This window comes from Rhododendron vialii, chromosome 9a, assembly GCF_030253575.1.
Source record: "Rhododendron vialii isolate Sample 1 chromosome 9a, ASM3025357v1".
NCBI lineage: Eukaryota > Viridiplantae > Streptophyta > Magnoliopsida > Ericales > Ericaceae > Rhododendron > Rhododendron vialii.
The window spans coordinates 10,584,191-10,728,369 of record NC_080565.1 but is presented as its reverse complement, the minus strand read 5'-3'; the positions used below and the strand labels follow the sequence as shown (position 1 = coordinate 10,728,369).

At 38.8% G+C, this 144,179-nt stretch overlaps 4 protein-coding genes, 4 long non-coding RNA genes and 1 pseudogene across 16 annotated transcripts; 5 read left to right on the top strand and 4 right to left on the bottom strand.

Moving 5' to 3' along the window:
* The first annotated feature begins 12,861 nt into the window (after positions 1–12,861).
* On the top strand, positions 12,862–23,976 carry LOC131299440 (probable magnesium transporter NIPA2). Of its 2 annotated transcripts, XM_058324990.1 has the most exons (9): positions 12,862–13,140; positions 13,257–13,474; positions 15,104–15,160; positions 18,979–19,069; positions 19,172–19,332; positions 20,875–21,002; positions 21,099–21,236; positions 21,329–21,421; positions 23,460–23,976. In XM_058324990.1, exons 2-9 carry the CDS (start codon positions 13,345–13,347, stop codon positions 23,649–23,651), a joined length of 990 nt encoding a protein of 329 aa, XP_058180973.1. In that variant the 5' UTR covers positions 12,862–13,140; positions 13,257–13,344; the 3' UTR covers positions 23,652–23,976. The 2 variants fall into 2 exon arrangements, with proteins under 2 accessions (XP_058180973.1, XP_058180974.1); XM_058324991.1 differs by lacking the exons at positions 12,862–13,140; positions 13,257–13,474 and adding an exon at positions 16,023–16,192.
* Positions 23,977–49,811: 25,835 nt separating this feature from the next.
* On the top strand, positions 49,812–51,675 carry LOC131299458 (uncharacterized). Of its 2 annotated transcripts, none has more exons than XR_009190776.1 (3): positions 49,812–50,080; positions 50,160–50,342; positions 50,987–51,675. It is a non-coding gene; the product is annotated as an uncharacterized LOC131299458 (long non-coding RNA). The 2 variants fall into 2 exon arrangements; XR_009190775.1 differs by having other exon boundaries at positions 49,827–50,080; positions 51,039–51,673.
* A 653-nt stretch (positions 51,676–52,328) lies between these two features.
* Positions 52,329–53,579, bottom strand: LOC131299464 (uncharacterized). The gene is made up of 2 exons (XR_009190784.1): positions 53,494–53,579; positions 52,329–52,627 (listed from the first exon to the last, which is right to left on the bottom strand). It is a non-coding gene; the product is annotated as an uncharacterized LOC131299464 (long non-coding RNA).
* Positions 53,580–56,021: 2,442 nt separating this feature from the next.
* Positions 56,022–56,995, top strand: LOC131299457 (uncharacterized). The gene is made up of 2 exons (XR_009190774.1): positions 56,022–56,235; positions 56,317–56,995. It is a non-coding gene; the product is annotated as an uncharacterized LOC131299457 (long non-coding RNA).
* Positions 56,467–57,477, bottom strand: LOC131299461 (uncharacterized). The gene is made up of 2 exons (XR_009190780.1): positions 56,691–57,477; positions 56,467–56,607 (listed from the first exon to the last, which is right to left on the bottom strand). It is a non-coding gene; the product is annotated as an uncharacterized LOC131299461 (long non-coding RNA).
* A 10,646-nt stretch (positions 57,478–68,123) lies between these two features.
* On the top strand, positions 68,124–109,697 carry LOC131299430 (beta-galactosidase 9). 3 transcript variants are annotated; one of them, XM_058324973.1, is made up of 20 exons: positions 68,162–68,436; positions 73,826–73,921; positions 74,037–74,149; positions 76,997–77,063; positions 80,551–80,643; positions 81,030–81,173; positions 81,352–81,440; positions 82,588–82,693; positions 85,215–85,302; positions 85,483–85,604; positions 86,519–86,722; positions 88,360–88,580; positions 92,512–92,627; positions 94,277–94,374; positions 95,940–96,050; positions 103,954–104,064; positions 105,307–105,384; positions 106,008–106,216; positions 106,684–107,032; positions 109,223–109,697. In XM_058324973.1, the coding sequence occupies exons 1-20, from the start codon at positions 68,251–68,253 to the stop codon at positions 109,364–109,366; spliced, it is 2,745 nt and encodes a 914-aa protein (XP_058180956.1). In that variant the 5' UTR covers positions 68,162–68,250; the 3' UTR covers positions 109,367–109,697. The 3 variants fall into 3 exon arrangements, with proteins under 3 accessions (XP_058180957.1, XP_058180956.1, XP_058180958.1); XM_058324974.1 differs by lacking the exon at positions 105,307–105,384 and having other exon boundaries at positions 68,124–68,436; XM_058324975.1 differs by lacking the exons at positions 68,162–68,436; positions 73,826–73,921; positions 76,997–77,063 and having other exon boundaries at positions 74,052–74,149.
* On the top strand, positions 101,446–102,638 carry LOC131299439 (uncharacterized mitochondrial protein AtMg00810-like). Its single transcript, XM_058324989.1, has one exon. It carries the CDS (start codon positions 101,516–101,518, stop codon positions 102,554–102,556), a length of 1,041 nt encoding a protein of 346 aa, XP_058180972.1. The 5' UTR covers positions 101,446–101,515; the 3' UTR covers positions 102,557–102,638.
* A 2,624-nt stretch (positions 109,698–112,321) lies between the features above and the next one.
* On the bottom strand, positions 112,322–121,267 carry LOC131299442 (RPM1-interacting protein 4-like). Of its 5 annotated transcripts, XM_058324997.1 has the most exons (5): positions 119,745–119,996; positions 114,338–114,572; positions 113,946–114,286; positions 112,867–113,061; positions 112,322–112,629 (listed from the first exon to the last, which is right to left on the bottom strand). In XM_058324997.1, the coding sequence occupies exons 1-5, from the start codon at positions 119,790–119,792 to the stop codon at positions 112,597–112,599; spliced, it is 852 nt and encodes a 283-aa protein (XP_058180980.1). In that variant the 5' UTR covers positions 119,793–119,996; the 3' UTR covers positions 112,322–112,596. The 5 variants fall into 5 exon arrangements, with proteins under 5 accessions (XP_058180980.1, XP_058180978.1, XP_058180979.1 ...); XM_058324995.1 differs by lacking the exon at positions 119,745–119,996 and adding an exon at positions 121,142–121,267 and having other exon boundaries at positions 113,946–114,572; XM_058324996.1 differs by lacking the exon at positions 119,745–119,996 and adding an exon at positions 121,142–121,267 and having other exon boundaries at positions 112,867–113,058; positions 113,946–114,572.
* LOC131302161 (small nucleolar RNA snoR100) lies at positions 116,668–116,781 on the bottom strand (annotated as a pseudogene).
* Positions 121,268–144,179: the final 22,912 nt, after the last annotated feature.

The window sequence follows — 144,179 nt, the reverse complement described above, 5'->3', positions numbered from 1 at the left end:
TCGTCAATCTGCTGATCAACATCGTCCGTTGGGGCTGCAACTTGGCGGCTTGGTAGATCGTTCTCTATCCATAGGGGAGAATCCTCGGCAACACCTACCTTCGTTAGACACGCCTCCCAGCAAGCAGCCCAGATCTCATCTTGAATGATTAGCATCTGCTCCACGTAGCTGGCCGTCGTAGCGTCGAAGCCTTTCTGGTAGCCATCTTCGAATGCAGCTTTTTTGGTTTGCTCTATTTCAACCAAAGCATGGTTGAGGCTGTCTTCAGCAGTTCCAAGCTTGTCTTTTGCTTCTTCAAAGTCAGCTTTGGCTTTGTCTCTCTCTCTCTCTCTAGTCTAGTGATGGTACGGAGCAGCCTGATATTGTTGTTCAACAGCGTGATCCTTTCATTATCAGCATCCTGGAACTTCTGGCCCAGTGTGACCATCTTTTGAATGAACTGGCAAAACACCGAACAGTAAGTAACGGGTGTAGCAATACATGATATATGGTATACAAAATATACATAACAACTTATATGGAAAGATCAAGTCACATTACCTTGATACCACTGACGAGTCCAGTGGAAACAAGCCGATCAGGTGCGGCCTCGGACTCCTTTTGCATGTCAACAGGAAGCAATAGACCTTGTGCAAGGGCGAGTGCTGTTTCCGAAGAGCTGGCGCTATCCCCAATGTGAACAGGCCGATCACCCCTAATGAGATTGGGGGCCCAGCTTTAAGGAAGCATTTGAATGCTCGATGAAGGAGGTTGCTGGACTGAAGCAATAGCTTGGGCAGGGGCGTCTCTAGTTTCTTCGCTCTTGGGACGTTTGTCCCGATGAGCATCGACAGCCTCAAGGGAACTATCGTGTTCCCGAGGAGAAGAAGAAGATCGTGTTGATCCCCCCTATTACGACGAGATCGTGGGGGGGGGGGGGGGGGGGGGGGGGGCGCAGTTGATGCCACCCTATTGGCAGCACCACGTCCTCAAGTTGAGACAGTGAGAAGGGTGCTTAAGTTCAAAGGTTGGCGAGACATTGTACCTGGGGTTAGAGGAGATCGGGAGTAACCGGAGGAAGATGACTCGCTAGTAACGCAAAGAGGAACGCGTTGTTCTGGGATGACTTGCCATCGTTCAGACCTTCTCAACACCACGTGTGTCTGAGGAACGCCTTCAGGGATAGTAACTTCACCTGGCTGTCCGGCAAGGGTAACTCCAGCCTGCAATCTAGAACTCCGTGGTCGGGGAGCAGTGGAGGTGCAAAAAGGTACTGATGCTTGGATGGGCGAGCCTTCTGTCGATAACCCCTCTGTACGACGGGTCGTATCCCAGCAATACTTCGGCGTTACGACCCCGACCAGCTATTCGGGTACCAGGTTCTCCTGTATACTTTAAAATCTTGTTGATGTCCTCTGTTCGGACCCAACTCGGTTCTCGTCTAGGACGCTTGTTAGCGTTGTCAGCTGCAAGATCAAAATTCAAAGTCTAAATTAGAAACATTCAAAGACTACAAGAAGGCGTTAAACAGAGAATATCAAAGTCGAAATCAGGAGCATACGTGGATAGCCCCATATGTGGGGGCAATGGAGTCCCACCACTTGGCCATCTTCCCCTATTGGCTCGAATGCTCCCGTTAAATAGAGGAAGTCAATCTCGTGATCACGAGCAGAATCTGGCATATTTAGCACGAGACGTCTATCTGCCCTCCTAACCTTGAAGTAATATGTGTTGTACTCAGGGTTCAATACTATACTATACCACCACTGGATTTCCCAAATTCCTAATTGGGTCCCTAGAATCTCATTTAAGGCTATGACCCCCATTACCAGCCTAAAAACATTCGTTGAAACTTGCATAGGGGTGAGGCGGGTACCAGTTCAGGACATGGCGGAGGAGTGGGTGAAGGGGAAAACGGACTCCACCCTCGACAATCGCTACGATGGGAATGCACATTCTGTCCCACGAGCCGCCATCCCTGTCCACCCCCAAGGGGGCGAGTTCGAGCCCTACATTGTCAGGAATGTTGTATTCAGCCCTAAAGGCCGCCATGGCTGTAGGGGTCTCACAGAGTTTTCTAAACTTACTGGGTTTGAGAATATTTTCGTTTTCATCTGCCATGGATGACTATTGATTCAGAAATGAAAGAAGGTTTCTAGGGAGGAAAACAGATGAAACTCTAGGAGAAAAAGCCAAGATCGAAATCCTAGAAATTGAAATGGATTAGAACGATAAGTAAAATGCTTACGAAATCAAAAAGAGCAGTTTTCCTGGAACACGAACGAGTTACAGACGACAGCAATGGCAGAGGAATGTGAAGTTTCTTTGTCTGGGTTGAGTAAAAAGATAAAAGCCCTAACAAAAGCGTCCCTGAGAAGATTATAAGGGAGCCACACGGAAACGAAACGACGGGACTCACGCCATTACAAGATAAAGTAACGGAAAGCGGGTGCCATTCTGATGACGTCTGATAAAACGTCAGTTCAAAATTAATGAAAGGCATACGAAACATGCCACGTGGAGTCATTATCCCAAAATGGTATAATGACAGAGGCGCCAAAATGCATCAATGAAATGTTAAGAACAATGACCGCACGGGATCAGAAGAGTATGGTCTAAACATTCGTTTCTAAAAGCTTCATGTATTGCCCCCGAACAGTGGCATGTAAATGAAGCTGGGGAGCAATTGTAGGGAGGTATTCCCAAACAGATACATTTCATAGCCGAACACGTGGTATTTGGGAGCACGTGGTAAGTATGACAGGAGTTATCGCCGGGCAGTGTGGTGAACGGCGGTATGGACCAATAATATGGGAAGTCATTGATCCATGCAGTCTGTTCGGCTGATAAAGACAAAAGACATGTGAAGTCATTTGTCCAAATACAAACGATGAGGACCAGATGCATGTAAAGGTCATTGGTCCATGTGGACTGTTCGGCAATGAGATAGCCGAACAGGGCAAAAGGTTGCCCTGAATTCGTGAGGCGGCAGGGACGGTCTAAAAGGTTCCGGAAACAGTGATATTTAGTAAAAGAATGAGATCCCGAGTATATAGGATCTGCAAAAGATACCCAACGAGAATGGGATGTTCGGCCAGTAATGGAAAAGAATCCTAAAAGGACTTTTTTCTAATAAACTGATCAAGGAAACGAGAATCCTTGATATCCTGGGTTTCCTATACGAGTTGGGAATCCTATGGAAACAGGGATGCTTGGGCAACAAGCACACACAAATCTATAAATATGAGGTAAACCTAGAGGTAAAAGGTACGCAATACATTGCTTTCTGATTGCTTTCCTACTGATAATTAGGGTTTGATTGCTAGTACGTGATACTAACTTTGGCATCGGAGGGCCTTTGCCACGAGAGGCAAAGGTGCATTCACCCCCTGTCTATTTTGCAGATTAGGGTTCCGACGATGAATTAGGGTTCCGGTGAAAAGGCACGAATAAGCCGTTGCAATCCAAGGTGGTCCAAAGCATCAATTGTTTTCATCCCCCTACAATTACAAAGTTCCAAACAACTCAAGCCATTTTGTTTCCTTGCTTCTATCATTCATACGCGCTTAAGAACATAGCTTGTTCTTCCTTTTTCAAACAACCTTAAACCTCGAAGCTCAAATACTCTTTCAAAACTCAAAAACCAAAGGTATAGCTTACCTTTGTTCTATTTTCTGTTCTAATCCCTGAGGGGGGCTGGCAGGGCCAAGGCTGGTAATCAATACCATTCCTGGTCCTAAAGCTGGCAAGGTTTCAAAAACCGTCATGGTACGAACCAGCGCGCGATGGTCCCACTCTTGCGCGCGACATTCCGTGGTTGGGCTCGATGGACCACATGGGGATTGGTGTCTTACTGTTTTGTGTATTTATTTACGTATAGATCACTTTGCAAGCATGTAAAAAACTAGTTTACTGCTTTCCTTAGTAAAAACTATTAGCTTTGTAGTTAATTTGCATTTCTGTTGTCTTGGAGTACCCCCGGGATCATTCTGGACATGTATCAGAACCCAGAAACATGTAAACCAAACACTGGTTAAAAGGCTCAGACAATCGCGCACTAGGGCGCATCCCTCGCTCGTCGGAGCGCACCATCGCGTGCCTGAGCGCACCGTCGCACGCCTGAGTGAGATAAGCGTGCGATAGTCTGGCTCTGACCAGTGAGTGGCCTTGCACGGGTAGCTCGACCTTATGCCATTATTTTATCCCCACACTGTTTATGGGGTATTTTGTTAATTTGTAGGGCTTTTTCAGCCTTTAAACTGCTTAGAACTGCCTATCAACTGCTATATAGACTGCTTGGTTTGTCCTGGGTGTGCACTGGTCCTTCCAGAGCCCAAAAGGGGATAAAATTCAACCTGTTAGTGGGATATTGATCAACTCGCGCGCGATTGTATTGGTCTGTCGCGCGATGGTTGGCTTGCACGCACGTAGATCCATGCATGCAAGTTGGCTATTGTCCGTGTCAAATTCATACAAAGGCACACTGTTTTGATATCCGATTGCAATTTTTGATTTTATCTCATTTATTTTCTAACATATCATCCATCCATGCTATTTTCGTTCATATCCTGCAAACATGTTACAGCTTTAATCTCCATTAAACTGTTTGTAACGACCCTGAATTTTGGTGAATAAAAATTTCGTTCAATATTTGAATTTTATTTGAATTACTTATTTTTCTCTTGAGTGGCTATATGATTCTTGTTATTTTTCCGTCGTAGTTAGATTTCGGTCGTTGGTTAAACTCTCGACTAGAAACCTTGCGTGACCAATTTAGTTAGTTTCCAACCGACTGCTTGGAGGAACCGAGCAACCAACTCACCTAGTTACTAGATGAACCTTTTGGACCTTTTGAAACTTTTGAACCTTTGCCTTTACCCATTGGTCCATAATGGTTAGGGTAATTTTTGTCCATTGGATAATAAACTTTTTATTATAAAAGTACATGTAGTCTTTCAAAATCTTATTTTAAAATAAATGGTACTTGTACTCTTTTGTCCAATGGTTATTAACCGCAAGGGAAATTATTATTCATTGGGTAATAACCGCTAGGGAAGTTAGTAACCATTGGGTAATAAAGTCTTTTGACCAAATAAAGTACCGATGTGACTAGGGAACCTTCCAATAAAGTTGATGTGACTAGTTAACCTTTTCAACCCTAAAGAATTACTTATTTATTTTCTTTTATTGTTTTAGTTTTATTCTTTATCCTTTGGTTAATAAATTTTAGGGAAACTATTATCCATTGGATAATAGAAACCCAATTCTTTATATTAAAAGGATTTTTGAAAGATTTGAACAAAGTACTATAATCTTTTGGAAGTAGACTTTTATATTTACTTTAAAAGTACTTTTTGAATATTTTACTATAAAAAGTACCCTAGTAACTATTGTCCATTGGACAATGATTGTTAGGGTAATCTTTACCCATTGGACAAAAGCCTTTCCTTTATTTTATTTGGAAAGTACATTTATATATAAGCATGGGTAAATTTCAAAAAGGACATGTAGTCTTTTAAAAGACTTAAATTATGATTTAAAGTACTCGTACCTTATTATCCATTGGGTAATAGAGTTATTCTTTTACCAAGTACATGGGCTTATTAAACTAGTCATTTTTCCTAATTGCCCATGTGATGAAGTACCAAAATTTTTATTTTGAAAGTACTTAGTAGCCTTGTAGCCTTTAAGGTCTAATATTCTCCTAAGTACTCTTATATTATTTTATATTGGAGTTTTGTACCCAATTGGATTAATTTATTGGGGAGTTGATCTTCCTAGAGTACATTAGTACACTAGTCTATTTGTTTAAATCAAACATGTGCCTTATTGAATTTCTTTAATTGGTATTTGATTTTATAAATCTTGTACTTTGTACCTTTCTTATTCTTTCTTGCATTTGTATATATATATATATATATATATATATATATATATATATACATATACATTGTGTGTGTGTGTACTTGAGAGAGAGAGAGAGAGAGAGAGAGAGAGAGAGGAGGAAGGAGAGAGGAAGGTTGCTTGTACCATGCTTGATCTTTCATTGGTCATTCTTCATCCTTGGAGAATCTTTCCCCTAACCAAACTTAACTCCCCATTTGTACCTCCATGCTTTGTTTAGTACCCAAATCTTGTACCATTGTCTCCTATCCTTGCAACAAATCTCCCAAAGATCAATCCAAGGACTAAACCTAGCCTTGCAAGCTACCTATATAGGCCTAAGTCTTTTTATGCCTAATGGCAACCTATGATGGACCATTATGACATAATCCTAGCCTTTATTAGCCTTAGACCTTGACTACAAGCTAAACCTAGATTATAATTACCTAGATTCACCTAAAAAGCCTAAGATCTTAGTTGATTACATAGCCTTACACCTAAGATTTGGATTGGACAAAGCTATGACTTGGTTGAAAGGTGATTTGATGACTTAATGGAGCAAATCCATGGAGGATTTAGAGAGAGAGAGGGCCGGCCATTAGAGAGGGAGAGGGAGCCAAGGTTTTGCCTATAAATAGCACCCCATGTTTGCCATTCAACACACACCTTCTCATTGCTCCAACTTCTCTCTAGAAATTCTTGTTCTTTCTTTTGTTCTTACTTTGTTCTTGAGTGTTCTTGAGTTCTTCAAGAAACTCAACCTAGACCGCCACTAAACCGCCACTCGACCACCTTTCGATCCATAAAGTAGAGTAGTGATAGTCAAGTAGAAGTTTCGAGAGAAACCTTTCTCTTTCGAAGCTACCGGAGACCACCGTAGGAAGTTACTCCGTCCGATAGCCGACGTACCTTCCGTAGCCGACTACCGCCAAGAAGTAAGGTAGATTATCCCTATCTACTCACTTCCCTACGTATAAAGTACAGACCCTTGTCTACTAACTCAACGTATATGTAAGGAAATCCTTACTTACTTCCTATTTACTTACTCAAGTATAAAGTAGGTTATCTTTATTTACGTACTTATCATTTGTTTAGAAATATTCGTATTTTGATCTTTAAGATAGTTATGAGTATGCGTATATGAATTGCTTGTATTACTTGTGGTATGTGATAAAGCATAAGTGATTTCACTCCAAAGACGTCCGTACATGTGGCGTTGTGCTTTGAATAAAGCATAAGTGACACACTCCAAAGGCGTCCGTACATGTGGCGTTATGCTATAAGTAGTGATTGAGCGTGATAAAGTAATATAGAATTGGATGATCTCGTTAGGATGATTCATGCTTACGTTTGTCCTACCGCGGAGTCTTTGCATGTGACGAGACACGAGAATCGAGAAAGTAGAAACATGACACCTAGGGTGTGGTTAATGAAAGGAAATGTTTTCCGAGGAAGGAAATATTTTTGAAACAACATAATGACCGGTTTTGGGTGGCATTATGTGAATTGTGTGCGTGTGTAAAAGAAACATTTGAAAAGGTTGAAATGTTTTGGAAACCGCGATATGGCCGGACGTGGTAGCCCATCGTGTGGATTGTGAAAACCGCAACGTGACCGGACTTGGTAGCCCGTTGTGTGTATGAAAACTCGTAATGTGGCCGGACTTGGTAGCCCATTGCGTGGATTGTGAAAACCGCAATGTGGCCGGACGTGGTAGCCCATTGTGTGGTGTGTGTTGAAAAACCCAATGAGAACCCGGAGCGGCGGAATCATTGTGGATACTCGGGAACCCGGAGCGGCGGAACCGAGGTTTTGTGTGTGTTGAAAAACCCAATGAGAACCCGGAGCGGCGGAACCGAGGGTTTTGAAATGTGTGCGTTCCCATGGGAAACCGGAGCGGCGGAACCATGGTGAGGTATAGCTTGGTTATCCGCGGTACGGAGCCAATGCAAATATTTTTTGTGTGCCAATGGGAACCCGGGATGGCGGAACCATTGTGAGGATACTCGGGAGTCCGGAACGGCGGAACCGAGGTTGGGTGTGTAGCTTGGTTATCCGCGGTACGGAGCCAATGCAAATGTTTTTGTGTGCCAATGGGAACCCGGGACAGCGGAACCATTGTGAGGATACTCGGGAGTCCGGAACGGCGGAACCGAGGTTGGGTGTGTAGCTTGGTTATCCGCGGTACGGAGCCAATGCAAATGTTTTGTGTTTAAACAAATGGTTTTTGAAAGATTGTTTTGTAAATGAAATTGTTGACACGGTCTAGGATGAGTCGCGTAGGAGAAACACGAAACTCTTGGGCACCAACGATAGTTGATTAACGAATGTGGATGTGTCATTGTTAGCTGCGTATATATGTATCATGTGGAAATCGATGTGTTATTCCTGTTGTTTGTAAGTTATGGGTTAGCGGGTATGGGATTACTCTGCTGAGCCTTGTAGCTCACGGTATTGCCTTTGTGGTGACCCTGACATATTATATCGGTGGCGACGCTGGTATAATGTGTCAGATTTTGTAGATGATCAGGGTAAGCAGATCACCGTGGAGGCTTTTGGAGCTGAGGAGCTGGCAAGAATGGAGGAGCTGAGGAGCTGTAGTTAGGAACCCTAGAATCCCCCTCCATTTATGTAAATATTGAACTCGTGTGGAAGTTCTGTTGTAATAGTGAGCCAGACTCCATTTGATTTTATGAATAAAATGTCCTTTAACGTACCCAAAATTCGGGGCGTTACACTGTTCCCCCGCCCTAATTGACTAAAGAATTGATTAATCAAATAGAATCGCAAACGTTTTCGCAAATGCCTAAGTAGAGACCGATCTCCGGATTGGGCGAGAGGGGTGCCTTAAAACCCTTCCCCTCTCGTAACCTGGCTCCCGAACCCAGATATGGTAATGGCGTACTGGTGCCTTCACCTTTTTCAAAAATCAAACAGCGTAGTGAGCGTTTCAAGTTCGGTTCCTTGGGTGTCGGACCTTCAAACCCAAGTGGCGACTCTGAATTGAGCGCTCGTCTGCCAAAAAAGCACGCTCATCGATCCGCCCCTTTTTCCGGGCACGATGCCCACAGTCTGATCCCTACAACGGGGTATGTAGGCAGCTCCATGAACGCGACCACATTTATTGCATTCTTGCATTTAACTTAAAGACTTTGGAGCGATGGATTGAGATGTCTAATCTTTAACGTCACTTATACCAAGCAATGACACCTAAGTTCCGTTAAAGAAGGACTACTGTAGACACCCCAATCTGGGCCTCCGAATAATCTTTAAGTTCCCCGATGATGAAATAAAGGAAATAATATCTTTAAGAGCTTGAATAAAGGACTCCCTCAGCCTAAAAGCCTAGAATTGAAACCAAAAAACCCAAAAAGCCCAAAAAGCCAGAATTGAACCTTTAGCATCGCACCGCACACCTTTACACCGCGCGGTGTAATAAAATTGATTACACCGTACGAGGTCATTAGGTTAACCGCACGACATTTTTGAAAAAGTTCTGACTGGCTCAGGAAGCTGTCGACCACGCCCACTTGAGTCACAGCTACAAAATGACTTAGCTGAAAAGGGCACTTCTGGCCCGCCCAGAAAATACCTCCCTCTTTTGAATTCAAAATCCTTGGCTCTTGCCTATAAGGACACCTCTCTATTTAAGAGAAAAGGGTCCTGAGCCTTGATCCCAAAACTCTTTCTCTCTCATTTTGCCCATACATCCGCTCTTTCCATACCCCAAGCCTTAAGGATGTTGCTCTAAGACATTCTCTAAGCGCTTCCTTCTTCAAAATACTTCATTTTTTTTCTCCTCACCATCAAAGTTAGTCTTTTACTCATCTTGAGACCTTACCAACCAAAACACCCAATAACGACTCACCTCACACTCATTTTTTCTCATCCGATCTTGTCCGCACTCATCCATCATCATCCGTCCTCATTCAGGCTCAAGATCAAAGGTAAAAACCAAGTTTCCTTAGGCTAGGCTTAGTCTTGGCCCTGAGGGAACTTTTCTGTAGTCAAGCTTAACCCATTTTGGTTAAAGACTGACTTAAAAAAACTATTTTTGAAAACAAAAGCATGCACTATACTAGACATACCACGCTGCGCGGCGTTCTGGTGTGTCGCACGGCGTAGTATGTTCAGGCGTACGGTCTTTCGTTAGTTTTTCTTTATTTGTTTAAGCTGTCCGGATCATGGATGTTCTTCATCAGGCCTATTTGTATTGCTGAAAGACCGTCATCAATACTTTTCAGAAGAAGACCATATTTACAAGCCATGTTTTATGTCCAAAAGAGGTTTTCTTGATCATCTCAAGTGATCAAATGCACTGAAAATTATTCTACATTCATGGCTTGAAGAGATGGTACTATTCCAAGACGGATTAGCAGTTGTGTGTCTTCTGACATCTTTAAGGAACATCGCACGGGATATATAACACACTGGGCGTTGTTCTAGGTATTGATGATAGTCTGTTAGCAGAGCAGGTAAACCGCACGACATATCATAACGTCGTGTGCGGCATTATTGTAAGCCGCGCGAGAATGGTTCTGATCTGGACATTTCGTTGATTAGTTATTTCATTTCACCACATCATACTCTTATTATTCTGTAACAGACAGCACCACATGCACCTCAATGTGATATATCTTCCCATGACCCTTCCCCCCCCCCAACTTGTTTATTAAAGAGTTCTATTTTTCAAAAGATGTACAAATTTTTTCCCTTAGAAAATGTTTAGTACAGACTGGTTTTACCGAGTGAATGGGGTGCTTTTCAACAAAACTTTCCTCGTTCGTAACGTGGCTCCCGAACCAAAGTCTCGATGTTATCGCTAGACCAAAAGCCTTTTTTCAAACGAGTTCTCGGTTTCTTGGATCATTTATCTCAAAAATCCAGGTGGCGACTCTTCGAGCACGCGCCGGGCGGGCAGCCCATAGTTGGTTAGTCCTTAGAACTAGCAAGATGGGTATCAGGGGAGATTGAAAAGGGCCTCTCCCACTTGGTATTAACAATCCAATCCCCTTATTGCCAATGCACAAATACAAAAATAGCCTCACCAATTTCATCTCCTTATCAATCCTATCCCATGTGAAACAAACATGATATTAATAATCCTATCATCTAATCTCATCTCAAACAAACATACTCATTACCAATCTCATCTCCTTACTAATCCCTTCTCATTACCAATCCCAATTCTAATCCTATCTCCTTACGAATTCCAACCATCTATCACTGTTATCAAATAGGGTTACCCCTTTGTATTTCTATTGTACATCTAATCAAAGAGCTACTGGCCTATTCGCAAACAAAAATAGGTGAAAAGTGTAACAATTATTCTACCTCCACACCCACTTACACACCCTCACTCACAACAAGGATGGAGCCATCACACACTACACACCAGTTTGTATGGGATCCACCCTTATTGTGAGTGAGAGTATGTAATTGGATGTAGAGTTAGACTTTTTGAAAGTCTAAACACACCAAAACCAAAAATAGTATCATCAAGTACACTTTAATGTGAAGCAAAAATGCTAGCTATATTCCTCTAAGTTCCCAATAAAAGAAAAACCTCAAAAAAAATTATTGTTATTTATTTTTTGCTCAATGAAAATTAGTAGTGTTAGTCATAATTAATGAGGTTTGAACCGTTGTTAAATGCATGAGAGTACATGGTACCTACTTCCATACTTCCAAAATATTCCATTAATTGTTGGATGTGATTATACAATGATTCAAATATGTCATGATAACACTTTGCTAAAGCGATGTTAACCACATCTATTAGACCAGTTAGAGCATCTCCAACAAGAGAGGTCAAAAGTAGAGATCTCAAATTATTTTGAAGGCTTGTATGGCAATTTGACATCAAGCTCTCCCTCTCCAATCCTTATGTCAAATTATTTTGAAAGTTTATGGTCAATTTTTGAAAATTGGCAGTTTAGAAGGTTGATGTCAAAGTTGACATGTTGGGAGTATTTTTTAAGAAGGCAATTTCAAGTTCAAAAATAATGAGCTTATTAAAATCTAAAAATATGCAATATGGATCTTGTTTGAAAGATCACATTGAGATCTTTTGAACAATGAAAAAAATAGAAAAATTATTTTTTATTTATATTATATTTGAGTTTGAAAATATAAAATAAGAACTTATTTTTGAAGAAGGTGTTTTGGAACGAGGCCATGTGTTCTGCTTTGCCTTCCTTAAAAAATAAGTACTTATTTATAATTTTCAAGCTTAAAAATAATAGGTTTACTAAAATAAAAAAATATGCAATTTGGATATTGTTTGATAGATATCGATAAGATCTATCAAACTTTGCAAAAAAAAAAATTAAAAATTTATTTTCCTAAGCCTATTATTTTTAAATTTGAAAATAAATTTTTATTTTTTAAGTACTTATTTAAGAATCTGGAACGAGAAAAAAGCATAGAAAGTGCAACTATACAAAAATGACCGGGCTTCTCTCTAGGCAATTGCCAGGAAGACAGTACGAGTTCAATTACAACCGTTAATATCAATTGATAGCCCATACTTGCAAACGTATCTCACATGTAAAATAATTTCAGCAAATCTGATCAACTGAAAATATTTTTGGATTGCTGCGATTGGAAACGGAAATGGTGCCGTTCGTTCAGCAATCCAATGGTCTAGATTTTATTTTGACAAGGAACGGCTCGGATGCTACACGGTAGAGATGAGATCTAAACCGTTGGATTGTCGAATGAATAGCTCAGATGGTTTGTGTTGTGCACCCCTTACACAACATCATCCTCGTTTCCGCTGCGATCACGCGAATTATACCCAGCACGCGAATTACACTCTTTTCATTTTCGTCTTTTCAAATCATTTTTCAATTTTTAATGGCATGCGTGGTGAAATTGTAGTTAAGAAAAATGAAATAGGCGTAAAAGGGTCAGGGGAGGGGATGAGGTGGCATTGCAACCATAAACGCGGGATGCGGAGGCATATTAAATTGTGGCCTATGTTTCTACTCTTTCGTTTCATTTGAGACGCAAATGTAACGGACATACCGTTTGGCCTTCTCTCTGCGCTCCCCCCCTCTCCCTCTCTCTTCCCTCTCTCTCTCTCACAATTTTGCAGAGGAGAGAGAGAGAAAGAAAGAAAGAAAGAGAGATTGAGGAAGAGAAAGAGAGAGACTGAAAAATCCCAGGAAAATCGTATTGCGAATCTTTTTAAAATTTTAAGCATCATAGTACCCATCTCACATCAGCCACCGTTAAACATGAGGAAGCCAAATCTTTAGCCATTTGGCAAGAAAGGTATTTATTGATTCTCATGTTTATTTATTTTCTATATTTGAGAATTGGGTTTTTTTTTTCTTTCTTTTTTTTGTGATTTTGTAATCGTTGATTTGTGTTGTTTTGGGTGGATGCAGGAATTTTGGGATTTGGGCAAATTTGTTGTGGCGATATTTGATCATTTTCACCTTAGCCCTCTATCTACCTTTTTTTTTTTTGGTTTAAATGGGGGGAATATCTTCTGACAATGTTCATGGACTTGTTTTGGCCATCTCCTCCAGTGTCTTCATTGGGTCTAGCTTTATTATCAAGAAGAAAGGTCTTAAGAAAGCCGGGGTATCAGGAATCAGAGCAGGTCTAGTTTCTCTTTCTTTGTTTTCCCTATGTTTCTTACCCGACCACGTTGCGTTTCCATTAAATTTTTTGTGTTCAGGCTAATGACAATAGTCGAGTTGTTTATGCTAAATGGGGTTTTAGTTGATGTGAGAATAATGACCAGCATATAAATTCGTAAAAATGTGGGCTTTAGTCCATAAGTACAAGCCCATGTACATACATGCCCGTGTGTGTGTGCGCGCGCACTTAACAAAAGATGTAGTGGTAAACAGCAAGGTGTTCACAGGTCATAACACATGATTTGGTATATGTCGAAGGGATGGCAGGAAAATTTGTGCCACTACTGGTATACTGGATTAATAACACTCTATTGCCCTCCTTAATATCCTTCGCAAATTCTGCTGCCTGCAAAAGAAGCGATCGCCAGGTGCTTGCTGGCCACTGGGGGATGGCTGGAGGGTACACGTATGGCAAAGTCAGCTGGAGGACGAAGAGCTTGGTTGATCAAACTCAACCAAGTGGGAAACCAAAGAAGTTATTTAGGAAGTTGATGATAAGAGAGAGTTTTTGCTCATAGAGTGTACGATCTCCTTCTCGCTTGGCCATGCTTCTTATTCATAGGCATTCGAAAGACTTGGGTTAACTTGCGCAAGACGGGTTACCCATCGGCTGACTGAGGTTGACCTATTTTGGTGGGTCTTGTGGAAGCCATGCAGAAGAGTGCTCACGAGACTTGTGCCGTAAACTTCTGTATTCAATTGGTGAACCATCTCTAAAAAATGTATAAGACATGACGACATGAGAGACTTGAAAAACGATAAAAGGTTACTACGTGCCTGCTAGTTATTGACTTACTCATGGATAGGAGAAGATTTGGATTGAAATAATGTAAAGTACTTAAAGACCCAATTAGAAATTTCCAGGCTGAGAACTTCCATAATTTCCATTACTAATCATTTTGCATTTTGGTGTTCCTAATCACTTTGGAGCTTTGAGCCTTCAGTAATGGGGAGAAATACTTGGCGTTTGATGCAATTGTTTCTCTTTTATCTTTGTTACCATTCTATCTTGCCATTTTTTCGTTTTCTTTTTGTTTTGCGGTTTACTGTGTAAGTGACAACTGTCAACTATTGTTGATTTATTTTTTTTGAAGAGAACTATCATTGATTCACACAAAGATTCTGGTAAGAAATTATTTTGTACTATTTTTTCCCATATACTGTAATAAGAATGACATGTAGGCTGTATCTAAAATATCTAAAACGAGAGTGGAATCTAAAACATCCCACGCAATTTGGTAACTAAGCTGCTCCATCTCAATGGAACTACCAACCTTTGTCTTCTAATGTTTTGGCCTAAAACACCATCTTTGAATTAGGACATTTGGTTGATTAAGTTGATTTATGTGCTGAGTTAGCAAGTACATAGAAGACCAAGCTTGTCCTTTTTATCTGTTACTGGATTTTGGGAAGGGTGAGGTAGTCCATTTGGCTTTGTGCTGGCTCTTCCCTTTGTGTCCACATATTATTTTGCACTTATTTGAGCTTGGGTACCTAATTTTGTGGAACTGGCAAAGTTATCCACTATGAAAATGTTATTGCTGATGTAAAAGTTTATGCCGTTGTAATTAAGACATCCTTTTGTTCAGGTTCGGGAGGGCACTCTTACTTGAAGGAACCTTGGTGGTGGGTTGGGATGGTAACGAGTAAGTATCACTTTATTTTTCCACTTGAACGTGTTAGGTCCTTGGCTTTTCTTCCCTTTCTTGTGTGTTTCTGCTGAATGTATCACATAGAATACTGCATGATCATCAAAGGTTTCATCATGGGATTCAAATAGATTTGGTCTTTCTCTTTTACAGGGCAGATCATAATTTTCTTTAGCAGTGTAAACTCTCTAGTCCTTTCTTTATGTTTTCATTGCGACTAAGTTAAAGCTTATGAATTGAGGTATTGACAATGTGTTTATCTCTTATATGAGGGCTAGTACAAGAATATTAGTTGCGACGAGACAACTTGTTATGTATCTGAGTTGTAACTTCCCTGAAAGAACACCTAGACATGGATAACACGTGTGTCCAACCTATCAAAGGTTTTGATTTTTCATTAGGAAAGAGATTGACCGTCTAAAGGCTTGGGAAGCTTATGAGAAGGTTAGAAAATCTAAGATTAAGGGGACGACTAGTGGTGATCGCCTCTTTTATTGTTATTTGGAGATTCTGAACGTTTCTTTGGTTTATGATGTAAAGGTCTCACAGAGAAACATGCTTAAATATTCTTTTTATGACATTTTGAGGAGCTTTCTTTAATTAGATAAGTCGCCACTGCTCACTTGGAAAGTTGTGGTTGACAAACTTAAGGATCAATTTTGCGAATTAGAATAAGCTGAAGGAACCCCAAATCAAACAACTGGATTATTTTGAATGAGTCAACATCATTTCCATTGTATTGTGTAAGAAAGCATAAAGATATTTTCTATACTGTGTGAATGGAATTCTTCTTTTTATTTGGGCAATCAAAGTTTTCATTCATGTGCATTATTCTTCTAGTTACTGGTCCCTCTCTTAGTTGCAGGATCCTTATATTGAGGTGAAGAATTCATCCCGGGACCTCGCTCTTGCGTCCTGAGTCTGAATCTCCTAGGAACCTTGCTCCCATAAGGAAACGGGTGCATTCGCAACTAGGATAGAGCATCTCAAGGATATGAATCCCAAAAGGAATAAAAGAAGAGCTACCAAGTAAGACAAGATATGAAGCAATGTTAAGATACTAGAAATTGTAGTTGACACCAATCATTAATATTTATTAAGATGTATACCTAGAACAAACAAAAAATATAGTACTTCTTTGAATGTCTGTAGCTTTAGTTCCGTAAGTATATATGTATATCTACGTTCCAATAGACACTACCTACCTTATATTCTTTTGTACCCTCTCATTTCCATGCACTCGTTCCCACTTTGTGTAACTAAGACTCTCTCTTGTGTCTATGCATTCCTTCATGAGTTAATCGTTAATGGTAACCTTGGGGTTGACAAGCTTCAGAATCAATCTCACATTATAAGAATAATAAAGCTAGAGGATTTGTAAATCCCCGGTATAAATTTATGAATCACGCACAAAACCCATGGAGACCATATTCGTGCTTTTTGTCCAGTGTCGATTTCTTTTCGTCATCCATAACTTGTTGTACATGAGATATGCATGCTACATTACATGCATATGCTCATGAAGAGGCATCTAGTGGTTGGGAGGATTTCAAATGTTATTTCACAAGAGAAAGGAAATACATGCCCGGGTGATTATTCTTCTTCAATAGCAGTTTTCGTAATTCTGTCGTGTCTTATTCAACATCATGCGAAGCTTGAACTATACTTCTTGAAATATTTTTTGCAGACTAGGCTGGGATGGGAACGGAATGTCATGGGGGAGTGGTACATTGTGGGCTCTTTTAGGGCCCATAGAGGTCTCTATTGACACAACATGTTGATTAAGGGAATAATTTTCTTAGATAAAGAATCATTTAAAAACAGCTAAGGGCTAGTAGTTTCTGGAATGTTGATAGCCAATAGATGAAATCAATCTATGTTGCTAAATCTACATTGTATGAATACAGGTCTGTTTGTCGGGTGATCCTGCATTGTATAATCTCCATATAAGTACTTAAAATCAAATGGGGTGTAAAGGAAAAAGTACGGAAGTTTTGCCTCCCATCCTTACGAAAGCCTATGAAAGTTTTTAGCTAATAAAAGCTTCTTTTTCGGTGTCAGACATTCCTTCATTGTGACCTATGTTCAAGTATTTCTAAGTGCCCTTTCTAAAAACAGAAGTATTTCTACCCGAGGGTTGAGTGGCAATATACAGTGACGGTAGTTTAGTCTTTTTCCATTCCATTCCACTCCCCACCCCACTCTCTCTCTCTCTCTCTCTGACTCCCATCTCCACCTCTATATGAGAAGACCTCATGGGACAAAATATTTGCAAACACCTGATACTTCTGTCCATAGCGACCTCCCCCTTTCCACAATTGTAGGCAAAAATATTGCAGACTTGGGCTGAGGGTGTTGTTAGTCCGGGTTCTAGCCCACCAAGAGGCTAACTTATGCCTTCGTGAGAACATTGTGAAAGGAAGACGATCATCAAACTACATCCATGGAAAAGGCCAAACTGGGAAGGCCATTTCCAAACTCCTCGTAAATGTCATAGTCTCACTGGCCAAGATCATACTTGCCTCTACACTGATGGTCCTATGGAACCAACCTTCCAAAAACTTCCCAAACAGACTACCCTCCTCTGCTTTCCCTCCCTCCGAATTTCACCTTCTTCACTCTTGCCTTCTGTCCTTCATTCTTCTTGCCAGCAGCATCTCCATCGGTGTCTCCAATATTCTAGGCATTGCTAATCCCATCTTCCTTTCCTTTTCCCTTTCGGTTGCCATCATCATCTGCATCAGATACTCCATTTTTGGAGCCCAGTAGAGGGGGAGGAAGTAAACACTCATTACTGAACATTGTCGCTTGCATTTCTCATAAAGAAGACAGGTTTCAGTCTCTTTATCAGGCTCATGGTCATCCTCGCCTCCTTTGTAGTTGATTGCAGCCCACACCTTACTGACCTCCTTCCTTTGTCCATACTTGGCCCCGGCATGACTCCCATTAACTGTTTTTGCTGATGCTACAATTCCAAAAGCAAGTGTGTGTGAACTTGGCCACCAACTCCATTAGATCGGCGTCTCTGATGAGTTTGGGAATGACCACCTCCAATTTGGCGTTGTCCTTTGGGGGGAATTTTATGATAATCTTTCCCTTCACAATGTGAATCAACATACAGATGGGCATTTGCCTGGACAAAGAGCTGCCTCAGCCCACGTTTGACATATTGTCATTGGAAGTGCGGCAAGGAATGGATGGACAAGGGAGATGGGTTATACAATTTTCAGGGGTTTACCCATCTACTCTATATGTAGCACATAGGCAGAGGCTGAAGTTGTACGGCGAGTGGAGTGCAAGCACCTAACCTGCCCTCACTTAACACTTCCCCTCTTTTTCAGAAACATTGACCATGGAGTTGTTTGTCTTATTATCACCTGTCTTCTTTACTGTTAAATGTTATTCAGGAAAGCTATTTATTGTATGATTAAGAAAGCAGAATGCTACCTTTCTATGTTGTTGTGTTGTGTGCTGTAAATTGTGTAGACTACAGAAATCAAGTTTATCACACAAGTTAATTAGATCTTGGCACACAAATCGGATTGGATGGAAAATCGTATGGATATAAATATACTATGTCGTTATTGAAAATGTGGTGGAAAAAGATGGAGGAACTAGATTTCTTTGCTGCGAAAATGAAAAAAGGTCTCGGTCAGCTTGTCCATTTTAGGACTGACTCTTCAAGAATAATCTTGATGTATTTTCATTCTTTAAGTATACGCGTTGGCTTTATCTTTCTTGTGTTTGATGCTAATTCAATTGTCTAACATCATATATGTCTGTTTATATTATTGATGAGTTATAATGACAAACAGTGATTGGTGGGGAGATAGCTAATTTTGCTGCTTATGCATTTGCTCCTGCAATTCTCGTGACTCCCCTCGGAGCTCTAAGTATTATCTTCAGGTATGGTGTCAGATAGCAGCAGTAGAAGATTCAAAAGAGAAGCCATCTTTTGGTTCTGATAACATAATGAAACTATTAATCTATTCAAAATTTTCTGCGCAGTGCAGTGTTAGCCCATTTTATTTTGGAGGAGAAATTGCACATCTTTGGAGTCGTTGGATGTTGTCTTTGCTTAGTGGGCTCTACCACTATTGTATTGCATGCTCCACAGGAGAGAAAGATTGAATCTGTCAGGGAAGTGTGGCACCTTGCCACTGAACCAGGTATCTAACAATTGACATGTAATTAGTTGAATATAGTCTATTCGTTCTACTTTACAATCTAGTCTATTCGTTCAACTTTGCATATAGTCTATTCGTTCTAATTAGTTTCATGTAGCCTCCGACCCAATTGATTGGGACACAAGGCTCAGTCTGGTTTGGTTCGGTTCTACTTTACAATCTCTAAAAATTTATCAGTAGTCTGGAACCATTAGTGCCTGGTAAGTTAGAGAGATACATTGACAGGGACTAAGGATGGCTATCTCCCCCCTTGAGATTTTGATAGTTACATAGGACGGCCCCCTAAGTTTTTTAAAAGGACTTTTTTTGGCTCTCTATTTCATGTTATTTCCAAGTGAAATATGTAATGACTCCACTTGTTCCTAGCTACGCAAGCTTCAATTCCTACTATATAAAGCTTATTTATAAAAATGCGATTGTTTTTTATCAGCTTACTTTTTGGTTACCCTTACCTTGCCCCCCTTCCCACCCCCAATGTACATTACTGGTTCCCACCCCTGCATAATTGTGTGGTTCCTGGGGAAGTTACCTTCCAGAACATTATATGTGGCTCTAAGGGCATTGGGACCAAAGTATCAGACCACAGAATTTCCAATATATTTTCTGGAAGGTGACTTTCAAGACTCATTGATATATGAATGATTCAATGTTATATTTCTATGTTATTTCAAGGAAGTTTTGTTTCAGTTCTGTAAAGTAGTTATGCATGTACCTTGGATAAATGTTGTTTTCTGAGATCTTGAAAATGCTTGGGATTCCGCCTTATTTGATAAGGCTTACCAGATTTAATATGTATGAACCATATTTAGGGGAAGTATAGGGCATGCCGATAGTTGGAATTTATGGAACACCTAACAAGAGGAATAATGTAGACTGCTAGAGGGTGGGAAGATCATTATTAAGTTGCCTAGTTTTTTATGCAAAGTTGAAAACGGAAGCAAATTTTTACTTCAGAGGTAGGAAAAGTTGCTTAGTTGTTGCCAGTGTTCTAAAAATTGGAATTAATTGGCGATTAATCGCTGGCGGGGCCTATCCAACTAATTGCTATGCACTGATTAATCTCCGATTACTAATTGCTATGGGCTAATTAATCGCCGATTACTAGGCCTCGAAGCTCGAAGGTGGCCGACAGCCCGACTAGGTCCTAGCGACTTTTAGAACAGGTTGTTGCTTCCTTGGTTGCTTTGTTATTGATTTCATTTTCCTTGAATGCTATTTCACACTTGCACTGTGTAAAGCAAAGCTCGAAATTGGTTAAATGCAACAAATTATGCTCAAGAAAGTCAAGAGTGCATATATCATTGATTTTCCATGGTGTTGTGGATTGTTTTAAGTTTCTGTTGACCGCAACACCCGTTCCCAGCGCGGTCAGTTCTTCTTAAGCTGCTATAAGGCCACTATCTGAAACTAATATGTTTACCGTCGGTTCATTGTAGTACTCATATATCTCCTTTCATAGACTGTCTTTACATTTGGACCTCTACAAACTTTGTGGACTGACAAAGAACCTTGTGGTATCAACAGGCTTCCTTGTCTACACCGGCATAGTATTGGTTCTCGTTGTCATCCTCATTTTCATGATTGTGCCGCGTTATGGGCCATCCCATTTGATTGTCTATATCGGAATTTGCTCACTCACTGGCTCTCTTACGGTCTGCAGATAATGTGTTATATAAATTCCTAGCCATAGTTCTGCCCTCAGTAGTTCTTGTGCGCAACTAGTTTGTTTTTTCCTTTCGTTTATGTAGGTCATGAGTGTGAAAGCTGTGGGAATCGCTCTGAAGCTGTCGTTTTCAGGATCAAATCAATTTACCTACTTTGAAACATGGTTTTTCACCATACTTGTGCTTGGTTGTTGTATTTTGCAGATCAACTATTTGAACAAGGTAACTTTGACATGAAATTAGAGAAAAAAGTATTCTGTCTTATCTGCGTTATAGAAAGTGGGTAATCTGGTTCTTTCGATTCATCTTTGCAGGCTCTAGACACATTTAATACTGCTGTTGTTTCTCCTTTCTACTACGTCATGTTTACGACCCTCACCATCTTTGCAAGCATGATCATGTTTAAGGTGACTAAGAACTTATCTTTTCTGTTCAAAAGCTTATCCTTTTCCTACTTATGAGCTTAAGGGTGTGCGTGGAACTTGTGGAAGGGAACGGAAATGGAAAGGAAGTTGAAAGAGAGAAATCAAAAGGAAACTTGCGATTTTCCTTTGTTTAGCTTTTCAAAGAGATGGAATGGAAATCCCATAAGGGAAATTATTATTCTTGCTCAATTTTGAAAGAAAAAGAGAGGTAAATAACGAGTAGTTGAAAATAAAAGGAAAAGAGGAACAGTTATTTTATCATTATCTTTTCCTTTTCCTTTCATTCCTCAAGTTCATGCTCTTGCTCCCAATATATAGTCATTGTCTAGACATGCTAAGACTTCGTATGGGCATGCCATAACAAATCCTGTTGTGCTAAAACAAATTCATTTCGGGGTTCAATACTACCATGAGACTACACTTGGATACAACATAGGGAAAATTACCAAAACAAGGCATCTACTTAAACTAATTACCAAATGTGGTGGACTTGGTCCTTAACTTGTGAGGACCAAGTCAACAAGGGTCAGGACCAACTGCAACTAGTGTGAGGACCAAATCACACCATTTTTTGGTAATTAGTTTGAGTAGATGCCTTGTTTTGGTAATTTTTCCTACAACAATACATTAAAGCAACGCTGCACAAATTGGAAAAACCAGTAAAAGACCTGGCAATAAGTGGATTAGAATTTCAATAGCCTATGCCAAGTCATTTTGGATAAGAATTATGCTTTAATTGTTTGTACTTTGAGTTCCGTTAATAAGATCCTAGAAATTTGGCAGTATCTTGAAGTTCACGTCCACTGCTTATTAGTTATTGCTGCTGCTGCTGCTGCTACTACTACTACTACTTTTCCCCCACAACTCTATTCTAATACTAGCAAATATATTAGTCAGAAAGTTGGTATCCAAAAGACATGCCAAAAGCTAGGACATTGAACATATTGGACTTGGGTGGGTGTGCAAGGAATGGAACATAATTCCTTTTTCCAGTAAAACTACCCTTGATGCTATGGAACTGAAGCTTCTTGATAATTAAAATGTATGACTTCATACAAGGTTCTGAATACTGTACCGGCTAGAATACGGGATTTCCTAGTGGTACAATACGCATCAGTGAGATACCTTAGGTACCGTTTCAGATTTATTGCTATTTGTGTTATGTTATTTTTCCACATCAAAGAATTTAGTATAACATATTCATTTGTTAAAAAGAAAAATAAATTAAAAAATAGCTAGGTATTGACTGGTACTGACCAATACTATTCTGTATTGATGAAGAGATAAATAAATTTAAAAGTAAACCGGTATTGACTGGCATTGTTCGGTAGTATCAACCGGTATTTGAGCCGGAACAAAATTAGAGGTGTAAGGTACCACACTTGGTCAAGACTGGTACGTACCAGCTGGTACGGTACGGTACGGTATAGGATTCAAAACCTTGATTTCTTATATTTGGTTGCTTCATTTCCTGTATTAAGTGAGGAAACATGTAAATCTACATTTTCTGTTTGTTTCCAAATAGTTATTGGGCGGGGGTGAAACCAGCCCTGCAAACAGTAAGAGACCATGAATGCTATCTTTAGTAGATGGCAGGACAGACACTCCGATGCTAAAGTGAGTGAAAAGTGAACACATAAAGTGAAGGAAACTCAGAGTTAGTAGAATGGAGAATATGTACTTCGCTCTTATGTCCTTCCTTAGTCATTCATCGCTCCATTTCAGGGTGTAGCTTTTGTCCTTGCTCAAGTCCATCTTGGCCCTATTATCAGCCTGAAGCTCAGCTGATATCCTGCCTTTGGTCAGGACGTGTAATTTGAACCTCTTCAGTTCCTCGCAAAATCATGATTGTTCTGTTTTTTCTCTCTTGCTTTGTATCCAAACAGTTTCTCTGGCGCAAATATTATGACTTGATCATCAGCCGCACTCTTAGGTTTCTCTTTATATTTCATTGTTAGTGCAATCAATATACATGAACTTCACAATAAGAATTTCCACCTATTATTGAATATGTATTCAGGATTGGGACTCTCAAGATGCCACAGATATTGCAACTGAACTGTGTGGATTTGTGACTATTCTCTCCGGGACTTTTCTTCTTCACAAAACCAAAGATATGGGAAGTAATCCGGTATCAACATTGGGAAGCCCTGTATTTCACCCATCACCAGATTTGAGCGCGCACCATAGTACAAGACAAGTAGAGTTGTGAAATGTTTTGGGCAAATGACGTTCGCCATGGGGAGATGTGGACAAATCCGAAGATGCTTATTATCAGCATGTAAAAGGAGAAACCATGTTCTCGGTCAGATCGATAACATGTGGTTTGCCAATGGTAAAGAAGAAATAGAAAATCATTCCATGGATGTTCATTGATGTAGGAACTCTTGACTTGTTTAGCATTAGTTTCTTTTTTTCGTTATTTTTTTTTCGGAAACGTAGATTGTGAATACGTCTGGTAGTGATGTCTAACGTTACGAGGAGATCTTTGAAAGAAGTACATGGAAACAAAATTAAAGAACTCGAAGTGTTGTGCTCGATATCGCTCTTATTATTTTTTTGTGAGTCTCCATGGAGCCTCAGAAATTCATGGAAATGTTGCTTAACCACTCTTGTTGATGGTGGATTTGTGAGCCTTACTTTTCAAGGGTGTGTATTCAGGTGGATTTGACTGCACGGTTTAACGTTTTGTTTTTTGTTTTTCTGTTTTGAAAATTTGCATTTGGGATCTGCACAGTATACATGTTACATAAACAAAATTGCTAGTATATGTTGTCACTATTCCGTAATTCGAACTCTAAGTTGTGGATCACAATTTTTTAATTTTGTTCTTATTCAAAAAAAAAAATCACGTATGTTAGTTTTGTGCTAAATTTTTGTGTATTATGCGTTCGTCTCGATGAAAGGAATCGAAAAAATAAAATTATGATTTTTACACATATTTTGTGAAATATCTAAGAATAAGCCCGAAAAACCAATTCTTTCTTTTTGTTTTTCTTGAATATTTTTCAAAATATTTGTATAAAAGTCATTAATTTTTACTTTTCCGATTCCTTTCGTCAAGACGAATGCATAATACATAAAAGTTTGGAGCAAAACTTACAAGCACGGTTTTTTTTTAATAAGGACAAACCAAAAAGTTATGGTCCACGACTTATTGCTGAGTGAAAACGCCCTATATTTCCACAAAGGTTTGTCCGAATGATTTTCGTATCTCCAAATGAAACACAGGGTCCTAGTTATATGCGATGCAATGCAATCCTGCACACATTTCAAGGGCCTCTTGCAATTTTTTAGCTGAGGTTACGATCTTCTTGACTGCCAGAGTGGAGAGGCAAATGGGTACCTATAACATACCAAGTACTCCTATGTAAATGTGCACTTGAGCTCTCGTTAGCATGTCAATCACCTGAACAGTGAAATTCCTTAACTAGATTAGATTAGCAGGGCTTAGTGAGTCGACTCGCTGTCTAGTCACAGGCCCACATGTTTTTGGATGATTCGTGACACAATATTGGCATATTGGGTAAGAATATTATATTGAGCTCGTAGTTGTGGGACACACTATTCGCCAGTACCTACCAGCTAAAATGATGGTAATGACCCCACTAATGAAACAATATTTGTTATCCATTAATTAATACACTGAATGGGCATCGATTGATTATGATATGCATATGAGTATTTCAAGATTAAGGGCCACTTACTTTAAAGTGCGCATTGATTAATATTATGATAGTTTAAGGATTCAATAGGATCAATTGATGTATTTGAGGTGACAAAAGTATAAATCACCCTATATCTTCACAATCGTGGAGATAAAACGAGAGAAATGATTTTGTCACTCCCTTTTTTATTAACGTCACTCCCCTGCACTTGCAGGGGAGTGACGTTATTTTGAATCAGCAGCCTACAACGAATATAATTTTTTGGATAGAATGACGGTTGGCGGATGCACCAAGACGAAGGGTAGACAAATTCAAAAAGCGCAACCAGCTCCCTTTGATTGGATCATACTTGCCATGGAACAACTTGAAATATCCATTATTGGCCTTATTAACCCTCACATTACTCCATTCTATGGAATCTAAATATTTTTTTTAAGGCAAACAAATTTTTATTAAGAAAACTTGACAAAGAGTACATCAAATTGAGGAAGAAAGAGGAGAATCCAACCTTATAAAAAACAACCAGTGGGCCAAGCCCAAATACACCCGAAAGAGCAAAGCTCTAAAACCCAAAAGGGCAAGGCCTAAAAGGCCAAGCCCACCCTAGAACAAAACCTAAACATAATCAAAACTACCCCCACCTCAAAATCGACGCCCTCCATTGCCACAACCAAACAGCCACCAGGGCTGCACACCACCAGCTGTGCGACGACAAAACGGCGACAGACGCCACGAATCGCACAAACTGCCTGACCCCACAAGAGGCTGCCGAGAAACCGCAATAACACCCCTCCTACCCAAACACAAGCCATTAGTAAGACACTCCCTAAAAAATGCGGACATACCACCGAAAGGTACAATTACTTGTGTTACTACCATTACTGTATTGCTATAACTAGCAAGATGTTTGTAAGTAGACCAAGGAGTGGAAGAATTGGAAAAAAGGTTGAAGGTTAAGAACAAAGTTGAGAGAATGGTCGATGGATCGATGTTTCTTTGCTGTGTCTACCACGTTTGTTTGTAGGTCATTTTTTTTCTTTCACAACGTTGGATAACAACCTAGAACTAGAAAGAACATAGAGGGAGAGACTGATTGCTCGTACATGTACGTGCTGTACGATGGATTTTGATTTTTTACCTTTGAGATCGGCAAAGAAAGATTCAGTCAATTAAAGATATACTCCAAAGCAGGAGTAGTAATTCACGTGTCCGAGAGCACCGTCACGTGGTGCTTCGGACCACTCTATACCACACACTTATGTGAGGTTCATGCACTTAGTCGTGAATTCCACGAGAATAAGTTGTTGTGGAATGGTCAGGACGGAGCACCACGTGGTGGTGCTCCCGAACTATTGCATAGTTTCACGAGTAATTATTTAGTAACCCGGGAGCACCACCACGTGGTACTCCGGACCACTCCACAACCACACATTTATAAACACAAAAGCTCTGATGACAATGTGAATTCAATGTGAGATCGAAAAAATAAATGCATCAAGCCACAAGGGGTGATCTTTATTAGCATATGTATGAACACAAAAGCTTTCTCACAATGCATATCCATAAATCCTTTAAAAGACTGAGATCCATAAATCCTTTAAAAGACTGAGTACTTATGCTTTGCCAGTCCTACATTGGCCACAAACTACTTGGCATGAGCAGAGGTGTTGATTGCTTGGAGCAGGATCACATCTGCACTTCGAAGCCATACCACTTGCTCCACATCTTGAGTTCCATTCGAGGAAGCAATCGAAGTTTCCATTTGGTCCACAAGACCCAGGCAATTTCAACTTAGCAGGGCAAAAGCTAATCCCTCTGAAAAAACAAGTAACAACAATTAAAGCATATATATTGTCTATCTAGCCTGCTACTTAATATGGAGAGAGAGAGAGAGAGAGAGAGAGAGAGAGAGAGAGAGAGAGAGAGAGATGCATGCCTTGAGAGAGCAAGTAAACAGAAGAAAAATGCGAAAGAAAACATGGAGAAGGCTGTGGATTTCATGATCATGATCTTGGCAAACTTGATTACTTTTATGTTTCTTATGAGATGATCGATCGTGTACTACTTCGCATGAACCAACCACTATTTATATGCGCTTGTGAGTACTCTTGTCCCCATATGTGGGCCTGATATTTGTGGACTCACTTAACCAGTGGACCTCTAAATTAATTGATTGGAGAGAAGATAGTATTATTAATTCTATTGAATGAGTGAATTGAAGATCCAATTAATATGGGTTTATAGTAAATGAGATCTGTCTATATTAATTGCATATTCATACACATCCATATCAAGTAGTAATATTTTCACTTAATTAAAAATAATGTACTCCTACATGCATTCTGTAAGGTTTAAAATAGTATCAAAATCCTCCCCTTACATTACTTCTTTCAATTCATAAATATGGACCTAGATATCCACCCTTGGGAGAAATCTATTAAAATGATCCTTCATTTATACTCATTCATCATAATGTGATATAAAACAGAGCAGAAAATGTCTCTCATTCGAACAAGAGCACCTCTCTAGCCGCCCGATCGCCTTTAATTTAAGTCAAGATCGTAGCCGTTGGAACAATTTTCTTTGATAATATACGAGGTGATATTTCCTTATATGTAAATCTCCAGTAATGAAATATAAGGTTTTCCAAGCTTTCAACTTTGGAGTCATGCGTTGACCTGTAAATATATATACTTTCCTTTTTAGTTGATTACCTTTTTAATTTTATCCCCTTTCGAGTTGATTACATTGAAAGAGGTATTGACTATATAATTTTCCATTCACAACACAATGGTTGCTTAGAATATAAAAAATCGTTACTTTTTTTTTTGTTTTTAATTTCCAATTCACTACCTCTAGCTCTCTACGCGAGTTAAATTCTTTATTCCTATCATTTACCATCATCACAGTGAAGGACTTAAGTGGCGCACCGCTGTATCTGTGTCTGAATTATCCGTGCGAGGCCTTTGTCTGAATGCTCTCTCAACCTCTCTCTTTCTCCTTGACATTGTAACTATATTGGCATATCGTTTCCTGTCATTGCTCACTTTGTTTTCGTACGTATAATAAATTATTAACCTTAGAACACTGGCACTTTTTTAATACTGACTACTCCTTTTGCCCTGTAAAGACAGTCCACTAAGTGCAATTTTCGGATAAAAAAACCAAAGTATTCAGTTCATAAGTTCTTACATTTCTTAACACCAAATTAAAGAACTATCTGAGATCTTTAATGCGGTGTTAAGAAATTAAAAGAATTATGCATGAAAGTACTTATTTTTTTATTTGAAAGTCGTCTTTTTGTAATAGATTATCTTTCTGACAGAAAGGAAGCACGTTGATTTTGGGTGCCACTCCGAATTAAAATCTTGGCTCTGCCACGTAATCGGCATATGCTGCAAGTAAACAACAGCACTCATTAGAATGTAACACATGCAATAAATTAACAAGACCATGGTAACCAGGGACGAAGCAATATTTTTGCATAAGGGTCGGGAATGAATATACAAAATCAAAAAAAAATAAAATTAAGAGAGATAACCATGTGAATTTTTACTAATTCTAAAAAATACAAATTCAACACTGGTGACACGCAAAATCAGACTTGACCTAGTTTGTCCTCGCTGTGGTATAGTGGGAGAATCAATTGCGCATGTCCTTTTTCAGTGTGAGGCTGCAATCAAAGTATGGATTCACTCTCCATTTCGGCTAAGACCTGAGGACCTACTCGAGTGCAGGCACATGGTTGATTGGTGGGAATGCATCTACGATCGTATCACATAGTTTTGTCTGCCTTCTCTTTTTTTAGGTATGGCTTTACTTCACTGTTGGTAGATTTGGCAAGTAAGGAACAACATTATTTTCAATGGAAAAATTTGGGCAACGGATGCTGTTAGTAGGAAAGCGCAAGGGGATTTTTATGAAATCAACGACGCAAATATTAGGGTCCCCCATCCCCCCTCGAGTCCCTCTCCCTTGGGAACCTTGGTATGACAGCGACCTAAGAGGAATGTGCTGAAGATAAACGTCGATGCTGTAACGACCAGGACCTCGAGCACCACGATATAAAAAAAATCACTATCTGTCTTTTATTCCAAAAAAAAAAACTTTACAATTTACAACTATTTCTAAAATAAATAAACAACACCCACTCTCGCAGCAACTCGGACGAGCCCGCACCTGGCCCGCTAACCAACCTGCAAGCTGGAGTCCACAGGACCCCAGGAGTGTGTGAGACATAATAACGTGTACAATATCAATATCAAATAAACTGCACATCGTCAATCACCACGTATAACACCAACCACGAATATAACACGTTCCACATAAAAGGAACCACATATCCGGTCCTCCTCGGTATATGACAGGTGACGTACCACCGCACTAGCCTCGCCACAGCCCATTGGCTAACATGTCTTTTGGCATAGCTTATTAGCCTAGTCACCCCGCCACATACCAAACAGTTCCACGACATACAGTCACCGCACACAACACAACCAACAAGAACCCCAACATTAATATTGTACAACAAACATGTATCTCACACTCACCCAGCTTAACCATATACTTAAATCTTGCCTCAATCGAATATCATTTCATCTTAGGATTTTCAACAAAGGCCATAGCCTTGGACTTGTTCTCTAAACTCACGTACTGCCTCCCTTATGTTTCCTTTCTCTAAAGCTTTCTGCAGAATAGAAGTCTTGCTTGTCTATTTAAACCAAATCCAAGTGTACAAATCCTAACCTATTAAGTCCACGTGTACAAGCCATGAAATGGCCAGATTTTAAATCTTGTTATTAGCTCCATGTCCAGCCTACACGTTGCTTCACACATGCACATATACTACTAGTTTTGGAATTTATCCTTATCTCAATAAAAAAATTCCGGTCCAAATAATTTGAATCCTCTAATATATAGAATATTTTTTAAGGGTGTTACAGATGCGGTGGTTTGCAGGAGCTCAAGTACTATTGACACAGGGGCAGTGGCTCGAAGGGACAATGGTCGAGTTACTAGTATTTTTCTGGCTCTTCATGCTGGGATCAACTTGTCCAGAATTGCAGAGGCTTTGGCCATTTGGGATGGGTTGAATTTGGGATTGCTCTAATGTAACGCCCCGAATTTTGGGTACGTTAAAGAAAACATTTTATTATAAAAAGAAAGTGAGTTTGGCTCATTATTACATCATAAACCTTACAAAAGTACTTTTATTCAAATAACGGAGGGAACTAGGGTTCTTATCTACTACTCCGCTTCTTCCTCCATCCTGGCTAGCTCCTCAGCTCTGAAGGCCTCCAAGGTGTACATCTCACCCTGTTCATCTATGAGGTCTGACACATTATACCGGCGTCACCACCAATATAATATGTCAGGGTCACCAAAAGGTAACACCGTGAGCTACAACGCTCAATAGAAAATCCTTACCCACCAACCTTACAACAGTAAATCATTTACAACAACACTAGCAATCACACATCCATATTTGTTAATCATATATCGTTGGTGTCCAAAATTTTCGTGTTTCTCCTACGCGACTCATCGTAGATTGTGTCAACATTTTCACATACAAATCAACCTTTCAAAATCATTTGTTTAACTCACCCAACCTCGGTTCCGCCGCGCCGGGTTCCCGAGTATCCTCACAATGGTTCCGCCGCGCCGGGTTCCCATTGGCACACAAAATCTTGCATTGACTCCTCTCCGCGGATAACCAAGCCATACCTCACCATGGTTCCGCCGGTCCGGGTTCCCATGGGAACGCACACAACCTCACAATGGTTCCGCTTTTCCGGATCTCCATTGGAACACACATAACCTCACAATGGTTTCGCTTTTCCCGGATCTCCATTGGAACACACACAACCTCACAATGGTTCTGCTTTTCCCGAATTCCCATTGGAACACACACAACCTCACAATGGTTCCGCTTTTCCCGGATTTCCATTGGAACTCACACACCCATCTCACATTATGCCACCAAAACCGGTCATAATGCAGTTTCAAAAATATTTCCTTCCTCGGAAAACATTTCCTTTCATTAACCACACCCTAGGTGCCATGTTTCTACTTTCTCGATTTTTGTGTCTCGTTTACATGCAAAGACTCCGCGGTAGGACAAAGTAAGCATGAATCATTCATTGTAATCTAACAAGATCATCCAACTCTATTATATATCACAAGTAACACAATCGATTCATGTATGCAAGCTCATACTCCTTGAAATATCAGAATACGAATACTTCGATTCACATGGTAACGTTTTAACTTTCGAAAACCGTTCTTTCTTAAAGATCAAACAACATACGTTTTACTTGGAATAAGTAAGTAAGTGAGTAAGGATAAACTTCGAGTTAGAGGTAAGAATAATCTACCTTGATCCGAAACTAGTCGGGGCCGAATAAGCTAGTTGGAAGATTCTACAGGTGGTGAAACTCGCAAATCTGGACCGAAATTTGGATGGCCGTAACTTGGTCAATGTTTGGCCGAATATGATCGTTCTTAGGTCGAAATTGAAGCTCTAGAAGCGCTCTACAACTTTCGTGAAGGAAGTTGATCCTAGAAACTACTTTAGGTAGGAGAAAAATGGGGATAAAAGAAGGGACAGTAAGCTGTCTGGATATGGAAATCTGAGATTTTTACTGAACTTTGGATGACAATATCTTTGTCATTTCTTCACCGATCGAGGTGGTTCTTGGGTCTAACTTGAAGGTCTCGAAGTGCTCTACAACTTTTCCGAAGGGAGTTGGTTCTAAAAACTAGCCTAAGCAGGAGAAAACTGAGGATTTACGAAGGGCAGTAGGCTGCCTGGAAAAAAACAGAAATGGTTTCTAGAGAGAAGTGAGAGTAAGAAGTGAAGGTGTGAGTTGAATGGCATGGGAATGGCTCTATTTATAGCCAAACTTTGGCTCTCTCTCCTCTCTCAAGGCCGGCCCCTCTCTCTCTCTCTTCACATCTCCAACTTTGACACTTGTCAAGCAATCTTGAAAGATCAAAGCCTAACCCTAGGCTTGCATGGCTAGGTTAGTCCTTGGATTTGATCTTTGGAAGATTTGTTGGAAGAAAGGGGACAATGGTACAAGATTTGGTCTTAAACAATCCTAAAAGTACAATGGAAAGTTAGTTTTGGCTAGGAAAAAGATTCACCCAAGGATTTGAAAGATGAAGAAAGATCATGGAAGGTACAACCAAATTTCCTCTCTCTTTCCTCCTTCCTCTCTTTCTCTCCCTCTCTCCCTCCCTCTCGGCTCACTCTCTCTCTCTCCTCTTGTACTAGCTTGCAAGAACACAAATAAAGTATAGGTACTTTTGGTACTAAAAGATCAAAGAAGTCTAAAAGACTAAGATTTCTTCAATAAACAATTAAATGGGCACATGTGTACTAAGGTAATATTTAAAAAATACTAGGTACCTTTGTAATCTAGGTAGATCACACCTCCCATAAAACTAATCCAATTGGGTACAAAATCCTAATATAAAATAATAAAAGAGTACTTTAAGGAAACTTAGGTCTTAAGTCAAAAGTACATTCTTAATAAAATATTGGGACAACATCACATGGGCAATTTAGAAAAAAGACTAGTTGAAAGAATAACTCTTTTACCCAATGGATAATAATTTTTCTAACTTTTATTGTCCAATGGATAATAGTAACTAGGGAACTTTTATATTAAAATAATCAAAAATTGTCCTTTTAAGGCATGTGACAAAAGCCCTATATTTAAATATAGGTGTGTTACCAAGTACCCCAATAAAGTAAAAGGCTAGGATTCTCTCCATAAAAATAAGAATAAAGTACAAGTACTATTTTATTCAATAAAGTACTTTGAAAATCTAGGGTGTAGATATACTCCAATATTTTAATGCATAAAATCACATGGGAAATCAACCCTTGAATATAAAATAGGATCCTTGTACTTGATAGGAAGATTTGGGCTATTACCCATTGGGTAATAAATTCCCTAGCGGTTAATAACCAACGGATAATAAAGGAAGGTACTTTTTATCTTTAAAATAAGATTTTGAAAAGACTACATGTACTTTTAGTCAAATATTATAATGAAAAGCTTATTGTCCAATGGACAAAGATTACCCTAACCATTATGGACCAATGGGTAAAGGCAAAAGGTTCAACTAGTAACTAGGTGAGTTTGGTTGCTTGGTTCCTCCAAGTAGTTGGTTAGAAACTAACTAAATTGGTCAAGTAGGGTTTCTAGTCGAGAGTTAACCAATGACCAAAATCTAACTACGACGGAAAATAAGAAATCATATAGCCACTCAAGAGAAAATAAGTAATTTAAATAAAATTCAAATATTTAACGAAATTTTTATTGACCAAAATTCAGGGGTGTTACATCTAAAATGTTCTAAGGTGCTTATTGAATCGGACACGGAGGCGATTGTGAGGAAATGCGATGATGATCAAGACTCTCCCTCCGATATTGCAGTAGTTATTCATGATTACTTAGTCTTGAAGAACTCATTCAGTTTATGTGATTTTGGTTTTGTTAAACGTGATTGTAATAGGGCTGCACATTGTTGTGCTCAGAAAGTCCTTTCCAATGGCATGTCCAGTCTATAGATGTCCATTTTACCCCGTGGAGTTTGCATCTCTTTGATGTTTAGGCTCTACCTATCACATGAATAAAATTCTACTCACCTTTAGTAAAAAAAAATACAAAATAACATCAATATAGGTACAAAACTAAGCATGTTTCTTATATAAACTTAGATTGCTTAAATTATTGCATGAGACTACAATTAGAAAATTAAATCTAACTGTGAATTAGCAATCAATCAAGCTCCAAAATAACACAACTGGTTGAGTAAATTAAAGCAATTAAACTAAAGAGACAAGGCAAAGTGATATACATGGAAATTACTTGGGGTCTAAACACCCCAAGCATAAAATCACAGTCTATTTCTATTAATTTTCATTAAGTAACAAGGGTTACAGGAGATATACCAAACTAGAAATTACTCACAAGACCATAGTTTTAGAACTGTGATAAAATAACCCAAAGAGTATGGGTAAAAATTGTGATCATTTTTATTTATCTTTGAGCCAAACCGTACTTGTCTAATCTACCCTAAGCATATTATTTATCACTTTGAGCAAATTAGTGCGAATGTGTTATTGGGCAAACTTTTTAGGGTCCTTTTAGACTTTTTGAACAAGCAAAAAGACTAAGCCATGTTTGGCTAGATACAAAGAGTTTTTTGTACAAGCAAAACCTAAAGATAGTGTTAAGCCCAAACAACTTGTGAAGATAATTTTTTTCAAAATAAGTAGAGGTGGCAAATGTACGGATTTGGATAGGTCAAAATGAGTTATGGGTTGAATATGAGTCAATAGTAGACGGGTTGAGATGGGTCGGATCAAATATGGGTCAAGCCAGACCCGACCCGACCCGTTTCGTTTACTCTCTCTCTCTCTCTCTCTCTCTCTCTCTCTCTCTCTCTCTCTCTCTCTCTCTCTCTCTCTCTCTCTCTCTCTCTCTCTCTCTCTCTCTCTCTCTCTCATTGTAGAGTAAGGGTTGGTAGGGTTAGGATTATTCTACTGGGTGAATTACCACTCACGGATACGTTTGTATCCTGGTAAATCGGTTGCTTTGGCGATTAATTTGCCAGAGGGTGCAGGATATCAGGAGACCGAAGAACAGGATCCTTTACAAGTTGATCAGTACTAAGGTAAGGACCTCCCAGCTGAAGAAGGGGAGTTTGTCGAGTCTTGGATGTTTTACCCTTAGAAGCTCTGTTAGTTTAAAATATTGTTATTTGAATTTCCAAAGATGTTATCACATTAGTCAAATTTTATTTTACTTTTGGGTTGTAAGACAATTAAGAAATTTTGACTTTAGTATTTGAGATCTTCGCTGCTAAACTCTGTTTAATAAAATTTCATTTCTTAAATTAGTCATATGAATTATTAAATCCATTAAAAAGGATTTAATTAACGTATCCGAAAATCGGGGCGTTATACTTTTGTTGTGGTAAATATACAATATTTTGTGGTAATTGTCAGCATAAACTATGGTAAGTAGAGTCAGTGTTCATGATAGTATAATGACATTTTTTTCTGAAAAAAAAAGGCAAACCACCATACTTTTTGGGGGTGGTTTTGATCCAACGCCTTAGATTCACGCAAAACCTTATCTAAAGGCCCATATTAAATGGGGGCATCATGCCCCAATACCACATTGGGGCATCATAGAAAAATTGATATTATTGGGACATTGTTGGTGTGTCTGAACACCCTATGGAAAAAAAGATATACTCAGTATTCATGTTTTCTAGTGTTTTTTGTCCTGTAAATTTATCATTGACAATGAAATGTACGTGTAAGTTATATTTCTTGTACGCCATGTTGAATCATCAGATTTGTTCATCATATACAATGCTTCGTCCCGAAATGTAAATCTTATTATTCAACATTGAAATGTGGAAGTAATATTTCTTTTAGGCAATAATGTTAATGATCAGTATTTCCAAATTTAAAATTCCAAAACAAACATGGTCAGTGTTTCGAGTAATTTTTTGGTGTTCGGAGTAGTTTGTGAAAAAATCTTTTGTTCCTTGCGCATGGAGAGGGATTGGATTTTGAGATAAAAAGCGAACCCCTTCTAAATACAATATCTAAGTGCTCTTAATAAACAAAAAAACAAAACAAACTGTTATTATTAACCCACCATCTCAGGGATAAAAAGTTGGGTTTTTGTTTGCAAGGAATAGAAAATAAGTAGCCCTGAACTTTTCATTAACTCAAACATTCATGATTCATTTATTATTAAACCTCAGGCCTTAACCCTTGGAAATGCTATTAACATTACATAATAAATCCCAATAGGTCTTACAAACTGTTTGATTGTACGTAATTAATTTTTTCAAGAGTGTGCAATTTGAAAACCAGGATTGATAGGGTCTAGAAACACTTTCATGTATATGTTTCATGAACCATAACATTTTCGTTTGGAAACAGAGCTAGAGACCCGATGGATAGCTAGGCCGAAGTAATTTTTCCTATAATAAGCTATAAGAGCATGTACAGCAGGTTAGCAAAATGGGAATATTAGCTATTATAGCTATTTTTTTATCACGGCTATTATACCTAACTAAGAGCATCCTTATCTGCCTCAGCAAATTGAGATTAAAATGACCTTAAAATTCACTTTTCCACTTTAGTTCGTCACTTCTTCAAAAGTACACTATATAAGGCTTTACTCTTTTAGTTAAATGTTTTCTAATTCTTTTGTTTTTGTACTTTCAAAAAAACAAAAAGTAGTTCTTATAATTTTTAAACGGCTATACAGCCAATCGTAGGACATTTAAGATTTTAAATTTCATTATGTGGATTTTGATCGAGGAGCATTGCCAAAGTGTTTCAAAAAAGGGTATCTTGATGTAGGTTTGCCAGTTGTTATGTCATTTTAAATTTGATTTGTATTTTAAATTTGAAAATGTGTCATGTTTTAGTTTAAGTATTTGTGTATTCCTTTTTTTTCCATTGAATGATACTTTAGTTTTAATGTTATTCTTCCTTTTTTCTGCGGTTGTAACTTGAAATGTGATAATTCTTTATGTAATTTTTATAGGATGTACAGTAAATTGTGTCATGATTCAAGATTACTATTAATTTCCTATGAACCAATCAAAAAATTGGGCATAACATTATTTTTTAAAATGAACAATTGCTGGTGCAGTATGCGCATTTTATTGCTTGGACAAATAGTATTTAAAAAAAAAAAAGAAGGTTAAGTGAGTTGTATTTTATTGGTTGAACATATATAAAATATTAATAGTTGACTGATTAGTGACTCTCCTAATTAGACTAGTCACTGTTGCAATATTAAAATTTTGGCAAGTGATCCCCACCACTAAAGTGCCTGATGTGAGGCCATTTCATTCATCTGGCTGGGTAAAGTGGCGCATAGAGGATTTGCCTCCCCTGACGCGAATGCTCTAAAATCAAGAAAACTCAATTACAGTAGCCTCGATAAACCCCCGATAGTTTACATCCAACCCTCGGTGGTTTATGTCCAGCTATAGTACTTCGCTAAATACCCCGAAGCGAATCCAGTGTTCCTAATGTTTGAGATTCGAATCCTTTGTGAGGATTTGCCTGTGAGAATCGTGTGAGAGTTTCAATAAGATGGTGTCGCCTATTAAAGAAAGAGATCTAATGGTGTAAAATAGGCCACAAAGTTTCTTTGAACACGATGACGCCGTTTCATGCAAAAATCCTGAACGATGAGATAACAGGTTAACTCCTTCCGTTTCAATGTTGACCCCACTAACGAAACAATATTTGTTGTCCATTACACTGAGGGGCATAGATTATGATATGCATATATCTCAAGATCAAGGGTAACTTCGTCTAAGTGGGCATTGATTGTGATAGTTTAAGGATTCAATAGGATCAATTAATTATTATTTTTTTGAACAGCAAAGCAAAAATTTTATTGATAAGAAAAATAATTATAAAATAAGCTCTTGTTGGCAAGCAGCCAACAAAGAACCAATAGGATCAATTAATTGATGATATATTGTGGATAAATTAGATAAAACTGAGTATTTGAAGTGACAAGAGTGTAAATCGCCCTATAATTTTTTGATAGAATGACGGCTGCACCAAGAGGAAGGGTAGCCAAATTCAAAAAGCGCAACCAGCTCCCTTTCATTGGATCATACTTGCCAAGTTGCCATGGAACCACTTGAAATCCATTCTTGAACTTTTATTAACCCTCACATTAATTACTCCATAGAATGGAGTAGGACTGTAAACGAGCTTAAAATTTAAGCTCGAGCCTTAACGAGCCGAGCGTAGTCAATTACTAAACGAGCTTCTTTAATCGAGTCGAGCCTCCCTTAACGAGCCGAGCTTTTGTCAACCGAGCCGAGTCCAAGTTGGCTCGTTTACTAAACTAGCCGAAAACTCAAGCTCGGGCTCTACTAGTTTACTAAACTAGCCGAGCCTTAGTGAGCTGAGCTCGCAAGCTGCTCAGTTCGTTTACAACCCTACTAACTAAACCGAGGCTTAAGTCACAATCAATTGGGGTCGGCTACATGAATCTGTTTTTTCCATTTAACTCTGTCGAGGGCTTTGTGTTCCGTAATATGATCAAGTGAATCAAAATCCTTGCGCACTACCGCTTCTATTGAGTCTAAACATTTGCTTGTGTTATTACCATTACTGTATTGCTATAACTAGCAAGATGTTTGTACGTAGACCAAGGAGAGGAAGGTTAAGAACAAAGTTGAGAGAATGGTTGATGGATCGGTGTTTCTTTGTTGTGTCTACCACGTTTGTTTGTAGGTCATTTTTTTCTTTCGCAACATTCGAAACAAACCAAAACTAGAAAGAACATAGAGGTTGAGACTGACCGCCATGCACGTGGTTTCTGCGAAGGTGGTTGGGTTGGGAACCAAAATCTTCCTGAGAATATTAATCAACTAGTGGATGCCCGTGTCTGAAGACACGGTTTGAACGATTCAAACAAATACTGGAAATTCAACCAAATATGTCAACCCCTACCCAATGAATTCCACTTTGCGGAAAATAACCCAAACAAATTTATTGACCTGTTTTAACTTGAATCAGCAAGTGAAGAGCAAATAATTTTTCAATTTCTAACTTCTGTATGCACAAACTCAAATGCATAAAACTTTGATAAAATAAAAAACACCATCCAAACATCAATGCAAACAAAAAATCTATATTGATTTTGGGTAGGTAAAAAAATCAATAATAATAAAATGACAAAAATATATGGTTGTATACCATTTTTCTTGTCTACGATGTGTCCCCAGAAAGCGATTATGATTAGGGCAATCCAAACATTGATATCTGTCAATAGATAGTAGAGAAAGCCCGTTCCCAGTTAACAAAAGCTTGTACCAAATTAAGATTAGGAAAAAATCAAATTAAGATTAGGAAAAAATCACACATCGCGTGAGCAAACATTAAAATAGATTAAATTCATGCCGTTACCTTGGTTGATGTTTGGTGTGCCTAAAAGGACCTTAGCAAATCTGTAAACGACATCTAAAACCACAGAAATCCATGAAATTTTTTTGGATACGTAAGAAAGTAAAATCATAGAAAAGTTATGTAAATCACACTCACTTTGGTTGCACATGATCTCCCCGTTGAATGCCTCTAAGAACAAACTAACCATCTCTCTATTAGAAATTCCATAAATTAAGAATCAATAGATTAGCTGTAAATCTTCTTTTTTTTAAAGTTTCTTATAAGTGAGCCTATCCGTTAAACAATTTTTTGATCAGTGGATACCCACATATATATATATATATATATATATATATATATATATATATGTATGTGTGTGTGTGGAGATTATGAGATCAATCACAAAATTACCTTGCTTGAAAGAGACCAACTAAGACGCATAGAATAAACTCAAACGCATAAATCTTGATCAAATCAAAAAACACTGATGTACCAATAGTTTGAGTAATGTATGAATAGATATTTTTATTCAATTGTGTTACTGATTATCCCATTTGGGAATCTCATAAGACCCGTGCTATGCACGATTTTGATGACAACAAATAACTTGAAAGTCGTAGAATTTCATAACCAAATGGATAGAAAAAAAGTAAAATCATTATGTGAGGAAATCATGATTAAACTTTTACCAAATCCTGATTTATTACGAGGGTAAAAAAAAAAACTTCTTCATTCAATCCTATAGAATGAACTTCTTCATTACTAATGCACTTTTGGATTGCTCGAATTGAAACCTTCTCCCTCCTTGTATGTTCTCAAAAAACAAAAGATTCAAACATTATACTCAGTACAGCCGTCACTCCAATTTGAACCGAGCGTAATCGAATTTTTTTGGAGTTGAACTTAACAAATTGAACTGGAAAAAATAAATGAAGAACTGGAAAAAAACGAAGTAAAAAGCCATACCTGTGGTGAGAGAATTGGACAGAGGGCAATAGTCAGGGAGACGGAAAAGAGAATTGAAAAGAAAACGTTTAGGGAGAGAGAGAGAAAGAGAAACAATTAAGGAGAGAGAGGGAGATTAAAAAAAAACATGAAGAACTGGAAAAAAACAAAGTAAAAAGCCATACCTGTGGTGAGAGAATTGGAGAGAGGGCGAGAGTCAGGGAGAAACGTTTAGTGAGAGAGAGAGAAAGAGAAACGATTAGGGAGAGGGAGGGAGATAAATTTGTTTCACCCAATTTGTATTGTTCAATCAATGGCAAATTTGCCTTACCCGATTTGTATTTTCATTATAGCACTCACCCAATCAACGGCAAATTCATAAATCACCCATTTGTATTTCGGAAATACTCACCCAATCAACGGCATGTCTTTACAATCAAGTCTTTAATTACACCCAAATCAACTACAATCGGCAATTTTGGAAATCATTACAATCAACTACAATCAGCAATTTCGGAAATCATTACAATCGGCAATAGGTAAATTGGATAGAAAAAAAGTAAGTCATTACAATCGAAAATCATTACAATAGGCAATCGGATTTTTAAGTCAGTCAACGACAATCAGATCTTTAAGTCAATCAATGACAAGTCTTAATTTAACCGAGGGATAAATTACGTTTTTTTTTTTTTTTTTTACCCTCACAACAAATCAGGATATCAAGATTTGGTAGAAAACTTTCTTGTCATATTATATAGATTTCATTATTTTTATTTCAAATTTTGGCTGATTATAGCATTAGGATAGTCACTAATTTTCGGAATATTATTAGTCAATAAAAAAAAGAGTTGAAAGTAGGATTAGGATTAGTCAATAAACGAAAGGCATGATTGAATTAATTTCCAGAATATAGCATTAGGATTAGGATTATACAATACAAAAATGCTACTTGCACAACCGTTGTGTTGGTTGTGTGCGTAATTCTGACCGTCCAGATGTATTTGGACGGTCTAGATTTTATAAAAACTCTTCCAAGGAAAAGTTTAACTTTTATGGGGAAGAGTTTGAGCGAATCCTAGCCATTTATTACAGCAATGGACGGTTAAAGATTGGTTGTGCGTTGTGTTTTATACAACCATTGTGTGTGTAATATTGGCTGATTAAACAATCATGCCTTTCCTGAAAATTGGTTGATTATACAATTAGCATTAGGATTATACAATCATGCCTTTCCGGAATATACAATTTTGGCGGATTATAGCAGTGTACATAATTTGGAAGTTTGGAAAATATTTACATTATTGTAGATTTATATAGGAAATATTCATTCGATCCGACGGCTACAAAGTTAATAAGAAGTATGATCGAACGGTTGTAGAGGGTGCTCTGTTTGTATGAATGGACATTGTAGATTTATACATTAGGAAATATTCATTCACTCCGACGGCTACAAAGTTAATCGGAAGTAAGATCGAACGGTTGTAGAGGGTGCTCTGTTTGTATAAATAGACATTTTAATAGAAAATCGTCCTGTTTTATAATATAGATTGGTAGTCAATTAAGGTGGATGAAGCTGGGAATGGATGGCTTTGGAGAAGTGTCGTGGCTGCTCTGAAGTCTCTGAGAACAATTGATTCTCTAAAGGAAATTGCTCCTCATGAGCTGGGTCCAGATATACAAGTGAGAGATTTTGGGTAATAATAAAGTTATTGCTTTTGTGTCTATTTCTGCAATGGAATCGGTTTTCAGTGGTGATATGCTGGGTTGGATGAATTCATGGTTCGATAGTTTTAATAAATGAAATCCTCAGTTGGCCATGGAAAATTCAAGAGTTACTTGGTTATTCTGTTGTGGGGTTCCATTAAAAACTTGGAGTACCACTACTTTCTCAAAAATTGGGAATCTGTGGGGGAAGGTGATTGCCATTGATGCGGAAACGGCTAATTAAGCTAGGCTTCGAATTTCTCTTCTGGGAAAGTTCAAATCATCACCTCTGGTTTAGATGTTATTAACCAGGCCATATGGCTGAATTGCAAGGGGGAAAAGCATATGGTTAGAGTAGTGGAAGAACGAATAGTTAATCATAATATTCGAAAATCACATTGTTGTTGGAAATTTTCAGATAAGTGAATGGAAATTGGGGCACACGGAGGATCAACGAGACTACCGAAGGGTCCCGATTTCGGGTTCATTGTACCTAGACGACATCCTTTAATTTCCAGCAGTTTCAGCAAGTTATTGCCCCATAAAAGTGTGGTTTATGGCTGATTTCAATCACCAATTCATTCTCTGGCAGTTTCATGTATTGAATTACCCTATTCAAGGCTATGAATTGAAGGCCCAAAATTCATTTCTGGAAGTTACAAATCCTTCCAGAGGTGTATAAATAGGGCAGTCCCGTATTGGATTGATCACAGGTCCACAAAAATACTCCAAGTATACTCTGAGTTCATTCTTGTGTGAGAGAGAGGCAGACGTAGCATTCAGTTCGCCAAGGCGGCTTTCCGGTGGTGTTCCAATAGCCGTGGTCTAACTGTTCTATCCTGGGAGACATACGCCGGTCAACCTCCAACACCCAACGGAAATATGACAACTGAGCAAGGGAAAACTACCGTCACTGGGAAAGAGACTGGAAATGTCAGTGGAAGTGGCACCGGTGCTGTTTCAACTCCTGCTTCTATTGCTCCTACTCTTGGGATTCCCTCTGTCCCAATGTCTCACGTGGAGAGGCCAAACAAGTTTGTTGGGGTGGATTTCAAGAGATGGCAACAAAAAATGCTGTTCTATCTCACCACTTTGAACTTGGCAAAAGTGGCTAGTTGAAGAAGCACCTGTTATTGATGAGAACGACCCCGACACTCAAAAGCGGATTGATGTGGCCAGATGGAAAGAACATGACTACATGTGCAAGAATTACATCTTGAATGCTTTGGACGATTTGCTATATGCTGTGTATGGCGAAGCTCAGTCAGCTAAGGAATTATGGGATTCCTTAGACAGGAAGTACAAGATCGAGGGTGCCGGGTCCAAGTCCAAGAGCTGCGGCTCCTACTCAATGAGATCAGGACTGAGGGGATGATTTTGAGTGAAGCATTCCAAGTGGCTGCTGTCATCCATAAGCTGCCCCCAGCATGGAAAGAATTCAAGAGCTATCTCATGTTCAAAAATAAGGAGATGACCTTGGAGGCTCTTTTCATCAAGCTCCGTGTTGAAGAGGAGAATCGGGGTATGGACAAGAGTATCAAGTCCTCTTATATGGCCAAGGCAATTGTGGTGAAGCATGGTCAGTCTTCAGGCACGAAGAGGAACCAACATGACAAGCGGTCTGATAAGCAAGCTGGTAAATAGAGGGACAAAGGTGTCAATCTGGGCCCAAGAGGTGTTGTTGCCAAGAAACCCAAGGAGAAATTTCAGGGTAAATGCTTCAATTGCAACAAGTTTGGGCACAAATCTTCGGAGTGTACGAAGCCGCCTAACCTTCGCGCACAGGCGCACTTAGCTCAAGTGGAGGCGGGAGTGTCTGATATCAGCCTCTCAGCTATGGTTTCTGAAGTGAACATGGTGGGTTCAAATCTGCAGGAATGGTGGATAGACACTGGGGCTACACGCCATATCTGTTGCGACAAGCAGTTGTTCACTACCTTCGAGCCGACTGCTAACGGTGAGAAGTTGTTTATGGGGAATTCAGCTACCTCGGATGTTGCGGGGCAGGGGAAAGTGGTCCTGAAGATGACTTCAGGAAAAAAGTTGACTCTGAATAATGTGTTGTTCGTGCCAGATATTCGCAAGAATTTGGTGTCTGGTTCTCTGCTGAGCAAGCACGGCTTCCGTCTGGTTTTCGAGGCTGATAGGGTTTCTCTGACTAAGGCTGGAATGTATGTAGGGAAAGGTTATATGACCGATGGTCTATTCAAAATGAATGTAATGACTAAAATTCCCTACGAGAATAAAATAAAAACCTCAGTTGCGTATGTGCTTGAGTCTTCCTCTTTGTGGCAAGGTAGACTAGGTCATGTTAATTATGATTCTCTGCGTAGAATGATTAACCTGGACCATATTCCAACTTTCCAAATTGATAAGAAACACAAGTGTGAAACTTGTGTAGAGGCTAAATGACAAGATCATCTTTCAAAGCGATAGAAAGAAATACTGAGCTGTTGGATCTAATCCATACAGATGTGTGTGATTTGAAATACATTCAAACACGGGCAGGCAATAAGTACTTCATCACGTTTATCGATGATAGCGCCAAGTTTTGCTATGTATACTTGATAAAGAGCAAAGATGAAGCCCTGCAAAAATTCATTCTTTACAAGAATAAAGTCGAGACACAACTTAGCAAGAAAATCAAGGCTTTGAGAAGTGATCGAGGTGGTGAGTATGAATCACCTTATGGTGAATTCTGTGCACAACGCGGGATTGTTTACCAGACCACTGCGCCTTATTCGCCACAATCAAATGGGATTGCTGAGCGCAAAAATCGTACTTTGAAGGATATTATGAACGCTATGTTGATCAGTTCTGGGCTGCCTCAGAATATGTGGGGGGATACGATTCTCACCGCTAATTATATCCTTAATAAGATCCCTCGCAAGAAAGTTGACAAAACCCCATATGAATTATTTAAGGGTAGGAAGCCTACCTACAATTACTTACGAATGTGGGGGTGTCTCGCGAAGGTGGCCATACCAAAACCTAAGAAGGAGAAGATTGGTCCAAAAACCGTTGACTGTGTGTTCATCGGGTATGCAGAAGGCAGTAGTGCGTATCGATTTCTGGTGTATGAATCTGCCATACTCGATATTCACAAGAATACTCTCTTGGAATCTAGGAATGTGACGTTTTTCGAGCACATTTTTCCTTATAGATCCATTGGAGAGTCAAGTTAGGCTAAGCGAACTTTGAGGACTACTCGTGAAAGTAGTCATGACCAAGGCAAAGAAGTTGCATTCGAGCCAAAACGTAGCAAAAGGGCTAGAACTTCTACATATTTTGGTCCAGACTTTCTGAAGTATCTGTTAGAAAATGAGCCTCAGACTTTTAAAGAAGTTGTAACCTCGCCTGAGGGTCCTTTATGGAAGGAGGCTATCAAGAATGAGATTGATTCCATTCTGTAGAACCATACGTGGGAGCTGGTGGATCTTCCTCCAGGTAGTAAGCCTTTGGGCTACAAATGGATTTTCAAGAGGAAAATGAAGACAGATGGGTCAATAGATAAGTATAAAGCTAGACTTGTTATCAAAGGCTATAGACAAAAAGAAGGCCTAGATTACTGTGATACTTACTCACCTGTTTCCAGGATAACGTCCATCCGGATGATCATTGCAATTGCTACGTTGCGAAATCTTGAGATACATCAGATGGATGTCAAGACAGCTTTCCTGAATGGTGATTTAGATGAAGAAATCTACATGGAACAACCTGAGGGTTTTTCAGCGCCAGGGCAAGAGGGGAAAGTCTGTAAGCTGGTTAGATCTCTGTATGGTCTAAAGCAAGCACCGAAATAATGGCATGAGAAATTTGACAATGCCATGTTGTCAAGTGGTTTCAAAATCAATGAATGTGACAAGTGTGTGTATGTCAAAGACACAAATGAAGGCTACATTATTTTGTGTCTCTACGTTGATGACATGCTTATTGTTGGCAGCAATGATAAAGTTATCAAGTCTATCAAATAGATGTTGAATTCGAAGTTCGACATGAAGAATATGGGCCTAGCAGATGTGATACTGGGTGTCAAGATCACACGAACATCTGACGGATTTGCTTTGTCTCAATCTCACTACATTGATAAGATACTTGAGAGATTCAACAAGTCTGATAAGGAGATGGCGAATACTCCTGTGGATGTACATCTCCATTTATCCAATAATGTGAGGGAAGAAGTTGCTCAACTAGAGTATTCTCGGATAATTGGGAGTTTGATGTACTTGATAAGTTGTACAAGGCCTGACATAGCTTATTCTGTTAGCAGATTGAGTAGGTACATGAGTAATCCAGGGCATGGTCACTGGAAGGCGATAGTCAGAGTACTTCGCTATCTAAGGTATACTCGTGATTTGGGACTGCACTATACCAGATATCCGATGGTACTAGAAGGGTACTCTGATGTGAACTGGATATCAGACATAAAAGACTCTAAATTCACGAGTGGATATGTCTTTACTTAGGTGGTTCAGCAGTGTCTTGGAAATCTTCGAAATAGACATGCATCGCACGCTCTACGATGGAATCAGAGTTTATAGCTCTTGATAAAGCAACTGAAGAGGCAAAATGGCTACGCCATTTCGTAGAAGATATTTCAAGGTGGCCAAAACCCGTGCCAGCGATCTGTGTACATTGTGACAGTCAATCTGCTATTGGAGGGGCACGGAGTAATATGTACAATGGTAAGTCTAGACATATTCGTCAAAGACACAATACCATTAGACAACTGCTCTCTAGTGGGATTGTCACTATTGACTATGTCAAGTCAAAGGACAACATAGCGGATCCACTAACCAAAGGATTAAATAAAGAGCTAGTTAAGTCAGCATTAATGGGAATGGGGCTTAAGCCTACTACGCTCACGTTACCGTGAAGGAAAACCCAACCTAGTTGACTGGAGATCCCAAGATCTAGGTTCAAAGGGACAACCTAATTGCGAGTGACAGAGAACGATCACTGTGGAGACAAGCTCTCCTACACATTCCTATGGTGTAAAACAGTGATGCCTGCAATGAGAAAAGGTTGAGCATGGCTATTAATGACTCTTGTGTGCTGGAATACCAGGCGGGGCATAACAGGATACTCTTTTATAAGAAGGTCACCTATGTGAGTATGAAGTGGGGCCGCTTCTTTGAGAATTCAGAAAGGCAAAATTTTCGAGAAAAATACTTGCACAACCAGGCGGGGGTGTCATGGCCGAAATGAACCCAACAGTGAGAACTGAACTACTTTAGGAGAAGTTCCTGTGTGAAGTTTGTTGACTCAATTTATACCAACGGCAGGACAGTTCAAGACATCACGTTCACTGGACAGCCAATAAACCCGATGGGCTTTCACAAGGGAAGGTTCAAGGCCAAAAGCTACCTATCTATGCAGGGATTATCCGTTGTGCTCTCTCTCCGGGTCAGCTTTGTACTCTGCGTCAGATCTCTGCCAATTTCATTCATGTGGGGGGCTGTTGGAAATTTTCAAATAAGTGAATGGAAATTACGGCACACGGAGGATCATCGAGCTATCGAAGGGTCCCGATTTCGGGTTCATTGTACCTGGACGACATCCTTTAATTTCCAGCAGTTTCAGCAAGTTATTGCCCCATAAAAGTGTGGTTTATGGCTGATTTCAATCACCAATTCATTTTCTGGCAGTTTCATGTATTGAATTACCCTATTCAAAGCTGTGAATTGAAGGCCCAAAATTCATTTCTGGAAGTTACAAATCCTTCCAGAGGTGTATAAATAGGGCAGTCTCGTATTGGATTGATCACATGTCCACAAAAATACTCCAAGTATACTCTGAGTTCATTCTTGTGTGAGAGAGAGGCAGACGTAGCATTCAGTTTGCCAAGGCGGCTTTCCGGTGGTGTTCCAATAGCCGTGGTCTAACCGTTCTATCCTGGGAGACAGACGCTGGTCAACCTCCAACACCCAACGGTGAGGCGGTGAATCTGTTTTAAGGAGACTGATTCAGGGCTCGGTTCGGTGTAACAAATTTCTGTATTTTTTCGTTTCTGTTCATGAAATAAAAATATGTAATTCGTTTTATTATTAGTGGAATCGTACTCTGGAATTTCCGATCATATTGCAACATTTTTTCCTAACAATTGTCAACGTGAATGTCATTCCGGAGGAGGTTTCCGGTAAGGTGGACAGTGAAGAGGGAAAAGATTTGGGAAGGAGTCGATTCTTTCGAGGAGAATCTAGATGGGTTACAATTGGTTAAAGGGGTTAACCAATCACCAACCAATTGTGAATCTCAATATTGGTGGGAGAGAAACAAGAGATGAAACAGCCGTTGAGGGTTCACAAGTGATTGAGAAAGAGGAGATTGGGGTGTTCGAGGTTGGAGGCGACTAGACGCTTTTAATAAATGAGGTTGGTGGAGTTCAGTCAAATTCTAGTTCAAATAAACTGATGGATGGGCCTTCGGTTACTGGGGTGGAATATTTTACCCAAATCAGTTCTTGCCCGAGCTCTTTCGATTCGCTCCACGATGCTCTCAAGCTTAACGGCGTTGACATCTCCCTTTGCTGTGACTTATCGAAAAACGGCCCCAACTACTTTCACCTCATCTCTTCCAACTTGCACGTGAGACGTTAGAGCTTCGCCGGAGCTGCTAATCTGAGGATTTTCTCTTGTCTTATTTACATGAATACCTCTGGGTATTTAAAAAATGATAAATTTGGGTCAAAATAGAGTTTTACCATTGGAAATGCTTCTGCCCAAAATGAGTATCTCCTCAAAATTTGACCCAAATTTGAGGAAAAAAAAGGGGGTAAGGACTGAAGATACTCTAAGGGCCCGCTTAATAATGCTTCGTGCTTGGTTCCTAGTCCGGATCCATTTGCAGATTCAGAAAGGGTTAAAGATCAAGATATTTTTTCTGCAACCATAAAATCTGTTTCAAACAGGGGTGGTAAGCATAATAGATCGTCCCTTGATGCTTTTCATAAAATGGAACAGAGAATGAGGAGATCGAAAAGGAAGATTCGTAAGAAGAAATTTCTTGCAGAATTGGGAGTTAAAAGGCTGACAAATTAAACCATAGAAGTAGGAAGATTCCCTCTTCTTTTTTATCTTCTGAGACATCCGAAATAGGAACTCCATTCTTTTCATTGAAGCTTTGGGTGCTATGTTAGGCATTGAATTTAGAGGAGGGAGAAGTTACAATTTAAAGAAATTTGTTAAAATGCAAGAGGACGAGTTAGTGGAAAAAATCAATGCTCTTGATGACTTGGAGGATGTGGTTTGGGAGGATGATGATGACTTCAAGGATGGAGCATCTCTCTCTTTGGAATTTTAATTCTGCGTTTTTGGTTTGGTCGTCTTGGTTTTCAGATCCGTTTTTTTCTTTCGGCTAGTCGTTTTGGGTTTAGGTTGTTTATTAATGGCTGCTTTTGGTTGTTTTTGTTGGGTTTGTAGTTTGTCTGCTTTCGTAGTAGGTTGTAATTGAGTTGTTTCTTTCGGTTTTTTCGGTTTGGTATCACAGATGGCATCTTGCCATCCTTTGGGTTGGTTCTCGGGTGGCGTTTTTGCCGATGTGCCCGAGACCCGTTTAATTAATTTTTGTAATCCCTTTTCAAAGTTAATAAAATCTTTTTTGTTGAGAAAAAAAAAAAAAACCACACATCTTATAAACACAAAAAGCTCTTGTCACAATGTGAATTCAATGTGAGATCGAGAAAATAAATGCATCAAGCCGCAAGGGGTGATCCTTTTTACTAGCATATGTATAAACACAAAAGCTCTCTCACAATAATGCATATATATATCCTTTAAAAGACTGAGTACTTATGCTTTGCCAGTCCTACAATATTGGCCACAAACTACTTGGCAGGAGCAAAGGTGTTGATTGCTTGGAGCAGGATCACATCTGCACTTCGAAGCCATACCACTTGCTCCACATCTTGAGTTCCATTCGAGGAAGCAATCAAAGTTTCCATTTGGTCCTCAATACCTAGGCAATGTCAACTTAGCATGGCAAAAGCTAATTCCTCTGAAAAAAACAAGTAACAACAATTAGCGCATGTTCGGATCAATATATATACAGTTCCCATCTGGTAGGGACGTCCGCATTTTTGTAAAATGCGGACTTCTTTTTTGAGCCGTTGGATCTCATCCAACGGCTGGAATTTTAAAGAAGAGCTCGCGGGTCAAAATCGCCCATGAATCGGGTAAAATGGTTACCGGGTCAACCGGATCCCCACAGGCGGATCCTCCTTTTTCTTTTCCACAGCTTCCAGTGGAAGCTTTGCTTCAAAGTTCAAACGAGAGAGAGAGATTGAGGGAAATTTGAACGACGAAGAAGAGAAGAGCGACGACGAACGATGAATAAGAACTCGACTAAGAAATCGACTTGGTCTCTCTCTCTCTCTCGCTCTGAGTTTTTTTTTCCTTCAAATCGACTAAGAAATCGACTACGTTTTTTTTTTCTTCAGATCGACAAATAAGAACGACGAAGAAGAAGAGGACGACGACAACGAAGAGAACGATTGAAGGTATTTCTCTCACTCCCTCTCTCTCTCTTTGGCTTCGAATCTGTATATTTCGAGTTAAGGTTTTGCAACTTACATGGTACAACCACGACGAACAAGGACGACGAAGACTCGACCTTCGTCGAGGTATCTCTCTCTTTCTCGGTCAATCTGTTCAACCCCCAATTTTTAGGGGTTTTTTTTTTTCTTTCGAAAATCTGATTTTTTTTTTCCAACAAGAACAATCCTTTCCCCTTGCAAATCTGATAATCTGATTTTTGTTTCGAAAATCTGATTTTGTTTGAAATTAGTTCGAGTTAGGACTTGTTCAAGTTAGACAAAATGTATAGTTAGGGTTTCTTCGAGTTAGGACTTGTTGAAGTTAGATTTTCCAAAAATTGATATTTTAAAGATCTAGAAAATTGGTATTGATTGGGTTTTCGTAAAGAAATATCACCTCTTTTCTTCGATTTTCGTTGTCCCCTATACTCGTTCAACTAAATGAACAAGGAAGAACTATTTTGATTATTAGGAAACAGAATTGTTCTAGGCTTTGCATGGAGATGAAGATCACGAGGAGAATGTAGAGGAGATGAGTTGTATGCTGATATACTGTGAAACTTGGGTTCTTACTTGGTTTATTGATTAAGCTTCTCCTATCCAGATCAATTAGTTATATTGTAGTTTGGTAGATATGTGTAGATAGTCATGGAAATCAGTGATATTGTAGTCTTCAATCCAACCTTTTTCGTTCTGAAGTTTAATGGATCTTTCCGTGCTGATTTGTACAGAAACAAGTTTTGGATTGGCACTATTTCTCTAATTTTACTTAGACGTGTACAGTTGGCATGGCTTCCGCTTCTTCAAATGCCACATTTGGATGGGCGTGGGGGTCTTGTGCTTGTGAATTTGGTGAATGCATCCCCACCAAGGCTGGTCGCAGAACGCATGTTAACCATAGAAAATGCAGTCCGTGTTGTAATAGTTATTCCGGTGCCAAGCAGCATTGCAGAATGCGGTTGCAGAGCAATCCAGCCATCTTCGAAGTAATCTACAAAGAAATCCAGGAACAAACAGGGGAATAGAACCAGAATTCTTCAGAAATAGAGTTGATTCATTTGTACTCTGTAGTTTTTATTTAAAACCATTAGATTGGTAAAAACGGTTGAAAGTGAATCTATCTTTTGTATTCTTTTCTTTTCTTGTGTTTTTATTTTCCTTCCCTTTTGGATGAGCAGAGTGTTGTATCTACTAGTTTTTTTCGAAAAACTTATCTACTAGTATAGACACATGTTTTTTAAAGCAGCGGATGCAAATGAGACAAAGGTGTTTGTGTAAATTTAGAGTGGCATCATGGTTCTTTTTTCGTATGAAATTTTATGTTTGTGTTTGGCCTATATTTTTAGTTTGAGGGAAAAGGATGAGCTGATTTTTATGTTTGATTATGCCCTTGTTTTCTTGTACATCTGGGTTATGCAACATTTTTATCTTTGAGTTTTGCTACGTGCACAGCTTATGTGCTCAAGGCTGGACACCCTAGGGGATTGATCATAAGCTTTCTTTTACTTGTACTCCAAATGCCTTCCTCTCTTACTACGAGCAAGAAAGCAGCAATACTCCGTACATGTTTTATCTCTCTAGTATGACAAATATGTTTTTACTTATCTGCATTGTCACTAAAGCTCCCAAATTAAATCATTGCACACAAAGAGAATGGACCTTCCACAAACTGCTGGAAATAATTCACAAAATGGTGCAGGACGCATGTTCCCTGAAGAATTGTTCACCATCAAATGACAAATAGTTTCCAACAGCAGTTTACTTGTCTTGGGAAAGTGTAAGGCCAACAGCAGTTTACATGTCTATATATGCTTTGATCTCAGGAAGGTTTGTTTTGTTGATAAAAGCAAAAATTGGTTCCGTTGATGTTGGTAATTAGAAATGTGTAGACTCAGCTTGCTTTAGCAACCATAAAATAATGTAGGCATGCAATGGTACCGATACAAATATACGACAGGACACGACACGATACGGATACGCCGACGTGACACGGATACAATCACACATTATTGTCCGACACACTTGCGATACGCATAAGAGTTCCATAAAAATTAATGAGAACTGTATACTCTATAGTAAACTCAAGTAGCCACTGCCTCGTTTCATATTACACAATAAAATAACAAAGTTCAAGTGGGAACATTGCCCATCAGCACAAAAGAAAGAGTTCAAAAGCTTGAACTAGCCTAGTTACAGAAATCAAATCCGGATTTTTACTGGTTCCCTAATGTAGTACAAAGTTTTTTTCCCCACCAATTTTTGCTATGCATCAACAAAACAAGTTCTTTGGGATATCGTGGCCTTGGTCTGTGAGCTTTCCAACTCCAACACCTACAAATAAGCTAAGCTTGTGAGCTTTCCAACTCCAACACCTGTAAATAAGATCAGCAAAAGAACCAGCACATTCAGACTAGTATCAGCAAAGAAAACCAACACCAAGCATAGAATGGAAGGCATTGGATCCATTCATCTTCAATCTAGAATCCAAAACAATGCCAAAATCAAACTTATCCATAAAAAATCAGCGTTACAAGTGAAAGAGTCACAAGTCAAAAATTCAATATTTGTCCAATAGCTATGGCAACCACTTCTCACAGTCAGCTTTGGACAAGAAGGTGACTCGAAAAAAAACCAAACATGGCACATTCCTAACTTCAGGAAAATGTCATCCCATCCAAACTCCAAAAAGAATATGACTACATACATAAATCTACCTACGGCGCATACATATGTAAAATCGCAAAATTGTAAATCTCTCTCAGCATTTGTACTAGGAACCAAGTTCATCAATAGAGTTACAACTTTTGCCTCCATTTTCAGTGTCTAATACAAATGGCTACACCATTTACATAGCATTTAGATAATTTACAAAAGGAACCGAGCATCATTGCTTCTAGAAAAAAAATTTCTGGAAAAATTTTCAGCTTCTAAAATACCCATTCTCGAAAAAGATCCAAAAAAGAGATAACAAGCCTCAACAAATGGGTATTTTACAACTCTGTTATTTTTTTTTTCGAGTTACATTTTTTGGAAAAAAGAAGAAGATCCGTGGTGGTAGCTTCTAAAATACCCATCCTCGAAAGGAAAAAAAAAGATCCAACAAGAGATAACAAGCCTCAACAAATGGCGAGCAGACTCTCTGTCTGTCTGTTATTATTATTTTTTTCCTAGTTACATTTTCTGAGAAAAAAAATACAGAGATCAAGAGAGAGAGAGAGGAGAAGAGAAGAGAAGTCACCCTCTAGTCGTTCCTCTTCTTCTTCGATCGATCTGTTGGTGTTAACTGAAAAAACCCAAATCGGACAAAACCCTAATCAGATTTCGAACGAACGAACGAGAGAGAGAGGGAGAGATACCTTCGTCCATCGTCGGTCGTCTCTCTCTCTCTCTCTCTCTCTCTCTCTCTCTCTCTCTCTCTCTCTCTCTCTCTCTCTCTCTCTCTCTCTCTCCGTTGGAAGCAGAATGAAAGCTTAAGCTGGGAAAAGAAAAGGATCCGCGTGTGGGATCCGGTTGACCCGGTAACCATTTTACCCGACTCATGGGCAATTTTGACCCGCGAGCTCTACTTTAAAATCCCAGCCGTTGGATGAGATCCAACGACTCAAAAAAGAAGTCCGCATTTTACAAAAATGCGGACGTCCCTACCAGATGGGAACTGTATATATATATGCGCATGTTGTCACTACAAGCAAAAGTATACAGGGTGACGAAAAAGTGCTGATGAAATTTAATTTCGTTGCTAAATGAGTATAATGGTTACGAAAAAATGGATTCGTCGCTGTTTTGACTAATTGGTGAGCAAAATATTTTTCGTCGCTAAATGAGTATATTGGTGATGAAAAAATAATTTCGTCGCCAAATTTTCGTCTCTAAATGTACCAATTGGCGAGATACATATTTTTCGTTGCCAAAAGCATAAATAGGATTATCTTTGGAGACGAAATTATGCTTTTGATGACAAAAAATGTATTTCGTCGCCAAATGTGGGTGTGGGTACCTTTGGTGATGAAAAATGTTAAATAAATATTAAACATATACGTTATATATTAGATATTTCAAATATATACTAAAAGGTGCACTAGGTTGAAAGCTTGCGCGTGAAGGCTTGTCTTTCTAGAAGACTTGGGTTAGAAACTCAGGAGACACAAGGGAATGGGACAAACAATTTTGTCTCCAATGGATCACCTTTGGCGAGAAAAATATTCATTGGGTGAATTTTGAAGACAACTTATATGTAGCTAAACTTTCTATACAATATGGAGAGAGAGAGAGAGAGAGAGAGAGAGAGAGAGAGAGAGAGTTGCCTGCCTTGAGAGAAGAAAAATGCGAAAGAAAACATGGAGAGAAGGCTGTGGATTTCATCATGATCTTGACAAAAACTTGATTACTTATGAGATATCGTGTAGTGCTTCACATGATCCAACCTATATTTATATGCGCTTATGAGTACTCTTGTCCCCATATGGGGATCTGATATCTATGGACCCACTTAACCAGTGGACCTCTAAATTAATTGATTGGAGAGAAGATAGTAGGAGTATTTTATATTTTTTTGCAACACGTTAAAAATTCATTAATTGTTACAAAGATTACAATCTACCGTATGCGTTTAATAGAACTGGAGAAAACCTATTGCACACAAGTTAACAAAATATACAGCCAAATCAAATGAAGGAATCAAGTTCAACTATACAAATATTTTTCTTGTTGTGAAAAGTACACAATCACTCGAGGCAATTCTATTGAATGTGTGAAAATCCAATTAATATGGGTTTATAGTAAATGGTGTCTCTATATTAATTGCGTTCGTACACATCCATATCCAGTAATATTTCAAAATCCTCCCCGTACATTACTTCTTTCAAATTCATAAATATGAACCTAAATATCCACCCTTGAGAGAAATCTATTAAAATGATCCTTCATTTATATTACAATCTATATTACAAGATGATATTCATACGAACAGATCACCTACAATTCTTCTTTAATAATATACAAGATGATATTTCCTTATGTGTAAATCTCCAATAATGGATAGGTTTTCCAAGCTTTTAAGTTAATTTTAAGTTATGCGTTGAGCTGTGGCTGTGTAAATATATATACTTTCCTTTTTAGTTGATTACCTTTTTGATTTTTTCCCCTTTTGAGTTGATTGCATTGAAAGTGGTATTGACTTAATAATTTCCCCTTCACTACAACACCATGTTAATTTTCTTAAGAAAATAAGAAATCATTACCCTTTTTTTTTATTTCCCATACACATCCATATCCAGTAATATTCACACCATGTTAAGGTTGCAGAACAGCAAAAATAATTCTTGATGCTAAAATTATTAGTGTAATATAATTTAGAGGGTCAATATATATTTTACTTTTCAGCTAGTACATATTTGCTTTTTGCCGTTCAAAAAATCTATAACACAAAACACATTAGCAACTTATGTGGGGTCCACACCATTGTGTTTTGTGTTATAGATTTATCATTCCGAGTGAATTAGTGCGAGTGTATTGTAATGTGTTATTGAGCAAACTTTTTAGGGTCCTTTTGGACTTTTTGAAGACTTTTTGAACAAGCTAAAAGACTATCTCATGGCTAGATAAAGAGTTTTTTGTACAAGCAAAACCTAAAGATAGTTAAGTTAAAGCTCAAACAACTTACGAAAATAATTTTTGCAAAATAAGCAAAAAAAGACATTAAATATTTTATTTTGTCCGGAGCAAGCAAGTAGATGGACCAATCAAAATGGAAGCCCATGAGAAGAGTTATGAGCTCCACCACATGATAACTTTACTCTTTCCCCTGTCTTCTAGAGTAGTCGTTTTTTTTCCTGATTGGGAATCTCTTCCATGTTTAAAGCCTCACGCTGCCATCAACAAGCCCTAGTACTCTCTCTCCCTCTTCCAATTTCTCTGACCGCCTCCTTGATGTCATCGCACTTCTGTTTCAAAGATGGAGACTCAAAACTGCTCGGAAAAGGTACTGCTCTCGTTCTCTCTCTGATTATAAATCCACTTTTTCTCGAGACTCAACAAAATCCATATAATCCTCCTGATGTAGCGATAACGAGTCTTATTCAGATACAGAATTCGTTTTCTGAAGATTGCAGATGGCAGTCCAATAAGCTGTGTGGCGGTATTTTGGTTATCGTAGTCTATCAACGACCTGGCTCTACTATTGTTGGAACTCAGCACCATTCGACCTTGATTTCTGTGTTTAATGATATGTGCGCCCAAGATAAGAAATTTCGGTAACTGCTACTGCCACCTAAATCGAGTAGATTTTGGGTTTGACAATTGCTTTTGCCGCATGAATCGAGTATATTATCAGTTTGGCAACAGCTATTGTCACCTGAATCGAGTGGATTTTGGGTTTGACAATTGCTTTTGCCGCATGAATCAAGTAGATTATCAATTTACAACGGCTATTGTCACCTAAATTGTGTCGATTTGTGGTCGGTAATTGTTACTGACGTTTGAATTGAATTGGTTAGGGATATATTGATTCTTTTTGCAACTTGAATCACTCCAGTGACTCAAATAGAGTTTTTTTTAACTATATTTCATTGAATTGAGTCTGTATGAGTTTGTTACAGGAATTAGTATTTTCTGGAAATGATATTCGTTCTATTAGTCTTGAATTGGGTTAGTATTCTGTACTTAACGCAAGTTATGTATGCTGAAAAACGGTATATATTATGAATGGCATATGCAAAAGACGGGTGTATATTATTGGGGCATTATTGGTGTGTCTGTACTCAGTATTCATGTTTTCCAGTGTTTTTGTCCTGTAAATTTATCATTGACAATGTTATGTGTAAGTTATATTTCTTGTACACTGTGTTGAATCATCAGATTTGTTCATCATATACAATGTTTCATCCCGAAATGTAAATTTTATTATTCGACATTGAAATGTGCAAGTAATATTTCTTTTAGGCAATACTGTTAATGATCAGTATTTTCAAATTCAAAATTTCAAAACGAACTACATGGTCTGTTTTCCGAGTAATTTGTTGGTGTTCGGAGTAGTTTGCGAAAAAATCTTTTGTTTCTTTTATCCCGACAATTTAACGGTGGATTCATTGCATTGACTTGTAACTTCAAATGGTACTTTGGTGTTCGGTTCACAAACAGGGATAGAATTAGGATTTCATTAACACGAGGTTGAACTTTGAGCAACTAAAATTTGAAATTTTTAAGTTTGGGAATCTTTATAATTTGTTTGGTTTAGGATTGGAGAGAGATTTTTCGGGTCATGAGTAGAGAGAAAGAAGATGAGAAATATGATTAATAATTGAAGAAAAAACTTGGAGAGACGTTGCGCATAGAGAGGAGTTGGATTTTGAGGCCAAAAATGAACCCATTCTGAGAGGTTGTTTGGGGATTTGGGTAGTTTGTGAGGATGAATTAGGGATTCGTTCTTTTTGCTCAGATCACTTTTGCTTTTTTGGAGGGGGTAGACGGGCTTTGGCCTTGGTCGGTTTTAAAGCCCCCACCTTTACACCAGAAATTACAAAAACCTCAATTTTTTAATTTTTTCTCCAAAACCTCTATTTCTGAGCCGGAGCGATTCTCCGGTGTACATCCTCCGTAAAACACCACTATCACCCCATCGATAACGCTGTCTAGTCCCGTCAGACTCCGTCGCCCTCTACAAGGTCGATGAATGGGGCACCCCCTACTTCGTTGTCAACAACTTCGGCGACATCTCCGTTAGGCCATATGGAACTGCCACGCTGCCTCAACAGGAGATCGATCTCCCAAAGGTTGTGAAAAAGGCTTCGGATCCGGATTCCTTAGGCGGACTCGGGTTATAGCTCCCCCTCGTCGTCTGGTTCCTGACATCCTAAAAAAAGGTGAATGGGCAATTTTAATTGGTGTGCCGAAATTGGGGAGGAAATGGATAGTATGGTGGCTGTGGTATTGTTGCGGAGGGAAGAGGGAGGAAGGGGAATGGCAATTTTACCCCTCAAGCCTTAACCCTTGGAAATGTTATTAACATTTCAAGTCTCACAAACTGTTTGATTGTACATAATTAATTTTTTCAAGAGTGGAATTTGAAAACCAGGATCAATAGGGTCCATGAACACTTTCATGGATATGTTTCATGTACCATTACATTTTTGTTTGGAAATAGAGTTAGAGACTCGATGGATAGCTAGGGCCGAAGTAATTTTCCCCAAGATAGGCTATAAGAGCATGTACAACAGATTAGAAAAATGGAAATTAATATTAGCTATTATAGCTACTTTTTTTTATAATCACAACTATTATAGCTACCTAAGAGCATCCTTATCCGCCTTAGCAAATTGGGATTAAAATGACCTCAAAATTCACTTTTCTACTTTAGTCCATCATTTCTTAAAAAATACATTGTATCAGGCTCTCTATGATAACCTCATTTTACTAAACAATTCTTTTTTATATTTCTACTCTTTTAGTTAAATGTTTTCTAATTCTTTTGTTTTTGCAGTTTCAAAAAAACAAAAAGTTCTTATACTTTTTAAACGGCTATATAGTCAGTCGTAGGACATTTAAGATTTTAAATTTCATTATGTGAATTTTGATCCAAGAGCACTACCAAAGTGTTTCAAAAAAGGGTATCTCGACGTAGGTTTGCCAATTGTTATATCATTTTAGATTTGATTTGTATTTTAAATTTGAAAATGTGTCATGTTTTAGTTGAAGTATTTGTGTATTCCTTTTTTTTTCATTGAATGATACTTTAATTTTAATGTCATTCTTCTTCTTTTTTCTGCGGTCTTAACTTGAAAATGTGATAATTATTTATATAATTTTTATTGGATGTACAGTAAATTGTGTCATGATTCAAGATTATTATTAATTTCCAATGAACCAATCAAAAAATTGGGGCATAACATTATTTTAAAAAATGAACAATTGCTGGTGCAGTATGTGCATTTTATTGCTTGGACAAATAGTATTAAAAAAAAGGTTGAGTGAGTTGTATTTTATTGGTTGAATATATACATAATATTAATAGTTGAGTGATTAGTGACTCAGGGGGTGTTTTTACTAACAAAAAATACTAAAAATTTAACGCATTTTACCATCTCGTTTTTATTAACAAAAAAATTTTAGCATTTTAATATATTGTTTCCACTAACAAAAAAACTGTCAACAAAAACTTTTTTTGCTAGCGTAACTCTACTCAAACCTATTAATAACTTATTCACTATCGAAACAACTTGACATATCTCAACAATTTATTCACTATCGAAAATACCTAACAACTTTTCAATCACAAATAAAAATCTATAAAATTTTCACCGCCGAAAACACTCTCTCACCTAATTAGAATAGTCATTGTTGCAATATCAAAATTTTGGCAAGTGGTCCCCACCACTAAAGAGTCTGATGTGAGGGAGAAATTTTATAGTGCTGAGCGGGTATATTCCACGTGGTGTGCGCTTGGTGCTCCCGGGTTGTCCGATGCATTTTTGGATGGCAGATTGAAATCTTCTCTCTCCTCTCACCCCCTCCTTTTTCTCTCTCCAAATTCAAGCCGTTCAAAATCAAAATAGACAGCTCGAATGCACTGAAAAATTTCCCGATGTGAGGTCATTTCATTCATCTGGCTGGGTAAAATGGCGCACAGGGGATTTGCCTCCCTTGACGCGAATGCTGTAAAATCAAGAAAACTCAATTACAGTAGCCTCAAAATCAAGAAAACTCAATTACAGTAGCCTCGATAAACCCCCTCATAGTTTGTGTCTAGCTACAGTTCTTCACTACATACCCCAAAGCGAATTCGGTGTTCCTGTTGTCTCGGATTTGGATTCTTTACAAAGATTTGCCTGTAAGAATCATGTGATAGTTTTAATGAGACGACGCTACCTATTAAATAAAGAGATATAATGGTGTAAAATGGGACACAAAATTTCTTGAACACAATGACGTTGTTTCACGCAAAAATCCCAAATAGTGAGATAAAAGGTTAAATTCTTTCCCTTTCTCCTCCATCCATCCAACTTTCCCTTTCTACAGCTCCACTGAACACAAAAGTCACAGATCGTAATCTCCGGTTCTCTGCAGTCTGTATTCCCGGTGATTCTGTCGACTCATAACTTTCGAAAGCCGGAAGTGAACCCCTTCAATGTGGCCTAGCTCCCTATATTTTTCATATCAAAGTTTGTGTACAAAGAGTTTCATTATACCATTAAAAAAGATTTACCATTACAAAATATAAGCATACAATTATCCTCAGAAAATGTAATCATTACAATATCTCAAAATCCATTATTTAAAAAATAGCCTTTTCGCACTTTTTGCTGCAAACGTACTAATTAAGTCTCCATAGTCAAGTTTCTTTACAAACTCCTTCTTGATGGACAATACAGCCAATTGGGCCTATTTTTGTGCAGAGAATGCTTAGTCTAAATTTATTTAGACTATATATACATACATATATAAACAGTCGGCTTCTTATGAAGGCACCCTCATTCAAAGTGCGAACCTCCCCTTTTCCGATCAAATTTTGATGATCCGAGTCGCTCGATGTAATCAAAACGTGATTTTAAGGGTCCTCGCGAGAAATTAGCAAAAAAAAGACCAGAAATGACTTCATCTGAGCAATTTTCATTGCACGGTTCAAAAAAATTTATCGAATGGAGCCCTTCCCAGTCATTTTTTTTGCTGATTTCTCGCTTATACCCTTAAAATTACGTTCAAAACACATTTAGTAGCTCGGATCATCGAAATTTGATCGAAAAAAAAAAACGTCCACACTTTAACACAATACGAACGCCCCCATAAGAAGTCTGGTGCATATATATATAAATATATAGGAGTCCTATTTTAGGGGCTCTCATTTTTAGCTCTTTTTTGGGGCCAAAGCCCATGCTTCCTTTGCTTACCCCATCCGCCGGCCCTATCTACCCCTCACTGCTCGCTCTTTAGCTCTTCAAAAGTTTGCCAGAAAATCCTTTTGCAATTTCATATTCTCTCTTATTTTCTGCAAAAGGGCAGCACGGTGAAGGTCGGGCTAACTGCCATAAACTATGCCAAAAAACTTTTAACACCTTTCTACCCCCAAAATCATCGAACAAAAAATTCAACACAAAACCCAAAACTTTTGGATTTGTCGGTTCTGAAATTTCGGTGGATGGCATACGAAGTCACCTAAGAACGTATTCTTAAGATATAAGGGGTCAGTGAATACCTTCTCTTTTGCACCGTTGGATCTCTTCTTTTAATAGGTGGCGACGTCTTATTGAAACTCTCACACGATTCTCGCAGACAGATCCTCACAGAGAATCTGGTGTTGTCTACGAGGGACAACATGTGTATTGTCTCTTCAAAACGACATAATTTTGGAGCAAGCTCACATGTTCAACAACACCCTTGCTTGGAGCTCACTTTTTGCCTTCCACATATCAAAACAATGTCGTTTTGGTGGGTAAAGGACAAAAAACCCAAATCTGAAATTGTTGGGTCGTCTGTTTCAAGAGCAAAAAATCCTTCAATTGGCTAAATCAAAATCTGCTATGAACAAAAGTTATTTGCTATGAACAAAAAATCCTTCAACGCATCTGCTATGAACAAAAAATATGCTATCAGAAATCAATTGGCTAAACGAAAATCTTCACAGACACTAGCATTTAGCTTCTCAATCATAAATAAAATCCTCTACAAGTTTAATTTAATAATTGAATCGTCTCCAAAATAAATATCCTCAAATAGCTTAATCATCCCCAAAGTAATTTCGAGTGTTACCCAAAAAGTGAGACCACAAATATAAGTTTGAGAATTCAAAAAAAAAGTTTCAGAGTCGAATTTTTTTTCTTGCGTTGTTTTGGTGGGTGGAAGGCAAAAAGTAAGTGTAACGACCCTGAATTTTGGTCAGTAAAAATTTCGTTAAATATTTGAATTTTATTTAAATTACTTATTTTCTCTTGAGTGTTATATGATTTCTTGTTAATATTCGTCGCAGTTAGATTTTGGTCCTTGGATAAACTCTTGACTAGAAAAACCTACGTGACCAATTTAGTTAATTTCCAACCGACTACTTGGAGGAACCAAGCAACCGACTTACCTAGTTACTAGATGAACCTTTTGGACCTTTTGAACTTTTGAACCTTTGCCTTTACCCATTGGTCCATAATGGTTAGGGTAATTTTTGTCCATTGGATAATAAACTTTTTTTATTTTAAAAGTACATGCAGTCTTTCAAAATCTTATTTTAAAATAAAAGGTACTTGTACTCTTTTGTCCAATGGTTATTAACCGCAAGGGAAATTATTACCCATTGGGTAATAACCATTAGGAAAGTTAGTGACCCTTGGATAATAGAGTCTTTTGACCAAATAAAGCACCGATGTGACTAGGGAACCTTTCAATAAAGTTGATTTGACTTGTATTTTATTATTATTTTAATGGGGAGAATCCTAGTCTTTTTATTTAATTGGGGTACTTGGTACCACACCTATATTTAATATAGGGCTTTTGTCACATGCTTAAAAGTACTCCTTGATTATTTTACTATAAAAGTTCTTTAGTTATTATTGTCCATTGAATAATAAAAGTTAGGGTATTTATTATCCATTGGGTAAAAGAGTTATTCTTTTAACTAGTCTTTTTCTTAAAAACTCATGTGATGAAGTAACCATATTTTAATTTGAAAGTACTTATTAGCCTTAGAAGCCTTTAAAGGCCTAAAATTCTTAAAAGTACCATAGTTTATTTATTTAAAGAGACATGTGCTTATTTATTTGGAAATCTTAGCCTTTAAGTTTCCTTGACCCTAGTACCAAAGGTACCCATTGTTTATTGTTACTTATACTTTTATATGTGTATATATATATGTATATGTGTGTGTGTGTGTACCTTTGCAAGAGAGAGAGAGAGAGAGGAGAGAGAGGCCGAGAGAGGGAGAGAGGAGAGAGAGGCCGAGAGAGAGGGAGAGCCGAGAGAGAGATAGGAGAAAGAGAGAGAGAAATTTTGTTGTACTTTCTTGACCTTCCATGATCCTTCCTTGATCTTTCTCCAATCCTTGGAGAATCTTCTTCCTAACCAAAACTAACTCTCCATTGTACTTATGCTTTGTTTAGTACCCAAATCTTGTACCATTGTCCCCTTTCTTCCAACAAATCTCCCAAAGATCAAATCCAAGGACTAAACCTAGCCTTGCAAGCTACCTTATTAGGCCTTAGTCTATTTAAGCCTAATGACAACCTATGATGGACCTTTATGACATAATCCTAGCCTTTATTAGCCTTAGACCTTGACTACAAGCTAAACCTAGGTTATGACTACCTAAAAAGCCTAAGATCTTAGTTGATTACATAGCCTTACACCTAAGATTTAGATTGGACAAGCTATGACTTGGTTGAAAGGTTGATTTGATGACTTAATGGAGCAAATCCATGGAGGATTTAGAGAGAGAGAGGGCCGGCCATAGAGAGAGGGGAAGAGCCAAGAATTTTGCCTATAAATAGCACCCCATGCTTCTCATTCAACTCACACCTTCACCTAGCAACTTCTCTCTCTAGAAAAATTGTGTTCTTTCTTTGTTCTTTCTTTTGTTCTTGAGTAGTTCTTGAGTTCTTCAAGAAACTCATCCTAGGCCGCCACTAAACCACCACTCGACCACCCCCTCGATCCAAAAGTAGTAGTAGTAATAGTCAAGTAGAAGTTTCGAGAGAAACCTTTCTCTTTCGAAGCTACCAGAGACCACCATAGGAAGTTACTCCGCCCGACCGCCGACGTACTTTCCGTAGCCGACTAACCTTCCGTAGCCGACTACCGCCGAGAAGAACTGTAAGGAAATCCTTACTTACTTCCCATTTACTTACTCCCTATTTATTTACTTACTTAAGTATAAAGTAGGTTATCTTTATTTACGTACTTATCGTTTGATTAGAAGTATTCGTATTTTGATCTTTAAGATAGTTATGAGTATGCGTATATGAGTTGCTTGTATTACTTGTGGTATGTGATAAAGCATAAGTGATTTCACTCCAAAGACGTCCGTACATGTGGCGTTGTGCTTTGAATAAAGCATAAGTGATACACTCCAAAGGCGTCCGTACATGTGGCGTTATGCTATAAGTAGTAATTGAGCGTGATGAGTAATATAGAATTGGATGATCTTGTTAGGATGATTCTTGCTTACGTTTGTCCTACCGCGGAGTCTTTGCATGTAACGAGACACGAGAATCGAGAAAGTAGAAATATGACACCTAGGGTGTGAGTAATGAAAGGAAATGTTTTTCGAGGAAGGAAATATTTTGAAACAACATAATAACCGATTTCGGGTGGCATTATGTGAGTTGTGTGTGTACGTGTGTAAAAGACGTGTTTTGAAAAGGTTTTGAATTTTCGAAAACCGCAATGTGGCCGGACGTGTTAGCCCATTGTGTGGTGTGTATTGAAAAACCCAATGAGAACCCGGAGCGGCGGAATCATTGTGGGATACTCGGGAACCCGGAGCGGCGGAACCATGGTGAGGTATAGCTTGGTTATCCGCGGTACGGAGCCAATGCAAATATTTTTGTGTGCCAATGGGAACCCGGGACGGCGGAACCATTGTGAGGATACTCGGGAGTCCGGAACGACGGAACCGAGGTTGGGTGTGTAGCTTGGTTATCCGCGGTACGGAGCCAATGCAAATATTTTTGTGTGCCAATAGGAACCCGGGACGGCGGAACCATTGTGAGGATACTCGGGAGTCCGGAACGGAGGAACCGAGGTTGGGTGTGTAGCTTGGTTATCCGCAGTACGGAGCCAATGCAAATATTTTTGTGTGCCAATGGGAACCCGGGACGGCGGAACCATTGTGAGGATACTCGGGAGTCCGGAACGGCGGAACCGAGGTTGGGTGTGTAGCTTGGTTATCCGCGGTACGGAGCCAATGCAAATATTTTTTGTGTGCCAATGGGAACCCGGGACGGCGGAACCATTGTGAGGATACTCGGGAGTCCGGAACGGCGGAACCGAGGTTGGGTGTGTAGCTTGGTTATCCGCGGTACGGAGCCAATGCAAATATTTTTGTGTGCCAATGGGAACCCGGGACGGCGAAACCATTGTGAGGATACTCGGGAGTCCGGAACGGCGGAACCGAGGTTGGGTGTGTAGCTTGGTTATCCGCGGTACGGAGCCAATGCAAATGATTTTGTAAATTGTGTGTGTTAAACAAATGGTTTTTGAAAGATTATTTTGTAAATGAAAATGTTGACACGGTCTACGATGAGTCGCGTAGAAGAAACACGAAACTCTTGGACACCAACGATAGTTGATTAACGAATGTGGATGTGTCATTGTTAACTGCATATATATGTATCATGTGGAAATCGATGTGTTATTCCTTTGTTTATAAGTATGGGTTAGCGGGTATGAGATTACTCTGCTGAGCTTTGTAGCTCACGGTGTTGCCTTTTTGGTGACCCTGACATATTATATGGGTGGCGACGCCGGTATAATGTGTCAGATTTCATAGATGATCAGGGTAAGCAAATCACCGTGGAGACTTTTGGAGCTGAGGAGCTGGCTAGGATAGAGAAGAAGGAGGAGCTGTAGTTAGGAACCTTAGAACCCCCTTCATTTGTGTAAATATTGAACTCTTATGAGAGTATTTGTTGTAAGAAGAGCCAGATTCTATTTTGAGGTTATCAATAAATTGTGACTCTATTTTGAGGTTTTTAATGAAATTGTCTTTTTAACATACCCAAAATTCGGGGCGTTACAGTAAGCGCCAAACGGGGTGCTGTTAAACATGTGGGCTTGCTCCAAAACAATACGCATGTTGTCCCTTGCGGACAATAGGAACCCATATTCTCCCGAAGCACTATTCACAAGCAATCTTATATTCTCTCTCTCTCTCTCTCTCCCCCCGAGGGTTTTTCCGCAAATCTTTAAATTACAGGCCACCTTTCACATTTATTAGATTTGCGTCAAACTTTTATGTATTACTATTTGATTTGTTTTTTCGTTAGGGACTGTATCATTTGGGGACATAAGAAGTACAGAATTTTGTGTATATTCTATTCGTTAATAGAGGTAATAGAGTTAAATTACAATCATTTTACAATCACAAATACTTACACAAAATCATTCACATTCACATTAAGACCCACACATGATACACCTCCAGTGTGTGTGGGCCCCATAAAAAAATGTGAGTGTTTACGGTTGAATAATAATTGGTTAAGTTAATTATTGAACACCTTTTGGATCTGCCACTGCCGACACGACGACACCAAGAACTTGCAGCAGGGCTAGCTCAGGGGTAAGCCCACAATCCCGCGGGCTGGGGCAACCGTAAAAAAAAAAATTGTACTACAATTTTATAATAAAAATACATAAAATTTAACAACATTACTAACTATAGAACGCTGTTACAGGTATAACAGCCAAGCACATATCACTTTTGCGCCCATCTTGGGTTTCGTAAAGATGATCGGAGCCGCTCATTTTGATCCAAATACTTCGTTTATGGTCCCTGTAAAAAATCACCTCAATCCGATATCGGGAAGGGTGTTTACGGCTAAATTTTGAAGCAAAGTTGGATGATTCGTAAACACCCTGGATGATATCGGATTAAGGTGATTTTTTACAGGAACTATAAACGAAGTATTTGGAACAAAATGAGTGACTTTGATCATTTTTGCGAAATCCAAGACGGACGCAAAAGTGATCTGTGCACGACTGCTGTACAACAAATGCTGTACCTGTAGCTTTACTGCTAACTATATGGTTTCCTGGCTTAGTGGGGCTTCTACTCCTTAATCATAAGGTCAATGGGTTCAATACTCATAACTAGCAACCCACTTTACTTTTTTTTTTTTTTTAAATACTTCCATGGTCTAAAGTTTTAACTCTTTTAATATTGAGGCTTAAATTTTATTTGGATATTCAAATTTTATTGACATACTTTGTTTCTTTTTTATCTTTCGTTCAAATATTTGTACTTTTTGCATTAATCTTAATTGAAATAATTCAAATAGAAACCAAAAATTAAGATGATATTTCAGAGCATAAAACTTAATATTGATCAAAATTATAAAACTTAATATTTTGACTCTTTCATTTAACTTTCCATTAAATATTTAAAATGAACAAGTTAAATATTAATAAAGAAAACATAGGTTATGTAACAATAAGTAGAAGTTCCACATTCTTCCTAGGAAAAATTTAGGTCTTTTCTAATTTTTTAGATTGCCATTATTTTTTTGATTAATTATTCATCTCGACGAGAGGAGTGTAAAAGTAAAACAATACGATCAAAAGAAAAAAAAGGGTCACTAAGAAAAAAAAAATTTATTTTGTCCTTAACATTGTTCTATTTGAACCTTTTTAAAAACTTTGGTTCACATTTTTATATTTTTTTGTTCATGTCATCGAGATCCATAATTAATTTTAAAAAGGACGACGAAAAGTTAAAACAAACAAATTACTTATATAGCACCCTAACTGGATTGCATTTTGATTTGGTTTATTGATGTAATTTAATTTAAAAGCACAATACAACCTTTTTTTTATGAATTGATATTAAGGCCCCGTTCGGCTAAATAAGCCAATTTGTTTATTTTTTTTGTCTTTATTCAATTTTTTTCATATTTGTTAGGTTGTTGTCAATTTTTTTGGGATTATTGCATTGTAATGATAAAATGAATCTAAAAAGTAAAAAATTACGATCGGAACCTAATTTTTTTGAATAAAGACAAAAATAAGTCAAAGTCAATTTTTTTATCTTTATTAAAAAAAATTAAATTTTGATCATAATATTTTACTTTTTAGATTGACAAAAAACTAACAAATAAAAAAATTTTGAATAAGAAAAAAAAAAAAACCATTTGGGTTAGTGAGCAAGCAAGTATGGAATTGGATTTGGACAACTCAAATGTCGTCGCAGTGGGTGAATTTTCATAATCTTATATACACCACTATACCCTCTCTCGTATTCTTTGTTCTTATCTATTCTCCGACGCAGCTCTCTCTCTCTCTCTCTCTCTCTCTCCAGACTCCAGACCAGATGGTTGGTGCTCGAGGAATTTCGCTTCAATGTCTGGCTGTGGCGTTGACACTACACGTGGCAGTCATCGCGGGCGAGTTCTTCAAGCCATTCAACGTCAGCTACGATCACCGAGCACTGATTATCGACGGCAAGCGTCGTATGCTTATCTCCGCTGGAATTCACTACCCTCGCGCCACCCCTCAGGTACCCACAAAACACACTACATGAAAAAATATCATCTCACTACTCACCATTACTTAAAATTATGTTTAATTTTGGGTAAAATATGTATTTGCCCCTTAAACTGTACAAAATTTTGGACGGAAAATGTACTTGCCCCTTAAAAATATGTAATGGTATCTGGCGGGAAGTGGTAGTTAAATTTTATGTTAGCCTTGGCATGAATTTTCCGTCCAAAACATGGATAGAAAGTGGAAATTGTCCTTGGTAAGGATTGGTTAGTTTAAGGGGCAAGTGTGTGCAATTGATAGTTTAAGGACGAAGTAAACATTTTTTTGGATAGTTTAAAGGGCAATTACATATTTTACCCTTTAATTTTCAATCTTCTCGGTTCTGTATTGTGTTTCTAAGCATCTCCGGCCTTTGCCTATACTTTTACAGTTCCACTCAAGTTTGAGTAAAAACTTCATTTTGTACGGAACACTCCAATGGATAGCAAAAGTTGGGCAAAATCTTCATTGATGGCATTCGTTGTAACTTTAAAGGCACAAAACAACGTTCTAAAATTTGAGTAAGGATTTGAGCCTTCCTTGATTTGAGTAAAAGTTTGAGTCAAAACTCACCTTGATGTAAGTTTGAGACTTGAGACAAGGTGCGGAGTTGATTTTAAGGTGTTTTACTCAAATTTTGAGTTGAAGTGCTTATCAAATTCCCCTTCTTTTTTTTTGGAGTTTGAGTGAAAAAAAAGGTTAAGGGCCGGAGATGCTGAGGTTATATATGGTATTTGTGGTTCTTATAATCATTTTGAGCTGTTTTTGTTTTATTTCATTTAGACCAAGTACGATTATCTAAATTGGGTTGGCTTTGAGGGAAATGGGTGAAACTGGATTAACAGTAGAGTAATTTTAGTCCAACTGTTTCTTGAAGTTGCTACGAGAACTCTGCGTTTTAAATGTCTCCGATGTTGGACAAGTGACTACTAGTGACTAGTGAGGGATTATTTTGACAGAATGGTGAGTTTGGGAAGTTTTCTAATTGATAGCAAAAATAAAATTAAAAAAATAAACATTATCCAAGTGATTCAGCAATTCAAACCAAATTACATTATCTGCTTTGAATGTTGTTAAGGCAATGCAATTCTTCTATTAGTGTTAGAAGTCCAAACATTTTTAATCAACCCCTGTGATATCTACCAGCATTTGCTGGCTGTCTAGTCTAGTATTAGGAAAAGAGCCCATTTTTGCTTGATGAATCTAATTTGACTCTTCAGACTTGAACTCAGGCTTCAATATTGTTAAGAAGACACGGGCAATTCTTGGGTCACATAGCAAGCCCAAGGACTATTCATGGCTGGACAGTTACTTCTTCGTGTTACAATCTAACAAATGAACGCACGGCAAGTGTGCGATCAGGGAAACCACCACAATAAGAGGAAAAAAAACAAACAATTGATTTAAGCAGCAAGAGACTCAGTTACTATCATCTTGGAGAATACACTTTTATGGGGCTTGAACTTGTGAAATAAGTTCAGGGTTATGTTATAGTTTATCTTTTTCATTAGGGTTTAGGTTATATTTTTATCTTTTTCATTGTAAGTGTAGCTTAGTCTTTTCATTGTATTATGGTAGCTTAGTCTTTTTATTGACTTTTCCTCCCCCAAGGGTTATCTGTCATCGCATACCAAATCTGTCACTGATATTCTGCATCGTGCTAGTCTCACTGTTGACAAGATTGTTGTTAATGCTTTTAGCTGAGTGCTTTCCTTACTTGGCGCTTTTCGAAAATGACCTAGGCATGGATTTCCGGTAAGTCATCTATTGTGACCATGGATCAACCCATTTTCCAAGCTAGAAGAAATTCACAAAAATTCAAAATTGTAAAGACGCTCGAAATTGTAGAACTCCAACCATTCAATACTCCTCATAAAGTGCATGCCAAGTTCTCTCCTTCCGATGGTGTTCTTCTGGATGACCCAACAGAGTATCGTGAATTAGTTGGTTGTTTGGTCTATCTTACGGTGACTTGCCCTAACATCGCTTATGTAGTTTACATCATCTCTTATGGTGCTCTACCCATTGGGCTGCTCTGCTTCATATTTTGCGCTATGTTGATTTCACTATCTATCTGTGTTTATTGCTCTCCTCTACTTCCAATTTGATTATTTGGGCTTATGCTGATGTTGATTTGGCCGGTGAACAGCACCGATCGGAAATCCACCTCTGGTTTTTGTGTTTTTCTTGGTGATTCTCTCAACTTCTAGAAAAGTAAGAAACAATCTTGTATTGCTTGCTCGTGAATGGCACTTCGTTCGCCACCATCTCTTGTTGGGCATCTTGACCTACCATGCATCGCACCCTCCCTTCAGTTGGCTGACTTCTTCATGAAGACTCACGATGCTCTTTGTGCTCACCTCCTGAGTTTAGGATTATGTTATGTGTCTAGGATTATGTTATATTTTAGGGTTATGTTATATTTCATCTGTTTCCTTGTAAGGGTAACCTAGTCTTTTTATCGTATTAGGGTTTGCTTATGGTTAATAGGGTTAGCCTAGGTAAACCTTGTTATCTTTGTATTATTCTTTATCTTGAGCGATACAATGTCTGGTTGTTTCGATAAATTATCAAAACGATCCATGGATTGAGCTGGTGTTTGTTGCAACCCACCAATATCAATGATCGTCAATCCTTTAGGCTTGGATTTTCCGAGCTTATATGCACAAGAGGTATGAATAGAGGAAGAGAGTTGCACTGTAGGCCAGTATACCATTGAAACTACAGTTGCTACCCGCTTTATTGCTTCAAAAGAGCCTTTGTCCAACAATTATAAGCTTGGGCCAAATATAACCCAAACCAATTAGAGCCTTACGTCTCAATTGGTTGGAGTCGGTTACATAAATCCGCATTTTCCATTGAGCTCTATTGAGGGCATAGTGTTCCATAATATTCAATAATTCGAAAACCCGAGATCCTTTCGAACTACCGCCGCCATTGCCAATTTTGGGCTACTCCTCCGCTTGGTGTTACCTTCAACAGTAACCATGTATCAATCTTCCTAACTACAACAACAACATAACAAAACCCATCTAGTCCCCAATCATTGGGGGTATGGGCGGGGATGATTGGAGACAGATCTAACCTTTGGCAATATATGCACAAAGTGATAGCTCTCAGAATACCACTGAAACAGTGGCCTCCCTAAACCTCCAAGAACCGATGAGCTACAGGGGCGTTTTGTTGTAGAACCATGCCTCCAAATCAAAGCCAAATGGCATCAATCTTCCTAACTATCAGAGTTATTATAAACATATCCAAATCACCTTCTATTTTCTCTCATCTTATCTTCTATTAGTGTCACCGCTATCATTCCGCAGATGTTCTCATTTCAAATTCTATCACTCAAAGTATTACTACGTATCCATCTTAACATTCTCCTTTCAGCGACGCTCATCTTACTCGCGTGTTGCTTCTTAGTGGCCCAACCTCCAGGGGCGGTTCTAGTAAGAGCCTAGAAGGTTTAAGCGAACCATCTGGGTTCAAAAAATGCTCTGAATTTTTTAAATTTTTTTGTATATAAATTAAATTTCCCTAAGCATTGTCGGCAGTTCGGCATTGAGTTACTCGTGCAAGGTTAAAATATGAAAATCCAACTAAATTTGTTCACAATATTATAGCCAAACAAAATAAAATAAGCCCAGCCTAAATAAGTTTGACTGTTTAAGAATCTAAAACTTACAGCGATGTAAAAAAAACAAAAGTAACGGTTGAGAACTATTCTTTTTTTACGTGAGTAATAAATATTACCTTTTTTCCCCTTATTTTTCCAATGAATACATCTAAATCTTTGCTCCAATCATCTAATGTAAGCATGGGCGGCTTTGCTAGTATTTTTTGGGGTTCAAGTGAGTTCATTGGGATTAAAAAAATACACTAAGATTTTGTTTTTTTAATATATTTTGATTTTTCTAAGTTATTGTTGTACTGGGTTATTGGTGCATAGCCAATATAAGCGAAAATCTACTTAAATCTGTGAGTAAATAGATAGTATATGACAACGAAACAAAATTAATCAAGCTCGATTTATTTTTAATCAAATAAAAATCTGCATTTAAGATAGAGTTTTGCATTGCAAAAAATTTCTGCACGATTTTGTCACCGCTGAACCGAAATCCTGGAGACGCCACTGCGAACCTCAGTGCCACATAACATGGAAGGCTTTATAGCAACATGAATTTTGCAATCAACTTTGTGGGTAACTTGCAATCTCACAACACCCTCGAAGCACCCTGCCACTTGCTCCATCCAACTTGTACTCGAGGGCATCGCGTCACCAGTGATCTCTCTGAGGTTTCTTTCAAAAAATTTCTTCCCTTGACTTATTCCTGATTTGAGTTTACACCATCAGGACTCAATGTCTCCACTCAAATAATAAATGTAACCCACTCAGTTAAAATTCCTTGCTTTCCTTCGGCTTGGTATTGGACTTGCCTTCAGATCCACGTGTTACAACTTGCACCCATTCAATTGCCCACTAAGCTTACACAGTTGCACAGCATTGTTTTATATAGACGGCGAATTTAGCTGTGCCAATTCGGGTCCATGTTGAGTAAGGTTTTAACAAGTTTGTTTAAGCAACAGAATTTGTTGTAAAGTGCAAACCCTTCGGCTATTGAACCCATTTAGACCCTCCAGTGGAGCGACAAAACCCATCCCATGGTTGAGTTCTGGCACCGGCCGTAATTGCGAGCCACCTTGTATCCATGGTCTCCTACTGATTCAGTGGGCACCATTTCGCATCATCATCTACGAGGCTTGGATGTTTTGCGAGTTATTATACTCTGAGAGTAAGAGAGTGCCCTAGGGAGAGGGCCACCCCTAGACAACACAGTTGGCAGATATACTGTGACCACCTTCTCTCTAGCTTCACCAGAGCCTCTTTCCAAGCATCATTTACTTGAATATCACGTGGTTTAATTGTTCCCCATAATGACATTGGTAAATAACTTCATTGCCCAATACATCCAAGGAAAGAACCTTGTGTGCTGATTTTGATATCACCAAACTCACACCCACTCTATAAACAAGGTGCTCAACCTACTCCACCCCAGAGGTTATAAATTGGGGCAACGATAAACATGTCTGAGGAACTTTAGTACTGACTAGTCCAGCTGCTGCACCAGCTTGTCCTTATATTCTTTCATGTTTGCTTTGTCCTTAGCATCTGCTAGTCTAATCTGGAAGTTATCATTTTTATGCCAATGGCACCATGCCATCCTTTTGTGGCTCCTCTATTCTGCTCCTAGCTTTGTTTTCTTCGCGGAAAATGTAGCGATTTCCTTGGGTTTTGTTAAGTCTCATCTGCATGTTTGTTTGTTATTCATAAGAATGCCTGATTTCTTTATCACAAATGATATCAGATGTGGCCCGATCTGATTGCTAAGAGCAAGGAAGGTGGGGCAGATGTCATCCAAACTTACGCATTTTGGAGTGGACATGAGCCAGTCAGAGGACAGGTGGGGTAATTATTTTTGACAGCCCACCCCAGGGTAATGGCCTCAGATGGTTGGCTGGAACATGATTAGATTTGGTTTACTAAATAGTTCACATATTTTTGACCTGTCTTCTCAGTATAATTTTGAAGGGAGATATGATATCGTCAAGTTTGTGAAGCTAGTGGGATCCAGTGGACTCTATCTTCATCTTCGAATAGGTCCATATGTCTGCGCTGAGTGGAATTTCGGGTCAGTCTCACCTTATTTGCTATCTGATTATACCAGTTCTTTGTTTCCTTTGCAATGAAATGGATTACATTTGTTATGTTTGCAGAGTAGCGAGGTTTCAGATATGAATGGCATGAATTTCTATTACACAGTGCCAATTACATGTTTATATGCAGTTCCAAATGGTTGTCTATGTTTTGATGCTAAGCTGTCTATGTAAAAGCTGTTAACAGTCACAAATGTTATGCGGAGGTTAGGTCTCCTTTTCTTACTGGTTTCTCTAGTCTAGAAGGATTTCTCATCTTTCAACCAAATTTTGGTGTGCTCGTTGTTCAATCCATTCTTGGTGTTGCCATTGTACGTGTAAGAGGACATGCTGGTTTAGCATTGGAGTAGTAGATTACTAGATTATATACAGGAAAGACATGACCTGATTGTACCAAAATTTTGTCACAAGCTCTTCCCTTCCTCCACTCCCCACCCTCTCAACTTGTTTCTTTTCTGCTTTGGTTCATTACCCATTGAACAAGCGAGTCATCGGTCCCAGGAAAGGCAAAATCAATGTTGTACAATTCAAAATCAAGATTTGACCAAAGCCGATTCATACAAATTGTCTTCATTCATTGTACAAAGTGGTTTACCGTGCAGAGCATTTCCTTCCTTTTAATGACCAGAAGAGAGGACCTTCTTTTCTTTTCTACACCATCTTTATTAACCACTACATTCAATCATGGGTGTATTGTTAAGTTGGTACAACATTGGAGTATTTGAATCTAATAGCCACAGATTAGACGAATCCAATCTAGTAGTTGCGTGTGGGGTGGGAAAATGAAAGCCTGTTTTGTGCTGGGGTCATAGTCACACCTGTAAATAGTGAATCTCTTTTTCTTAGTTCGAAATTTGGGAGGCTAAAGCATTCTTTTTGGTTTGGTTTTGCAAAATTGGAAGGATGACATGACATTGGTACAGCCTCAACAATGTGATGTCATCCTTCCAATTTTGCAAAACCAAACCAAAAAGAATGCTTTAGCCTCCCAAATTTTCTAACTCCCTTAATGTGCTTTTAGTGTAACAAGGTCTCTAAGTTTTGTTGTTTGCCCTAGCTAGAATGTTAGAGTATATGTGAACGTTGAGTCCCACATCGGATAAACCAAAAAAGAGTTGGACCTTAATATACAATTGGATGGCTCACCACTTACAAGGCTTAGCCTTTTAAGTGGATATGGGTCATTCAGTGTATATTGGGCCCAAGTAATAAGGTGGACTCTTTGCTGTTACTTCCATACAAATTGGGCCTTGAGCACGCAGTGGCGGGTCGATGTATCAGACGAACTCCCAACAAATGGTATCAGAGTCGATGGTTGACAATCTATGGGAAGACTCTCAGCGCACCATTGAATGGGTTTGCACAAAAAGACACTCGTGGAGCGGTATAAAGTCCAAAAGGTGACTCCTGATGAAGCAAGGTGGCTCGATGTTGGAGTGCTGTATTGGATGGCTCATTGTCGATGGAGTTGACTCGTCGGGGAGCATGGTGCTATTGAATTAATGAGCACGTTGGCTCTCAATGGAGTTCTCATCGGGGAGCATTGTGCCAGTGACTAGGCACGTTGGCTCTCAATTGAGAAGACTCTGAATCGATTGAGTGGTGCAGAATAAGCCTAGTTCGGGAGATAGGGTTGAGAGTATTAGACCTGAATCAAGGGGGAGCTTGGATGCAGAGAGAGGTTAAGGCCCAATGTTCGGTTCACACATGAGGGGGAGATTTGTTAGAACATATGTGAACGTTGAGTCCCACATCGGATAAACCAAAAAAGAGTTGGACCTTAATATACAATTGGATGGCTCACCACTTACAAGGCTTAGCCTTTTAAGTGGATATGGGTCATTCAGTGTATTGGGCCCAAGTAATATGGTGGACTCTTTGCCGTTACTCCCATACAAATTGAGCCTTGAGCGCAGTGGCGGGTCGATGCATCAGACGAACTCCCAACATAGTATGAGTTTGATTTCTGTTCTTAATAGTAGCTACCTCTGTCCTTCCATCTAGAGATATAGCTGACTCTATTACTTCCTCAAGTGAGGACAGCACCAGCACCTTAATCTTTTAGAAATGTTCATAGTTTAACATGGTATTGGAGTAGGCAATAAATCATGTATTTGAATTTTCTAGTTGCGCTTGTTTTGGTCCACTTATCTAGGGATAGCCAGGTTATAGGTGCAGGGAGCGTGTTGACAATTAGAAGAAGTTATTTCTCTATCTAAAAAGATGACCGTTTAGTTGAGTTGGTGGTTGACTGTTGTTTGTTGTGGTGAAATAGGACATTGTGAATAATTCTAAGAGTTAAGACATTGGGAACCACCTGTTTGGAGACGTACTGTCATATGAACTGAGAAGAATGATGATTAAATGAATAAAGTATGTTAAGATCGAAGAAGAAATGCATACCGTGGAACATAGATTATGCTCTTGTTTTCCTAAAGGTGTTTCTATGGTACTAGTGAACTATAAGTAGGATTAAGTTTTTAGCCAATCACAAGAGTGATGTAGTTTCTCCGGCTCATTGTTTGTAGAGATGACTTAATTTCTCTTAGAGCATTAAAAACCAACCCTCAAACTTCCAAGTAAACTATTATGATTCACGATGATACAGTCATTGCATAGATTGTAACACAAAAAATACTAAGTTCTATATTCTATGGTGAAGCAGCTACAATACAATGTATTTAATCATCTTCAACTTTCTGAAAGAATCTGTGGATGATGGATCTTGCAGATGAAGTTATAGTCCTCTTGCTGAGGTTTATAAAAAGGGTATTAAAAAGTAGTTTCCTGTCAGTTCTTATGTTAAACCGATAACCTTGCAGGGGCTTCCCTGTATGGCTACGTGATGTGCCTGGCATAGAATTTCGTACAGAAAATGCACCCTTCAAGGTATAATGTGACTGAGAGCTTTGTCTTCTTTTGCATATTTACAAAGTTTTTTGCTTGATACTTCTCAATTGTGCCTTTACCTTAATGTCTTTCTATGAATAAAGTAAATTGATACTGCTACAAGAAAAAGAGCTAGAACTATGGAGTAGGTTGGTCACAAATGAGTTGTGTCCTCTAGTCATGTGAAGTACCAACTACCATCCATCTGTGGTAGCTTGGATAAGGTGAAGGCAATTGTTCCCATTTTTGTGCCCAGAAATTTAAATAGCATTGCCAGTGTCTCTCATATAAGCACTCTTATTGCCCAGATTCCAAAATTACGTTAGAACACCATAATGCCCAGATAATGCTGCTCACATTGTTCTAAAGCGCACTAATGTTTCACATTGTTCTAAAGCGCACTAATGTTAGGAAACCTTGTTCAATAGCCTTGAAGGGTGGAACAAAATATAAAGGCTTTCTAGGCATCACAAGGTTTGATTGTGCTGGATTTAAAGCAATGAGATAGAAATTAAAGAACTGTATGTTGCAGATGTTTAACAAGTAGTTATACAGTTTTGGGTGTTCAAGTAATGGTCTAAAGGGTGGGTTGGAAAGGTGGGTTGGAAACAAACTGGTTTATGGATGAGGACTTGGTTTCCCCATCTATATCAAATAGAGAATGCTGTCACTGAAAAAGAAAATTTAGCTCTATACTGGAGGCTGGAAAAGTAGAATATTTTGGGAACGTCACCTTGATGCCTATATGCTTACATATTACGTTTTCTTATTATTAAACCTTTTTAAATCTTCGACTCAACTTGTAACAGATACTTGTACATATCCATGTGTTGTATAATGATGTGCAAGAGGTTGACTGGATCACCAAACCAATTATTGAGAACTTTGAAATCACAATAATAAAATGAAATGTAGTATCATTAACTGAAAAAGTTTAGGATACTGGGGAAATGTGAAGCATGGAAGCAAGAAAACCTCTTGAAGTTTGGATGTCATCTTTCATGAAAAACACCTGTTTAGAGACTCGAAAACCAGGAAATCAACTAAACCTAAACTCATATAATATACCTGCATATACACGTTACAGAACAACAAACAATGAAGTTAACCAGTAGATTTTGTCGAAGTTAAAGAAACAAAGGCATACTGTGATGGAGGATTTAGTTGTTGCCGAAGAAGGATGGAAGTAGATGGGGAATTGTGTTTGTTGTGATCGTGGGGAACTGCCTATTTGCACGTGGCAACTGAGGAGGAAATCAGACCATGGAGGATTCTACATAAACTGACGATGGATGATTATGTGGAGAGTTTTTCAATTTTGCGTTTCTGCCCTTACTTTTATTTTTGCCAGAAAGGTGAAAACATATGAATATGGATTTCTTTTTATAAATAGGGGAAGTTGCAAATGTGACACAGCTTCAATGTTTGGTTCACACCATGTGGTGTGTTCTCTTTATATCATGGTATAGATATCTTTCTCGACATCTTGCTTCTCTTTCTACTTGGACTAGGGCTTTAAAGTCAGGGACCATGTAATTTTAACTAGTGTAACCATTCTTTAACTTTCTTGTGGTGGCACATAAATTTCATGAAATCCAGCGGTCTCTATTACGATACGATATTATTAAGTCACCACTTGTCCGAAAGCTTAAGTTGTTAGGAAATTGGCCTAAAATTTGTATAAAGCGATTGAATGCCCCCTCGCGTGCAACCTAAATCACATAAGTCTTCAGTTGGACCCTCCATTCCCGCTCTATGCTCCAGCTCTCAATCCTCGCTCTGATGAATTCTAGTAGTTTGGGATATTTTCGGAAGAAGCTTTCATGCTCGCATTCCCACTATCGCTCGCGCTCATGCATGCGCATTGTGCGACTTAGCATGCCACCTATGTTACATGGGCTCTTCAAAAGGTAAAAATTGAGTATGGTGTGGAATTTGTTTACTACATCTTTTGCTGGACAACAACTAAAAAGCATTTTTAGTATTCAGGTTTACAGCACAATTATGCTTGCAAATTTTTGTAATATGCATGCAATTCTCTATAACACTTTGTATATGCAAAAGAAATATGATGAGCGAATATGAATATTTGGCAATGTCCCTATTTTGTTGTAATAAGAGTTAGATGAGCCAGACATTGATGTGCACTCGTGCTTGAGTCAATGTAACATACTCGGCCTGGTCTTGCACGTGGAGATGCAAACATCGATCCTTGGAGAGCAACAAAATGCCGAAGGAGAGAAGCATAATGCAATCGTGGAACAAATGCAAGCGGATAAACTTGATCCAAGACCTCCCAAAAGCAGTTTGACATCATGTTAAGTTACACATTGTCCCCAAAGCTTTTAAGTAGTGAAGAAATGGGATGAACAGTCTATATCAGAGTAATTCAACAAAACATCTCCATTTAGATCCATGGACCTCCAATTCCACCCGCAAGTATGACCACCTAATTTACATCTAGAATTCCTAGTTCATTAGAGATGATTCCAAGTGAGTTTCATAAAATTACCCGGCAATTCTATGCTCAAATCATCGATCTTTGTGTAGCCCTTGACCCTTGTTGACATGTTTGTACTTTGTAGTTGTACCATATAGTAATAGGTTCCTTGATGGTGGGATAGGAAAATGCAGGCTGCTGATCTTTTTTTGTGTATACATTGTTTCAATGGAACTCAGATTGTGCTGCTGATCTCATGTTCTGTGCATTTAGAAAGCTCTGTATTTTCTGATAAACCGCTTGAACCAATTTCTGTTGTATCTCTATTAGCCATGATCAATGACCCCTCAAGGGGCTCGGTTCTTCAACTAGTTAGTTTAGGCTGACTTGTTAGTTTTGTTTCCTGGCTGTGTGGCTGCTATAGGTTAATTGTTCTTTTCTACTTGGATTCCTTGGTGCTGTTGTTCCTTTACGGAAATATTCCTCAGATGCATTGCTTAGTTCAATAATGTTAGTGTTTATCCCACATTTTAATTATAATCCAAAACAAGTAATGAGTCTGAGCGGCCCCTCCACTCATTGCCAATTGGTTTTGAGTTGGATGCCTTAATATGGTACCAGAGCTAGGCTTTTGAAGGCTTTTGGACATGACTCTCTTGATTGCCCGTTGTTTGTGCCTTACGTGCACATTGGGTTGTTATGATCCTTTGTTTACCTCTCCTCATGTGGGTTAGGGTCGCACGTGCAAGGGAGTGTTAGAGTTTTTTTCACAGGATTAATTAGAACTTCCAAAATTTGTATATGAGCTTGAACGGCCTATCCAATCATTGTCAATTGGTTTTCAGTTGGTTGTTTTAACAGTACACTTATCTAACAAGTGAGGTTTTTTTTGGCCGTCGTATGTATAGTCAATGTACCTTGTTTTGGATATCAAGTACAAAACATTTTGACCAATTTGTTCATGTTAAATACTGCACTGTGGATTGTGGACATAACTTTTGAGTGGTGGTTATGATTGACAGATTGGTCATACCTTATTTACTGTAGGAGGAGATGCTGCGTTTTGTTACGAAGATAGTGGATCTGATGCGAGAGGAGATGCTCTTCTCATGGCAAGGTGGTCCAATCATAATGTTGCAGGTTATACATATTGAAATTATTAAGTAGGGATTAAACAAATTTGTGCCACCCAATCTTTTTGTATGCATACATCACTGTATTCTAGCTGACAAGAACATGAGCTCTTTAATTTATTTGTTTAAGTTGTTCGATGCTTGTGTATAAAGGCCGAGGCTATAATGCCAAGGATGATGATCTGTTCAATTTTTTCATTTTCTGCGTCCTAATGCTCCTATTCCTATACCTCTGCTGCCTACTTACTGGGGATAGGATTAATATTTCTGGCAGTGTGTTTTTTGTCAGGGGAGTAAGCATTTGATTTCTGTTTATGTTATTCTGTCCTTTGAACTAATAGTTCCAACTTCCATATATAGGATTGCCCTCACTGAAATGCAAAATTGAATCAGATTGAGAACGAATATGGAGATGTTGAAGGCTCTTACGGACAGGGAGGGAAGGAATATGTTAAGTGGGCTGCTAAAATGGCCGTTGGGCTCCGTGCTGGTGTTCCATGGGTCATGTGCAAGCAAGTTGATGCTCCAGAAGATATTGTGACTTCTTCTTGCCTTACCTTTCACATTTCAGTTTATTGTTATGGAGATAGTGAAGTTTCCAATATTAGATCTTATCAGCAAAACTAGGCTTGGTTTATTGTAGTTTTTAAGTCCTTGAGATGAAGAATTATAACACACCAGCCCTTTGATTTTTTCCATGTATATTCTCTCACAGATAGACGCCTGCAATGGATATTATTGTGATGGTTTCAGGCCAAATTCCTACAAGAAACCGACACTTTGGACAGAGAATTGGGATGGATGGTATGATCATTTCCTTTTAATGTCATTAGGGTGATTTCAACTTTTGCCTACTTGTTGCATGATTTACTTGAATTTTATGGCTTCAGCATGTTTGAATTGATTAATAAAGTGCAAAGATGGGGAGTATTTGAGAATAACAAGGGAAAAAATGACAGAATGATTTGGGGGTCATTGGACATTTACCAGAGAGGATGTCTTGTGTGAGTGGAGTTCACTCGGTAGAATCGGATTACATCATAGACCGAGTCTAAGCATTCAGTTGAAAGTTTACCGTGCGTAAACCACCAAACTACATTTGCCTTTCCGTTGCCCTTGTTATCATGAAATCAATGAATGAAAGTGTCTGAAATCGCAATATTGGATGATCTCTTATCCATTGAGGTTCATTATATTCTATGGATGAGTTCTTTAATTGGCTTTATCAGCTGTCTCTATCTGATGCTTGCAGCATTTCCTGTCTGTATTCTTGTTCTCATGTCGCATTCTTGGTTTGGCACAAGATAAATTGGGTTACTTTGTCTTGTTTTGGAGGGATGAAATCTGGTCAAATATAGGAGAAGATTTTGTAGAATGTCAATCAATTTGGTAACTAAATTTGGAATGACAAATTAACAAGAATCAGAGGGCATCGAGACATGATCCATACCTTTTGTTGGTTAGATATCTGATATATATGGAACGTGAAGAGGTTGAAGTTAGCAACTGATGTTTGCGTTGAATTAAGGTTGATTGTTAGGTGTTGATTCTGTCGTGTCAATGGGGAAAAAAAGATATGATTAGAAAATAAAAAAAGAAATTGGTATCCCGCGGAGAAACTAGTATTCTTGGTGGCTCGGGCTGCAAAACACTGTTCAAGAATTCATTAGTTTGAAAAACAAAAGTCTAACTGATGAGGATGTTTGTATTCCTCAAACTTGGCACTGCAATCAATGCCCTTTTCAGCAGTAGTTGTTTAGGTTATGATGATCTGTTGCTGAAGTGTCTCCTTAATGAAATACGATTGTCATACCGGCTCTTTTTCTTTCTTTCTTTTTGCTTACTGCTGTTAGAACTGTTAGTGGAAGGTGGTTTCATTCCTCAAGGTCTTTAAGCTGAGAGTATATTACTGCGATTTGCTTGGAACTTGATTCATCTATCTGGTGTGAAGGTATACAACCTGGGGTGGAAGATTGCCACATAGACCTGCTGAAGACCTTGCTTTTGCTGTGGCTCGCTTTTTTCAGCGTGGAGGGAGCTTTCAGAATTATTACATGGTACATTAACTTTAATGGTTAATAGCATGCATTTTAATATATAATACAACTAAAATGAAATAAAAGAATTGGATTTGCGATCATTTCTATTTTGCAATGTCTTCTTTTTGTTAACAAATTATTTTGGTTTAATTGATGTTCAATGCCTTTTAAACATGTTTCCTTCCTATAGAATTTGTTGTATCAGTTTGTATCTGAACTTCTAAAACTTCCGAGGTTTAATCTGAAGTTAAATAAGGACTATGGGGAGAGTTTTCCTTCCTCGCCTTCTTGCTTAATTTATCAGAAAACTAAGTTTTATTTTGGTAATTGCGAGTTACTAAATTTCGATGTGCATATAATTGACAGTTTTTTTTTTAATCCCCTCTGAATTCTCAACCAAGGTGAAGTGGGAAGGTCAACACAATAGAGCCAACAGATCTAAAGCACTACCCTACGTCTCCTACCCTAACTCTTGGATGGATGTCTCTAGTCCTTGCATACCTGGTTGATGTCATACCAAAATGATGCAAGCTGATCAAGGATTGGATTTCATTGCAGGGAGAAATTTCCCGAAAGGAATACAAAAGAGTCTAGCTCCCAATATTGGATCTTTAAACTGATAAAATCAAAGCCTAGGACTAAGATAAAGGATAATAGAAGGCTTAACGCAGTTGTACATCCCTAGCTAGGTACAACAAGCTAACCATATAAAAGACAGACCAACATAGAAATGACTACATCAAGACTTCCCCACTAAAAAAAGAAACTTGATCTCAAGTTAGTTAGCAATTTCGTCACAATCATTCAACTTCATTTTAAGAGCCATGAGGGTATCTTTCCTTGCTCAAAATAACCCATGCAAGATCCTGCTTTGCATAGGAATTTTCTTTTGTTTAAATCAACGACAGCTTCGTACTTAGAATTAGACTTCTCAATTTGGTACTTGAGTTGATTCTTCATAAATGCAGCCATATTTTCCGCCTTAGGTTGCCTTCCATGAAATTGGTGACGGAACCATATCCACCACACTAGAAGGCTTCAAACCATATGTCACTTCAAAAGCGGAGGTGTTTAATGGTGTGATTTAAAGAGGTATTATCAGCAAATTCGGTGAAGGGAAGAATCCCATCCTTACTCTTGAGATGATCACCAACTAAGCACTTTAACAAATTCCACGACCGCCTCCGTCAGGTCATCTATTTGCAGATGAAAGTTGTACTAAAGTGTAAATTTGTCCTGAATTTTTTCCATTCCTAAAGTTTTCCAAAAGTGAGCAAGAAACTTTGCATCTATGTCGAAAACAATGGTGGGAGAAAGACCATGCAGTTTATGGACTTCCTTGATGAAGAAATAGCCATGTTGGTTGCAGCCAAAGTCTTCTTACAAGGTATCAAATGAACCATCTTGGAGAAACAGTCCACTACAATCATGATTGAATCACTCCTTTGTGCAAGAGGTATCCCCGAGACACAATCCATAGTTCCATACTAAAGCATCACGGCTACCCGGCATGGAAAAGGCTTGTATAATCCCAGAATTAGTTGTTGCCCCGACTTCTTTGACAAATATGGCACATTTGTAAATGGCTTCTCACATCCTTAGTCCCAATTTGTGATGTTCGGCCAACAATTGTTCCTTCTTCTACGAGCATTTCAGGACACCCAATTTGAGACCCTAAATAAGAAACCTATCCTTCATTATGTAACTTGGATAGGCAACTCTTTCGCCTCTTTGTAAAGCATCAAAATTGTACTATGGTAAGGGTCATCAGCATAGAAAGCATGAAATTCTTCAAAGCCCGCACTTTTAGTTTTTATTTCGACCAAGAGAGCTGTTAGGAGATATATGTTAATATGTGTTAGTGAGTGAGGGCATCTTGGTCTTTGTGAGACTTGTACTCTCACTGTAAATATCAATAGTATTTGTGTTAGGGTTAATTAACACCCATAAACATTTTTCCTCTCTCCGATTACATGGCATCATAGCACAACACTTATCCACTTCGTATGTATGAAACCCACCGTTGTTGCCGTTGTCAACCACCGAAACCCCTGGAAATCGAAACCCAACCACTAAAACCCTGTAAATCGACATCCAACTCTTCAAACCTTAAGCCGACTGCCACCCATCTTTTGAAACCCTAAATTGCCTGCCAAATTGCCCCCCACCCCTTCGAAACCCTAAATTGCGCCACCTACTACCCTGAAATGAAAGTAGAGAGTAATTTTCCTAAAGGAATACAAAAGAGTTTTGCTATCAGTATTCTCCTCTTTTAAATGATAAATATCATAGAAGGGTTAACACAGTTGTACATCCCCAGCTAGGTATAACCAAGCAAAGTTTATAACAAAAAACTAACATAGAAATGATGATATTAGACTAACACAGTTTTTTCTCGAAGTTATAGTACGATGAAATAAGTTAATAACATTACCAGATGATCCAAGACAGTGTCTATAAGGGCATATTTTTTAGCTTAATGGCGCATATCATGCATATTGACCACCATATACATGGTTTCCCTTATTTTTGAATGCAGTTTTTTGGTGGGACAAACTTTGGTCGGACTTCTGGGGGCCCAAACTACATCACGAGTTACGATTATGATGCTCCACTTGATGAATATGGTAGGTTAAAATGTACTCAGATTAGATAATTGATTTGTTTTGGTTAAAAATAGTAGTTTATTAACGAATTAATGTCTAATTTACATAATATTTGGCTTTTTTGTTTTCATGTCCTTCATCACTCTTAGTTGAGATGGTGGTTTACTCATTTCACTTCTTTTGCTGTATTTTGGCAAACAGGATTACTGAGACAACCTAAATGGGGGCACTTAAAGGATCTGCATGCTGCTATAAAGCTTTGTGAACCTGCTTTAGTTGCTGTTGATTCACCCCAGTATATAAAATTGGGACCAAAGCAGGAGGTTTGTTTTAAGCCTCAACTTATCCATAGGATTATCAAGTTAATCTCTTGGGTGGCAGCTCAATGTTCTAGCATCGGCACAGCTAAGCTTCCAACAAATCTCAATTTTTGGAAATTATGGGAAGATCAATTCGTATTTTGAAAGTTTCCTCACTGTGTTATTTCAGAATAACGAATGTTCCTATGTTTGTCTTTAAGATTGATGATTGCTCATGTTTTGTGTGATCACCTACTGTTGCCAGTAGATTGTCTTCGTTGGGTTGACAGTTCGGTTCTTTTAGGAAATGGATGGGATTTGTGACATTTGTCAACTTGTTTCTTCTTCATCATTCAGGTTGGTCAGAGATAAAATTGCAGAAAATCTTTCCCAGTCCTTCCGAAAAGCAAAATAATGGGTGGAGAATAGTCAGTTTATGGAGTTACAATCACCCAACTCTAGGAATGCTGGGACTTCCCCATCAGAATACGTACAAGTCCATCTTATTTTAGACAGTGTTTCAATGCAGGTGTTGTAATGTAAAATATCAACAAACAGACTCAATTAAGATAAAACAATGTGGATCTGAATTCCTTACTTAATACTTCCACTTGGTAGTGGATATGTAATTGGTAGTGCTTAAAGTACCATGCAAGTATATAATTCATATATTTCAATTTCCATAGGAAATTGAAAATCTGCAGTAAAATTCAATCTTGATTTTCTAATGGTTGCCTGTTTTGGTGTAGATCAGTCAATTGTTTGGAAATAAATATAAGTATCTCTCATTGTCTTGTGCAGATCAAACATAATTTTCTTCCTTGTAATTTACTTTTCGGTAAAGTTTTTCTGTTGGAACTTTTAAAATTAATGCATTTTTACCATACTTGCATTCTACTCTATCTTAGACACTAATGCAGATGAATGACAAATTTCAGGCACATGTGTATGGTACAAATGTTCATGGTGAAGGCCAGATCTTGACCTCGTTGGAAAAGAAAAGCAGATGCTCCGCGTTTCTTGCCAATATTGACGAACATTATTCGGCTACTGTGACATTCTTTGGTCATGTATATACGTTACCACCATGGTCAGTGAGCATATTACCAGACTGCAGGGAAACAGCTTTCAACACCGCAAAGGTTGGTTTGTATTTTCTATATGTGGGACAATTTTATTGTCAACAAGCAGCATGTCAGATAACATCATGAGCGCCTTTCTCTGTGGGAACTGCTATAAGTTACTTTTTTTTTATAATTGTTGTTGGATACAAAATCAGCATGCTGCAGAATCCTTTAATCTTAGCTATCTGTTTTCCCTTTTTCCTTTTTGTTGTTACTGTTGATTCCTTGCTGAGTGCCACTTTTTTTTCTTTTTTCACTCGTGCTACGCATTCCCCACTTTTATGTGTATCATTTTCTTTTAACCCACCCACAAGAAGAAAAAAAAAAACTCTTGCTAAAGAGGCCAAGGACTAGAGATATGCATGTATTAAGCAAAAGGCAGCTTAGAGTCTGGAATATTTGACACTTTAGTTCTCTGAGGATTTTGCTTATTTTGGTATAATATTGTGGCATATAAACTGTAAACTGACACAGCTTGAGAAAAAGAGGTCCTAATTTCATATATAAGACCCCACCATCAGTGTTCTTAAAATTGTACAATACGCAATTCGTTTCGTATCGGAAGAAAAACTACTCATATCTGTAGGCGTATGGATTTGTACAGAAATCGTAGGATACGGAAGGTGTATCGGGATACGTATGAAAATCGTACGGTTTGTTTCCATCTTAAATCATACCTTTTATGCCCCACTTGAAGCTTTAATCGAGACCCTAACTCGTTTACCCTCCCAGAAAAACCTTCGGCGACTCCTAAGCCGTACGACTCCTCTCTCCGACAACCAAAGTCAGTCCTCTCTCCAACGAAATCGCCGGCGAAATGGGTCAAAGTCACTTATTCCTCTACCGACTGCTCCTCTCCGATCTTTGAACCTCTTTTCTCCTCTGGTCTTTTCGCACTAAGTACCATCGTTGACTGAGAGATATGGAACTGGACCTTCTGGTTTTGGTTTTGACGTTACTTTTTTTTTTTTTTAGTCTGTTCTCGCCGACTGAGAGGTAGTATAATATTAATATGTTATGTACACAATATATTAATAAGCCCTTTGAGTGGTGGTTCATGTTTTACCCTAGTTATTTTTCAACTACACCAACTCTTCTCACTTTTTAAAGCCACTGGGACCACTACTCCATTAAAATAAGTTAGGCAAGTTCCTTTCTCATTCCACTAAGGCATTGAATAAAAGAGACAAAAAGAGAGCTTTTAGAACACCTAAATCTTTTGGAAGACTTTAGATGGCCTAAGACATGTGATTTTGCATCCTAAATGCTTCTTTTTTCATGTATGCAATTAATTTTTGGTTTATTTTTACATAATTATGATTAATTAATGTATATTAACTTTTGTCAACATATCTTACGATCCGTATCCTGATACGATTCGTAAAATGAAAAACTGATACGCGATACGTATCCTGATTTAAAAACCTTGCCCATCATACATCTAGGCTCAAGTAGCTTGTCAGGCTTAATTTATGGGTAAATATGACATTATGGTGCTAATTCAGTTATTTTGCTATCATGATCATGATTTTACCAAGGTTATCAACTTCCACTTTTCCGACATGCTATCAAATAGAATTCTGCATAGGATGTGTAGACATTAGCTTCATTGCTTGTTTTTAAGGCACCTTTTGTCATTTCAATACTTGGAGCAGGTTGGAGCTCAGACCTCCATTAAGACAACAGAATTCAGTTTGCCATTTTCCACAAATGTTTCCATACCGAGTCAGGATAAAGTTTCACTTATCTCGGGAACCTGGGTGACTGTTAAAGAACCAATTGGTGCATGGGGTGAAGACAATTTCACCGTCAGAGGCATATTGGAGCATTTAAATGTGACAAAGGACCGTTCTGATTATTTGTGGTATATGACCAGGTACAGTTTATCCAAGTCTTACAGCTCGAAACAGTACTACTCTGTCAAAATAGAACTATCATTTCTGTGCTCCTTAATGTTTCCATCTTGTAACCACTTAAGATGATACTTGACGAATGTATCTATGTAATATTGCAAATTGCACCGACCTCCCCCGAAGACCTGAGGTTTAGGTTTAAAACAGGTTCTCCTGAACACTTTATATATCAATTGACCTCCGTTGCCAGGTTTGGTCCTTCAACAGTCTTAAGAGGAGACTGATGTGATAGCTCTTGAATGGTTAAATAAACAAGTCAACTAGGTGTTGGAAGCCTATACCAGAGGCTATGGGTAGAATGCGCATCAGAAGCCTTTTCATCAGTTGAGAAGTAATTGTCCGAGGTAGTTTAGTAGATGATGGTGTTTTGGTAATTTCAGAAGATCCGGATTAGGGGGAGCAATGTCATTCGATGGTCATCATGAATCTACTAGCTGCGCATATATAGGCACTTGGAGATGTTTACAAAATGTTTATTCATTACATGTAGTCATTGTTGGGTTTGTTAACCGCATCTTTTTCAATGTCTACATTTATAACTAGGTTCCTTCAAATCGATTTGTAAATTGTGCATGTTAAATAGGTTCTTCAAATGACTTATTTGGTGTATTGATCGACTATTCGATTCATTGAACCACGTTTAGGTTCATTCTAGGAATTGGTATAACCTTTTGCGTGGTTCATAAATATTGATGTAATCTTTCATTTTGATGGATGGAGTTGATTATTGAAATTGAGTTAACAAGGATGTGTTCTTTGTGATGAGGGTTGTGGTCCTTGCAAAAATTGCTTACCCTAAGCGAGGGTGAAACATCTCTCTCTCGTCTTCTCAGTTTTTCCCTTCTTTGTTTTCTTTGCATACATATCCCAAGTACTATTGTCAACAACAAAAGAAAACAAAAGCATTATTCTTGTTTCCTACCCAAAAATGCCACAATTCCTTTATAGGTGGCCAGCAATACCCATAGTTCCCTAAAGCCATTTTACATCAAAGTACTATTGACCCGTATTCAACCCGCCCATATTCAACCCATAACCCATTTCAACCCAGCCAAACCCACCCGTTTGCCTCCTCTAACTAGGAGATATAGTTACTAGAACTTCCTTAGGATTCACGACACTAGCCAAATAGTTTGTTCAGTTCTATCCTTTTATCCTTTTGAAAAGGGAAAATGTCTTGATTGGAATTCAAAGATTTTTGGCTGCTGAATGTTTGAATAAAAATGTTATCATAAGTTATGCGATGGAAAGGGAACAATTTAATAGGATGTGCTTATTGCGGAAACTTTATATCCAACTCAAAACCAATTGGCAATACGTGGAGAGGTCCCAAATGTTATTATGTGATCTCCCATTCCATACCCATGCAATGTGGGACAACTACTCTAACACTTATAATGCATTCATATTGTTTCATCAAAGAATGAATCTTCAATCAATGTTGTTTTAGTGCGTGTTATATATATATATATATATTATAATGCATTCATATTGTTTCATCAAATAATGAATCTTCAATCGATGTTGTTTTAGTTTTTTATATATTATAATGCATTCATATATATATATATATATATATATATATTATAATGCATTCATATTGTTTCATCAAAGAATGAATCTTCAATCGATGTTGTTTTAGTGCGTGTTATATATATATTATAATGCATTCATATTGTTTCATCAAATAATGAATCTTCAATCGATGTTGTTTTAGTTTTTTATATATTATAATGCATTCATATTGTTTCATCAAATAATGAATCTTCCATCGATGTTGTTTTAGTTTTATATATATATATATATATATCGGGGCGGTTCCGGGGACACCTAAAAAACACCTCATAGTTCCCGATCAAATTTTGATGATCTGAGCCGCTTAATGTGATCAGAACGTGATTTTAAGGGTAACTGTGAGAAATCAGCAAAAAAAAAAGACCTGGAAGGGCTTGATCCGAACAGTTTCGAACAGTTTTTTATTGAACGGTTCAAATAAAAACTGCTCAAATCAAACCTTTCCCGGTCATTTTTTTTGCTAATTTCTCGCGGGCATCCTTAAAATCACATTCTGCACACATTGAACGGTTCGGATCATAAAAATTTGATCGTGAACTATGAGATTGAGATTATGGGTGTTTTTTTAGGGTGTCCCTTGAACCGTTCCGTGTGTGTGTGTATATATATATGGGGCGGTTCCGGGGACAACTAATTAGACACCTAAAAAAACCTCATAGTTCCCGATCAAATTTTAATGATCCGAGCCGCTCAATGTGATCAGAACGTGATTTTAAGGGTGCCCGTGAGAAATCAGCAAAAAAAAAAAAGACCGAGAAGGGCTTGATCTGAGCAGTTTTTAGCTTAGACAAAGTGCTTTAAAAACCCAATAAAATCACTCCATAATAGTTGGACTCCGATTTGCTTCGTTCAAGGGAGGGGGCAAGACTCTATTGTTCATTCGTAAGAAGCCACCTTTAGTTACTTTTTTGCTTTCATTAAACAAATATAAGTGTTAGACTTGTCCCACATCGCTCACCCAAGCTTGGTTAATATATTTTTGAGGTTACTCCACCTATTGCCAATTGGTTTTAGGTTGGAACCCTCCAAGAAATCTAACATGGTATTAGAGCTAGGTCTTGGGTGGCTTAACCTCTCATGGGAAAGTCTCTGTCATCTTTGTCACCCGAGTCAATCGCTTGTGCTTTGTTTGGATTGCTTTTTGAAAAAAAATTCTCAACTCAAAAAACACTAATTACCCCTATTTTCAATCATTACTCATCTCTATCTCCAATCATTATTCTCATTTCTCTCTCTATTTCTCTCCAATCATTACCTCTACTTTCAATCATTACTCGCATTTCTCTCTCCACTCATAACCCTACAAAATTTCTCAAAAATTTCTCATAAACTCATCCATACACAGCATTGGTCTCCTGGTCTATCACCTCCACGTGCATCCGGGACGTGAGGGGGAGTGTTAAACTTGTCCACTTCGCTCACCCAAGCTTGGTTATTATATTCTAGAGGTTACTACATCTATTGCCAATTGGTTTTAAGTTGGAACCCTCCAAGAAATCTAACAAAAAGCAGTAACAAGAACTTTCATGTTTGAAACCTTGCAAAAGCAATTGTTTATTAGTGCGAGATCTAAAGCTCTTTTTAACTAACCCCAACCAAATTTTTTGGAGCCGCTGCTACTACAAAACAGGCACCTCCCACGTCTCTTGTAATGACCCGCTCCTGCCTTGTACAATATTGTCTACTATGGCCGCCCAAGCACTATGGACTTCCCAGTAGATCGCCCATCCTAGGACTACTCTAGGGTGAACACGCTTAACTGTGAAGTTCCAATGAGTTTTGACGCCCTCACGGCTTTAGAAGGCCTTGTACAAGGTAGGGTCATAATCTATTACTTATAGCTCACAACTTACACTTCACCAAGCGATGTGAAACTCGTGACTAGGGTCACCACAGCTTTGCCTGGGTCTTTTCCCTCCCATCAAGCCCTAGGGTCACCACGGCCTCAACCCGGGTCTTTTCCCTGGCTACGGGGCATCACATCTCTTGTGACCATGGCTTTAATAGTAGGCCGCAACCATCACGTAATGCCGTTCCTCAAAGTTAGGGGTCATTTGCGCTAGTCATTATGGCTGATATGATGCTGTGCATGAATTTCACAGGTGCAACAACTTTAAGTTCAGGTACGTGACTCTGTTTTGGGAAAGAAGGCTTTTATGCTCCAATTTCTATGTTTCTATTATTTGTTTTGGAAATTCTCCTTTTTCCCACTTTGTTTATTAATTATTTGTCTCTTTCTATGTTATAGTATAACATTGCACAATTAATTTTCTAATCTGAGTTATGTTTCCCTAATTTCTATTTGTTATTTGGTTGCAGAATATATGTTTCTGATGATGACATGTCATATTGGGAGGATAATTCAGTTGAGCCTGCACTATCAATTGATAGCATGCGTGACTTGGTGCGCATATTCATTAATGGGCTATATGCAGGTAGATTTTATATTTCTATTGTGTATCAATGTAGCATTCCTTACTTTTCTGACGGATGTTCTCTGTCAAATAGGTTAGTGTGTTCATGCACGTGCATGGTCTTAGACCCCCAGCTTATTTACGAACACCTGGTTATTAAAGGATATAGGTGTAGCAAATCTACGCCCGAAATTATGTGGCATTCAAGTGGAAAAGAATTAAGAGAGAAAATAATGATATACCTATTCTACCTGAATTTTGATAGGATAACGATGCGCACCTAAAAAACCTTGAAAAGCTCTTGATATTTTCAATAATACGTTTTCCAATCACAATTACTTGAGGAAAATACGGTTTTGTATTGAATTCCAAGGACTTGTAACTCTAGTAGGACTTTGACAAGATGGCTGAATGCTGGCTTTGATTTTTTGAAATCTTTTTAATCAAAAAAATAAAAATACTGTTTAAATTTTGAAGCCAGTAAGGTCTCAATGGGAACCACCATACGATGTCTAGAACATATGAAATCACCTAAATACAGGCAGCTACAACTGGCCACTGGACAACTTCATAAAGGTAATAAAAGCTTAAAATACGACTCAAAACTCCATTATCTGAGTTTTATTGAAAGAAATAAAACAAACTCAAAGAAGGGATGACGAGGCTGGGGAACTTTATGATGCGGGGTGTCTAGCAGTGCAGCCTAGAACCAACTCAAAAGACTGCTCCTCTTTAAATTTAATTTTTCTTGGGGGTTTAAGGAGTTGTATCACATTGCTTGCACATCATTCTCGACATGCTGCTTCGTAAGCACATCAACACTGCTATGTTGTAAGGCAGGTTTTGGTGCATCTTTCCTTTTTTGGGGTTTCGGAGGCTGGATGGTCTGTGGCGGTGGGTTGTCGGTGGCGGGCTGCTCATTTTCTGGATGTGTTCAACGTCGCTCTTGTTTTTCCGCCGCCCTTGTTGCTCTGCTCAACTCTGGTTTCTTAGCAGAAGGGGGTGGCGAGGCCGGCATGCTGGTGGTGCTATAGTCGCCGTTGTGGGGCGGCGGTGGTAGTGCTTAGGCTCTGGTGGCGGCAGCAGCTGATGAGATGGGGTTGGGGTTTTGTATTTCTCTGGTTTTGGGCTCGGCCCATTAGGTGTTCGGCCTTCAGCCCTTTAGGTGTGGGCTTTTTGCCCTTTGGGTGTCCTTGGTTGGCTCCTTGCCAATCGAGGGATTGGGTCTTGGACTAGGCAAATGATTATTTTTAGCTTTGTTAGGAATACGATGCTGTTCTTTTTTGCCGTTCAAAAAAAAAAAATGTTGTAAGGCAAGATATGCGATATTATTATGTATGTGTAAGATTGGAAAATGAACTTGTGACTAGCACATTCTAATGTGTGATCCTGAACTAGTTGACTCCCAAGTTTAGGTTTTATTATCGTAGGACTTATTATCTGTGGTAAATTTTTCACTGATTATGCTTTCTTTATAATTTCAAGCAGTACAAAATTATTTCTCCTACTTTTAGGTTTAAGTTAAATTTACTTGCTGTACATTGATTACTCCTCCCTTGTTCCTCAATGTCTTAGAGTCTCCCAGAGTGTGTTTGTACCTTGATGTATCTATTTATACATGTAGAAAAGAGGTTTCTTCTTACTAAATGATTTGTCATTCGGAAGTGAAGGAAGTAAAGTTGGCCATTGGGTTAAGGTGGAACAACCCATTCAGCTTAAGCAAGGATACAATGACTTAGTGTTATTATCTGAGACAGTTGGCTTGCAGGTAATCTATCTTAAAATGTGTTGTCATTCAGATATTTTGAAACTAGGGTTTGATGTGTAAGATTCTCATAGGAAATTTTTTTCCGATTATGTCTAGCTTCGTATTAAGGTATGTATGTTGTAGGTTTCAGCAGATTCTTGCATGTTCTTCTTTTGAGGTGTGTTATTTATCATCAGAGGAGGAGCTAGAATTCTTTTATGGCGGAGCGAATCAACAACCCATTGATTACACCATGTTGTAGTTATTCAATGTATACAAAGATTTTAATCAAAATTCATGGTAATCCAAACAAAAATCGTGCACCAGAAGATATATTTACTGCAATTAAAAACTACACAATCTAGTTTCAAAATAAATAAAATTTGAATGAATAATTGATAGACCACGAAGTAACCAGAGTTGAGGGTCTTCAGTATTGCTAAATTGACCACACGAGAATATAAAACTTCTATCAAGACTAACATTCTCATGGATTGGTATGGGAACTTGCAAGTAAACGACATTACTTTTTTGAGTTAGATTTAAGCTGAGCTTCACTTTCACGTATTTTTGTACTTGCTCCATCACTTTGCATTATATAGTTCCGTATACGGATATTGTAAGCTCTAACTCCGCCTGTACCATGCCTCAAGTCTTATGTATTACACAGCCAGTCCCAAGTCCAGTTAAAGGAAGACAGTTTGAGTTAGCTGACAGCCAGCATGTAAAAAATGTCAAAAGGGGACCTAAGGCTTGATTGGGTTTGGTATTGATACATAAGCTGTGTCAATTTCAGAATGCCAAATGGGGTGTCACGTCTGGACTTATGAAGATCATCATGTCAAAAACAAAAAATTACAGACCATCTTCAACAAAGATCTCTCCTGTTAAGCCAACTAAATTAGACATGGTTCACAACCTGGAAACATTAAGGGAAACAATGAAGTACACAGAGTTTAGTTTAGTCATTCAATGCTTAAACTTATTTTACAACTTAAGGTTTTAAATGAGTTGGTGGTCAACAACTTTTCATAGCTGAAGGTTTAAAGTTAGCAGTTCTTGTCTTGCCCTCTCTGATGCCCTCCGGCTTTGATTTGAGGGCATGTGTCCATGGCGCAACGTCCCTTGAGTTCCACAATCTTTGAAAGTATAGGAGGGCCGCTATTCAGTGCTAAAACTTTCTGAAAGCAGCCACTTTGTGCATATGTATTGCCAAAGGTTAGGTTTGTCGCCATATCCCCATCAATTGGGGGTTACATGGGTAGTGTTATTGTTATTGTGTTTGGTTATTATTATTGGTGGTGTTATGTAGTTGTGGTCAGCAACTTAACATTCAAACATGGCTTTGGTTTTGAGGAATCTTGGTTTCAAGTCTATAAAATTGCATTTGCTCCTCATTTTCATGTTCTATGTATGCATTATATTTCTCTCACAATGTATGCATATGGATGTTTGCATCTACACGTGTGAGACGGGGAGTGTTGGATATGTCGTCGTAATTTTTTGCCTTATTTCCTCTTTAAGGTTTTTTTGATGGGTCAGTGGTCAAGAACTTGACAATTTGAATGCTTTCATTTGTTATACAGAACTATGGAGCGTTCTATGAGAAAGATGGGGCAGGGTTTAAGGGTCAAATTAAGCTTACTGGGTTTGTAAATGGGGATATTGACCTCTCTGACACATTATGGACTTACCAGGTATATTTTTTCATTATCTTGCCTTATCCACTGTATTTTGGTTTTGACATGGATTCAGATAATGTTTCCAACTATGCAGCCAGTCTCTTAGGATGTGGACAGTAAGTTTTGATGACTTACTGGATGTAAATATGCAGGAATAAGACTAGTATATTGGAAAACATAATGCTGGACCGTACTGTAGAGGATTGATTTAGGCCTTGCCTTTCTAGTTGAGAATTGAGATAAACTTGATTTCCCTGCCAATCTCGGATTGGGGTCTCGGATCCTTGCTAAAAAAAAATTTTGCATTTCCTTGTATCATGGAGTAATATTGTCATGTCAGCTACGGGGTTGAGGCAATTAAAGCTCATATCATATTGTGAACCTTGAATAGAACCCTATAGGATTACAGTAATAGTGTCCCACAGAAAAATAGGAAATTCAATTGCAAGTAGTTATTTTCTTAATCTGACCTACATTTGAGAGGGAGTGGTTTTCCGGGGCATACTTGTAGTGAAGAGGGCAAGACAATAAACCATATCTAGGCATGTGCCCCACTGTCAAACCAATGCATCTTGGTATTCACCCTACAGTTTTCATGCCTTTTAATTGATGTCATGTGGAGCTACTCCACCGTAACACTGATGCGCTTTGGTATTCACACTACGTTCTTCTTTCCTTTTAATTGATCTTATACGCTGATATAGATGATGAATTTCAGGTTTTTAGCTCATCGCCTTCTCATCCATTCTCAAATCTACATGGCAGAAAACTTTTATTTACTATTTTCAAACTTTAGGTTGAAGGATTGTAGACGGAAAAGGATATTGTATTGCAAAGATAATCCATGATACAAAGATAACAAGGTTTATATAGGCTAACCCATTAACCATAAGCAACCCTAATGCGATAAAAAGAACCTTGCAAACCTGACAGGGTAGTGGTCATAGCAGAAGCTTGCAAATGATAGCCCTAGGTGGCAGCCAAAACACCTGATACTGCTGATATTGTGCAAATGAGGGAGATGGAGGGACTCTGCTAGTGGTAGGGGCTACAAAAGCTGCAGAGGGACGGAAACTCTGTGGTGGTGGCCGAGAAGATGATGGTGCAGTCGAATGAGAAGAATTGCATCCTTTAGGCTGCAGAAGCTTAGGGTATGCATTCTTCCAATGTCCATTCTGACGGCAAAAACTACACTCGTTCATGGCAACCCGAGGTTTCGGCTTGCCTGTAACCTGTATCAGATGTCAACCGAGAGTAGGCAAGAGAGGTGCCGGGGACAGAATTGGCCGAGCATAACAGAAGTGTTAAGTTATGGGTTTATATGTAATTAGTTATAGTTTACATTTAATCTCTTATGTAAGTAGATTAGGAGATGAGGGTCATATGTATAATTACTGATTTTACATGTGTATAAGTATAACGTAATGAGAAATAAACCCTAATTTTTTGGGTTCACAATTCTATCTCTCATTTTACATGGTATCAAAGCACCGATCTTGATCGGATGTCTCAAACAAACAAAACCCCTTACCTACCGACGATCTACGCTACACCAACTGATTCTCGCTAACATCGTTTTTTCTTCTACTCCTCCTGTTGCAACTAGAACTACCGTACAACATCCGACAGGTCTGGATCTTGCTCGCCGAATTGTTTCCGACCACGAACAGACTCGTTCAACGCTGTACAACCCTCGTTTCAGCAACTCCACCGCCGACAAGGCTTTGAATCTTCTTATCCACTGCCGTCGACCTCTGACCAGGTGTGTATCTGCTTCCGTTGTGGCTTACGAGACTGTACGACGTCCGACAGAATCTGAGTTTTAAGAAGTACAGTTCTGAATCTCGCCGGCAACCATTATTTGACCACTTACTATCACGTTCCAGCACTGGGTAATCTTGTACACCCTTTTTCCTTCGGTCGTTTAAGTTTGGATTACTCGTACAAGACTGGGCTGTTTGTACACTACTGAGTACGTGTGTTTTTAGTTTATTCAAAGGCTGAAGATAACTTATTAGAAGCTGTGTAGCTCTATATTGCAGTTTTTTTTTTGTTGAGATGTCTGAGGAATCAAAAAAGGCTTCCGTTAGTGGTAAGGATGAGTCGAGTCGTGTAGGGACTCAAGATAATTTTTCTCTGGATATTTGCCATATTAAGTTGGATGGTACCAACTATTTGATTTGGTCTCGCACTTTTACTTTGGCTATTGAGGCCAAAGGGATGTCAGAATTTATTGAGGATCCTGTTACTCCACCTGTTGAGGCTATTGAATTGAAGAAATTTAAATCTCAAAAATCGTTAGTTATGACCTGGTTGTTTAATTCTATGAGGGCTGATATTCGTCATACTTTTCTGCTTCTTGATACTCTACATAAGATTTGGATTACTGCAGCCCAGACCTATTCTCAGCAAGGTAATGATGCACAGTGTTTTGAGTTGAGGAAGAGACTCCGTACATTGGAGCAAAATCATCGTTCTGTTGCTGTGTATTTTGCTGACTTGAGTGGAGCTTGGGGAGATCTTGATTATTATCAGGGCTTTCAGGCTGTTTGTGCAGTGGATGCTGCTAATTGGCTAAAAAGGATGGAAAAAGAGCGTGTTTATGACTTTCTTGCTGGTCTTGATATGGAGCTTGATCCGATTAGAGTACAGGTGTTGGGTCGTATTCCGTTTCCATCCTTGGGAGAGACCTATTCTATTGTTCAACAAGAGGAGAGTAGGAGGGATGCTATGTTGCAGCCTCCTACTTCTGATCGTTCGGCCCTAGTTGCTACTCCTCAGGGTCATTTTGGTTCTGCTAGTGGGCCTATTCTCCAGGGTGGCAAGTCCCAGTCAAGTACTATCATTGGGCCTCCTGATCGTGCGTCACTCCAGTGTGATTATTGCCACAACACTGGTCATACCAGCGATTTTTGTTGGAAGCTACATGGCATGCCCTCTCGTGGGCGCGGGGGTGGACGCGGTGGCCATGGTCGTGGTCCAGTGCGTTCTCGGGCCCATGCCCATGTTTCAGAGTCTACAGTTGGCACATTGCCTGATTCTGGGTTCAGTACTGGGATTCAGGCTTCATTTGATCATGTTGGTGGTTTCTCTCAAGGGGAGATACAAACTCTCAGGCGCCTTATGGCTCAGGCTGATTCTTCATCTACTATAGCTTCCTCTTTCAGAGCAGCTCCTACTTCATCCTATTTTGCTCACACAGGTATCTCGGCTAATGCATTTACTGCCTCTTCTGCTATACTTTGGATTATTGATTTTGGGGCCTCAGATCATATGACTGGGTGTTCCTCTGTATTTGATTCTTACTCTACTTGTTCTGGTAAGGATAAGGTCTGAATAGCAGATGGGTCATTCTCTGCTATCTCAGGGAAGGGTTCCATTCGCTATTCTCCCTCTATTTCTCTCTCTTCAGTTTTACATATTCCCAACTTTGCCACTAATCTTATGTCTGTTAGTAGCCTTACTCGTTCTGCTAATTGTTCCGTGACCTTTTTTCCTACTCATTGTGTCTTTCAAGAACTGGATACGGGAAAAGTGATTGGCAGTGGTAAATCACATGGTGGCCTCTATTTTTTGGAATCTGCACCTCGTTCACCCATGTCATGTGGTCTTGCTCTGCAAGCAGATACGAGTCCAGCTGTTACTATGTTACATCAGTGGCACCGTAAATTGGGTCATCCCTCATTTGGAATTTTAGAGAAACTTTTTCCTCATTTAATAAAGCATTGTCCTAGGAGTCAGTTTTTTTGTGAAGCCTGTGAGCTTGGAAAACATAAACATTCATCGTATGCACCTATTAATAAACGAAGTGCGTCTCCTTTTACAGTTATCCATTCTGATGTTTGGGGTCCTTCCCCTGTTACCTCTCTTAAAGGTTTTAGATGGTTTGTCACTTTTATTGACTGTTATTCTCGTGTTACTTGGGTGTATTTACTTAAGTCAAAAAGTGACGTTTTTTCTTGTTTTAAATCTTTTTATGCCATGGTACGCACCCAATTTGATACGAATATTAAAATTCTCCGTAGTGACAATGAAACTGAATATATAGATAGGAATTTTAGGGCATTCTTAGAAGAACATGGCATTCTTTATCAGACGACTTGTGTTGACACTCCACAACAAAATGGAGTTGCTGAACGCAAGAATCGTCATTTTGCTGAGGTAGCTCGCTCTCTTTTATTCACCATGAATGTTCCCAAATATTTATGGGGAGAGGCGATTTTGACTGCTACTTATCTTATCAACCGTATGCCATCTAGTGTTCTCCAATTCAAAACTCCTATTGAGTGTCTTCCTCACAATTCTCGTGTCACCACTCTCCCACCTCGGGTGTTTGGTTGTGTGTGTTTCGTTCATGCCCCTCATCCCTCTGGGGGCAAATTAGGTCCTAAAGCCTATAAGTGTGTCTTTATTGGGTATTCTCCTACCCAAAAGGGCTATAAATGTTATGATCCCCACTCTAGAAAGTTTTATGTCTCTATGGATGTTACTTTTTGGGAAACAGTTTCTTTTTACTCTCCCTCCACTCCATCTCTTCAGGGGGAGCATCGGCAGGAAGATATGAGGGAGGAAGAGATGTTTACCCCCCTTTTTTATAATCATGGTGAGGGGGAGAGGAAACAATTTAGAGAGGAACCAATATCTATTGAAGGAGCAACTCATGACATTGGTGACAATATTGAGGAATTACCACAACTGCTGAAAGGGTCTAACTTAAAGACCTACATTAGACAGAAGAAAGGAAAGTCCTCATATGTGATGCCACCTTGTCAATTACAATCCCTTGCTCCAGTTCTGGATTCCGCAGCTGACTTATCTCGTAATGAATCTTCTCCTATTGAACTTCCCTTTATTGAGTCTGATAATCTTTCTATTGCTCTTCGGAAAGGTGTTAGGTCATGTACTCAACATCCCATCTCTCAATTTGTCTCTTATGATCGTTTGTCTCCTTCGTACCATGCCTTTGTTTCGTCTCTTTCTTCTATATGTATTCCACAGAATTGGCAGGATGCATTCAAAATACCTAAGTGGACCTTATGGTAGAAGAGATGACAGCTTTGAAAAAGAATGGCACTTGGGAGTTAGTATCACTTTCAAGAGGAAAGAAATCAGTAGGGTGCAAGTGGGTTTTCACTATTAAGCAGAATGCTGATGGTACAATTGAGAGATACAAGGCGAGACTTGTTGCCAAGGGTTTTACTCAAACCTACGGTATTGACTATGAGGAGACGTTTGCACCAGTAGCAAAGATGAACACTGTGCGAGCTCTGCTTTCTTGTGCTGCCAATTTGGATTGGCCCCTTCACCAGTTTGATGTAAAAAATGCATTTCTCCATGGTGAGTTAGAAGAGGAGGTGTATATGGACGTACCACCAGGTTTCTCTTCCTATGAGGTTGAAGGGAAGGTGTGTTGATTGAAGAAGGCCCTATATGGGTTGAAGCAATCACCTAGAGCATGGTTTGGTAGATTTTCCAAGGCTATGTTGGGGTTTGGATATAAACAGAGCCATGCAGATCATACTATGTTCATCAAAGGAGGAGCTGGTAAGATTGCTGTCCTTATTGTGTATGTTGATGATATAATAATGACAGGCAATGATGTGAATGAAATTCTTAATCTCAAATCTAGTCTGGCTCAAGAATTTGAGATTAAGAATTTGGGATCACTAAGATATTTTCTTGGCATGAAAGTAGCAAGGTCTGATAGAGGTATTTTTATCTCCCAACGGAAGTATATACTTGATCTTTTGGAAGAAACAGGTATGTTGGGCTGTAGACCTGCAGATTCTCCTATTGAGGCGAATCATCATCTTAGTGGCAATGGTGGGGGGTGCACAGACAAGGAGAGATATCAGCGACTTGTGGGTCGACTGATATACTTAGCTCACACTCGACCAGATGTTACTTATGCAGTGAGCGTTGTTAGTCAGTTTATGCATGATCCTCGTGCTTCGCATCTGGATGCAGTTTATCGTATCTTGAGGTACCTCAAATCAGCTCCAGGAAAGGGAATTTTGTTCTCTAATCATGGTCACCTGCGATTGGAGACATTTACTGATGCTGACTGGGCTGGTTCTGTGGATGATAGACGCTCTACTTCTGGTTATTGTACTTTCATTGGGGGAAATTTGGTTACTTGGCGAAGTAAGAAGCAATCAGTGGTCGCCAGGTCTAGTGCAGAAGCTGAGTACAGAGCTATGGCTCATGGTGTTTGTGAGCTCTTGTGGCTTCAAACCGTGTTACGTGATTTGGGAATTACTGATAATGGTCCTATGAAACTCTACTGTGACAATAAAGCTGCCATCAACATTGCTCATAATCCTGTTCAATATGACAGAACGAAGCATAGAGAGATTGACAGGCACTTTATCAAGGAGAAGCTGAGCGCAGGTTTGATATGTATGCCTTTTGTGAGATCTGAAGATCAACTGGCTGGCATATTTACAAAAGGGCTTGGTAGCAAGAGTTTCCACCCCATTGTGTTCAAGTTGGGTTTGATTGATATATTCGCACCAACTTAAGGGGGAGTGTTAAGTTATGGGTTTATATGTAATTAGTTATAGTTTACATTTAATCTCTTATGTAAGTAGATTAGGAGATGAGGGTCATATGTATAATTACTGATTTTACATGTGTATAAGTATAACGTAATGAGAAATAAACCCTAATTTTTTGGGTTCACAATTCTATCTCTCATTTTACAAGAAGTTGTCCCCGTTCAACCAAATACTGATTGCCTGCATTTAATCGCCGGCCATTATGAAAACTGATTGACGGAGAAAACTAGTGCCAAATAGATGATTCAAGACCCAATAGAGAGCTAACCAGGTGCAGCAATAGATGAGAGCAGTCCCAAACAGCTCAAAACAGTCCCGTACAGTGCAGAATAGTACCCAACAGTGGCGAAAAGAGCCCCAAACAGTGCAGAATAGTTGCAACAATGTCCAAACAGTGCAGCATGGGGCCAAACAGTGTCAAAACTGTATGCAACAGTACCCAAACAGTGCAAAACACTACCGAACAGTGCAGAATAGTCTCAAACATTGTCCAGTGCACAATAGCGCAGAATAGTTAGAAACGGAGTCTGAGCAGTGCGCAACAGTGTATAACAATTCAACAATCTGCCGATTACGACTTAGATGCATAGAAGGAGTTCAAACAGCGCATAAATGGTGTAGAAAGTCGTGTGGGCTTTAGATCTGGTTTGCAACACATAAGACGAGAGAGCAGCGAAGAGAAATCTGATGCTGTTTACAGAGAGACAACAGCGAAGATAGAGAAGAGACCGAGGAGAGAGGGAAGAGGTGTGACAACTTCCAGATATTGCTACTGTGCAAATCCGGCAACGGCGGGTGGTGTGACTACCCACTCTGATACCTTGGTAGATTGTAGATGGAAAAAGATGTTGTATTGCAAAGACAATCCATAATGCAAAGATTACAAGGTTTATGTAGGCTGACCCAATTAGCCTAAAGCACCCTAATTCAATAAAAAGATTACACTACCGGGCAACCCTTACCTTGAAAATGATAAAATATGACACCAAACAACAACATACACGCACAGCCCGAAGGAGAAAAATAGAAAACCTGGGCAATTCCCTTAGTTATATATGTTCCAACCCTGGGCAATTACCTTCACAAAACAACTTAGATGACAAGTAGTCATGAACAGTATTGTTGTCTGGTTGAAATGTAAACTCGTGTTTTGATAGCTTCTTCATAGTTTAACTCAATATTGTTATACTGGGAGTATTATACATATTCTTTAGGACACATTCATTTGTTTTTATTCTTGTTCTACTAAGCTAGCTTGATCTGATCCTGTGTGATCTTGTAAGACTAGCATTTTCATTCCTTTCGCACAATGATGGAAAAATATTGCACCGCATATGGAATAATATAAGTTTTCACGACAGGTTGGGCTTAGAGGTGAGTTTCTACAGATATATAGTTTGGTTGAAAATGAAACGGCTGGATGGACTGATCTGACACTTGATGCAATTCCATCCGCATTTTCTTGGTACAAGGTGAATCATTCGTTCATTTGACATACCTCTGAGTAATGTCAGGAACTGTTTATCTCTGCTGAATATTTTATTGTACAAGGTAAAATGCATTTGGCAGACCATTGCATGATTGGGCAGAAGCACTCGTTCAATCATAGTTAATTGGATTCAGCCATATAACAAAAGAACCTGATATGGCTCTACTTATTTTAAAGTACTATAACATGGTCCAACTCTCTGTGGGTAATGTTTATATCAGAAATCACAGTACAGATGTGCATGATAGATTGCTATAAGATCTTGATTACCATACAAGGTTTTATACTAGCTCTTATGACAGAAAGCAAAAAAAAACAAACTATTTCTTGAATCCCTTCACAAGTGCACTGATGACTCTTAATGTTCTTAATAAGTAAACAAAATTGTATTATACCAATTCTTGGGGCAGCTTTTGACAAGTCTTGATGTTTGTTAGAGGTGGTGCTACCTTCCGTGAGATCTTGGCTTCCTTCTGATTTCTCATGAGACCAAGATATAAACCCTTGGCCAATCCATTGATTGGTTTCTTAGTCACCCAAGGAAGATCCAATTTTGTTATGACTTATGAGATAATGTGTATCAACTGTACTCTCTCTCCAGATTAAAGACTAATTAAGTTATGGTTCAAGTGCAGGGACACCATCAGTTGTGCAAAATTTCCAACTCTATACAAGATCATTTCTAAATTCTTGTGGTAATGTTAGTGGGGTTGAAGAAATATTGAAGTAGTATTGTTTTGCCTTTTAAATTACAACTTCAAGGTGATTTTGAAAGATTTTAATTGAACGAACGGTTGCTTAGCGGTTGAAAAGGATTTGAAGTTATCAACCTTAATTGATTTTATAGCCCTTGTTAGAGCTTGTCCCACATTACTTAATTATAACTTCCAAAACTAGTACATGAGCCTGGGCGGCCTCCCACATTGCCAATTGGTTTTGAGTTGGATGCTTTAACAGCCCTAATATAGCAGAATGAAGAAACATGATTTAGGTAGCCGACCCAATCGATCAGTTACGCAGGGCTAAGGTTTTTGCTAATTGAGTGATGATTAAGGCTATTGGCCGAGTGATTTCACCCTTTGGAAAGATGCAACATTTGAAGTTAAGGGTCCAATCTTTCCTGCCATATTATGGGAAGTAGCTGTTTACATGTAGAAAGGTTTACTGGAAACCTTGCATTTTTTAAATGTTAAGTTCATCTTTAAAAGGCATGCCTTTTACAAAGGATTTGTCTGTTCAAAGAGGCGTGTCTAGTCCAAAGCAACATATCTTCCGCAAAGGGTATTCTGTTTGGAAAGAACCAGTTAGTCTTCTCTTATTTGTTGCTACAATCTTGCATTCAATTTACCACAGAAATTGCATACAAGTCCCTTCTGATAGTTAGTGATCGACGTTTTAAAGCATTCTTGTTATTACACTTCTTTCTGTTCCACCAATCTCAATTTTGATTCCAGCAGTAAGTACATAGTATAGGTTAGTATGTAGTTTCCACCCTCTAGGAAACAAGATGGGACTTTGAGGTTCTAAGAATAGATGTTTTTTGTGCACTGACATATACTAACTTTAGACTCCAATATCAAATATTGAGCATGGTCTTGGTTATTTGTCCTTATTTGGGCAAATAACCAAGACCATACTTGGTCAGGAATCAACTTTCTCAGCCTCTCCTGGTTTGTCAGCATTTATTTGTACTCATTGTTAGCAATAATATACTATCAGCATTTGTTTGTAATGAATCTCACTTTTCTTGGGCTCTGTAATATCTTACCCTTAAGATGAAATTCCCTCTTCTTTTTTGTTATTTCAAAGTAGCACCTCTCTAATTATGTCCATATTTGTAATTACTGTATCAAGAAAACAAAAAAAAATTTTGAAAGGAAAATTTTCTAAAGGTGTTTTGTCCTTTTCCTTCCCTGGTCCACGTAGGCATATTTCAAAGCGCCTGTTGGGATGGACCCAGTTGTCCTTGATTTGAGAAGCATGGGAAAAGGCCAGGCATGGGTCAATGGCCACCATATAGGAAGATACTGGACTAGGGTTGCCCCAAAAGATGGATGTCAAAGGACTTGTGACTATCGTGGTCCTTACAATTCAGAAAAGTGCACCACAAATTGTGGCAAGCCTACACAGATCTGGTAAACTTCGATTTGAAGAAATTATATTAGTATTTATGTCCAAGTTCCATTGCAAGTTGTTTGTCCATGTTTTGGAATCCAAGTTGTCAAGGAAACACAATCATTGCACTTTACAACTTTTGACTTTCCAAAACTGCCCATCATTTCAAGTTGGGTTTGTCATTTCAATTCAAAAGAGAAGGGCATAAGGGGAATACCATTTTTTTTTTCACTTTCCAAAATGGACAAACAATTTAGGACAAGTCGAAAGATGAACTAACATGATGGAAAGGAGGAAGCCTATGCAATGTAGAATGAATTCCAAATTTAATCAGTGGAACAGAGAAAGCAATGCAGTACGAATTCCACACATAATAAATGCTTCTTCTGTGATATTTTGGCAATCCTTCATATCTAGTTGCACATGAAGGATAAGTGATGTAAATGCAGGTGCTCTAACATAGCCCCCTTTGCTTGCAAATCTCCAGGTACCATGTACCAAGATCCTGGTTACAGACATCCCATAATTTACTTGTCCTCTTTGAGGAAACAGGAGGGAACCCACTTGAGATATCAATCAAGTCACACTCGACCAAGGTCATTTGTGCACAAGTGTCAGAGTCCCATTTTCCACCTCTCCGAGCGTGGTCCCATCCAGATTTTGTCAATAGAAAAGTATTAGTAAGTGAGATGATCGCCGAAATGCATTTGCAGTGTGATGATGGCCATAAGATCTCCTCCATTCAATTTGCTAGCTATGGAACTCCCAAGGGTAGCTGCCAAAAGTTTTCCATAGGCAACTGCCATTCACCAAACTCTTTGTCTGTGGTGTCTCAGGTCAGTATGAATTATGTTTGTGTGACCTTGTGCGTTTACATATGGAAGCTTACCGGTTGCTTTTTACCTTGAATGTGAGGAACTACTGTGATCTAGTAATAGGAGACATAATATCATTTTCTGGAACTTACTACATTGCAGGGTAGTTCAATTGAGTTGATATATCTTTGTTGAGCATTGCTGATTTTATTGTTGGCGGATAGAATTTTTCCCTGATAACAGTGTGCTGCATATGTTGCTATTCTGTGTTAGCATTTGGTTCATGTGTTTGTTTTATTGTCAATTAAATTTTAGCCCTGATACCATTGTTTACTCGCTAATGTTGCCCAGTAAGTGTATGTAAGGGTAGTTTTGGTGTTTGGCTTCTGGGATTGTTGCATTGCATGCCAATTATAGCCTGGAACCTCAAAGCATATTGAATGTACAATACATTTCTTCAAAGGGTCTATTAATGCAACATTTTGCACACCAATGTGCAAGACGCTGATGGGGGATTGATTGTTGTAAGATAGCATCTCACTTATTAGCCAATAAAGCAGTCCCACATGAGCATGTGGCGCAATTTGTCATGCAAAATGTTGTGTTAGTATCATTACTCTTCCAATTAACCTGTTCTGATTTCAATCAAGACAACGGTTGCCGTTGCACCCCTCCAGCATCATAATGCACCTCATACTGTTATTTGCTATATATCAACTACTGCACAAGTTTACTATAGATTTGTATTTGTTGGTGGTTAAGCAAATGTTTCTGTAGCTGCTAGTTATGAATCATGAAAACTTCAAAACAGGTGTCATATCCATGTCATGAATGTTCGGACACCGTTACTCAGGCGACTCACCCTTTAGTAAGTGAAAATTGATGAGAGGATTTATCCTTCTTTATTTTAGTTGATGAGGATTCCAAATTGTGTAGTCTTCAGTTTCTGACATTGGGAAGCAACCCAAAGTAATTTAATTGTAATTCAAGTCTTGCCGATCATAAGCTTCTTCAGTCATTGACAAAGAAAATTTGTTGGACAATTTTCAACGGAATTGCCAAAAAAAGTACAGATTCTGATATCGTTAATGTAATTAAGCAACTGTTTCTTTTGAATACCAGTTTCTAATTTCAATTAAACATGGGTGAATCTCTGGGACATTCACAAACACATACTTCACAAGCAACGCATTCATCGAGTGCAAAGTGCATTTGGCTCTGTAATCAGCATGGGCTCTTTCAAATCTCACTCAAAATTGTTATTGGATTATCATGATACCTCCAAAAATCAAAATTCTTGAGCAACAGAGGAACAATATCACCATGTTTGTTCATTAACATACCAAAGTGGAGGGGGGTGCTGTTTGAACCTGTGATGTCAAGATTATGAGTCTTATAAGCAACCAAACTGCTCTACTCGCCCAGGGAAATAATTAAAAAGGGGGTCCGGTCCTCCTGTTTGTCCTTTTTTAATTCTAGTACTGAAAGTTCAGGAAAAATTCAGTCGCAGTAAACTTCCTATCATCTATCTTCTATCCCCTTTCAAAATACATATATGGGAACCCTAAGAGTATTTGTTTGATTGAAAAGGAGAATTTCTACAAATCAAAAGATTATCTATGTGAGACAATTAATTTTTTTTTTTAACTTCTGAAGGATTGGATACTGAACTTTATATCTCGTATTTAAACATCGATGGAGTTGAGATTATGACATTTCTTATGTAACTTTAGCGTGTAACTGTTACTAATTGTCAATACTTTGTTTACTTCTTGGAGAAGAAGAAACTGATGGTTATTATTTTGCTTTAGAAACTTGCAATGATTTCTGACCATGATTGAGCTTTTCCATAATCTTATACTAGAAAGTAGAAACAACAAAAATACATATACTATGTAAATGTATTATATTTGTGCCTGCATTCTACTGTTCATGATTTTCCTGTAGCACCGTATCCGTATGGGTGTCTTTATCCATTTGCTTCATAGCTGTTAGGTTAACTAGCAAGGGCTCTAAATCTTTGAATCCTGTTCTGCTTCCTTAGGATTGATATGAATGATCGGTAAATCAGTTGTTTCCAGGTGGGGCTATGGGACAGCTCCACCAGTGTTGTACTTTGTGATTTATCAACCTAAAGAATTCGTCAGTTCTGATGCTATAGATCGACGTGCTTGCTAGTCTGATGAAAAAGGTTTTTCTTACTACTGGCAGGCATGTGAAGGAAGAAATAGCTGTTCCGTTGGAATTTCTAATGCCATGTTCGGAGACGATCCTTGTCATGGCACTGTCAAGACGTTAGCAGTCGAGGCCAGATGTGTGCCATCACCAAGCATTGGCTTCTCAGCTATGAAGTGAGAAGCAGGTGATGTGATGAATGGAACTCATAGCTTATCTGATCTAAATGAACGCCTTTAGGGTTTGTGAAAGTTGCATTCCATACACAGGTTATGTTGTTTCGAATGTTCTTTCATAACATAGTTGTGGGAGAGCTCAGATTGGATTCAATTTGGGGCATGATGTTATATAACCTGTTCTATTTGAATCCAAATTATGGAGCTTGTGAAGAAGGCAAAAGCAAATCTATGTTTGCTGGTATGGGTCATTGATGTGTATACTATAGGAACATGTACCATATTTATCTTTACTGGCCTAAGCGTGTGTAATCGATCTCATCTTCCTTTGAGAATTTGCACGTTCGTTCTTTCCAAGACACTAAACCCTTCCTATTCCGCACTGATTCTGACGGAGGTATGTCAGGACTGTAATAAAAAGACTGATTTTGTTGAGGCACGCCTGGTAGTAAGAGATAGATCCATCTTTTGTTGAAGTAAGGAAAAAAGGAAGGTACAGAAAGAGCTCGTTCAGGGAAAGTTAGTTGGGGTTGAAGCGGAAGAGCCATCTTAGTTCAATTTGGGGCATGTTATTATGTAACCTGTTCTATTTGCATCCAAATTATGGAGCTTGTGAAAGATGTCAAAAGCAAATCTATGTTTGCTGGTATGGGTCATTGCTGCGTATACTATAGAAAAATTTACTTATCGTATTCGTCTTTACTGGCCAACTGAAGATTTCCAAATTTGTCCTTGATATGCAAATAAAAAAACATAAAATGCCCAGGAAATGTATGATTTTTATCTTTACTGCATTTGGTGGCCTGTGAGATCCTCCAAGGTGCCAAGGAGACTGGCGGCAAAAAGGTACAAAATTACTGCTAGATTGAACGTAAGGTTCATGGTGCCAAGCAATGTCCCGGAAATGAAAGAAGAGTGACATTGGTTTCGACACTTGTTCTAGTGAGGTGCACAGCACCGTGCTGCGCACTTTGGAGCCGTCGGATCGTGCATCCAACGGCTCGGATCTCATCTTGGCAATCAACGATCGAGAGCCATTTATTGCTGAGATGGGATTCAAGCCGTTGGATGTACGATTCGATGGCTCGGAGATGTACACCACTGCACAGCACCATCCCCCAATTTTCTTAGAAGCAAGGATCAATTATTAAGAAACTCACACCAATGTTCACTTTCCTTTCCTTCTCCGTGAACTCTCAATGCACTCGGCCTTTGCTTGCTCGGTTCGAAGGGTGAGGGGTAGAAAGCTGATTCCAAAAGCGCCGGTTGTTCTGTCAAAAGACGAAAAAACGAGAAGGAAAAAAAAAAAACCCACTTCAAAAAGGAAAATTCAATCACACAATCACATGTGGTTCATTGTCATATCTCATATGCGAAGGGCATATTCATCATAGAAAACCCCAAGGGGTGTCAATGAAACTAACCCTTTATTTTATAAAATAATGGATGTCTAAGATGATCCCAACTTCCTTAGTTAAATGAAATTATTTCGTTTTGCTTAAATATCTGTAAATTTATAGTATATGTGTCTTCATTTTCTCCATATAAAAATAGAATGTTCTTAATTGATTGAAGTTTTTCTTATTCATTTGCCCAATTTTCATTGAACCACGAAAATTGAATTTTCATTGTGAAACGGATAATATTTTTGGAGAAACTTTGGGAGTGCTTTGTTCCAGTATTGACATCAGTTTTAGTTTCTCTTATCCTCATTCAATTTGAGTGTTTGGAAGTTATTTTTCTCGCTATTGGTATATGATTAGCTTGTGATTCCGTATTTGGGAACTATCAAACTTTGATGACTTTTCAAAATCCCTTTTTCTTTCGCAATGTACCCTTTTCAAATTTAATAAAAAATTTCTTTTGCCAATAAAATATAAACTAGTATTTTTCTAAAACTACAAAGAAAGAGTTGTCAACATTATTTTCCACTATAAAACAGTTTTCGTCACCGTCACCAATATATTGTGTAGTGAAAGTGGAAAATTAAGAAGTGAGCAACTATATGCTCCAATATATTCGTTCGCTTGTGAGTATTTAATATTATTTCACAAGAAGTACAGAAATGCGTTTAGGCTTCTTTGGTTTGCATCAAAGTGAATGTCTGTACGCAATTCCAATATCCATTATAAACTTCACAGTTTGTGGCATATAAAGTCTTGTTTCCGCGGTCCCCTTTTTAAAATCTAATATTCCATTTTGGACTATCCTTTAATAAGTGTCCATTTTGTAAAGTTAGTGGGTAAAAGTTAGTACATTTTTCATTTTGCCCCTAAAAGTAGATTCCATTTTGAAAAGTTAGTGAGTAAAAGTGTAATGATGGTATCTTCATAGAAGATAAATAGAGGGAACGGAGGGAATACATATTACTGGATAGTCCTAACAACAAATAGTTACTCCCTCCGTCCCTAAATAAGTGTCCAGCACGCAAAATTAGGCTTTACAAAACATGCATATTTTTTATTAAAAAATTTAATTTTTTTTCACAATCTAATAGAACTCATTGCTATTTATTGATTTGTGAAAAAAAATTAATTTTTTTTAACAAAACAAATGCATCTTTTTGAAGGCCTAGTTTTGCACGTCGGACAAGTGAATGGTGGGATTGGTCCTCCAGAATTAGTAGAGGTGCACGTAAGCTAACCTGGACACCTGAATTATCAAAAAAAAATGTATTCCCTCCGTCCCTAAATAAATGTCCAGACCGCAATCTTAGGCCTCCAAAAAGATGTAATTTTCTCCGTTAAAAAATTTAATTTTTTTTTTCACAAATTAATAGATATCAATGATTTCTTTCACGTGGAAAAAAAAATTGAATTTTTTTAACAAAAAAATGCTTATTTTTTAAAATGCCTAGGTTTGCGGACGGGAATTTATTTAGAGACGGGGAGTAACAATAAACTGTGGCCCCCAGTCCCCAGCTTACTTTTCTGTTGAGAAGTAACGGAACATTGTAATATAGAAGCAAAAGACAAATTATATTTCTCAGGCGTATAGCAAGGTGTAGAAGGTAAAACTGATAGACAAGTACAAACACGAGTGAGGCAATGAAAGGAATCAAGATCCTTTCCCTAGGAACTTTTCTTTACCCTCTCTTATCGTCGAAAGCACGCGACAAAGGATGCACTTAACTACAAAATTTGCATTATAAATGACAACCTTCCGAATCCAAGCTATATACAATATACAGAATCGATATGCTTTCTATTCCCTGAGTTGCAACTTGCAAGGATTTCATTTTCCGCCCCATGGAAAGCAGCAACAGCTCTGTGACACAGAGGAGAGTTAGAAAGGTTGCATAACAGCAGAATTAAACGAGGATGAGTAGCACGATATGAAAGCATTATGTTCATCGAGGATGTGCAGTTCATTTGATGCATTTCACCATCGATAGAAGGCCTAGCGACGTGGCTATGATAAGATTCGTGTTCATAAATTCTCTTTTCATATAATCTGTCTCCCGTAACATTGTTGCAAACTTGCAATTGCTCAGAAAACGCGTACCTTAGGATTTGCGTTCCTGTACTGGCTTTGACCATTAGAATAAGGAGACTCAGTTGCCATGGCAGGAACCTTTCCTGCCCCAATCTGCTTCTCCTTTCGCACTTTTTCGAACATGTGAGTGTAACCTTCAGCTGATGCAGGATTACTCTCATCCCAATCACCAAATTTGGGAACCACGGGACCGTGATCAGGCTGCTACATTAGTACAAATGTTACACCTCTTGAAAATACCACATATCATATTTTCAATGAAAATCTCAGTTAAAAAAAACGCCAGAGAGCCCATAATCATTTGGGGCATTAAGTATGAAATTTCCGCTGATTGAGTGTCCAACCTGATACTTAAGTGACCATTTCATCAGCATTATATGATGGGAACAAAATAGATTGCTCAGATACCTATTTATGTGGATGAAATAGACAAACCAATGTTGTAGTCTGCTAATTAAGGGCAACAGAATGAAGGGAGAGAGACTAGGCACGGTAATGAAAGGGGTGGAAGATGGAAATTGCCAGAAATCACGAATGAACTTCCAATTTCTGCTAACTTGAAGAACTGACTCAATTTACTATTGCTGGACCTGAGAATAAGGAAAACTGGAAAATGGCACCTTGTAAGTAGAACAAAGTCGTCTCCCGTGGCCAAAAGTTTTTAAATGCTGCCCCCCGTAATTCTGTAATCCCCATTTGATTGCTAAGAAACATGATAAAGAGAGAGAACTTGATACTCCACAGCAGATTTTGCTGGCCACGATAGTACTCCAAATTTTCTTTCCTGTTTTCCTACAATTACTCAGTGTTTAATTGATAAAGATGCGGAATCACTTCTGTGTATGGTGGTAGTTTCATTATCAATCTGTGCTAAACTTGTTTTGGCTATCAAGGTTTGTGTTTGACGATAGTAATTTTTTGTTTGTCGTGAAAAACAGATTCAGAAACAGCAACCGAACAGGGTGGCCATCTTTAGCAATTCCAAATCTCCAAATCTCCAATAAGCACACGTAGATGCATGGACATGTGAGCAATCATACTAAATTTTAGAAATTCGATGAGAAGATACGAGGAAAAGAACTATTTACGTTGTCGTCTCCTCGAGCAACCGATCTCAACCGGGATCTCCCCAGAGTGGAGGGAGCTAGGCCATGGCTTGCTTCAGATGAACCCTTCTTTTCCCATGAGGGATAAGAGACTCCATCCATTTTACCACCTCCAACCCTTGCCTTGTAATGAGCGTGGAGTGATGATTGGTCAATGCTTCGATCATAACCACCACTTTTCCGTAAAACCCTCTTAGGGGCTTCACACATGCCAGGTCTTAACATATCTGAGGACCTTGGTGCCTCCGACTCCACTTTATTACGACTTGATGTTACACCACCATTGTAACGCTGACGAGAAAGGTCAACTACAGGTGTTTGACCTACAGAGTCATGGTCTAATGGAGAAAAATCCGTTAGTCTTCTTATCTGACCATCTTCGGGGCTTTTCTGACGCTCGTGCGTGGGTCTTATTGGTTTCGTTCCCATTAGGCCCTTCGGTTCATCCTCTTGTTTCAGAGGAGGGGGTCGAATTGGAGTATTATCATCGTGAGGTGATGGAGTCATCCTTCTGCTGCCTTTTTTCTTTCTCGGATTATCAAAAAAAGCTGTGTAAGAAACGTTTTCTTCATTTTCCCAGTTCCCAAACTTTGGCAATTGTGAGCTTTGCTGCAAGTACGAGTGCAAAAGATTATAAAGCGATGACATATATGATCCATTGTAGTATGTAAAATAAACCTATGCATTTCAAACTGTAAATTGGTTAAATTAGAAATTACGTCACACTTGTTGTCAAAGTGATACTATATGCCATCAAGAGCATGCAAAACTTTTCAATCAATACAACAATACATCAACAAATAGACTAACCATCTACAGTAAATACTAAATAGGCTACATCATCCTCCAGCAACATTTAAAGTGTAAATTTTCATTGTTATACTCTTTTAACTGCAAAGCCTAAGTGAAATTGATCTGATGGCACAGAAATTTCAACTAAAGATTGATGCACATCGTCGATATATCATATGTTGAACCTAGGAACTAAGTGGTTTATAAAGAGCCTATAGAAAAGGTGTGTTGGCCCAACAAGCCTGCGAACCAATTAAGATACGTTGGGCCCACAAGACAGTAGATATGTTGGGCCTGCAAATGAAGTAGTAGATGGGGCAATGTAGGTCTACAAATCGGTTTAATCATGTAGGACCACAAGGGCCTACAAGTCAAACATGGGCCAACGTAAATCAGATAAAATGTAGAGCCCACGAAATACTTATGTGGAAACAGAAGAATATTCCAAGATAGATAACATTAGAGATATAACCAACATTCCGAATTGAAAGGGGCTGAGGAGATAAGATGAGATAGCATCCTGATCCTGAGCAATTCAAATTCACAAAAGGATTGTTGGCCAAGTATATGACGAAGAGAGCCTTCTATAAATAAGAGGTTCATCGTCAAAAGAAGGGACCTTCTCCCCTAAATGTAGAAACTATAGAGAGAAAGAGAGTAAGAAGAAGATACAAGAGAGATATGATGCTCAAGCAAACTCACACAATTTGCAATCTTCAAGCAACCTACTAAAACTCGCTAAGCACATCAGCGATAGGTAAAGGGTTCCAATACCTCTAAATGTATCCTATCTAAATGTATTCTAATTTTAATGTAAACAAGAGTTTTAACCCAAACATCAATAAAATATGTTGTTCTTTTTTTTCTTTATTCTTCATTAACCGGAGGTGTTACTTTCATGGTGTATAATTAACTACTACCTCCATCCCAAAATGTTTGGCTGGTCTACAAAACGAGGACTAAAAAACAATGCATATCTTTCAAGAAAAAATTCAAACTTTTTTCATAAATTAAAAGAACTCATCGATATCTAGTGAATTGTTGAAAAAAATTTAAAATTTTCTTGCAAAAATTGTATTATTTTTGCTTCATTGTTTTGCGGACCGGACAAACATTATGGGATGGAGGGAGTATTTGAAATCCCAATCAGAAATAGGAGCCTACAAACAAACAATCAACATTGTTCTTTCAAACAATGAGTATTTGAGATAAAGATTTCGAACTGTGGATTAAACTCTACGTTTCAAATTTTTTTGTCTAGATGATCAAAACCCAATGCCGTGGCTTAGATTTTTGAGGTCTGAAAGCATAAAACAAAGAAAAGAAAGAAACTTACTATCGGTTGTTCATCGTGTATGACAATAAATTCAATAATAAGCCGAAAACCGAACTGTTTTATCAACACTATCGCAAGAGTTTATTAGGTCACAATACTTTCTAGAGCATGCAAACTTATCCGAAGGCCCAAGTTTGGCCAGAAACCATGCTGACATCAGTATGGTAGCTTTTAAGAGAACAAACATAAGAGACAAAAGGAAAACGAGTGAGCGAAAAAGAACTACTTCTGATGACAAAAACCAAAGCCAGTACACAGGAAGATAATTTTGTGAAGTAATAACGAAAACAAAATAACTGAACACACACCTAAATGAAAATGGACAATCATTGTTGCAAATGGTTTGCAAGATTTAAAATGTTTTTTTTCAAGATCACAGTAACTACTAGGGTCTCCTACCTTCTTACAACAACAACAATAACATAACACATCTAGTCCACAAACCATTGGGGGTATGGGCGGGGAAAGGTTGGAGACATACTTAACCTTTGGCAATATATGCACAAAGCGGCTGCTTTGAAAATATCACTAAACAGTGGCCACCTTATACCTCCAAGAACCGAGGAGTTGAAAGGGTGTTTTGCTGCGGAACCATGCCCCCAAATCAAGCCGAAAGACATTAGAGAGGGCAGGCCAAGAGGCTAGAGACCCAAATCAATTTTTGTGCACATTACCATGCTTCCTTCATTCATAGTCGAGTCTAGAGCATTGGAAAGCACAAATTTGGGGCTTAGCCAGCTAGGATTTGACGTCCTAGATATTTTGGGAATAGAAGTTACTGCTAATTGAATTTTCAGGAGTAGATCCTTCAAAAAGCTGACATTGCATCCAAAATTGTCTTGACTTCAATGGTACAACGTGTTTTAACATCTCCACACCACTAGGGCTCAATACCTCCATTCTCAAGTGCAACAGATGTTTCAAAACTACAAATTCACTAACAAATGAAATTGATCCAGCAAAACTTAAAACCAAGTTCATCCGTTGAAAGTTAATCCAAATCCAGTTTCAGATCTTTAAAAAAGAAATAAGTTTGTGTCCAGTCTTCAGTTGGAATCATCTACAAGCAACCACACTCACTGAAGAAATAAACTGAACCAACAAAACTTGACCAAACTTTGCAAATATGGTTGGCCCAATTCCATTGAAGTTCGTCATATAAGACCAGGCCATCACAGGGTAAGCTGTGTCACTGCCACCAAATTAGGCTTGTTGTACCCTCAGTTTCACAAGTTGATCCATGACAGCCATTAGCCATTGTAGGCAACAAGTTTTAAAGAATTGCAAAAATTTTGAATTCCTAAAATCAAATTACCATTGCTGAGTGAAATCCCACATAGACTAACAAGAATGAAACACGGCCACAAGAATGAAAATTCAATAGAGGATTCACCTCAACCAGGGTTTCAAATCGCGGTATCGGGAAACATAACGGTATCGGTAATACTGCCATATATCGGCTGATATCGGGCAGTATCGGCCTATAAATTGATAAATAACAGTGTAGGAGGTCCAAAATCCCTTTACTTAACGGCCGATATGATATGGAATGACCTTTATTTAAAACTCTGACCTCAACCCATATGGCTAGGTGAGCTCGACCACTCATACCCTGAAAGCCGAACTCCTATTAACTCCACTGTCCCAAACCGTGAAGTCTATATATTGTTCCCAATATTAGCCACCAAGTCAAAAGAATGACCAGCACCTTAATCTAACTTGCACTCATATTCTAAAAGCAATTATATATAATTTTTCCTTAAGAATATTGATCAAAACACAAACCCGGGAAAACTAATTCCCCAATTGGAGAAAGCAATGTTATTTGTTTTGGTTAATCAAGAACGTTTACGCACAACCGTGTTTCTTGACAATTGAAACCCAATATAACAGTCAAGGTTGCAAGTCTAAGCATAGTTCCGTAGTTCCGTAAAATTTAATAGTACATATGCTTCATAGGTGTCCTAGTAAAAACATCATAAACCCATCCCATGTATTTACTCAAGCGTCATGAAGAGTCCTTGTAACATAGTCCTCAGATAAAATATCGTCGCATAGACATCATCTTTTACTGGAACATTCTATGTCAGATTAGGTCTTTCACTCTCCCTCACATTGCCACTAGCTATGATCATATCACTTTTTCTTGTTGCATCGATCAGTCTTTTTAAAACATGACCAAACTATCTTTGGCTCTTCTCTCTCAACTTATCTTCAATTGGTGTTCACTCCTACCATTCCGTGAATAATTTTACTTTTATTTCCATCTTTCCTAAATGTAGGGTAACACTACAAATGGAGGAGAAAAAATGAAACAACAACAACAGGGAAGGGGCGCCATGGCTTAGATTTGGTCTTTGCCGTCTGAACCGACTCCAAAGTCGCCAAAGCTGAACATCTTCGTCGGAGTCGAAGCATAAGATGTTGGATCTGACTTCTTCTGTGCCAGAAAGTGAAGAGGTATAGGGGGTGTGGGGATTGAAGGTGGAGAGGTGGGGGAGGGGTGGAGGCGCAACCTCCCTCCCCCAAGATAGAAACCCTACTTTTACGAAGGAAAGAAGGGTTCAGAGAAAGAGGACACCTAAAGTGTTACACAATTTACACTACATATTAGTTAATTCATTCAACCATTTTTTTGGCAAATAGGTAGCATTGCGATTTTAGTCCCTCTATTAACTGAAAAACGTCCAGAAAAATTTTAATCACACCTGAATAAAATAAAATAGGACGAAAATTTATATAGTCCAACAACAAATTGCCTACATCCACGGCCAAGTGAGACTTCCAATACATTGAACAAGTTAGGATGAGGGTAAGAATACCCAACCCCAAGCCCCCTTCTCCCTATAACCTCTCCCTTTGAATCAATACTCTTTACCCTTGCTAGTCGCTACTACAATCTCTCTCGCTGATTTATACAGAAAAGAGGACTGATGAGAATCCTTTAAAGATCCTCGGGAGCAAAGAAAAGCCCATCACGTCTGGGCCATGCTAATATGTCCCCGTGCCTTAATTGTTGCTAAGAAAAGTCTTCAATCCTTTCATATCAAAGCTTTCCTCCAACAACATAGTACCAGACTCGACAGATAGAACAAAATGTTAACCCTTGGTGTATTCCTAAAGCAATTTAGAGTTCATTTGGGTCTCCTGCAAACTAGGCTTATGTTAGTTACGATCCACGCATATACGTTCTTTTCACGCTAATATACCCTGTTGTTACTCCTTTTCCTTTTCCTTTCCCATACAATATACTCAATCTCCAAACACGGTATCATGGGATATATGATTTTTATTGTCACCCTGCACTTTTCTACTCCATAGTCTCTTCAGCAAGTATACATGCTTGCTCCGTTGATCAACTAGGCAAAACTGAAAAGTCGTTCTTTGAGGTCGTTTTCCTAGACTCCTAGCTCTTAAGCCATGCTCAATTACCCTCTCCCATAGTTTCATTGCATGACTCATTATAACTCTATAGCTGCTGCTAAATTTATCTAGAATGTTGGACTTGGTCGTTGAAACCAAGACAAAATGATACTACATATGCCATATATTATTCAGCCGAAAAGCCCAACAAAAAATACTGGCAAACACCGTGCTAGGTACAAGAAATTAAAGAAAGGAGGGGGAGGGGAAGATTGGAGGTATGCAAAAACCTTTTCGTTGAGCATTGAGGAGCATAAGAGAAGGAAGGGAAGTAGCATTGGAGAATCTTCCTCCAGGCCCGCCACTTTTCTTATGCCTTGTTTCCTCCTTCCCTTTCACTTCTAACAATCATGAATTAAGAGAAGAATCTCTAAAGACATTTCTCCCAGCCCTTTAGTTTTTTAGCTGGGGTTGTGCCTCTCTTGTACAAAGAAAGCATAGCAATTGCAAGACGCCACAGGTAGCAACCATTGATTCTTAGAATTGTCTTAACTCCTAACCTTACGCAGCCAAGGTCCACGACGATTGAAATTCAGGATAAGATCCTCAACAGTTTATAGACGTTAGAAAGAGATTCTGATGAAGTCTACGTAGATCAACATTCAAACTCCGCATTCTGGCCGATGCAGTCCTTTCTGTCCTAATTGATTCGTATTTACATCATCCTCCTATGTTTGGAAAGGTTAACTAATGAAAGGTTACTATTACAATTTAAAATGAATAAAGATGAGGGAAAGTGATATGGGAAAAAAAAAGTGCGAAAATCACTACGCTAAAAAAAGAAATTTTCCAAAGGGAAAAATATTTTGGTGACTCAGAAATGTGACCAGTAAACAAACAAATAAGCTCACTGATTAAAATCAAGTGATCTACTTTTCACTACATTTCATCATTTCTTGTTTTTGTTGGGCAAACGACATCTCACTCTTATACACGAAAACTAATTATACACCCAACAAAAAGGCGGGGAAATGTAATACCATTTCCGAAACACCACCTATTTGGTCCGAAACCAGAATATCGAATCAGTATCCAAAAAAAAAGCCAACATATTCATCACAGTAACAGAACCAATATCCTTGGCGAATGCAAATGAAAACTACACATCCCACGAACTAAAACACAAAAATCAACATCCTATCGATGAACACAATCCGCTCGATCAACCTATCACATATCATTCCACCAAAAAAATAAATCCATAAACTACATCAAATACTCTCTTTTTTTCATATTGAGAGTCCCATACTTTCTTTCTTGCCATTCTTCAAATAAAAAAAGCAACTACTTCGTGTATAATTTTTCGAATTTTTTCGCACCATATTAAATATCTTGATTAGTACTTTAATTTGGTGCAAAAAATTCAAAAAATTATACACAGTAATTGATTTTTTTATTTGAAAAATGACACGACTTTTCACAATAGACTCCTATTCAAATGCGATAAGAACCCATTTGCAAAGCACCCGTTCCCAAGTATCAAAAAACATAGATAAATAACAACGGTGCTACTGGTACAAATATAAAAGAAATAAACAAATGGGTGCAATTCAGATGATTGAAAACAAGAATATGAAAGGGGTGCAAGAACATTGTCAAAGATCAAGGAAGAGTACTAAGAACTCACTGCCATTACAACTTCTGTGCAAAGCCCGAAAGTGCCAAAGAGGGGAGAGAATGTTCAGTGGGAGTCAATTTTCTTCACAGAAATGGGAAGAGAGAGAGAGAGAGAGACGTGACCTCAGTCCAATCAATTGATCTTTATAATTCGTATGAACGAAAAGTCTGAAGAAACTGACTGGGCACACCGGACCCACTCAAGTTTTTTTTAAATTATTAAATGGTTTGAATCATTTATGTGGGTTCAGAATGAGCCACGCATGACCGTCGCTAGGGCAGGTCCACGGTCAGTTTCCATAGCATGTTGTATCGGTCTATTTAATTTTTTTTATATTTTTGGTCTACTAAATGCACAAACACATTCTTCAGTACTGTAATTATTTAAAGCACACCCTTTTCGTTTTTTTTGCTACACTTACTTAAGGATAATGTTCAAGTGGGGATGGGGTTTGTTTGGATTCTTTGGAAGAAGTGGAAGACCTGCAAATTTCACTACGAAATGGGGATCCCACCATGATATACTTCTTGTGGTTGTGATTGCTGTTTTCACATTAGAGGAAATTCATGCAAGCACTGAGGAAGAATCTGACAAAGTGCTTTCAGACGAAAGATCTTTTAATTTTCCTATTATGGTTAACTTAATTTGTTGGGGTTGATAGGGTTTCTGACATGACCATTTTTTTTTTGTTTCTTTTAGCAGCAATGGAGTGGAGTGGCCTGTGAATTTGTACATGTTCTTTTTTGTAGATAATGGATACAATAATTCGCATATTTTGAGAACAAAAGATAACTCAAGTGGTAAGGCACTCCCTCTCAGTGCTCCCTCTCTACCAAGATGAGGTTCTGGGTCTGATCCTCACCGTAGGGTCTCATTCCCTACACTCTTAGATTAGGCTAGTGTAGATTTCTTGAATGTGCTAAAAAAAATAATTTGCATAATTTTGTTGATGTAGCAGATATTGATAATTGGGTGAATAACTATTTCATAATCACCAATTATATTTTCACGTTTGTACAGATTGTTGTAAGAAAAATGGTGTGCTATTTGAGACTTTTTCTCTCCTTAATCCTCTATTTGTAACATTCAAACACCCAAATGAATAGCACCATGTTTGCCTCTGAACCTATGTGTAAATTAACTTGAGTATAGTACAAATGGGAATCCAATCAATTTGATCAAAATGATCTTCATTCAATAGGGGTTGAATCTTAGGATCCACATACGTTGACTTGATTACGCAATACCTAAAAAGTTTTGTACATAGAGCTATAATTGAGTTTGAGTGAGTTACGCGTTGGTAAAATATAACTTTAAACTAAATATAACTTTAAACTTCCAAAAATATCTTTGAATGTGGTTAAATAATCTTTTGAATCAAACTCAAAGGAGCTTTAATCTATAGAGCATGACGTAACTGATGGTGCTAAGTCATTTTCGAAGACCCACAACAATACAATACAAAATGAAATGCAACAATAAAATGATTTAAAATTTTAGTACGTGACAGTATAGGTGACTTTATCCATATTATTCCATTGCAATTGGAGATTCTTATCTCCATTTAAAAGAAAGCAATTGCAAAATGCTTGGAGCAAAAAGTAGCTCAAGCGGCAACAAAAATGAACTGTAAACTAAGATATTTTGAGTTCGAAACTTGACAACCTTTTAAGACTAGGTCGCAAGAGAGTAATCTCTTGTAAATTTCTTAGTCTCGGTATGAATGACTTGACTTTAACCAGACCAAAAAGGAACATGATCAAAGTGCGCGTAAGTTAACCCAAATATCCTAACCGTCGAAATAAAAAAAATTCAAAAATGTTTGTGGGGAGGGTGTGGCGGCCCTGGAGTGTCAAGGTCAATCAAATCAAAGTCCTGGACCACCCTTTAAGAAAAAACTTGAGCCCTACCCCACCCTCCACCATGGTAGACTCCAATCACTGAAGTCAACTCGGGACAACCATTACAAATACATGCAAACCGTTCCATTCATCTCGGCCGTTGATTTCGTAAATCAACAATTGAGATGGACTGAACACTTCTTGTTCAAATTTGAGCAAAAAAATATTTAGTTAATCTCAAACATTAATTTGCGAGATCAATGACTAAAAGGGGATCAAACAGGCCCTTGTCCGGAAGGAAATCGGAGAAGATATGGCCAAAAGAAAAGCCATGATCAACCAACCATGTGTCAGTGACCACTCATTAATACATTAAAACTAATGGTTGTATCTTTTGTTTGTTAGCTAATACTTTTACCTGATAATTGGAAGACAAAACGGATCGACCTACTAGATATTAGGAGATGATGTAATATTTTTTTTATAATCTGGAAGATGATGTACAAGATGTACTTGTTCGACTGTTACCGTTATAACTTGCCATCAAGAATAGAGTCAGCATTTTGATCTAAAAGTGGCGAACATATAAAATTAGCGATACGAGCTATTGCAAGTCAACACAATTTTATCTTCTATTTGAGCCTAAAATGCTATGATACCTAAAAATTAGTATACAAGGTAAATAACCACATTTACCATTCATGTTCTGCAGTTTATGCATTTTTAACTCTCAAAATTATTTATTTTATGATAAGCCATAAATTAGATACTCATAGTTTGATTCCAAAAGACAGTTAAATCTCAATATATTGCTTGGAATTACATTCAAATTCTAGAGGTGGAGGTCCTATATAGTTTGGCACTATATACAAAGGGTGCTGGACCTGCTGGTAATAAAATTGTAATGCATAAAAATTTTGTACCATGTGCAAGGTACAAAACTTTTATGCATTAGAGTTTTAGCATAAACAAAAACAGTTTTGACATTATAATAATAGAAGTAAGGTAGTTCTATGAAAATTGCAAGAGTGGCAGCCGCCTGTCTTCCCTTAGCTCCACCATTGTCTTCAACCATTCCTTCCCTATTTTCATTCCAGTGAATGTAAAAAGGAAAATGACAATAAAAGAGATTTCATAAACACACCTTAGTTAGGCACTGTAACATCCCAATTACCCCATATGTTCGTGCACTTTCTATATAGATATTCTGATGCACATGTAAGTGTAGACTTTAGGCACGACTGCTTCGTCGTCTCCAATATAAAGGAATAACATCCCAAGTGTAGGGTTTAATATGTCGAGATAAGCATAATAATCTGGAAGACTGTGTATTGTACCCAAGGGGATATTTGTTACTGTTTGGATGGATTTGTAGATGTAAGCAAGGTTTTCGACCTTAGACAGCCAACTTTGTTTTACTTTAAGCGGTGGAAAAATAAACGGCTAATTTGAACGAAGATTGAACTAAAATAAATGGAAGGCTAGGTCTAGGAAATCCTAACACTCATAACTCAAGTCAAACTACTTTTCTCATCCTATTACACAGTTTGAGATACACAACTAAGGTTCTCAACCCAGAAGAAATGTGGTTCGATTACCGAGCGAGTTTTAGAATTCATTTAGCAAACACCTCGAGCGATAGAGCTCCAAGCATCATGTGTGGCAAGTAGTACGCTCTTGCCTACACATGATCAATGAGGTTAACACCTTAGCAATTTGACAAACGAATCCGAACTAACTTGATTTTCGAACCAAAGGTTGAAACTTTATGATGAGAAAAGCAATTTTAACTCAAGTCATGAGGTGCTAATCACCCCATAACCAAGCCTTGAAATACTACTCACTCATATCTAAAGAGATAAAAGCAAGACAAAATCTAGCTAACATATTGAATCAACGAAACCTGAAATAAACTAGAGATTATAATAAGTCGGAAGCGTAGCTACTGTAGGGAGGTATTCCCGAATAGGCTGAAATAGGGCCCGAACACGTGGTATGTGGGACCATGGTTTGAATAAGACAGGACAGTCATCGTGCAAGACGGTGTTCGGTGATATGGACCAGTGACACGAGAAGTCATTGGTCCAGGAAGTCTGTACGGAGTTGAGGTCCAGCAAACATGAAAAGTTGTTGGACCAAGAGATTGATATAGGTACAGTGACATATGAAGTCACTGGTCCAAGTAGCTTATACGGCAATGAGAAGGCCGAACAGGAAGAGAGCTCCTGAGAAGACATTGGTCCAAGTAGTTGATAAAGGATCAGTTACATGTGAAGTGACTGATCTAGGCAGTCTATTCGGCGATGAGATAGCCGAATAAGGAAAGAACTCCAATCAAGTGCTGGAGCAGAAGGAATACTCTAGGAGGTTCCAAGACAGTGGTGTTCCATAAATGAATGGGATCCCAATAATATAGGATCCAGGAAAGATACCCAATGGAAATGGGATGTTCAACCAATTATGGAAAAGAGTCCTAAAAAGGACTAAGGTGATGAACTGATAAGGGAACGAGAATCCAAGATATCCTGGGTTTCCTATACGAGATAGGAATCCTAGGGCGACAGGGATGCTTAGGCAGCAAGCATCTATGAATCTATAAATACGAGGTAAACCTACAGGTAAAAGGTACGCAATACGTTGCATTATTCGATACTTCCTACTGTTATTTAGGGATTTCTCTAGTACGTGATACTAACTTAGCCATCGGAGGGCCTTTGCCACGAGAGGCAAAGGTGCGCTCACCCCTTGTCTGTTTTGCAGATCAAGATTCCGACGACGAACTAGGGTTCCGGTGAAGAGGCACAAGTAGCTGTTGCAATCTAGTGATGTTCCAAGCACCAATTATTTTCATCCCCCTACAATTGGCGCCGTCTATGGGAAGCGAAAGAGTTCTCTTTGAAAAACGACCATGGTGGAAGAAAATCCAACGACACCGCTCGACCCAAAGAATCTGCTAGATGGGGAAGGTGATAAATCCCCACCAGGGGCTCCGAGAAAGTTCGAAGGCGGACATGGGAGGAAGTTGACAAGCAAGGGTAACCCTCTAACCATCCTGGATAGCTCCAAGAATAGGGAGGGCAGGACGGCCACAGAGTCCACACGGAGGAGTAAATCCCATCTTGAAAGGGAATCAGTTACACACTCAAGAAGCATGCACAACAGTGAAGATATCCTCGACAAAAAGAGGCAGGAAATCGAGGAGTTTGCTCGTTTGATCAAAAAATGAGAGCAAGAGATTCGAGAGTTGGAACGGATCTGAGAACATCCTGAGGACTTTGGACTTATCACGAAGAAATTCTAGGGGAGACAGACATGCTATGGTGGAGTACAAAAAGGCTCCTTCATGAGGAAGAAGGAGCAAGAGCAGGAGCCCCACCCCAAGGTGACATAAAGCTTCTCCATGAAAAATGAGGAGCAGAAGTAAAAGCTGTACACCAGAGCGGCGAAGGGCTTCTTCAAGAAAAAGGAGGAGCAGAAGCCGGAGTCTCACCCTTGAGCATGAAGGGACTAGAAAACACCATAGGGACAGGTACGAGAGACCTAATTCCGATTGGGAAAAGAATAGACCCAACAAGACAAAGGGACTAGAAGACGAGACCATGACTGCACGAGAAGCAGCATGAAAGACACTTAACAATATAGCATCCTCCCTCTTTACAAAGAGGTTGCAAGAGGCAAGGTTGCGAAGCAGGGTGAAGAACGGTGCGTTCATCCTCTATGAAACAAATGCAGATCCCGTGGCGCACATACAGCATTACCAACAGGCAATGTTCATGCACAGCAGAGATGATGCAATCATGTGCAAGATGTTCCTATCGAGTTTGGAAAAGGTGGCTCTGTCCTGGTTCCATAAGCTAGGCCCGCGCTCCATATTGGCTGAGGAATTCACTGCTCGGTTCTTGATGAGCAGGAAAGTGCCGAAGACGTTTAAGAGCCTCCCGTTATGAAGCAAGGAGAGGATGAGCCGATCAGGGACTATGCGAAAAAGTACTGGGAGACTTTCAACGAGATTGAAAGTTACAGTGAGAAGTACACAATAGCCACGTTCAAGACCGGGTTGCCTGTTCTGGGGGAGCTACGTAAGTCATTAAACATGAGTCCAGTAGGAACACTGGCAAAGCTAATGGAACGGATAGAGCAGCATGCCAAGAACGAGGATGACATACTCCGGGAAGATGGCAAGGTGGTTGCCGAGCAAGCCAAGGGGCTTGCGAAGAAGGTAGATAAGCCAGAAACCAAAACCTACCGAGAAAGGATATATTATGGGCAGGCTAAGAAAGAGCCGTACAGGGAGAAACATGCCCCGGACCCCAAGTCCTTCTTTTCAGTAACTACGGTTTGGAAAGAACCAATCTACCGGATTCTTTATCGAATAAAGAACCGCCCATATTTCAAGTGGCCCCCGAGGTTGGAAGGGGACAAAGATGCAAAGAGGGCTACGAGTCAACATTGTAGTTATCACAAGGATTGGGGTCACATGACCGAGGATTGTGAGATGTTTAAGCAACACCTCGATGACGTAGTTTCTCGAGGTTATCTGAAAGAGTTCATTCAGAAGGAGCACACGGGTGCAGAGAAAGCAATAAAGTTAGATTACGAGCAGAATCTGAGAGGTGTAATCCATATGATACATGGATTGGCCACACCTTATACAAGAAATGAGGTGAGGTTGCTCCAAAGGCAAGTAAAGTACGACCAACATGTGATGCAGTTGGGGAAGAAAAGAGAACGTGACGAAGAACTATGCAACGAGGGCATAGTCTTCACGGATGAGGACCTGGGAGGAGTCTAGGTGCCCCATAACGATACTTTGGTCATAACCCTACGAATTGGGGAGCATGACATAGAGAGAATCTTGGTGGATTCGGGAAGCTGCACGGATGTGCTGTACTATGATGGATTTAAGAAGTTAAGACTGACACAGGCAGACCTGGTGTAGTCAATAACTCCTTTGGTTAGATTCAATGCAGGAGCAGTCTGGCCATTGGGCAAAGTAACACTGCTTGTTCGAGCAGGAATGGTGATGCTACGAACCGACTTCCTGGTGGTAGATGTGTCGTCTTCTTATAACGCAATTATAGGAAAAACGTGATTGCGCAAGATGAGGGCAGTTTCCTCCACTTACCATCAGATGGTAAAGTTTCCTTGATCTAATGGTATTGAAGAATTAGAGGGAACCAGAAGGTTGCATAGTAGTGTTTGGTTTCTATAATCAAGAAGGCACCCAAAGCAAAATTGGTCCAAGCCATCGAGGTTCTAGACCAGCCGACCATCAAGGATGTCGGAGGGAACCCCGCCGAGAAAGTGGTGGAAGGCTTGAAAAAGATTCAGATCAACGAGACTGATCCAGAAAGGTATTTCCTGATTGGGGAAAACCTGAACAAGGAAGAAGAGAAAGAGCTGGTCGGGTTCCTCAAGGAGCAGGTTGATGTGTTTGCTTGGGTACCCGAAGAGATACCTAGGGTGGATGCAAACGTGATTTGCCACCACTTGAATGTGGATCTACAACATAAGCCTATGATGCAGAAAAAAAGAAGATCAGCCGTACAGCACGTAGACGCTGTTATCGAGGAGGTTGACCGTTTGCTAGAAGCAAAGGCCATACGAGAGGTCTACTACCCTGAGTGGTTGTCTAACACTGTGGTAGTAAAAAAGAAGAACGGGAAGTGGCGAGTTTGCGTCGACTTCACGGACTTGAACCAAGCATGTCCAAAGGATAGTTTCCCCCTCCTAAGGATAGATCAACTGGTCGATGCAACAGCTGGGTATGGGCGGATGAGTTTTCTTGATGCTTGTCGAGGATACCACCAGATTGCCATGTATGGGCCCGATCAAGAGAAAATTTCCTTTATCACACCAAGACGGCTATATTGTTACAGTGTCACGCCCTTTGGTTTGAGAAATGCCGGGGCAATATACCAGAGATTAGCAACGATTATGCTAAAGAAATTGCTTGGCAAGACAATGGAGGTGTACATAAATGATATGGTGGTCAAAAGCAAAGAAAAGCAGGACCATATAGCTGATTTGAAGGAAGCCTTCGAAATTCTGAAAGAGTACAAACTGAAGCTCAACGCCTCAAAGTGTGCGTTCGGAGTAAGTTCAGGAAAGTTCTTGGGTCACCTTGTGACCATAAGAGAGATAAAGGCAAATTCCGATCAAATAACAGCTTTGCAGAGGCTCCAAAGTCCGAGAACCACAAAGGAGGTCCAAAGACTGACTGGAATGGCAGTAGCCCTTAACAAATTCATTAGCCGGTCCAGCGATAAGTGTAGGCCCTTCTTTCAGTTGCTGAAAAAGAGAGAAGGATACGAATGGGGAGCAGAATGCGAACAGGCGTTCCAAAACCTGAAGAAGTACTTGGCAGCGGCCCCGCTCTTGTCTACTCCTGAACCGGGTGAGTCTTTAATTTTATACTTAGTAGTCTCTGAACATGCTGTTAGTACAATATTACTAAGGAACAAGGGATCCAAGCAAATCCATGTCTACTACGTGAGCAAGACGCTGTTGGATGTAGAAACAAGATATCTGCCTCTAGAAAAATTGGTCCTGACATTGAAGACAGCAGCAAGGAAGTTGTCCCATTATTTCCAGAGTCACAAAATTGTGGTTTACACTGAGTTTCCATTGAAATCTTTGCTACGAAAGGCAGATTTTCCGGGATGTATATCAACCTGGTCGGTAGAGTTGAGTCAATACGATATTGACTACCAGTCGCGCACTGCAATAAAGAGGCATGTATTGGCAGACTTTGTAGCAGAGTTTTCTCCTGCAGCAAAACAAAATTAACTAAGACAGAAAATAGAAGTTTTCAGCTAGAAAATGAAGAACAATGATAAGAGTAAGCAAGAAAAGAAATCCTAGTCTAGATCTAAAAATGCAATAAAATCTAGTTGTTTCTTTATTTGTGACATCACAGGGAATCTATACAAGCCCTCATTTCGTGCACAGAATATCCCAAAGATGCCCTAGAATTTAGCTACGAAGGCCCCCCGGTACCGATACCTCCTCTGATATGGTGTCGGTACCGAGATCACTAAGCTGCTTCCTCTACCCCACTCAGTACCGATACCTCCTCTGATATGGTATCGGTACCGAGGTCATTAAGGCAAATTTTGGCTGAACTTTGCAAGCTCATTCCGAACACTTCTGAACTCGGATTTGGGTGTTCTTTGGACCGTTAGAAAGCTTGCTAAGTCTACTTTCTAACCCAATTAGTTTGGATCCAAGATGATTTGTACATCAAAGGATATGACGATTCTTCCCTCAATTGGTTGGAAAATAAATAGCTTTGATAAAATCCTCACATCTCCTTCAATTCCCTTGACCCTTAAGCGTCCCCGAACAACCTTCAAACCATCTTTTCATTACTTTTCAGGTACCACAATGGGGTGGCACGTGGCCTTGGGTACTTGGTTGCACCCGGAGCATTCCTTGGCATTTAAACGCCCTTATTCACATGAATTACCTAAAAACACTAAAAACACACCATACGTGCAATATCTAATAAAACACTAACTTTATAAACGTAAATACGATAATTAAGGACTTAAGCACCAAGAATATGCATTATTGGGTTCTTATCAACGACCCTGAGGTAAAGTAAGCAAGGTAATCATCTCGAGCATCTAAATTTTGCCAAAAAGAAGGGCACGAGATTAGTTTTGTCAACTTCTTTGCTTGAAAAAATCACAATTCGAGTGTAGGCCATCGATTTTAAACATATTAGTAAGACCTTTTCCATAAATAAAATACCAATAATACCATACATAGATACCCAAAAGTGTTATGCCACGTCATTTCAAAGCCGACATCCTTCAAATATAAATCCACTTAATTACAACTCAACATTTCAGAATAATACAAAAGATGTAGTTATAAAATTCATTACATTCTTCCAAAGTCAAAATGAAATTTGATAAAAGTTACATTTTCATCTATCAAATAATATGATCAACATGAGATGATAATGAAACTCTTCTGGATAAGCTTTCAAAAGATCATTCCCTAAGGCATGCCACGTACTTCAAGCTATATGCCTCAATGTGTACCTGAAAAGGAAAGGTTGAGCATACACTTGCCCTGTAGGAATATCTCTAACTAACTCTAAATGTTTATGAGACAACATATACAAAAGAATATTATTTTATGAACAAAGACGTCAAGTGCAATATAAAAGAACAACGATATCGCTCAACTTTTTGAAATCTAGAACTCTCACACTAACATCGCCCCTTCTAAATCTCATATATCCTCTTTCAAAATCACTTTCATCCAGTGTTCATTTACTATATCTATCCTAATGCATGTCCCTACAGGCTCAAGCATTTGCGCTTAAGTGGTTCATATCATGCTCAATGACACTTTGAATCAAAGAACAACCTAGGGTATTGCCTTCACACATATACTCCTTCATTTCGCAAACAATCAACCTTTCCTTCAATTGAAATTTGTTTATTCAAAATTTCCAAATATACATATATACATTCTACATCTCAGTCTCTCATCTAACTTCTACACCAAACAATTTACCAAATAATTATCTAAATGGCTGATTCCCTAGGTATTATGACCCCATAGATCCCTCGATATTCCCATCTAACTTTCCTCTTCCAAAAACTCTGTTTATCTTACTACAACACCAAATATGTCCAAACACACATAGATAATCTCATCTCATCAATAAACCTATCATCAAGATTAACTGTAGAGACCCATATTTTCAGAAAAGATTTGAAGGTTATATAAATGTCGAAATTGGGGATAATGTTAAAAGTGTGTGATTATTTGATTTGGGGTTTAAAGTGTTGAAATTGCTAATAGATGGAGTGCTTGTGTGATTTGCATATGTGTTAGTATAAATAGGTGGGTGGGTGTGTAGAAGATCATTTATCCCATCTCTCCCTCCCTCCCTCCCTCTCTCTCTCTCTCTCTCACACACACACACACACACACACACACACACACACACAAAACCCCACCCAATACCTCAATAACCTTACGGATCTACTTCCTTTCCACCTTGTGATCATGTGTTGAGCTTGGGTTTCGTTGGTTTGGGCTTTAAGCGGAGTATCTTGGTCGATTTTAAAGTTTTGGAGCTAGGGCTCGTCCGAATCGCGTGGGTTTCAATCTTCGCTTCGCGATAGGGACTTCTTCTCCTTCTTTATGTGTAAATATGTTGATTGGTGTGAAAATCGAGCTTGGATCGTCATCCGTTGCATCCTTGAAATTTGTCAAAAATCTGCAAAAAATCGCCCAAAACAGCTTGGGGATCGATCCCTATGCAAGGGGTGCTCGATCCCTTACCAATCTGGATCTTTTTGCCTCTTGGGGATTGATCCCCATGAGAGGAGGGATCAATCCCTCCCTTCTTTGGACAACTTTTGTGTTGTTTTGCCTAATCTCGACCGTATTAAGCCTCGATCACTTCTAATCCATTTTGGACACCTCCTAACCTATTTTAAGCATGTTTAATTGAATTTCTTTGATTAATTTAAGTCATCCTCGTTTTGTTGGACTCTCACTATCAAGGAAAGGTTAGAAAGTTACTTGATTAAAACTATATCGAAATGTCTCTTATGTGCTTGATCGTATGTGTGTTGATAATTGTGACACATTTGTAATGTTAGCATGATGTTGTGAGATGATTGGGGAATAATGGAATGAGTTTACCTTAGAATAATCAATCGATTAGCATGAATGTGTAAGGAAATGGGGTGTAGGGGTCCCGTAATGCAAGGGATGGTAATACGGAGACTCAAGTGGGTCTCGTAACGCAAAGGGTGGTAATACGATGACCCAAGTAATAGAGTTCACTGTAATGCAAGGAGTGGTAATACAGTAGTCCGGAGTGTGGTAGTACTATAACAAAGGGTGGAAATACAGTCGAGTGTGACGGAGGATAGACTGTGGTGTAGTGGATATTGGTATTACTTGTCATGGCTTGAACTAAGTGTTTGTTTGAAATTGTGGCGTACAATAGATTGGGACATAGCGAACGTCGACTTATTTGTTGCATCTTAAGCCCTATATTTACTCATCATCTTGGGAGTTGCTTGACTTCGTATCGTAAAAAGAGTGTGTGAGTTGGTTGCATCTCGACTAAACTGTATCCTCCATGTCTCTCATACCTTTGCACTTATTTTTATATTTGCATATAGAATTGGTAGAAGATTTTTCTACTTGGCTAGTGTAGTTTAACCTATCATCATTTTCATGTTCGAACATCGGGAAATAGATTGCATGTGATGTGTGCTAGATTTGAAGGGTCGTATCTTGGAAGCTAAATTGGATAGTAACTTAGCCAACTTGTAATGACTGTCTTTGACAGAGATGTATTTGTAACTTAAATTTCTTAATCTCCTTTGATAGAAACGTTTGTAAATTCAAAATTTATCGTACTTTGTATTTGAGTAACAGTGGGCCGGAGTGCCATTGTTGTAATTTCTTTAAACTTTGAAGTCGGAATTGTAAGAAGAATTTATTCGAATTTGGGACTCTCTTTTGGGAATTACCTATGTAAAGCGAAGACTTTATTTCTGAAAAGATTTATTTATTTAAGTTAAAAATCGAAAGCGTGACATTAACTTATCTTGCCATGATGTATTTAAGGTGTGTTTAGGAACTCAACCCCGAAAATTAAATAATAACGATCCAATTCTAGAAGAACCGTCCATTTCACAACTCATAGTCTCATAAAGTCAAGGGATTACTCATACAAGTCTACCCATCACACCATACGAATAAAATAAGTATTTATGGTTCAACCTCGGACAATAAGTAGAAATAATCCAACATATGCTAACAATGATCTTAGGATTCACTTCACATTGTAAAGTTAACATGCACCACTTTCTGGATATCCAAACATGTCTTCAAGGCTTAACTTGAACTTTCATTTAAAGGCTTAACCTTTAGGTTCACCATTCAATCATTATTCAGGACTTAACTTTTGTGTCCCTTCAAGGCTTAATCTTTGGGATCATTATTTGATCCATATTCAAGGCTTAACCTTTAAATTTAATGTTTCTTTAAGTATAACATCACCACGAAACTAAACTCAATCGCAATTCTACATAAGCTCAGGTCAATCATATAGCGTCATCAAACCATGTTTTATCATCTTTAAATGTGAATAATACATGTATCAACTCAATCCCACAATCATAGCACGTATAGGAAAAACACTGTCAGCTTTTCTCCGTGTGATACAAGTACCTCAAAAATGGGGTACAGGTACCTGCTGGTTTTCAGAAAATTTTTATTGCAAGCTCAATAGGCTCAATCACAACAAGATCCAACACTTCGCTCAGAAACACAAGAAGAAGCTAAATGTAGAGACCCGTGTTTAATTTATTTAATTTCAATGTTTATAATTGAGGAAAATAGAAAATATGTTTGAGGGTTTGATGTGCAAGAAGTTGGAAATTGTAGGTGTTAAAGTAATTTGTATAATTGTGGGTATATATAGGAGGGTGAGAGGGTAGAGGATCATTTTTCCTCCTCTCCCTCTCCCGACCCTTTCTCTCCCTTTCTTGGCTCCCCCTCTCTCTCTTACTCTCTTTCCAAATTTCACCAAAAACCTACTCAAAACTACCTCCAATCATTCACTCCTCTGCGTATTGTGTCCGTATTTCCCTAGTTTGAGCTCAATGGAGGCTTATCCCATCCGGTTTCAAGATTTAGGGCTAGGGCTTGGAGGATCCTTTGATTTTGTTCTTCAATCTTGAGGTAGGGAGTTCTACCTCTCAATGTATGTTCATGACTTATTTCCTATAGCTTGAATCTTGCCATTTGTTGTTGTGGTTGTTGTTGAAGTCAATGTTGTTGAGAAACCCATGTAAATCTGCAGAAAGTCTGGTCGAACAGCCCAGGTATCGATACCATTTTCCTTGAGTATCGATACCCTTGCATTACCAAACCCAAAAAACATACTGGTATCGATACCATTCTTCATGGGTATCGATACCCTTGCATCTGGAACGCTTCTTAACCCAATGGTATCGATACCATTTTGCAAGGTATTGATACCTGTTGCTTAGGGATAGTTTTTTAACCTTTGTTCCAAACTTCATTTTTTCGACCCCCGATCATTACTAACTTCTTCCAAACACTTCAAAAACACCTTGTTACATGATTAACTATATTCGTTGAGTTCGTGGAGTATCTTTGCATCTATTGCCCTTGTTCGGTAAAAATTTTACATTGATAAACTACGATTGAATTGGAATGACATAATCCGAGGATACGTGATGCTTGAACATTCTTTAACACAATGCGAACATTCAGGACTCATCTACGAGTGAGTGCTTGGCAGAGGACATCGGGGTCCTTTAATTGGCCCGGCAGGAGCTATATGCTCGTATTTAATACTTCAAAACTTCCCAATGGTTAAGGTGCCTGGCAGAGGACATCGGAGTCTTTTAACTAGCCCAGTAGGAGCTACGGCTCAAGACACTTATACAAGACATGATTGGACACGTGATATTTCCAAACGTTACTCTTGAGTCATATGGTTGGTTCAAAAATGAAATATTGAACTATCGATTACTGTTACTGTCCATTCTTTGAATCTTAACATCAGTGTTCATTATGAGATCATCCCTACATTTCATGTGCATACATTTTAGATTAGAGCTTCCTACTGGGCTAGTGTAGCTCAAACCTTTCATCATTTTAGGTACTAAATCACGGCAGTAGCTGTATGTTTGAAGTGCTTGGACGTGGACATCGTTTTTGAAAGCTAACTTAGAGGAGTTACAAAGTCATCTTTGTAAACTACTTTTGGAAGATGTATTCGTAACTCTATTTGTAAATCTTTTGATTAAATAATATTGTAAGTTCTTAACTCTTGTTTGATATTCAGTACTTATGTTGATTTGGGCCTTTGAGCCAAAGATATACTATTTGGAAACAATTGGAGGATGAATCGTAATTGTGGAAATGGAAATATGTAACTCTTTTAGGGTATCGTACAGATAATTGTGAGGTTTTATTTATGGAAACCTTTTATATTTATGTTGAAAATCGGGGGCGTGACAACTTGGTATCAGAGCATAGGTTTAGAACACCTAGAGACTGTGGGGAGACGTTTTGTCTCATGGGTTCAAAACGTCACGCCTTCTAACATAACTTGTGCATGCTTGTGTCACTAACATTCGTGTGACTACTTGGCATTGCATTTTCATTATCGTAGAGTGGTGTAGAGTTATTATCCTGTGTTAGGAAGTTGGGGCTTTAACCTCATAGTAATAATGTAGTGGTTAATTGTTTTTCTTTCTTATATCATGTAGTAAGATGCCCCCAAGGACGCGTGATAGATGAGGTGGGGCCGGAAACCGGGGTGGTCATGGCAGTGGCCGTATGGTACCTCTTGAGGATAAGGTTAGTCAGCATGGGGAAAATCCAGGTGGGAATATGGGGGTTGGGGCCGTTAGGGGTGTAGGAGTACCTCTCGTTCAAAATTAGTTTGCTAGGGACCTCGTCGTAGCACTTACAGTTGCAAATCTGTTAAACCAAGCTCCTAGAGAGAATGCTGAAGATCGAGTCATGGTAGCAATGCGAGAGTTTAGCCGTAGAAATCCTCTGGCGTTTGATGGGACTAGTAGCGACCCTTTGGTAGCCGACCACTAGCTAGCTCAAATTCGCAAACTCTTTAGAGCTCTCAATATTAATGAAGACAACATCAGAGTAGGTATTGTGGTTGTTCAACTAGTTGGAGAGGCTGGCGAATGGTGGGAATCCGTTCTAGAAAGTAGGAAGGATGAGAGGAGGGCGGCAAGAACCACAGCTCAAGCAAATGAACTAGATGTTGAGAATTTGACGAGGGCTGAGTTTGATGCGCTCTTTGAGAAGCAGTACTTCCCAGAAACTTCACGTGAAATTCTGAGAGAGCAATTTGAGAAGCTAGAATAGGGTAATATAACCGTTTCAGAGTACGTGCAGAAGTTTCAGTCCTTGTCTCGTTTCGCTCTAGAGTTAGTGGCGATGGAGGAGAGGAAGTGTCGACGGTTTAAGAAGGGGCTGCATAGCACCGTAAGAAGAATGGTGATGGTCCAACATAAGATGAAATTCTCTGAAGTTGTGGAGTGTGCAAGGAGCATTGAAATTCCGAAGGAGACTCAACGAAATGCGAGGACTTGGGAACCAAGGCAACCACTGAGGAGTTTGAGCTCTTTTTCGGGTAGTTTCGGGAGTCAAGGACGGAAGAGGCAGAGGGAACCATCTCAGCAACCATCTAACCAATCCAATTTTAGGATGTCTACTTCTTCGGGAACTCGGGGTGCCTCATCTAGACCTTCGACAGTGTGCTACAAGTGTAATCAACCCGGGCACATCCGTACTCAGTGTCCGTAGCTTCTTAAGGTGTGCTATAATTGCGGCAAGACGGACCATCTTGCATGGAGTTGTCCTTAAGGGGTGGGAGGGTGTAGTGAGTCAGGTTCGGTACAACAGCCGGGGGCAAGGTGTAGTGCTGGTCAGCAGTCTTTCAGAGGTACTTAGAGGCAACAACATCCTTATTTCCGCCAAATATCATCAGTTCAGAGTTCTGGGGTCGACCGTGGAGCGAGTTCGTCCGCACCTTCTCAAGGTTTCGGTCAAAGAGGAAGTTTTGTGCAGGGTCAGGGTACCCAGGGGCGTGTTTTCAACATCAACACCAACGCTTCACCTTTTGTTTCTCAGGCTCCAGAAGCATCTAATGTAAGCTGTATTTTTCTTCTATTCAACTCTTTTGCTAGAATACTCTTTGATTCTGGAGCATCGCAATCCTTCATTGCTGCATCATTTGTGTATGCATTAGAGTTGGACACCAAGAATCTTGAATCGTCGTTATTCGTCGAGACACCATTAGGGTGAAAGTCATCTTTAAGTTGAATCTGTAAAGATTGTGAGCTTATTATTTATGACCGTCGCTTCATCTTTGACTTTATTGTGCTAGATATGTCAGGGTTCGACCTCATTTTGGGGATGGATTGGTTGTCTACGTTTCACGCTACAATCAATTGTTTCAAGCGTCGTGTTCGTATAAGTCCACCTGAGGGTGTTTGTTTTGAATTTCATGGGGAGCGTCGAGAACCATTAGAACCATACCTATGTGGGTCTTGGGAAAAAGAGTCGGTTTACCTTATGTTGGCGAGTTTGACGTTAGATGAGGATTTGTCTACACGTGGGGAGTTACCCTTAGTAGTTCGTGAGTTTCCCGATGTATTTCCGGAAGAGTTACCCGGTTTACCTCCCGAGAGAGAAATCGAGTTCATGATAAACTTGCTTCCAGGCACCGCTCCTATATCAATTCCCCCTTATTGTTTTGCACCCGCTTAACTTAGAGAATTGAAAGTTCAACCGCAGGAGTTAGAAAATTTGGGGTTTATCCGTCCTAGCACATTACCGTGGGGAGCACCGGCCTTATTTGCCCAAAAGAAGGATGGTTCACTTCGTTTGTGCATCGATTATCGTATGCTCAATCGTGTGACCGTTAAGAACAAGTATCCCATGCCTAGAATCGATGACTTGTTTGATCAACTCCGAGGTGCGACTTGCTTTTCCAAAATTCATTTGAGGTCCGGTTATCACTAATTGAGGGTTTGTAGAGAGAATATTCCTAAAACTGTTTTTCGTACTCGCTATAGTCATTACGAATTTGTCGTGATGCCATTCAGTTTGACGAACGCTCTAGCTACTTTCATGTACCTTGATCATTTTGTGGTTGTATTCGTCGACAACATTCTTATCTACTCATCCACAGAGGAGGAATACCAAACTCATCTTGCCATTGTTCTTGAACTCTTAAGGGAACACCGTTTATACACCAAGCTTAGTAAGTGCAAGTTTTGGTTACCCGAGGTTAAATTTCTGGGTCATGTAGTTTCCAAAGGTGGGGTGTCTGTTGATCCGGGGAAGATAAAGTCCATTATGAACTGGCAACTACCGAAGAATGTGTTTAAGATTCAAAGCTTTTTAGGGTTGGCCGGGTACTACCGTCATTTTGTTCTTTACTTCTCTTGTCTAGCGGCACCAATGACTAGACTAACGCATAAGGGGACCCGTTTCGTTTGGAATGACTCATGTGAGGCGGCTTTTGAAGAGTTGAAGAGGACGTTGACTATCGCGCCAGTTTTGATTGTGCCCGAACGTGGAGTTGGCTACTCCGTATATTGTGATGCATCTAAGGAAGGATTGGGATGCGTATTGATGCAGACGGGGCAAGTAGTAGCGTATGGTTCGAGGCAATTGAAAACTCACGAACGAAACTATCCTACCCATGATTTGGAACTCGCGGTCGTCGTTTTTGCTTTGAAGAGTTGGCGTCACTATCTTTACGGTGAAAAATTTGAAGTCTTTTCCGATCATAAGAGCCTAAAGTACCTCTTTTCCCAAAAAGAGCTTAACTTGCATCAATGTCGTTGGATGGAACACTTAGAAGATTATGACTTTGAATTGCAATATCATCCGGGTAAGGTAAACGTTGTGGCAGACGCGTTGAGTAGAAAACCAACACACTTAGCAAGCCTAGCCATACGTGAGTGGAAGATGGTAAACGATTTAGGCCGTTATGCTTCACACTTCGAGGAACTTCAAGAAGGAGTTACATTGTGCAATCTCACTATCTAATTGACCTTATCGGCACGAGCAGTGGAGGCTCAACGAAACGATGGGGAAGCAAAGGAACTTCGTACCAAATTCCTTAGTGGTAATGCTCGAGATGGGTGGATGATTCACGCCGACCAAAGTTTACATTATCAAGGGAAGTTATTCGTACCCGTTTTGTGTAGAGAGGAAATCCTACGAGAGTTTCACCATTCACCGTTGGCCGTTCATCCGGGAGGAATGAAAATGAATCACAACTTGCGTAGGCAATTTTTGTGGCCTAGGATAAAGAAAGATGTTGTGATCTTTGTGTCTAAGTGTCTCACGTGTCAACAAGTTAAAGCCGAACATCAATGACCCACGAGAGAGCTACAACTGTTATCAATGGCCGAGTGGAAATGGGAAAATGTGACGATGGATTTTGTTACGGGTTTGCTGAGATCGCCGAGAGGGCATGACGCTATTTGAGTTATCGTGGACCATTTGACCAAGACCATTCACTTTCTACCTATCTATGTTACCGATTCCGTGGAAACGCTTACTTGTTTATACATTCGGGAGATTATTTAACTTCATGGGATTCCCGTATCAATCGTATCGATTCGCCAACGACTTTTAAAGGCTCAAGAGAGAACAACCAAACAAGTCAAGGTGATTCGCCAAAGGTTACTAACTGCTCAAAGTCGACAAAAGAGTTATGTTGATTGTTTTCGTCGCCCATTATCATTTGAAGTGGGAGATTACGTGTTTTTTAAAGTATCACTGTCACACCCCATCCCGGAAAACACCACACTAAATTATTTTCCAAATGGGATGGACCCACACCTTGGCCCTGCTCATACAGTAAATAAAACACCAGCCAAGCGTCCAACTCATAAAAAAAAAACTTAACTTGCATATATACGGAAATAACTGTTATACAAGACGTGCCCACATATATTTACAACATATACAAGCTTCAAAAATAGGCACATAATCAAAAGAGTCAAAAAGCTAGACTTCTATAAACACAACTCCTGTCTAGACTCTGCAGTGGACCCGCGTGCCATCACGCACCTGAAAAGAAAACACTGTGGGGGTGTGAGCTATCAACGTGCTCAGTGAATGCTCTTAGCTATAATAAAAGAAGCAATATTGACAAGCGCTATAAAAAAAAATATTCCGAACCACAATATTCAGCCTGTTTATTACCACTTCATTAATACACCGGTAAATTTATAGGCTCGAGACCATGGCTATAACAACACCAACATAGTACTAGTAACGCCACTAAGGCAATATTCATAATCACGCCACTAAGGCAATACTTGTCACGCCATTAAGGCAATATCATTCACGCCACTAAGGCTATAATACTCACAACGCCACTAAGGCCATATTCTTAACGCCACTAAGGCTATATATCAAATAACTTCAAGCCGAACAATATCTTATCAACACAAAACATAACTTTACACTATGTCTCATCTTCCGTTATTAAAAATAAGAACACCCACCTCGAGGTCCAGTCAAAAAGGTACCAACACGAGCTCACTCCCTACGTGGAGCCACGGTACTCGTCGCCGCCTCCGAACCTGAAGCGTTACACATAAATCAACACATGTGAGTATTATGATTGATAGACTCATAAAAATGAAAGGATTGCAACCATTCCTCTAGTATCATGTTCCTTCCAACTAACCTTAAGATAACATTCAGCACATTAAAGAACAGAAAAAGAAAACAAGTCAATTTGCATGCCCCAAAAGCCACCAGATTAAACAAACTACAATTTAGTATAACAATATACTTTTGTACATTTGCCACACATGATAAAATTCCCATCTAGTAGCCATGGGAGAAACACGTTCCCTGCTCCTCACACCAACCCAAATTCCCTTCTTCTTTGAACGACTTCTTTGGTACAATTTTCACAAGACATCACAGAAATCCAACAGCATATCCCCAAACTTAGTCAAATTCATCATCTAATTCTTATTTCCAGCAACTATAAACTCAGTTTCAGCACTTGGGCAATTATTTTTAGCATCTCGGCTAACACCCTAACAGATTACAATAAAATTCAACACTTACAAATTCATTTATAGCAGCTATGAAGATAATTTCCAATATTTAGCACACAAATCCTGCACCTAACCACCTGTGTTTGAGTTCTTAAAAGGATAAATGTTCCCTTTATTCCAGTCCTACTCAAACCCTAGAGTTAATCAGAGAGAGGAAAAAAAAAACGTAACAAATCACAAAATCCCCATGACAAGTAGACCATTAAGAGTACTTACCACAAACCTAATTCCTTTTTCTTTCTTTCTTTCTTTTTTTTTTCTTCCCCTTCTTCTCTTTTCCCTCCCTTCCGTCCGCTACTTCTTCTTCTCTGTTTCTGATCTCTTTTTTTTGTTTTGTTTTGTTTGATAGAAATATACCACACATGCACACAAGCACACCCTTGCCTTCCACGTGCACACCAGCACACAGATTTTGTTTTTTTTTACAACTTAAACCCAATAGTTCTAGGAAATCACGTTGGAAACCCACATAAATAAAATAAAACTCACTTTTAATAAGCCTACTTCATTTCTTTTCTTTCCTTTTCTTTTTTTTAAAAAATAAAATAAAATAAAATAAGAGTCGGGTCTCACAATCACCACGTCGAGGCTTGTCACGTTTCGGAAACAATGGAAAGCTTTCACCACGCTATATTAGTTCGTTCAACATTATAAAGAAAATCGGGGAGGTTGCATACCGTTTAGCTTTGCCGCCGAGATTTTCGAATGTGCATGATGTGTTTCATGTATTTATGTTGGGGAAATACTAACCAGACCTGTCGCATGTGTTAGAATGGTCCAAACTCGAGGTGAAGGCCGATGCATCTTATGGGGAAGAGCCGATACGTATCCCAGATTCGCCCGATCAAGTGTTAAGGGGTAAGACGATACTACTAGTGCGAGTATTATGGAAAAGTCAGGGTAGCGAGGAGTCGACGTGGGAACGAGAAGACGAGGTTATGGAGAAGTACTTGCACCTATTTCTGGAATAAGTCAATCTGAGTGTTAAATATCGAAATTTCATACTATTTGACTTGTTGCATAATATTGATGGTTATACTTGTTGCATATCTATATGATGCATGACTTAGTTGAGCATGGTTATTTAAATTTCGAGGACAAAATTCCTTAAGGAAGGTAGGATGTAGAAACCTGTATTTAATTTATTTAATTTCAATGTTTATAATTGAGGAAAATAGAAAATATGTTTAAGGGTTTGATGTGCAAGAAGTTGAAAATTATGGGTGTTTGAGTAATTTGTATAATTGTGGATATATATAGGAGGGTGAGAGGGTAAAGGATCATTTTTCCTCTTCTCCCTCTCTTGGCTCCCCCCTCTCTCTCTTACTCTCTCTCCAAATTTCACCCAAAACCTACTCAAAACTACCTCCAATCCTTCACTCCTACGCATATTATGGCCCGTATTTCGCTGGTTTGAACTCAGTGGAGGCGTATCCCATCCGATTTAAAGATTAGGGGCTAGGGCTTAGAGGATCCTTTGATTTTGTTCTTCAATCTTGAGGTAGAGAGATCTATCTCTCAATGTATGTTCATGACTTGTTTCCTATAGCTTGAATCTTGCCATTTGTTGTTGTGGTTGTTGTTGAGGTCGATGTTGTTGAGAAACCCATATAAATCTGCAGAAAATCTGCTTGAACAGCCCAAGTATCAATACCATTTTCCTTGGGTATCAATACCCTTGCATTACCAAACCCAGAAAACACACTGGTATCGATACCATTCTTCATGGGTATCGATACCCTTGCGTCTGGAATGCTTCTTAACCCAATGATATCGATTCCATTTTGCAAGGTATTGATACCTGTTGCTTAGGGACAATTTTTCAACCTTTGTTCCAAACTTCATCTTTTCGACCCCTGATCACTTCTAACTTGTTCCAAACACTTCCAAAATACCCCATTGCATGATTAACTATATTCGTTGAGTTTGTGAAGTATCTTTGCATCTATTGCCCTTGTTCGGTAAAATTTTTACATTGATGAACCGCGATTGAATTGGAATGACATAATCCCAGGATACGTGATGCTTGAACATTCTTTAACACAATGCGAACATTCAGGACTCATCGACGGGTGAGTGATTGGCAGAGGACATCGGGGTCCTTTAATTGGCCTGGCTGGAGCTATATGCTCGTATTTGATATTTCAGGACCTCCCAATGGGTAAGGTACCTGGCAGAGGACATCGGGATCCTTTAACTGGCCCAGCAGGAGCTACAGCTCAAGGCACTTGTACAAGACACGATTGGACATGTGGTATTTCCAAACGTTACTCTTTAGACATATGGTTGGTTTCGAAAACGAAATATTGAACTATCGATTACTGTTACTGTCCATTCTTTGAATCTTAACATCATTGTTCATTATGAGATCATCCCTACATTTCATGTGCATACATTGTTAGATTAGAGCTTTCTACTGGGCTAGTGTAGCTCAAACCTTACATCATTTTCAGGTACTAACTCAGGGCAGTAGCTGCATGTTTAAAGTGCTTGGACGTGGACATCGTTTTTGAAAGCTAACTTATAGGAGTTACTAAGTCATCTTTGTAAACT

What these genes read in the sequence shown, in the direction of transcription:
- LOC131299440 (XM_058324990.1), top strand. Translation starts at nt 13,345, where the DNA reads ATGGGGGGAATATCTTCTGACAATGTTCATGGACTTGTTTTGGCCATC. An exon ending in GTGGGTTGGGATGGTAACGA is followed by an intron (nt 15,161 to 18,978) that starts GTAAGTATCACT and finishes AATGACAAACAG; the next exon opens with TGATTGGTGGGGAGATAGCT. An exon ending in CAAGCATGATCATGTTTAAG is followed by an intron (nt 21,422 to 23,459) that starts GTGACTAAGAAC and finishes ATATGTATTCAG; the next exon opens with GATTGGGACTCTCAAGATGC.
- LOC131299439 (XM_058324989.1), top strand. Translation starts at nt 101,516, where the DNA reads ATGTTGGGGTTTGGATATAAACAGAGCCATGCAGATCATACTATGTTC.
- LOC131299442 (XM_058324993.1), bottom strand. Translation starts at nt 119,792, where the DNA reads ATGCTACTTCCCTTCCTTCTCTTATGCTCCTCAATGCTCAACGAAAAG. An exon ending in CCTCAATGCTCAACGAAAAG is followed by an intron (nt 114,573 to 119,744) that starts GTTTTTGCATAC and finishes TCGTACTTGCAG; the next exon opens with CAAAGCTCACAATTGCCAAA. An exon ending in ACAGGAACGCAAATCCTAAG is followed by an intron (nt 112,630 to 112,866) that starts GTACGCGTTTTC and finishes TCTGTGTCACAG; the next exon opens with AGCTGTTGCTGCTTTCCATG.
- LOC131299430 (XM_058324973.1), top strand. Translation starts at nt 68,251, where the DNA reads ATGGTTGGTGCTCGAGGAATTTCGCTTCAATGTCTGGCTGTGGCGTTG. An exon ending in CAGCTTTCAACACCGCAAAG is followed by an intron (nt 86,723 to 88,359) that starts GTTGGTTTGTAT and finishes TACTTGGAGCAG; the next exon opens with GTTGGAGCTCAGACCTCCAT. An exon ending in CCGCATTTTCTTGGTACAAG is followed by an intron (nt 104,065 to 105,306) that starts GTGAATCATTCG and finishes CCTTTTACAAAG; the next exon opens with GATTTGTCTGTTCAAAGAGG.